Raw genomic sequence first — 144,179 nt, forward strand, 5'->3', positions numbered from 1 at the left:
CTCATACATAAGAAACATAAAAAAATGCATAAAACGTGTATAAAGGAAAAACTGACACATGTAATCAAAAGACACATTTACATCAAGGGTTGAATTTTTACCCCTAGCGCGTTGCGGCAGATTCAAAACGTAGAATAACTTGAATTTATACCTTCGAATGAGAACACATTATATTTGACTCCATTTGATTCAGAACTAAATTTACACGGAAACGTAGACCAACTAAAAACATACATAAAATAAGCACAAAAATGTATTATATTGTTCTGACTTGCTTCCAAAAAAAACCTTTACGTCGAAACGTAGAAAACTCGAATTTATACTGACACACAAAAATAATTACGCACGTAAATATAGTTTTTATTGGTATATGAACGAAAGGGGTAAATTTGTAACTTTAGAAACTCGAGTGGGTCAAATTGATATTTTACAAAGTTCTTAAACACATCGACAAATTAGTTAACAAAAAAAGAAATTAGCGAAAGAAAAATTAGATAAATATATATGGATTAGTTTGGGTTAGATAAAAATTGCAATTTTCAAAAGTTAAGGGGGTTGTAAAGTGAAGTAATAGTATAAGGGTTAAAAATGCAGTTTTCAAAAGTTAAGGAGTTATATAGTGTAACACCCCGACCGCGTATAAAACAACACGTGGCGGAATCGTCGAGGAGGCACGTTACAAGTTGCTCAGAACACATGGTACTAAAGTTTCATTATATTGCATTGTTTTACAATACACTGAATATAAGTAATTGTTTTCGATTTAAAGAAGTCTAAGGCCCGAGTTCGTTCCTATGTGTAGCATACTTGAGTAATCATCGCAAGTGTTAACACCTGAAACATATGTGAAAATAAAAGGTCAACAATAAAGTTGGTGAGTGACATAGGTTTTGTTGGCCAAATTAATGACAAAAAGGTTTGGTATTGCAATGCTTTGACAACTACGTGAGTTGTCAAATGAGAAGAGATTTTTGAAGACAATATACGGCAAAAAGTTTAGTATTGCAATACATTATTTTGATAATAAAACTTGTGACAAAAATGTTTTGTAAATGATAATATGATTGATACCAAGTAATTTTTATGTTATTGAAAAGTGTACTTTGTTCATTGTTTCTCTTGTACTTTGTCTCGTTATAACACAGAATCATCAAATGATTTTGGATAACGCTGTGAAGGGTAGTATGATAAGAGCATTTATATATTTGAAGTACCAGCGGCGTATCCACCATGCCTTTATCGTATTACACCTGCCTCGTTATCCTAGAACACTCTAAATTTTATGTTATAACACCACACAACACATAAACACATAGCATAGAATTTGACTAATGACTTGTGGAAGTACTATTAGAAATCTAGAGTTAAGTTCCCGTGAAAATAAAATAAATGTACGAATTGAAAGAAAAGTCAAAAAAGTGGCGGTGTCATTTTGGTAATTATCACCAACTTCAAAATTACTCTAGTAGAGTAATTTTGAGCTTCTGTAGAGTAATTTTGTAAATGTTCAGGTAGAGTAATTTTGGTCGTGTAGGGTAATTATCAAAATTGTAGGGTAATTATCAAAATTACACTAACCCCCCCCCCCAAAAAAAAAAACCTAAAAAAACCTAAACCATTGTAAATGTTCATGTAGAGTAATTTTGGTCGTGTAGGGTAATTATCAAAATTACACTAACCCCCCCACCCCACCCCCCAAAAACCTAAACCACCCCCACCCCCCAAAAACCTAAAAAAAACCTAAACCACCCCCCCCCCCAAAAAAAAAAAAAAAAAAAAAACCTAAACCCCCCCCCCCCCCAACTAAAAGCTAAAAACTAAACCATAAAGCTAAACCCCATAACTAAATGCTAACAAAATTACTCTGCAAGACATTTTCCAAAATTACTCTACAGAAGTCAAAATTACTCTACTAGATTAATTTGATAATTACCCTACATTTCCCAAAATTACTCTACAGATGCTCAAAATTACTCTACAAGACACTTTTTGCTTTTTCCCAGTTATTTTGAAGTTGCTCATAATTACCAAAATGACACCGCCACTTTTTGCTTTTTCCCTCAATGCGTACGTTTCGTACGTTAATATTATTTTTATTTGATCCTTTACCTAGAAATCTAATCGAGGACTTATAATAGTACTTTAAGTATCCTTTAAGGATCTAACTATTTATATAGAAAAGATCCTACAAGGATTTGGCATTTGTGCTTTGTTTCATCAAAACCTAAAATCCTAAAATGATTTGGATAACGCTACGATGAGTAATACAATAAGAGCACTTATAAATAGGAAGTATCAGCCGCGTACCCACCATGCTCTTATCGTATTACACTCGTTTCGTTATCTAAATCACTTACACAACTCTACACTTAATTATACGTTACAAAGTACTCTTAGAAATCCAATCAAGGATTAAGAATGGTACTTTAAGTTTCCTTTAAGAATCTAACTATTAATATAGGAAGATCCTACAAGGATTTGGCAATTTGCTTCTTATTTTATCTCATAAATTAAATACACAAAAAACACTTAGTAAACACATATGCCATACATGTTATTTGAAAAATCGGTTACACATATGAATCACCCCAAAACATTTGAAAATGGAAAAAGTGGGGAACTATGTACTCACAGTTTTGCGTAGATGTCTTGCCTAATCGTGTCTAGCGAAGCTCAAGTGATTCAAGTGTTTCCTAATAATTCGGATAATTATTAGGTTAGTGTTTATTGTGGCTTAAACGGAAGAACGGATAGAAAGAGGTTTATTAACCAAACAAGTGAAGGATCTCATATAATATGGTTCATAATACCTTACATTCTAATTAGAAGGTGTCTAAAGGTGTTTCGACCCATTACGACTTGTTAAAATGGTTTACGCCACTTTAATGGGCCGTACGCGTAACTACGGGTTCGGATGGTCGAATGAGTCTTATGATGAGTCCGATATGTCAAAACATGTTTAATAATGTTGTATGATCAGTTTATAAGTCAAAAACAATGATCATATATGTTTTAAACTATTTTATGCGAAAAGGGTATTTTAGACATTTTAAAAGTATCTAAAGTTGACTCGTCATTTGACTAACCAAACGACATGACCATAAGGTATAGCCTCAGAGTGTTATTCCCTATATTACTATGGTCATATAAATGGGCTTGGTCGGATCTTAAAGTTGACCAAACGGGTAAGATTCGGAAGTCAAAGCAGAAGTCAAACCGCTCGACTTTCGACTAAGGAATAAACGCTAAACTAGAAATGACGAGTTAGACATGTTAGAATATGTCTAATAATGTTATAAAACAGATTTGGTGTCAAAACCTTAGGTTTTAATACCCGAAAACTCTTTCATAGTAAAATGCATTTTTATGCATTTTTTTACTTTTATTTCGTAAAAGTTTGACTCATCATTTCACCTATTATACGTGATGATCAGAGGGTGTAATCGCGAGGGATTAACACCTTCATCATTACGATCACGTAGCAAAGTTCAATTTGAACTTTGACTTGACCAAAAAAGTCATAACCGAAAGTCAAAGCAAAAGTCAATTTGCTTGACTTTTGGCTATTAACTAGCTAAGAAAATTTGAAGGGAAGATTGAACTCAGAAAAGGGAGGCTCCAAATGGCTAGAGCAAGCTCCAAGAGAGATTTAAGAAGTAAAGAGAAATGGTGTGAATGAAAATGAAGAACAAAGTACCTATTTATACTAATCTTGGATTCATGGGAGCTTAATGTCCTAACATGTGTCAAGACCAGGTTAGAAGTGGCAAGGAAGGTGCTAGGTGTCAAAAATTGAGGATAGGTGGCAATGTTTGGTAATCAAGCAAAATTCTAGCATCTGGGCACCCCTTATGGACCATAAGGATCTTACGGTCCGTAAGGCCTTTTGATAAAAAAAAAAGTTTCCATTTTTGGCAGTTTTGGCCCCCGGACTTGTATTTTCACTTGTTTGTCATTTTTTAACCCTTCTAACCTAATATTTAAGCTATATGAAAGATATTTAAGGTATGTGTAACTTATATATTTGTCTCGGAATGTACGTTACGTTAAATTGATTATGTTTAAATATCGGTTAACGAAATATTTTTGAAAGAAATAGAAAAGTTTTTGAAAGCTCGAAATTTTCGCGAGGGTTACATATAGTGGGTGGAAAAAGTAGGGATCATTTTTGTAATGTCATGAAGTATTGAGGGGGTTGTAAAATGTATTAATAGTATAAGGGTTAAAATTGCAATTTTATATAGTTGAAGGGTTGTATGGTGAGGGGAAGAATAAGATACTAAAACTGTAAATTGGTGAAAGTTTTAGGGGCTGCCGGTGGAAAAATCACCGACATTTGCCTTTAATATATAACTAGTAATAAGACATGCGCGCAATGCGGCGCGGATACTTCGCAAATATCAAACAAATTAGTCCAAGCATTATGTAACGTGTTAACCATATGAAAACGCACGTTTTGACGTATCCGATTGAACTCAATGTATCCTATAGTTGCATTGTGATTGGATCAAAACGTAATGTAAGTCGAATTTATATCGTACAATTATAATGTTTTATATGCGACCCGACTAACTCGAATTTATATCGTGAAGCCAAAAACTCTTGAGAGGGTCAAAGTGGCATTTACAAAGTTCATAAAAAGTTAAGTGGTTAAAAATTGCATTTCCTAAACTTAAGGGCTAAGAAAGGGTAAAGATAAAATTTGATAAAGTTTTGGGGTAAGAAGGAAATGATAACAAAGTTGGGGTTGAAAAGGAAACTATGACAAAGTTGGGGTTGAAAAGGAAACTATGACAAAGTTGAGGTGTCAAAAACAAACTATCCATAAAATGGAGTGGTAGCTTAGGGACTAAACTTGTCATTTTATAAAACTTTAAAGGTACCAAAGTCAAAGGGCTAAAATTGTAATATCATAAAGTATGGGGGAGGGGGAGGCAAAGCCGGTGGAGTTTCCACCGATTTTGTCTTTTAAGTTATAGTATAATATAACAATTAAGAAGATTTAAGTACTTTACTCAAAAAGTTATATAGAAATTTGGTTTCCTTTTCTTAATATTTTTAAGCAAATAATAAAACTTACTTTTTATAAATCATTACAACTGTTTACATAAATTACTCAAAAAAGTTATACAAAGTTAATGGCCTAACCCGTAACCCTATCTTGTTAACCAGGTTTTACTAAATGTTTTTGAATTTTGGGAAATTGACCTGTAATAATCACACCTATACCTTATTGGCCGTTAATAACTCCACCTCAGAATATTCCCCCCACTAGTCCCATCTTTCACCTATTTTTCCTACAATGTTCCCCCGTTAAAAAATCTTAACGGAGTTAAGCTTTTTTCCAAATTTGTAACACCCTAGTTACTAAATTACGGTTTTGCATATAAATACCACAATTAGATGTGTAGTTAAGACTACACATACTATAAAAATGCAGGTTTATTAAAACTTTTACAAATCATAAGTTGTTCAACATGATGTAATTGAGTTCGTCGTTCAAAATTTACGACGGGCTATGTGCGGAAGCATGTAACTTTATAGTGTTCGGTTCTTCGATGATGCTTGATCGTCTTCCGGCATCCAAAATGTACCTACATTTCATAAACATGAAATGCTTTAGTCATACAGGGTTTAAAACGTGTCAAAATGAGTCCGGGAAACAATACTAATTAAAATACATTTTTGTACAGGGTCTACCGTAAATTACAGTGGCTACCGTAATTTACGGTAGCCCCTGAATGTTGATTCTTCCCGCCGTAAAGCAGGGGATTCATGGCGTAAAGACTTATAGGCTACCGTAAGTTACGGTAGCTACCGTAACCTACGGTGGCCTCCGCAGGATTTTCCAAGTTTGCCGTTTTCTAAAACGGAAACCTTCATAACTTTTAATCCGCTTGTCCGTTTGACCTACCGTTTCTTCCCACGTGTTTGAAATTTGATTCTCCATCATGTGGAGTTAAAATCCAACATCCGGATTAACAAAATTTAAGACTTTTAAGCCTTCGGCTTATTACCCTTTTACCAAACCTTGACTCGTTCGTGATTTTATCAAACAAACATGTTGTTTGATTCAAAATTCTCATCTTTTCCATGTTAATATCATATTAGATTCAATTCACGGGTTTATATACATTCTTAAACCAGTTTTTACTTAGATGTTTAATTGACCCGTTAAGGGCATTAAAGCACTTTTACGCATAATCCACACTCGTTTATTCCTAGCGTCTTATTTCCACATTATTTATCAAATGATCTTCCATCACAACTATATTTGTGATGGATTTAATGTGGCGATCTATATAATCCGAGTTTTACCCCTCGGATTATCATTTTACGACTAAGACTCATATAGGGTCTTTTGACCAAGGATTTACATCTTTCGCTTTTATACTTGTTCTAAGTATTGACTTGATTATAAAACTCGTTTTCAAGCGACTTCTAAGGGTTGCTTGCTTAATTTCACTTACAAGAGCGTTTTGGTCATTTTAACTCTTCTTTTGCGACGAAGGGCTTGCTTAAGCCATGCACGCCCAAAATCTCATTTTAACCAAATCTTGTTTTCAAAAAACTTTGTCTATAATTTAAATCCTTCGGTTTACCTTTTAAGGTAACCGAATGTCCCTTTTTACTTTGCCTAACTCTCATAGAACTTCACGTTTTAAATGAGTAATTAACCTATCACACATACCTGGCTCGGATCAACATATTGACCCATTTAATGCTTTGCTTAATAAACGCTAACTAATAGCGATGCAAATTTCCATTCGATATATATATATTCCTGTAATCATACACTCGACAAATTCACTAGTCGATATTGTCAAATGGTAATATTTTCACATTTTGACCCGTTTAGTCTAAATGACCTGTTTATCGATTTACTTCTATTTAACCATTATTATGGTTTCTTTCATCTTTGATTATCCTGTTCCGTACGACTACATGACAGAACATCATTTTTTTTAATTGTTTAGTTATCACATTCGTAATTTATATGATAAGAGAATATTCCACAATTTAAGACTAGTGTAAGCTATGCTTACCTCGCATCCAAGCAACGTTTTCTTTTCGTACTTGCTCCGTTTGACCCGCTTCCTCCCAAGCCTCCATCTAGCTTGTCAAGAGTCAAACTTTCATCATAATTCGTAAGACGGTTAGTTTAGTCGTTGTCAATCACGACTATTCCAACTTACGTATTTTCTCTCAAAATTATCATTTGATTTTATTAATGGTCAGTTTGACTTTTTAAAAGTCAAATGCCCATTAGTATATGAATTGCATATTTAAGTTTATCAACTAGTTTTGGTCATTTTCATATGATCCGGTAGGCATTCTTTTAAGCCATCGTTTTTAACTAATCTTTTAACCGGGTTATTACATTTCCAACACCTTATCTTGTTTAAGCGATTATCAAGACTAATTTATTCATTCGTTTTGCAAGAACTAAGGGTTTCTCATATAAGAGTGATACCCGTTTTATCATATCACTAGTGTTCACTATAACATTCCTATTTCATACAAGAATTCATTCATGCATGACTATCAAATTTCACAAGTATCATCAAACATCGAAATTCAACATACCTTGTGATCCCCTAAGCTTGGTGATCACGATTTTATTAAAAGCCCCAATTTCCCGGCTCGATTTCTCTTTGATTCTGGCAATTTTCATGAGTTAGGGTTCTTGGAAGGGAACCCCCCTTTTTGCTCCTGATGTTGATCGACCAAACACACACACAATGTGTGTGTTTTGGTTTTTATTTCATTTAACTCAAAACATTTTCATGTTTGCCTCTTTTTAGTCCCTCAAGTTCCAAAGGTTATAAAATGGTTAACTATTTCAAGTTTCCTTCCTTTCTTTATTGTTTTCAAACAATTAACTAACTAGGTTAATTATTCCTAGTTAACTTAATGGGTTCGGGAAGTCATAACCCGTTATATTTTATGTCCCGTTTAACTCAGGCCTTTTATATACTTTGTTTCCTCAAAGTATTCATCCTTCTTAAAATCTTTTATTCAATTACTTATTTAAATCCTAATATTTACCGGGTTACTTTTACCGCCAACGGTATTTTACCCGCCTTTTAATATTAACGGGGTTTGATTACCAAACCCGTTTTCGGGGTGTTACAAGTCTACCCCCCTTAAAGAGGTTTCGTCCTCGAAACCTTTTCTTACATAATTTATCGAGTTCAATTTATGCATTTGCTCTCGATAATTCATTGAGCATTGCCCATATTTTAACCAATTTAGTATTACCAGAAAAGTGTGGTAATATCTTTTTGGTTATTAATCACCTACGTATCTTATACAACATAATACAACTTGAAATAACGTAATCTTGTTATTTCCACTAGTTTAATTAACTTAGCAATATTTATCGCTCGATTATAATGTGATTGTACTTCACATTACACTTCTTGACCGTAATCACGTCACGTCATGCCAAATTTTATATCAACTTTTTATTTTCGAAAATATCACTTTTCGAATATATCGTCTTGCACCTGTCAGTGTCAAGACTTATATCTTTCATGTTTACTATTTATACGTCTATCAGAATTCATATTTGTAAAAATGTTATTTCTTACCAAAACCGAAGTTTTAGTTTAGCGTCTTCTCTTTATCCTTTGTCAATTATCCATACCGGGATATTGACAGTCCAATATTTATTCTTTTACAGTCTTTATTCTGTGCGAGGATTCTCAACTGATCCTCTCGCTTTGTCTAATTAACTCGTAGGTTTTATCACTTAGACTTATGGGCTATTTTGATTAGATTTTCATCTTTTTAGGGCGAAGTCCTTGTAATTTCTTTCTTTCTAATCATGACCCGTGGGTCGTTTTATCCTCATAGATCTTTCCATTGTTTATAACCCCAAAGGTTAGGTTGATCCCATAGATCATTTCTTACTCATGTCATACTTAAAATACATGTTTGGTGTCAAGGCATTCTGTTGTTTTTTTTTTTTTAAATTATTTATTTTCGCCTTGATATTCTCTTTGACCTTGACCGTAGTCTAAGGCTACATTCGTTTCTTTTCGGACACATTTCCCGTCTTTATGACTTCGCACGTCATTTATACGTCGGTTTATCTTATGCTCACCATTATCCAGTTTACACACATTCGTATTTGATTATGTCCCATTACCGGGCTCATTATTCTTTTGCTTTTAACGCTACTATTATCTCGCTTGTGTTTACTCATGCCGTCCGGCATGATATTATATTCGACCCGTTCAACTTTAAATTAGTTGAACATAATTTATTCACAATTTCTATTTACATTATCTTGTCGTCTTTTAGTTATAACTCAAAACCCGAGTCTTTTAACTTTCCATCCGAGTTCCTGTCTCTCGGTCTACGCATGTGTTTAATTCTTACCCATCAACCGGGTGTTTTACTGAAGTCTTTATTATTGCAACCCTTCCGGTATGCATTAATACTTCAATTCACATTTATATTCCGTCCTTGTCCTTAAGTTTGACGTTTTTACAAAAACGGTCCGTTAAGGTACATATTTGCATTTTCCGGGTTCGAGTGTAAGTACACTCCCTCCCAATACTTGTCTAAATCATTTTACATGTTTGCGTTTTCCGGGTTCGAGTGTAAGTACACTCCCTCCCAATACATGTCTAAATCATTTTACATGTTTGTATTTTCCGGGTTCGAGTGTTAGTACACTCCCTCCCACTACATGTCTAGATCATTTTACATGTTTGCGTTTTTCGGGTTCGAGTGTAAGTACACTCCCTCCCGATGCATATCTTAATCAATTTACATGTTTCTTGGTCCCTTACCCCGGGCTCATTATCCTAATATAATACGCTTCCGTCACTCGGCTGTGCGTTTACATTATTATCAAATATTTTGCTTATCTGATTCATTTTGGTACTTTTTAATTTGTCCCACTCACCCCGTCCTTACTACATCGGGTGTAAGCGTGTCCATCATAAAAAGTTCATGGTATCATGTGTTCACTACCTACTTGGCCAGAGTAGGCGATCAACACATGACATACATGACCCTTTTATAACTTTCACATCACGCCCCATGTAAGTAACACCTCTATTTATTTCTCTTGGAAACAATATCCCGGATAGATTTTCAATCCGGGTTTTTCCAAGTTTTTAATCTACATATGCAACTTTCAATCTCTACGTATTTGTTGCATATTACTATTTGTGCAATTAAATTTAAAATGTACACCTGGTAATGCTTGCCCCGACGGGTGTTCCTTGCCATTAACTTTGTTCGCGGTCGTTACGCGATTTAGTCCTTGGTGAGCATGCTCCTCTTGTCATACTTTAGACCGTTCCTCTGTCATATCTGTAATTTGTTTAACCCTTGTCATCTTTAAATGCAAGTGTCCTTCAATTAAGACATTCACAAAAGTTAGTCATGTCATCTTTACTAAACGCCCGTATCAGAATACAAGGCTTTTCTACTATACGTGCCAACGCGCGTAATTTCGTCAACTATATCTATCATTTAATTGGGGTAACGTGTATTACACGATGACCCTATGTGTTGTTTACAACACTTTAATACGCTAAACAATTAACATACATGCACTTACCGGATTTGCGATCAAGCATCGAACCGAACACCAATCTTTATTAAGAGCATAAGGTTTAAGTCCAAGCATAGTTTTCCCACCATACTTGAATCTCTTAAACCAAGGCTCTGATACCAACTTGTAACACCCTAGTTACTAAATTACGGTTTTGCATAAAAATACCACAATTAGATGTGTAGTTAAGACTACACATACTATAAAAATGCAGGTTTATTAAAACTTTTACAAATCATAAGTTGTTCAACATGATGTAATTGAGTTCGTCGTTCAAAATTTACGACGGGCTATGTGCGGAAGCATGTAACTTTATAGTGTTCGGTTCTTCGATGATGCTTGATCGTCTTCCGGCATCCAAAATGTACCTACATTTCATAAACATGAAATGCTTTAGTCATACGGGGTTTAAAACGTGTCAAAATGAGTCCGGGAAACAATACTAATTAAAATACATTTTTGTACAGGGTCTACCGTAAATTACGGTGGCTACCGTAATTTACGGTAGCCCCTGAATGTTGATTCTTCCCACCGTAAAGCAGGGGATTCATGGTGTAAAGACTTATAGGCTACCGTAAGTTACGGTAGCTACCGTAACCTACGGTGGCCTCCGCAGGATTTTCCAAGTTTGCCGTTTTCTAAAACGGAAACCTTCATAACTTTTAATCCGCTTGTCCGTTTGACCTACCGTTTCTTCCTACGTGTTTGAAATTTGATTCTCCATCATGTGGAGTTAAAATCCAACATCCGAATTAACAAAATTTAAGACTTTTAAGCCTTCGGCTTATTACCCTTTTACCAAACCTTGACCCGTTCGTGATTTTATCAAACAAACATGTTGTTTGATTCAAAATTCTCATCTTTTCCATGTTAATATCATATTAGATTCAATTCACGGGTTTATATACATTCTTAAACCAGTTTTTACTTAGATGTTTAATTGACCCGTTAAGGGCATTAAAGCACTTTTACGCATAATCCACACTCGTTTATTCCTAGCGTCTTATTTCCACATTATTTATCAAATGATCTTCCATCACAACTATATTTGTGATGGATTTAATGTGGCGATCTATATAATCCGAGTTTTACCCCTCGGATTATCATTTTACGACTAAGACTCATATAGGGTCTTTTGACCAAGGATTTACATCTTTCGCTTTTATACTTGTTCTAAGTATTGACTTGATTATAAAACTCGTTTTCAAGCGACTTCTAAGGGTTGCTTGCTTAATTTCACTTACAAGAGCGTTTTGGTCATTTTAACTCTTCTTTTGCGACGAAGGGCTTGCTTAAGCCATGCACGCCCAAAATCTCATTTTTAACCAAATCTTGTTTTCAAAAAACTTTGTCTATAATTTAAATCCTTCGGTTTACCTTTTAAGGTAACCGAATGTCCCTTTTTACTTTGCCTAACTCTCATAGAACTTCACGTTTTAAATGAGTAATTAACCAATCACACATACCTGGCTCGGATCAACATATTGACCCATTTAATGCTTTGCTTAATAAACGCTAACTAATAGCGATGCAAATTTCCATTCGATATATATATATTCCTGTAATCATACACTCGACAAATTCATTAGTCGATATTGTCAAAGGGTAATATTTTCACCTTTTGACCCGTTTAGTCTAAATGACCGGTTTATCGATTTACTTCTATTTAACCATTATTATGGTTTCTTTCATCTTTGATTATCCTGTTCCGTACGACTACATGACAGAACATCATTTTTTTAATTGTTTAGTTATCACATTCGTAATTTATATGATAAGAGAATATTCCACAATTTAAGACTAGTGTAAGCTATGCTTACCTCGCATCCAAGCAACGTTTTCTTTTCGTACTTGCTCCGTTTGACCCGCTTCCTCCCAAGCCTCCATCTAGCTTGTCAAGAGTCAAACTATCATCATAATTCGTAAGACGGTTAGTTTAGTCGTTGTCAATCACGACTATTCCAACTTACGTATTTTCTCTCAAAATTATCATTTGATTTTATTAATGATCAGTTTGACTTTTTAAAAGTCAAATGCCCATTAGTATATGAATTGCATATTTAAGTTTATCAACTAGTTTTGGTCATTTTCATATGATCTGGTAGGCATTCTTTTAAGCCATCGTTTTTAACTAATCTTTTAACCGGGTTATTACATTTCCAACACCTTATCTTGTTTAAGCGATTATCAAGACTAATTTATTCATTCGTTTTGCAAGAACTAAGGGTTTCTCATATACGAGTGATACCCGTTTTATCATATCACTAGTGTTCACTATAACATTCCTATTTCATACAAGAATTCATTCATGCATGACTATCAAATTTCACAAGTATCATCAAACATAGAAATTCAACATACCTTGTGATCCCCTAAGCTTGGTGATCACGATTTTATTAAAAGCCCCAATTTCCCGGCTCGATTTCTCTTTGATTCTGGCAATTTTCATGAGTTAGGGTTCTTGGAAGGGAACCCCCCCTTTTTGCTCCTGATGTTGATCGACCAAACACACACACAATGTGTGTGTTTTGGTTTTTATTTCATTTAACTCAAAACATTTTCATGTTTGCCTCTTTTTAGTCCCTCAAGTTCCAAAGGTTATAAAATGGTTAACTATTTCAAGTTTCCTTCCTTTCTTTATTGTTTTCAAACAATTAACTAACTAGGTTAATTATTCCTAGTTAACTTAATGGGTTCGGGAAGTCATAACCCGTTATATTTTATGTCCCGTTTAACTCAGGCCTTTTATATACTTTGTTTCCTCAAAGTATTCATCCTTGTTAAAATCTTTTATTCATTTATTTATTTAAATCCTAATATTACCGGGTTACTTTTACCGCCAACGGTATTTTACCCGCCTTTTAATATTAACGGGGTTTGATTACCAAACCCGTTTTCGGGGTGTTACAAAATTACAAACAAATTTTTTAGGGCTTTTGATTAGAACGACGATACGAGTCCATTGATGTAAAACTTGCCTCGAAACGATGCTCCAAACGATGAAAACGGCGCTTCAATTCGGGTGTTTAAATTTCCAATTAACCAAAATCAAGTCACTTGTAGCACCATTTCGAAGTAAGTTTTACATCAATGGACTCGTATCATCATTATGATCAAAAACCCTAAAAAATCTGTTTGTAATTTGGAAAAAAGCTTAACTCCGTTAAGTTTTTTTAACGGGGGGCCATTGTAGGAAAAATAGGTGAAAGGTGAGACTTGTGGAGGGAATATTCTGAGGTGTGATTATTAATGCCCAATAAGGTCTATATGGAATTATTACAGGTCAATTCCCATTGAATTTTTTTACCTTTTGAGTCTTAGGGCATGTTTGGGTAAGCTTATTGTAGTTAAAAATGACTTTTGGAAAAGGACTTTTGGGAAAAGAACTTTTTGAAAAGGAGTTTTTAAAAAAAGTGTTTGGATTAGTTTATTGATGTAAAATGACTAAAATGGGCATTCTTTTAGATATAAGGGGGTAAAGAAGAGGTATATTGGTAATTTGTAGTTTGAAAAGTTAAAAGCTGGCCAAAAAGTCACAATATTATGACTTCTTGAAACCTCTTTTTTCTTCTTTGCAAAAAGCCATTTGTAAAAGGACTTTTGGATTAACCGAACACAAAAACAACTTATTAGCTTTTTGATAAGTCAATAAGCCAATAAGTTGAAAAGCTTAGCCAAACATTAGACAAATTAATCCACTCATTGTGACACTAGTAACATAGCACAACAATGGCGGTCTTTAGGACGAAGATGGGTATGTTAAAAAGCAAAGCATCATGTCTTGACATTCCAAAAGTGTATTCACAATATCCAGTAAATTGGTCACAGCTTGATAATTTGATAAATTAATTAGTCAGATCATCACTGTTCATTTCGCCTGAATTTGAGTGAATGGTAGACTCGGTCAACTACAACTTCCCCTTTTTTTTTTTTTTTTTTTTTTTAATGACAAAGGTTACATTACTCCTACTTCTAAGCTACACCAATAAATACTAAACTACACCCCCATGCCAGGATTTGAACCCTGGTATTTTCTCCAAGAGGCAAGAGCCTCTACCACCTGGCTATAGCTGGAATGGCAAACTACAACTTCCTGTTTAATTTCCTCTTTAGACCTTTCGGTATGGGGCACGTGAAAGGCCCGTCCCCCTTTTTGGGCTCGTCTAACACCGCCCCCAAAGGGCCCGGCTCGGCTTCTCTGTCGGAATTCAGACGTGCAAGACGGGGCTGAAAAGTTGAATGGGGTGGGCCCCTCTAACGTTAACCTGCAACAATTTAAAAAAAAAAAAAAATTCACCCCACCACTATAAATTCAACCCCTTTTCACCCCACTTTTTTACCAAACTACTCCCGCTTTTCTCCCATTTTTATAAAAAAAAACTTCTCCCAACCTTAATTTAAAACCTTTATAAATACCCACATATCTATCCACTTTTATACCAAAATTCATCCACTTTCTCCAAACAACTCCCACATTTTTTATACAAAATACCCACATAATCTTCTCTAAAAAATACACCATGTCATCTTCTTCTTCACCGGGTTCGACGAACACCATGGAAGCCGTAAATTTTTTTTAAATGTAATTTTAAGTTTTTAGGATTTTTATTTTAAATGTAATTTTAAGTTTTTATATAAATGTAACCTTTTTTTATTTTTATTTACTTTGTTTTAATTAATATGATAAAAAATAAATAATAATAAAAAATGGAGGAGGAGTATCCTCACACCCTTGGATAGTCTCAAGGGGAGGGTCCTTCTTCTTTGCCTACGTGACGCTTATGTGGAGGATAGTCTCCAAAGGACTATCCTCCCCATACCCAATGGTCTTACATCGCTAATAGGTCTATGGAACTTATGTCCGTCTAAAAGAAGAAGGTATATTTCTTATACATCCAATCTCTCAAGTTTTCAATTTGAGTTTGCTTCATTTATATACGAATTGAATTGAATTGATATTTAATTTCAATATACATGTAGATGTGTTGGTCTTAGATTTGTTTTGATTGGAATAACTCTTTTTTTCTTTTATTGTATCATTGTTGCAGGTTTTGTGTCCAACTCATGAAACTACCCCCATTTTCTACTATAATGGCTATGGGAGTGAATTGTAATGTTTACTAGAAAATCGCTTAGGTGTAACGTTAAAAAAACGGGTAACGAAATTGAAAAAACGTCAATTTTTTTTTTAATTTACACTAGTGTCGGAGCGTCATCGGAGCGTCAAAGGGCAACGGGGGTTACCCCTTGTAACACTATAGGTCCGCCCCTGATTTTAGTTGTGCTATTTTTTTTAAATATTTGTTTTTTAGTCTTGCAATTTTTAAATAATATTTATAGTAAAGTATACGAATAGTCCTTGTGGTTAACCAAAATTTTGAATTTAGGACTAAATGCGTTACAAAATGTAAATCACATGGACCATCCGCGTACTTTACTCTAAATTTAGTTTTTTGGTAGTTTATGAATTACTAAAAATATGGTTGAGAGATAAAATGTGAGGATGTTCATGGTTTGTGGTTTAGAAATAGGATGAGAAGAGACGAAAGGTTGATGTGACGTTAATGTGAAAAAGAGAGGCAGAGATAGATGACACCCTTACCCTTAAGGAGACTATCGCATTGATATTTCAACAACAAGCGTGTTTAATTCATCAAAAATTTGATTCCTTTTGGACCATCTCCAACCTTTGCCCCATTTCTCCATATATGGAAGAATTTGAAGTTTGGAGGATACGTTTATGAAGGCACTCGTATTCCCTTTTGGTGGAAATTAACCTTTCATCAAATAATGACAGGGGTGTTCGATTTTGAAAATGATATAGACCGAGTAAAGTACACAGATGTAAATGAAACATCACTAAACGATAAAGGAGCAAAGTATAGGAGGTGTAAATGAAAATCCGCTAATGACATAGTACTAAATGATAACTGAGTAAACTACAAGGGGAGAAAATGAAAATTTATACTAAAAACGAAATAAACTACAAGACAAAATAACAACTATTCATTCATATATTGTAAATTATTATTATTATTATATATAATTGATAATTAATATTTTTTCTTGAGTAAACTGTCAAAAACGGTCATTGAGGTTTGTTCATTTTTGTAACTTTAGTCTAAAATTTAAACCTTTTGAATTTGAGTCCCTGTTGTTTCACTTTTGTTGTCATTTTCATCCAAAATCAAAATCTGATTGGATTTTTCAGTTAATATTCAATTTTTTTTGTCTTTTTTCTCCATTCTAATGAAGGGCAAAATGCTCTTTTAACATTTTGATATAACAAATTAAAAAATCTAACCATTTTGCCCTTTCTTAAAAACGTGAAAAAGACAAAAAAAAGTTGGATGTTAACTCAATAACAAATTAAAAAATCTGACCATTTTGCCCTTTCTTAAAAACGTGAAAAAGACAAAAAAGTTGAATGTTAACTGAAAAATCTGACTAGAATTTAATTTTGGATGGAAATGACAATAAAATTGAAACCACAGAGATCCAGATTCAAAAGGCTTAAGTTTCAGACTAAAATGACAAAAGTGATCAAACCTCAGGGATGATTTTGACAGTTTACTCTTTTTCTTTTACATAAATACATCTAAGTTTGACGATTGACACATAATCATTCGTAAGCAGGAAGTCATGAGAAACGTATGTACGTAATTTTAAATACATTTAATGGTGGTGGAAAAGAGAAAATGAAAAATGAGAGGAGCCTTTTTAAAGTAAATAGGTATAATTCTCTATTGATAATGATAGTGTACATATCTAGCAAATATTAAAGTATTAGGTATAATTCTCTATTGATGATGTATATATCTAACAGCAGAGGCGGACCCATTAGACCCCAATGTTTTAAAAAAAATTAGTAAATTTGATATATTAAATTGTATAAGGACCCATAAAAACAATTAAGTGAACACCATAAAAGAAAAAGAAACCTGGTGTAGTGGTAAATCCCTCTCTTTATCAACAGGCATGGGTTTAATCCTTGTATAGCTTGTTTTTCCTCTTTTTTTTAAATCTAGTTCAAACCTCGCTATGACCCGAACAAGGACCGACCCGAAAATTTTAACAATTTGTTATGAAAATTTTGAACACGGAAAAAAATGGACCCCATTGAAAAAAATCCTGAATCTACCACTGTCTAACAGATATTTAGATTTTTATAGGTAAAAACAATTAAAAAATCATAAATCTACCTTTTAATTTCAGGAAATAATTTTGATTTTTTATATTCAAAATCAAAAGTATTATGGTAGACCAAATTACTTATCCCAATTCTTATCAATTTTTTATTTTAGAGTAAATTGCCATTTTAGTCCCTGAGGTTTGTCTAAATTTGCCATTTTAGTCTAAATAGTTTTTTTTTCGCCTCTGGGTCCCTGACTTTTCCTTTTTGTTGCCATTTTGATCACAGACCCTAACTCCATCCAAAAACCCCATTCTTAACAAGGGGCATTTTGGGGATTTTCATTTTAAATCTTTTCAATTGCCATTTTGATCCGATTCTAAAAAATCAAAAAAATTCAAAAAATTCTAAAAGATCCAAAAAAATCTAAAAATTCTAAAAAATAAAAAAAATCATAAAAATAAAAAAAATGAAAATCAAGTTGGTCTTACATCATGCATTTGTCATAAAATAATAATGAAATGAAATTTGAGGCTTGGAATCAGAATTGAGACCCATTTAGTCAAAACCTATACTGACACAATCAAATTCTGATTCTAGACATTTGGAATCATAATTCCCAAATATACCCTTTACACAATCAATAATATTAACAATACAACATGTATGACCAACTTAAACCGACAATTAAAACCTGGAAACTCCATAAATAACACGATCAAACGAGAACAAAAAAGGGTTTTATTGATTATTACCAGGAGCAAGCTTAAGGAATGAGAGAGGAGGGGACAATCACAGATGCAAGGAGTACAAGAGATCGAAGAAGTGGGTTTCAAATCAAAACCCCTTTTGAGCTTCCAATAAAGAGCTGGCCCAGATACACACAATGCTATTGGCAAAATGACCAGACAACACCTAAAACAAGACCCAGGTCGTCTTGTTATCTTGATTTGTCTATACGATGTCTCTGTGTAGATCTTGATTTGTCACGGACATCAATGAGGATGACGTGGAGGAGGAGCAATCACGAGAATACGACGGGGATGTGGTGATTAGGGTTTTATGATTTTTTAGATTTTTTTTTTATTTTTTAGAATTTATATGATTTTTTGATTTTTTAGATTTTTTTTTGATTTTTTAGAATTTTTATGATTTTTTAGATTTTTTTTATTTTTTTTTATTTTTTAGATTTTTTTTCGATTTTTTAGAATTTTTTTGATTTTTTAGAATTAGATCAAAATGGCAATTGAAAAGATTTAAAATGAAAATCCCCAAAATACCCCTGGTTAAAAATGAGGTTTTTGGATGGAGTTAGGGTCTGTGATCAAAATGACAACAAAAGGGAAAAGTCAGGGACCCAGAGACGAAAAAAAAAAAAACTATTTGAACTAAAATGATAAATTTGGACAAACCTCAGGGAATAAAATGACAATTTAATCTTTATTTTATGAAAAAACTTGACCATAAGCTGCCCCTAAAATCTCGCGAGAAAATGCCAAATTCCGTCGTCACATCACATCCCATTATGTGAAGAGATAACACGCAGAGGGTGTGCGTATATATACACTCATTGTGTCTGTTAACAATACGTGTCAACACCATTTTAACATGCACACCTGTACAGTAGAGTAACAACGAAGAAACCAGACTGAACCGCCATTGGTATATCAACACATTCATCTTCACCTCATACGTCACTCACGCCTATTATTCGCTCATAAGGTTCAATCTTCTCTCTCTATTTTCTGATTTTGTTGAATTCATACTGTTATACACTCATGTTTCTGTAATTAAGCATAACTTTGAGTTCATATCTTCATACGGATCGATGAAATTGTTTTAATCTGTGTTCGTTTTGCATCATTTGACTTTTGAATCGTTCGTTGAAGTTATAGTGTTGATATATAGCGTGAATAATGATCGATCGCTAGGTTTGAAAGTACATGTACAGTAGCAATCTGTTAAAACCTCGAGTGTTATGAAGTTGTTGTAGTCGATAGATCACACGAAATGTGATTTGTTGCGTCTCGGTTGTTAGTCTCTGTTAAGTGTTGATAAGAAATTGTTTATGAAACTAGGTTGAGAGCTTTTGTTTTTGAATTTTGCTTCTGTAATTAAGCATAAGTTTGAGTTTATACGGATGAATTTGTTGTAATCTGTGTTTGTTCTGCATCATTTTGGCTTTTTTATTTTTCGTTGAGGTTATGGTGTTCATATATATATATATATCGATATATCGTGAATAATGATCCATCCGTTCCAGAGTACATAGCAATTTGCTTACAATTCAAATGTTATGAAGTTCTTGTAGTTAACAGATCATATGAATTGCGATTTTCCGCTTCTCAGTTGTTAATTTTTATGTAGTATGGATAAGAAGTATTGAATTTTGCTTCTATCATGTTGTGTGGAATCAAGCTAAAAATATTTTTGATTTTTTTTTTTCGGAATGAAGGGATAACATCTGTTAGAAATTAAGCTTTCTGTCTTATTTAGAAAGCAAAATCTCTGAATTTTGACACATTAAAAGGTAGATCAGTGACTAGACTTTGAGTGGACAATAATAGTGCAGCCATAGCCGAAATAAATAATTTATATCGTCATGTTGTTGTCTGATCTGATCTGCTTTCATTTTGGTGATCTATGTTCGTTTAAGTTTTAACCTAATTTTGATGCATTTGGCATTGTGGCTTGCACAAATCGGTCAAAATTCATTTGTTAACATGTTATGTCAACCATAGTTATTAGTAGCGAATAACGGACGACAACGACAAGCTACATATACGCTACGTAGCGATAGCGATGAAATAGCGGGACTATTTTATGTTCAGCGGCACACTAGGAGAAAATTTTAGAAATATTTTATATCTGTATTATATCCAAAATAAGTTGTTTTATACGCTATTTTATATGTATGCTTTCAAAAAAAAAAAAAAAAACTAAAATCCTGCTATTTTATACCTATAAAATCCCGCTATTAATATTAAAGCAGAAGAAGAAAAAAACCTAAAATCCCGCTATTTGCCCGCTATGGAGGCGCCAAAATCAGATAGCGACACATGAGTGCTACGCTATTCGCTTTATAGCGCTCACTATGAGCGCTATTAATAACTATGATGTCACCTAATTGGAAGGTTTCGGTTTACTAATAGGGATAGGGACTTGAGGTGAGTCTATACTCAGTTATGAAGTTTGGAAAGGAGTTTAAGCAGCAGAAGGTGCCAGAATGGACCGACGCCTACGTGGACTACAACGGGCTCAAACGAATATTACACAAAGTTCGACAATTCAGACAACGCCAAAGACCTCCAACACCAATGAGAATTTCCCAGCAGTTATCATTATACAAACCCTTTAGTGGTCTAGATGTAAAATCTAGCCCTGAAGAGACTAAAAACGATGTTGAGGACCAAGTAATAGCCGTTGAAACTGTACAAAATGGCGATTCTAGAGAAGTATACAACACCAACTTTTTGCCATCAACTAATGAAGGAGAAGAGAGCGAGGTAACGTTTTTCGAGAAGCTTGATGAGGAGCTTAACAAGGTTAATACCTTTTATAGGGACAAGGTGGAAGAAGTAATCGAGGAAGCAGCTTCGTTGAATAAGCAAATGAATGCTTTAATCGCATTGCGGATCAAAGTCAAACAACCGGATATCAAAAAATGCCATATTCTGAGAAAGGTCTCGACGGATAGTAGTTCCACCGAATCCTCAAAATCTGATTCTCCTAATAGAGAAGATACATTAGGTATGCGCCATATGAAACATTTTGAAGTCGAAAAAGAAAAATCGTAAAAGTACTGATCATTAACTTGAGTTCTGTATTGCAGAGAGCAGACATGTGGGTTCGAAAATTGATGTCGAGGGGATCGATGATGCCTATAGAAACGGAGTGAATCCTGATAATAATGAATCGGATCCTTTGGATGTACTTGACCGTGTGAGGATTAATAATACTCTTGAAAGCCCAATGTCAACCATCAGAAGTGTTCTTAACGATTCAAAAGACAAGGATTTGAGATTTAAGAAAGAGGAGCTAAAAGAAGCAGAAGGACAGCTGAAGGTCGCTTTTGTTGAATTCTACCGCAAACTTCATCTTTTGAAGCATTACAGGTGGTTAATCGATAATTTAAACTACATGTGTGTACAACTGTACATACATATAGATGTTGGATACTTGGAAGACATCTGTAACATGACAATCTTTTTCTTTTTGTTCATGAATGTAACAGTTACGTAAATCTCCTTGCATTTTCGAAGATATTGAAAAAATATGAAAAGGTCAGCAAGCTATTAAAATACTCGAAACCTATTATAATTATGAATGCATAGAACTTGTTATATGTTTTAAACTTTTGTTCTGTATGTGCAGATTGCATTAAGACGGGCAGCGAGGTCGTATATGAAAACTGTGGATGATTCTTACATTGGTAGCTCCGATGAGGTTTGCGAAAAATTTAATTGTTTTCTTTATATGCTGGTATAGAAAACGTATGGGACACATTCGTTTAATTAGTTGTTCTTGTAAGGTAATGTGTGATATGCTTACGTTTTAGGTCACGCTTCTCCTCGATCGAGTGGAGAGTACTTTCAGCAAATACTTTGCAAACTCTAACCGTAGAGAAGGTATGAAAGTTTTGAGGCCAAAACGGAAGAGAGAAAAACACAGGGTAACATTCTTTTCAGGTACATAAGCAAGCATCCACTATCACACAACGTTACCCAATTCAACTTCAATATATTATGATATCATTGTCTGCAATTAACAACATATATGTATAATGTTATTTTGTTCCACTTTTTCAGGATTCTTTTCTGGTTGCTCAATAGCACTGCTGATTGCTATCATATTACTTATACAAGCAAGGAAAGTAACTACTAGAAAGGAGCATTCCATGTATATAGACAATGTTTTCCCTCTTTACAGGTGATGTATTATTTAAAAGAAATAGAAATGATTCCCCTGGCCCGCTTATGTTTTATTGAACTCTTGATTAACAATTTATAATGTGCAGTTTGTATGCGTATATAATCCTACATATGCTTATGTATGCTGCAAATATATACTTCTGGAAGCACTGTAGAATCAATTACTCCTTCATATTTGGTTTTAATCAAGGAACTGAATTAAGCTACCAGGATGTATTCCTCTTTAGCACGGGTCTTGCAGTTCTGACACTTGGCACCTTTCTGGTGCACGTACACATGAAAGTGGATTCCGTTAATGCTGTGTATTCCAAATATACAGAGTTAGTTCCATTGGGATTACTCATTGTAAGATACGAAACCGTTTCTCTAATTCTCTAGCCTTTGCTTGCTTGCACGCATACCAATTCTCTAATTTTTTTAATTTCTTCATGCAGGTTTTCGTTGCCATCTTTTTATGTCCGTTCAATATCTTGTACAAATCCAGCCGTTTATTTCTTATGCGAAGTCTGTTTCATTGTATTTGTGCTCCTCTCTACAAGGTATTCATTTTCTATATATATAAACTATAGTAATAAATATGTTTATCCACATTTCTTTTTTTTTATCAGGTTCAATTTGCTGATTTTTTCTTGGCGGATCAGTTGACTAGTCAGGTTCAAGCGATGCGGTGTTTAGAGTTTTACATTTGCTACTATGGGATGAGATGGTATACGAAGGAAGAGAAGTGTCATCATTTGGATCTCTACAATTTCTTCTATATTATTATGGCGGTTATACCATATTGGATTCGGTTTCTTCAGGTCCCTTCATGCTCCTTTCTCATTGCTTAATGTTATACATCTCTTGGTTTAATATCGGTATACTAAGCAATTAAACAATAAACTATTATAGCAATAGTAATAGTAATAATATGACATTAGGGACATAAATGTTTGTAGGGTAGTAGTTTTTGTTAGAGAAATCACAAAAATACATTTTCTTGGGTATGTTATTGCCATGTCAAAACCTGATCACTAACATGACCATGAGATATGTGAGACAGTGAGAGCATTAACGATAGGAAGTTTTTTTTCTAGTTTTTAGACTCCAAAAGCGCCACAGCATCAGGTTTTACTATTGTGGAGTTCATTTTTTGCACTCGTTTTTGGGTTGTAGTTCTTGGCTAAAAAGAAGAAAAAACGGATTGGAGTGGGGGCCACTCTACTATTTAATAATATATATATATATATATATATATATAGAGAGAGAGAGAGAGAGAGAGAGAGAGAGATAAATGAGTGGTTAAAAAATAAAAAGATGGTGATGATGTGTCAATGTTTTTTGTTGTTTTTAGGTTTTCTTATTGGGTGTGTTTTGGGTATTTTTGAAGCAGAGCGTTTTTCTGATGCGTCAACTGACTTAGCACGTTTTTTAACGTTTTTAGATCTTATTGTGGATGATCTGACTAAGAGTCGCGTATTAGACTTCTTCCTAAAAGTATTGACTAACGTGATGCACGTATAGATTTGCATAGGTATTGTAATTCCTGTATAGAATGAAAATATTTAAGGTTTAGGGGAGTAAAAGTTGATACGCGAATCTATTTTAGGAGAGTAAAAGTAGATACGCAACCAAAGATTCGCGTATCTTAAAGCCATTACCACCAAGTTTCCCTTTTGTATACCATATTGTCGCAAAAGGAAAAAAAAGGGTTAAGAGGTATGATACTCTGTACTTGTAGTGTGTTCGGCGACTGTTTGAGGAAAAAGACTGGGTCCACTTGGTCAACGGATCAAGATACTTCTTGACAATTGTAGCAGTAGTAGTTAGAACTGTGTTTGAACTGAAGATGAAGAAAAGCTGGAAGGTTTTGGCCCTAGTGAGTTCAGTTGCTGCAATTCTGTTCAACACATATTGGGATATCGCTATAGATTGGGGACTTTTACAAAGAAAATCGAACAACATGTTCCTTCGGAACAAGCTTGCAGTATCGCACAAATATGTGTACTTTGTAGTCATGGTACAAAGACACAACTCTTGATCTTATCATCCACCTATTGTTGTTGTATTTTTATATTGAGTTAACCGCCATTTACTTCCCTATGGTTTTGTCCACTTATGTCATTTCAGGCCAAATTTCAAAACAGTACCATTTTCTTCCCTATCATTCTCGAAACGTGTCATTTCAGTCCAAAAAACTAACCATATTACAGTGGCGAAGCTTGAAAATTTCCACCTGGGGGTCGGAAGTCACCAAACCTAAAAATTCTATATAAGTAAATTTTTTTTTATATAAAACCGGGGGGTCGAAAACGTATACACCTAAAAAATTCTACACGAAACGTACATACATAACACTACTGAGCGAATAGTCCCCCCCCCCCCGGCCCCCCGCAGCCCCTTGAAAACTACGCCCCTGCATAGTTAAGAACTTGGTTTGCTCAAGGGTAAAATTATCATTTTACGTAGATTTTTTTTATTTTTCATTTTTTAAACTTCCTTTTATTATTAAAACACATACACACTATGTAAAAGAAGTTTAAAAAATGAAGAATAAAAAAATCTATTAAAATGACCATTTTACCCCTGAGCTAACTGAGTTTTTTAACTAGGGTTAGTTTTCTTGGACTGAAATGGCACATTTCGAGAATGTCATGGAGGAAAATGGTAAATTTTGAAACTTGGCCTGAAATGGCATAAGTGGACAAACCACAAGGACGTAACTAACAGTCAACTCTTTTACATCCCTTTTAATATGTATCTGCTTGTATATATATTGTTTTGCAGGTACTGGATATTGTACTAAGACTTGCTTGGCTACAATTGGTGGTGAAATTTAACATACGCGCTCTGAAAGGAACTGTGATATCAGCCTTATTTTCCTCCCTTGAAATATTCCGGCGTGGTGTATGGATGTTTTTTAGGTATACACTTTCCTTTAAAATGATAAGTTAGTTAGTTAGTTAGTTAACGGTTTTATGAGGTTACTGTATGTGTGCGTGCAGGTTGGAGAATGAGCATTTGAACAACGTCGGGAAATATAGAGCATTTAAAAGCGTCCCGCTTCCCTTCAGTTACTATGAAGAGGACGAAAACGAAAAGAAGGATGAATGAAATATTTTTGCATTTTTCAGTACGGTGATAATTGCCCCATATTGATACTCACAAGCATAAGGTACAGATCTTGGTTGAGAATTTTAAATTTTGTAGGGTTCTCGTAAAAAATGCATGATGCCAAGATGAGTTTTTGTATATTTTTTAAAAATTTGTAAGGAACATATTAATCTTTAATAATCATGAATTTTGGTGGCTAATTTTGCCATTAAAGCTGCCTGTTTATTTGAAAAACGTAACTTGCTACATCAGTTTAATGAATTATTATTATTATTTTATTATTAAATTAATAAGTGAGTTGATCGAATTTGAAACATAAAATAATGATTTCGAGGTAAGAACACCAATGAATCTGAGAAGAAACTCAAAATCAATACTACACATTACCAATCATCTCATATACAATTTATACAAATGAGTTCTTACACCTACAACCCCCACATTATGCTATTTTTATAATTGACCCCCCTCGACTATTTAATTCCTAACAATCCGAGACTTCTCCTACCATTGCTTAACGGTTTCTAACAGACAAACAAAAAAGAAGCATGAACCACCGGTACTAACTACTAACATATCATAAGTTTCTTTAACTTTCCTGCTGATCACCACTACTTACTTTATCGTCAGTACTTATTCTGCTGACCATACAAGTTTTTAGGGATGAGCGTGGTCGTGGTAGTGAAAACACCATTTTCGGTACCGAAAATCGTCAAAACTAGGTACAATCCGGTACCAAATACTCATTCCTACAAGTTTCTATTGAACCACTTTAGACTACACGGTGTGGAGGGGCTTGAAAGAAGGGCGTGGAGCAACACGTGTCAACCATGTTAGCATGGTGGCGTGGAGAAAAAAGCATGGAGTGAGAAAGTGGCGTGGAAGAATATAAAAAAATTAAAAAAATAAACATCAACCAATCAAAACAAACCTAAACTACACCCACCAATCATTAGTCTTCACCTCACCACACATTTGCCCCCACGCCGGTGGATATCCTCAAGCCCCAAGCACAACGCCGTTCACACCGCGGGGCACGGGGTGATTTTGTGGGTGTGGACTGACAACAACACCGTGTTTCCACGCCCACACCGTATGGTCTTACTAGCCAATAGACCATTGTTATTGATCATTGATTACCATCAACACCATTCCTAAACTTTACCCGTTAACTTTATGTTTAACTTTAGCACTATTTTCAACTTATACATTGAAGATTCCTAAGTCTCTTTTCTTTTGACAACCAGTCAAATGATTTCTCATTACCTTACCTTAACCAATCTTATATATTCTCTCTTTTTTCCTACAAACTTTATATAACTTGTATTTTCCGTTTTTACACTATATACAAAAGGCAACTTTATGAGTTTTGTCAGCTGCGTGGCAGCTTGCCACTGGCAGTTATTGTTAAATTGTTAATATCTTATTTGGAGTGTTTTGTTCTTTTGAAAAAAAATATTTGATGGTTAGGGGTTGTTTGTGGTGTCTTTGGCTTTGTCCGTCTTCTCGTGTCGGGTTCGTGAGTTGAATGGTTCAGTCCACACACGGCACGGTGTATTTATTTGTGTAAAACCCCTAAAATGCACACACTTTAACATCATGTAGCCCGAACATGGTTCGTTCAACCCAGTGATATAAACCTATCAAACGGTTGACGTGTAGTAATTGTTGGAAATCTTTCGAATAAGTAAACGAAATTCTGCAGATGGCCTAAACGATAATGTTCATAGAATGAATTGATAAATTACAGATTTGGTGATACAGATGTATATATACGTACATACATAGGGTTTTATAATTGTTTTATAATTGCTCGGATGGTCCCTGTGGTTTCACGTTTTTTCACGTTTAGTCCCTACATTTTGAAAATAGCATGTATGCTCCCTATGGTTTGTCATTTTGTTACTCGGATAGTCCCCCAACATTTACTCTGGGGACTATCCGAGTAACAAAATGACAAACCATAGGGAGCATACCTGCTATTTTCAAACTAACTGACATCTACTCAGGGACTATCCGAGTAACAAAATGACAAACCATAGGGAGCATACCTGCTATTTTCAAAAGGTGGGGACTAAACGTGAAAAAAGTTGAAACCACAGGGACCATCCGAGCAATTAACTCTAATAAAAAATAATAATAACTATATCTAGCTTATCTATTTTGTATACATATAATGCTGAACATATATGTATTCTTGTACGTCTAACACCCTCCCGTAAGCTAGATTACTTCAGGTGACATGCGAAGAAGCTCCTTAAGTCTAATGAAGTCTTTTGGTTGTAATGCTTTCGTCATAATATCAGCTATCTGATCCTTCGTTGCACAAAAAATGACGTTTAGTTCTCCTTTCTTGACTAGATCTCTGATAAAGTGATACTTAACTCTTATATGTTTGCTCTTTCCATGATAAACCGGATCCCTTGCTAAACATATTGTAGATTTATTATCACAGTATAAAGGAATTGAGGAAACGTTATTTTCTTGCAGATCATCTAAAATTCCCTTGATCCATAAAGCCTGACAGCCAGCTAATGATAAGGCCATGTATTCTGCCTCTGTTGATGATAAAGCCACTACCTTTTGTTTCTTTGACTGCCATGAGATGGGACCTGAACCTAAATGAAATATATATCCGGATGTGCTCTTGCTATCATCCATATCTCCCGCATAGTCACTATCACTAAAACCTACAAGAACTTTCTTTCCTCCTTTGGAGTATGTAATTCCTTGATTTTGAGTTCCTTTGATATATCTAAGTATTCGTTTAGCTGCTTCCCAGTGATTCTTCCTCGGGTTTTCCATAAATCTGCTAATTTTGCTGACCGCAAACATGATGTCCGGTCTTGTGTTGGTAAGATACATCAGACTTCCTACTAGGCTTCGATACACACCTTCGTCTACAAACTCTTCTGGGTCATCCTTTGATAATTTCAACCCATACTCCATAGGTGTAGATACCGTATTGCATTGTGTCATTTTATATTTATCTAATAAGTTTTTCATATACTTCCTTTGGGACAGTATGATATTTCCGTCTTCATAAAGTACTTCCATGCCCAAGAAGTAATGTAACCTTCCCATATCAGTCATTTCAAACTCCTTATTCATTGACTCTTTGAATCTCGTAATTAAGTGCATGGAATTACTTGCAATAATTAAATCGTCGACATATAAGCATATCACTAACTTCCCTTTGTTAGTGTCTTTTATATATAAAGTATGCTCATATGCACTTTTCTTAAAATTATGTTGTAAGAAGTATGAGTCTATACGACTGTACCATGCTCTTGGTGCTTGTTTTAAACCATAGAGAGCTCGCTGAAGATGACATACCTTTTGTTATTCTCCTTGTTTAATGTAACCTTGAGGTTGTTCTATGTAGACTTGTTCATTCAGTTTTCCATTTAGGAAAGCTGTCTTAACATCCATTTGATGAAGATACCAACCATAATGAGCAGCTAGAGCTAGCACTATTCGAACTGTTTCGAATCTTATTACGGGTGCAAACACCTCCTGATAATCTATTCCATATTTCTGCCTGTATCCTTTTACTACTAGTCTAGCTTTGTATTTGTCTACATTTCCCTTTTCATCATATTTAGTTTTATAAATCCACTTTACTCCTATTGGCTTCTGATGTTTTGGTGGATCTACTAGTACCCAAGTGTGATTTTTATTAATGGAGTCCATTTCCCTGTCCATTGCTGCTATCCATTTTGCATCTTTACTTGCTTCTTCATAACTTGTCGGATCTGTACTTGCATAGAGAACAAAATTCACCACTTGATTTTGGTTGTACTTCTGTAATACCTCTGCATTCGTTAGTTTTCTTGTATTGCGATATACATTCCTAATGCTTTTGGTTTTAATGACTTCGTTTTCTGAATCTGTAGATGAAGTGTCACCACTGTTTTGTTGATCTTGATCAGCACTTTGTTGTTGTGCTTCATACGTCCCCGAGTCACTGCAAACTTGTTGATCATTATTGGGAGTTTCTTGATTTGGTTCTTCGTTTACGTTATCTGTTGTGTGGTTATCAATTTCCTGTTCTTGGTTATTCTCTTCATCATGTTGAATTTGTATCTCCTCTCCATCAGTAATGATAAGCGGTGCATTTGAACCTTCACCTTCGAAAACCCATCTCTTATTTTCATCAAAGATCACATCACGACTAATGATGATCTTGTTAGTTTGGGGGTTATATAGCTTATAACCCTTGCTAGCTTCACTATATCCAACAAATATAGTTTTTATTGTTTTGTTGGATAACTTGTCCCTGTGTTGTTTGGGTACAAGAGCATAAGCTAGGCAACCAAATACTCTCAAATGTTCTACATTTGGTTTCTGTCCATTCCAGGCTTCGAAAGGAGTGATGTTCGGTCTGGTCTTCGTAATTGTTCGATTTAAGATGTAAGTAGTGCATGCTACCGCTTCTGCCCAGTAACAGTTAGGTAATTGCTTAATGTTCATCATGCTTCTACTTAGTTCCATTAAAGTCCTATTCTTCCGTTCAGCTACTCCATTTTGTTGAGGAGTATAGCTGTTAGTAAGCTGATGTCGAATCCCATTAAGTCTCAGATATTCCTGAAATGATTTGCTACAATATTCTCCTCCGCGATCCGTCCTTAAGGTTTTGATTACATGATTTGACTGCTTCTCATTCAAAACTCTAAAATTCTTGAAGTGATATAGTGCCTCGGATTTAAATTTGAGAAAATACATCCATGTTTTTCTAGTGTAATCATCGATAAATGTGATGAAATATCTACATCCACCGATGGATTCTGTTCTCATTGGACCACATATGTCGGAATGAACTAATTGTAATGGTTCAGTAGCTTGCCAGACCATTTTTTGTGAAATGGTTTCCTGGCATGTTTTCCAGATATGCAACCTTCGCATATACTGTCATCCTTCTTTATCTTTGGTAGTCCAAGTACTAAATCCTTGTTTTTCATGTCAATCAAAGTATCCATGTTCACATGCCCATAGCGTCTGTGCCATAGACGTGAGGAATCACAGGTAGTCATATTCATGGCATATGTCAGATCGCTTTCAGGATGTAATGGGAACATCTTATTGTTGGTCATCTTAACAATACCAAGAAATTCATCATTTGAATCTTTGATAACGCATCTATCTCCCTTAAACGCAACTTCATATCCTTTCCCTATGAGTTGCCCTACGCTTAACAGGTTATGTTTCAACCCCTTTACATAAAATACATCTGGTATCTTCCTTTCTCTTCCTCTAATCGTAATAGAGATATTTCCCTGCCTAATACTTCCAACCATTTATCATCTCCTGTTCTCACCTCCTTTTTTAAAGATTCATCGAGGTGAGAGAAGAGTTCTCGGTTACCACTCATGTGGTTACTGCAGCCACTGTCAAGATACCAACAGTCACTTTTGACTGTCTCCTCCATGTTAAAAATCATGAACATAGTGTCATCTTGTTCATCGACATCATCTTCTGTATGAATTAATGCATTATCCGCTCTTTCGCGTTCATCTTTTTGTTGGCAAAACTTGGCCGTATGTCCAAGTTTATGACAATTGAAGCATCTTATTGAATTCATATTGAAATTCTTGCCCTTATATTTGTTTCGTCCCCTTCCTGTGGAATCGTTCTTAAATGATTGTCTAGATCTATCTTGGCTTACATTCGTTACTTGAAACGCATGTTCAACGGGATTATCTTCGTATCTTTTCAATCTTAATTCATGTGATTGAAGTATCCCCATTAGTTCTTCGGTGGATACTTCTGCGAGATTTTTTGTTTCTTTGATGGTTATAACAACCGATTCATAATTCCTAGTCAAACTACGTAAGATTTTTTCTACAACCCTCTGTTCATCTAATTTTTCTTCATTCATCCGCAATTGGTTTACTAAATGGATCGTTCTGTTGAAGTATTCCTCAACAGATTCTCCATCTTTCATGTTTAACGAATCAAATTCACATCGGAGGGATTGAAGTCTTACAGTTTTTTCGCGTGTTTCTCCCCTGTATGATTTATGAAGAATAATCCATGCTTCTTTCGCCGAACTTGCCTGTGAAATCCTTTCAAATACTGTGTCGATTACTGATTGAAATATGATATGCAGGGCCCGTTTGTCCTTTTTAATTGACTCCCGGTATGCAGCGGATCTTTCTTCCGACGGATTCGGTCCCAGTTCTTGATACCCTTCATCGACAACCGTCCACAATTCCTGTGATTCAAGCAATACTTTCATTTGAATGTGCCAATGATAATAATTATGTCCATTCAGTTTGGGAATTTGTGTTTGTATTCCTTGCGTTTGATTCATGATCTTGAATTCGACGATGAATTAAAACAGATAACGTGAATAGATTTCTTGGATCGAATGTTGTGGCTCTGATACCACTTTGTTGGAAATCTTTCGAATAAGTAAACGAAATTCTGCAGATGGCCTAAACGATAATGTTCATAGAATGAATTGATAAATTACAGATTTGGTGATACAGATGTATATATACGTACATACATAGGGTTTTATAATTGTTTTGTAACCGCCCTATGTTATAAATAATAAAAAATAATAATAACTGTATCTAGCTTATCTATTTTGTATACATATAATGCTGAACATATATGTATTCTTGTACGTCTAACAGTAATCATGTCGTAAACATGTTAACTGGGATAGTGGGTTTTAAAAACGGGTTAAGGTTAAACATGAGAGAAATGGGTTAGTTGGTCAACGTGTTTCATGAAACACGTTAAACACGTCAACCTGAACACTACATGTTTATTAAACTAGGTAGACGTGTCAACCAATAACCCGATTAGTGTCATGATTGTGTAAAAAGTTGCCATCCCTAGTCCATCTCATGGGGTCGGGTCGAATCTTTTTCAACAACAAGACTGAATATATGTCTCGTCTATCAAGTTTAAGCTTTGAGAAGTTCAAGATTTCAACAAGTTGAACATGAGGGTGTTTGGTATGCACAATATTGTTTTCAAAATGGTTACACACATAAAGAATGACTACCATTATAAATCCTGAAAAGATGCATACACACAAAGGATGAAAAAGAAATGCCTTTTGACTCCGGTTTACTAGCTTATTTACAAGAATCTAACATCTCCAATTTCTCCATCAATAATCCATGATCCCCTAATATACACATTCTAATACCCCCCCCCCCCCCCCCCCAACCCCCCCAACCTGAAAGTTTGATAAATGGAGGTCGGGCTACTTGTTTTCATTGTAATTTTACCACTTCTATCAACCATTGCCATATCGATCCGATTTAACGTTGAATCAGGTTTCACCAAATGCATAACCGACGACATTAGAATCAAATCTTTGACAGTTGGTGAGTACTCCGTAGTTAATCCGAATGAAGGACAACCTTTGCCTGGACATCATAGAATCTATGTTGGGGTAAACTTCTCTAAGACCCTGAATTGATGTCTGCTATAGTTGATTCCATATCGAACATGCACTAATATATGGTTTAGTTATGTTCATCGTCATCGAGTTACTTTAGTCTAGTCAACAACCAAGTTTAAGGTACTATAATATTTTTTGTTTGCAAATGAATATAGGTTTTCTCTGAAAATGAAAAACGGTTTCATGACGCAAGAGATGTGGAGTCTGGACAATTCGGGTTTGTAGTGACGGAGGATGGGAAACATCTTGCTTGTTTTGCCACCATCAACCACGAGCCACCGGTTAACACCAGTGTAGATTTCACTTGGAGGTCTGGTGTGGCTGCTGAAGCTTGGACCAAGGTCGTCAAGAAAGGTTCTGTTGATGTAAGTATCCATCGAACCCGCAGAAAAAAAAACACAAAACTTTTAATAATTTCTTTTCTTGTAATACAAGAAACTGGAGCGGGTGTTCGCATTCTTGCATAGCTTTGAATCCAATGAACGGTGTTATTGTTTTACAGGCTATGGAATTAGAGTTGAAGAAAATGGAAGACACAATTAAGTGGATTCATGAGGAGATGTTATATCTTCGAGAAAGGTTTGTCAATAAAAACGAAAATGAAAACATACCGATGAGACAAAGGGGAAAACTGAGGGGTTGAGTTACGGGTCAAAATATGTCTATTTTTTTATGGGTTGAGACGGGTCGGGTTGATTCATTATATGCCGGGTTGGCACACTTTTTTTGTTATAATAATACTTTATTGTGACGTGTGCTCGTAAAAGTTGTGCAACCCTAACACGGCACATTTAACCAATTTATCAAAACAAGTCTTAACTTGTGACTAAGTTGTAAATGTGTTTAATGTTTTCGAAGGTTGATAAATGGGCTTAACATGTCATAAACGACTTGACATGATGACATGTTTATCGGCAAGGATTTACGGTCGACCCATTTAATTAAACATGTTAAAAGGTCATAGAACACCCGTATGAATATAAGTACCTATGGAATTGGTAAACATACAACACAATTCTCGCCTCTAGACAAATGTTGATCTTTAAGTGAAAATGATGAGGCAAAATGTTGCAGGGAACAACAGACGCTAAAGCAAAACATGAAAACAAACTCCATAATGGGATGGTCGAGTTTGGTTTCGCTGTTTATTTGTTTGTCGGTGGCGGGCTTGCAATTATGGCACTTGAAGTCGTTTTTTGAGAAGAAGAAGATTATTTGATTTAGCAAAACATCTATTTGTATTGTTTCACGTTTTAAACTTGAGCAATAGTTATGTTCAAACCCGACAAGGCACTTATTTTCTGCATCTGTGTACTACATATCAATATGCCAAAATAGACTGGATTTTAATCTTCGCGAAATTCTTTACCATAGATTATCACGAAAAAGCCCGAATCTTTTTTGTAATGCATGCAGCCTATTCCACATGCATCATGAAGAATAATCAAGCATAGTTTTCTAGAAAATAAAGTCGGAATATATAATTTACAACAAAATATTGTCATTAAAGTGAAGTGAAAAATCGCTTAAGTTGCTCGCGAAAAGAAAAGACAAAACAGAAATTATGAAACGATGAATATACTCACAACATGGTACCTCGTAAAGAGCGGAAGGTTTAAGAATTTGGAAACCGGAGAATCATGTTTGTTCTTGATCATATTCAAGACGTAAAAATGTTCCAATGGTGATCTGTTCCCATTTTTTCCTTTATTTTTTCAAGCCTCTTTAAAATCTCCAAGAATGAAGGTCTCTTGTTCATATCTGCATCCCAGCAATGCTCAGTCAACCTGTAACATAACATCCGATATTACCACAACGATATGCTAAAAATAAGGTTAATTGCATATAATGCAATTCATGAAACCGAAATGAGGTGTAAGTAAATAAATGTACTCTCTCAGCTCAGGAGTGTAATATTTTGATTTAAAAATAGGCCGGAGCCCTTCAGCTGCACACTTTGCTGCTTCATAAGGTTCATAATTTGATAGTGGCGGGTCTCCTTCAAGCATCTGTAACAAAATAAACAAATGGTTTAAAATTTAATTTGCTTTTACCATAACCCATATTGTAACATAAATTAGTTTACCTGGTACAATATCATTGCAAAAGAGTACACATCGACTTTCTTATCGTATTTCCGGTGCTTGAAGACTTCGGGAGCCATATAACGATCTTTGGTTGTATGTCATGAAAAAATGAAAAAGAAAAAATTAGAAGGGTATGATGTGGCTAGTTTCACAAACTATATAAGTTTTTTAGGTTATAGGCATACAGCTCCCGGTTTCGCCGGTCATTTTGTAGACATCGTGAGAATTCTGAACCCTGATTAGTTTGCTTAGTCCAAAGTCACCGACTTTAAGATGGTCAGCATTGGAGTTGACTAAAAGAACATTCCTGAAGATATATAAATTACATATATTTAAAAATATGCATGGAATGGAAGAGACAAAACGTTAGTGTTCTAGATGTGGAAAATTTGCGAACCTTGGCTTTAAGTCTCTATGAATTATGACATTTGGCTCAGTATGCATATATGCCATGCCTCTGAAGAACATAAAACATAATGAAACTCAATACGCTCAAATATATATTTCTAAACCAATATCGAAAAATAAAGAGTAAAATGCCATTTTCGTCCCTCAGGTTTGGCCAGTTTTGCGACTTTCGTCCAAAGGTTTGTTTTTTCGCATTTGGATCCAAAAGGTTTGAAATCTGCCATTTTCATCCGGCTCGTTAACTCCGTCCATCTTTCTCCGTTAAGTCAGGAGTATTTCCCTCTTTTTAGCTAACTTAAAGGCAATTTGGTCTTTTTCACTTTATGTAAAAAGACCGAATACCCCAGAAAAAAGACCGAACTGCCATTTTAGTAACAAAAAAGACGGAAATACCCCTGACTTAATGGAGAAAATTTGGAGTTAACGAGCCGGATGATAATGGCAAGATTTCAAACCTTTTGGATCCAGATGCAAAAAAACAAACCTTTGGATGAAAGTTGCAAAACTGGTCAAACCTCAGGGACGAAAATGGCAATTTACTCAAAAATAAATGACAAGACAATAAAGACATATTACCTGGCAATGTCTAAAGCAAAGTTTATAGCTGTTGTTGGATTAAGAGCACCCTTCTCCTTTAGGCACTGATGAAGATCACCCTGCACCCGAAGATTATTTGTAACGAAATTTAAGACTAAAACTTTCTTTTATTATGTTGATTAAATGTTGTGCGGTTTAAAAATTACCCCTCGTAAAAACTCGGTAATCAGCATTAACGGTTTCTTTTCGGTAACGGCTCCAAGAAATTGGACTATATTAGGGTGGCGAAGCTTGACCAGCAAATTCACCTCGTGCCTAAAGTCCTGACTGATGACGCAAATTCACCAAATCCAAATTTAATAACATAATATATGAGCTTATGACTTGTAATTAAACTAGGTAATAAAACATTACTCACATCACGAATCTGTCATCTGAGAGACTTGGAAGGATACGTTTCACAGCTACAGGTGTTCCCCGCCAAGATGCTCTTATAATCTCACCAAAGGACCCCTAAAAGGAGTTATTATGTTTAATTATCCTTAAAATGAACCCTTGAACATGTATGTGGACATTTATACTACTATGAACAACTAGCTGACCTAATACCACAGGATATGCAGTTAATATCGCCGATATATCGGTTATCGGTCCCCTGGTGAGATATCAGTCAGAATATTGTACCGATATTATCGGCGATGTTGACCAATATTCGACTAATTTTCCCGATATCAGTACCTTTCTTCAGTTCTTCTTAGTTCTACCATTCGTCTTTCTTCTTATTGTTGCTATTAGTGTTTTAAGTCTTATTTGTTAATTGTTTTGCTACAATTGGTAGTGTTTTGCAAGTTGCAAAAGGTTAATTTGTTAATGGTCGGAGAGTCTACTGAATTGGTAATGTTGAATTGCTATATATATAAATTCAGCATCATCATCATACTCAGTAAATCTCACCAATAGCAAAGCTAAGGTAGGGTCTGAGGAGGGTAAGATGTAGACAGCCTTACCTCTACCCCGTAGGAATAGAGAGGCTGCTTCCAGTGAGACCCCCGGCTCCATAGTAGTTCTGCATCAAGCCTTGGACATAAGGCACATAACACTCAACAATCGGGACAAAGGCCGATTAATGCATGTACCTTTTCGTCTTTCGGTTATCAACGTCACCACATGATGCATGATTAAGTTATTAACCGTCCGCCGCTTTTAATGTTATTTTTCACGAAATTAGTAAAATAATAAATTAGTGCAATTTCACTTTTGCCCCCTGAGAGCCCACACAAATACACGTTATATGTGCACGCCGCAAGCGGGGCGTTATAATATATATTCAGCATGATATTAAAATTACCGATATCCCACTGCGATTACCGATATCTCAAACACCACAGGGAACCCTTGTTAAACCTAGTAGAGATATCTTATTCATAAAACAAAAGGATCACAATTTGTTTCTGATATTTCACAAAGTATTCATCTTCCTTGTTAACCACATATAACAGATGTCTACAAAAATGGGGAGCGTTTTTTGCTAAATATTAGGAAAAATATAGTAATAACTCATGGTGTGAAAGAATGATAACACACAATAGGGACCCTCAATTCTTGCCTACAACTACTCCAAAAACATGTATGTGATGGTAACTAGTGAATAACCACTTACATGTTCTAGAAAAAGTGTAAAACGTATAAATAATATTTAAGCGAAGAAAACCAGACCTTGCCTACAATGTGTGAGTTTGTGAAGTCCAGCTCCACAGGGTCAATTTCCCAGTCACACTTATTTGAAAGAGGAGGTAGCACAGGCTTTGGTTCCGAATGGCTTCCATCCTGGCCCTGCACCAAAGATGTTAAATAATTTAAAGTCAATAAAAGCATATGAGTACAATGTGAGTAAGCATAAGTTGAGAATATTCATATGATTTTAGGAACGATGCTTAAACTCAGGCCTACAGATATGCAACTTTTTCTTCACTCAATTTATGTTTATTGTTACTTATGTTGTAAACTATGCCTTCATGTTTACGTCCCTCACACTGAAAATGCCCCTTAACAACAAAAACAAGAAAAATTGCAGACCAAAAGTAGCATCACATTAGCTTGTAAAAATTGCTGATGAGCAAATGGGTACTTTGGATACAATTTTTTAAAAAAGGTAAATGTTGCATATTTTAGATAACCCAAAATGAAACGTGTTGCATTTCTTGGAATAAAGGGTATAAAGTGTGCATAATGCAACATTCATTGATATCATCTCACCTATCAAACGACTCCAGAAGAAAGTGTTCCATTGACCATGAGACAGGTTAGACCAAACAAAACAAAACAACAACAGTACCCAGCAGCAAGTCCCACAAATAACAAAGCTATTGGTGGGGTCTAGGGAGGGTGGGATGTAGACAAACCTTACCTCCTATGTTTAAAAAAGCGCGCTTAAAGCGAGCTTTAAGCGTGAAGCGCTGGAAACATCGCTTTTTTTGGTCTGAAGCGCTACATTACGTGAAGCGCTGTGAAGCAAGCTTTAAGCTTTAAGCGCGAAGCGATGATGGTTTGAAGCGACGCTTCAGCCCAATTAGGTCACATTTGGGCCATCTTTTAAGCCCAACAGTCTTTAAATAGGGTTAAATGAGGCCTGTTTCTTTACCCTAAGTGTGTTTCGACTTTAATTTATGTTTTAACTATGTTTTTTATGTGTTAAGTGTGTTTTTTAATCATGTTTCTGTGTTTGTTATTGATTAACAAGTAGAATAGGTCATATTGATGTGTACAATATTTTTTTTTATTTTGAGCGCTTCGTATACGTGAAGCTCTCGCTTCGCGCTTGAAGCTTCGCTTAAAGCTTTTGGAACCAAAACGCTTCGGAGCGCTTCGCGCTTTTTTAAACCAAGCTTACCTCTATCCATATGGATAAAGAGGCTGCTTCCAAAAAGACCCCCGGCTTGAAACCAAACATCAAGCAAACAATGCAAACTACAGATATAGCAATAGAAATCCACCAATCACAGAATAAGTGGTAACCGACTAACATAGTAGAATAGACACAACTATAGCCCCTAAAGCAATATATACACACACACACACACACAAGATGATAAACACATGTAAGGTCCACCCGAACAGTAGAAAATATTAACCCCTAACCCAAAAATCTCAGACACCTCATTACTCTCTCCTAAAAATCTTTAACCGTAATCCTACGTCTCCACGAACTCCTATCCTGGACCATGTCCTCAGAAAGGTGCAACTCTAGCAAATCTTGCCTAATCCGCTCCTCCCAAGTCAGTTTGGGCCTTCCTCTACTCCTCCTACCCTCCACACAAAGGGTGTCTACTACTCTAACTGTTGCCGTCAATGGCCTCCTCTTCACGTGCCCAAACCATCTCAATCTCCCCTCCTTAATCTTACTCGATATACTAGCCACCCCTAGCCTTTCCCTAAAAACCTCATTTCTCATACGGTCTAACCTTGTGTGCCCACACATCCGTAACATCCTCATTTCTGCCACCTCCATCTTGCGTGTCTGCGTCTTTTTGATAGCCCAACAATCTGTTCAATATAAGATAGCAGGTCTAACTGCAGCCTTATAAAATTTTCCCTTTAATTTAGTTGGGAACCTCTTGTCACACAATACCCCAGTGGCTGCTCTCCACCTACACCAGCCAGCTTGTATACGATGGGCAACATCACTATCTATCTCCCCATCCTTTTGTACAAACGATCCTAAATATTTAAACTTGGTAACCTGAGGCACCGCTTGACCATCAATGGGTTAGACCAAACAAAAGAAAAGACATAGTTTCATTTCTGCAAACTTTGGGTTGAATTAAAATTTTCAGAAAATTGCACAGAAAAAAATACATCAGCAATTTTTCAATACAATCACTATGATACAGTATGCAAAGCCAAGAACAAATAAACAGAAGAATGCCAAGGAGATAACTGCAAGATCAAGTGTCTTCTTACTGTTTATCTAAAAAAGATTCTGATATAGGCTTCTTGAAACATAATAACTAAAGGATGAATAATTAAGCTAATGTACAGATGTGATGCATAGCATGCTTCAAACAGTCACACCACAACTCAAATCATAAAAAGTGTGTGCGTGTAAACACAAGAAACTGAGTGTTTAACTTACAAAAGACACGCCATCGTACATCTTCAACAACTCGACCATGCTATGTTTTTTCGCTCCTTCCGCATCAGCGAGCGGCTGTCATGAGCAGTAATGCAGTATTAACTTAAGAAAATAACACTAACCTAAGTTCCACATAATTAAAAAAAAAACAGTTGTGAATTCACAAATAAGCTACAAAAATTATACACATCATCAATTTCTAAGATAGGAATTGATAACAAAGAAACGGAAACAATAATTTGGCTAACTCGCAAACTATCATTATCAAAAATAATTAAAAAAAAAAAAAAACTTATCAAAAGCTTGATTAGAATGTCAAATCCTAACACGGTCTATATAGACTAACTTGCTAGTCAATAAATTGTCATATTACAATCATAATGTAATTAGGAAACTAATCTAAGTTTAACCAACATGTCAGCTTAACCTACACCAGAATAGGCTCCAAAAATTTCATCGTGTGAGTTTAATCAGACAACGAGATCTATAATCTATACAAATAAATATCAAAAAAAAAAAATTTAAATAGGGCAAATTAAGCCTAGCATATTGTTTCCACTAATAGCTCACCTACAGAGTATAAATAATCAAGTAACAAAAACAGTAATCACAAATGAAATCAATATGAGCAATTAGGATACCGTATTCTTCCACCGATCCTGAGCGTTGACATCAGCTCCATACTCAATCAAACACTTAGCAACATCGATCCATCCGTGAAGCGAAGCAACGTGAAGCGGAGTTCGATTATCATAATCTCTAGCATGAACGAGAGACTGATCTTCTTCGAGAAGCTTCTTGACAGCAGCAGCATCGTTCTGGTGAGTGTGCCATAGTATCAAGGACGTCCGGCTGACTTTAGCTTTGTCTTTTCGCTTGGCCGGAGCATCTGCAGAGTGGCCGGAGCTTCCTTCACTTGCACTCATTCAATCGGAAAGAATAGTGTTGATTTCGTTCGGGGTTTTGGTCGTCGGGGATGATAAAGTTGTGATATGGAAATATCTATTTGGTTTGGAGGTGTATTTACTTACTTTTCAACCGACACGTTGATTACGTGTTCGATACTTCGATTAAATGCCTGGATGGATGGATGGATGGATGGATAATAATAATAAGGGGTTTTATTTTTGTAATGTAAATTATATTTGTTTTCATGTATAGTTTATGTAATAATTTGAGTTGTTTTGTGTTATTTTATCATTGGTTTTGTATGTGTCATTTTATTATTGGTTTTGTATATTATGGTGTCTTGTGTGCTTTAAAGGGTCCTGAGAGTGAAAACGAGTTGAAACGTTGAAGAAACGAGCACCCGGGAGGAGGTTTGAGCTTAGTGAAGGATTTTCATGTAATGAAAAGGGATATTTAATAAGATGAGAAGATAGAGAATTTAATTACGAACCCGTATGCGGAAACGGTGAAGAAAACAGAGTTGAAACGAAGAAGTTATGGCCGAAACCGTATTCTCGGTTCCGTAATAATTTACTTACTAATAAATCATTATTAGCACAATCCAGGCTTCTAGTCTAGGTAGTCTTTTCCATCATCTGAATTCGTCCTCAGTCTTAGTTTGTGTCTCCGTCCGCTTTAGTTAATTTAGTTAATTTTAGTAAATTGCATTAGGTTATTAGAAACCCCCCCCCCCTAAACATAAAAACAGTTAGAGTTGAGTCAGTCTTAGATAAGTTAATTGAGTCTAGTTAACGTAATCAGAGTCTCGTGTGTTCGATACTCGGACTTACTTAGCCTATATTGCATTGACTGGTACACTTACCGGTTGTGTGGTCTAGGTTTTATAGAGTATTAGTTTATGAATTTAAAACTTAGAGTGTCTAGTTTATAAATAAAATTAGTCAGTTTAATTAGACCACTTTTAACACATCATCGTCAATACAAAACCATTTAAACTATGAAATTGTTTGATTGTATATAAACTCGATAGAACTTTTGGTACATTAGTTTAATGATCTATTTCATTATAAGGCGCTTTCCAATATTTAATTTCTTTTTATTAAAGGTCGTTCCTAAAATGATTATCGTTACATGATTCAAGTGAAAAAGATGGATGTATGTATTAGGACATATGTTTTAATAATTATGAATCATACATCCTAAGGTGTTGTCTGAATTAGTTATCCTTATCAGATAGTGCAGTGACTCAGAGGATCAAGATCCTTATTATTACTTGTGATTTCTAATAGTTGTTCTCAATGTTTACTAATATTCATGTGCATGTTATTAACGAAGTGGACTCAGTCTCAGCTGGAATCTCGGGAATAATTCGTTCAAGATGCTGCACGTGCTATTTCCACAAACAGTCATGGGGGCTTGGACGTGGTCTTCCAAGATTTTCGGACTTAGTTGTTAGGCTTATTCAAAATGGGTTGATCTAGGTTACACAATTACACACACTCTCACATACACTACGAACCAGAACTCTCACAACACTCATAGCTTTCAGTTGTAAAACACTTGATTAATATCCGAAATTATAATCTCTTTTCAATTGTGCAATATAGTTGATAGTGATAGTTTTCACTATCCGAGGTTTTTATGTCGGCGATCTACTAGTGATCAAGGGCTTTTCCTCGTACAAATCTCTGTGTTTGATTACCTTATTCGTTTAATACTTATTTTATCATTGTTCATCACTTAAGCACTCTACCTCACTTTACATATTTGGTTACATTATACTTGATCAGATTTTTGACCAAAACAATATGGATTCCATGTGAATAAGTTCTCGACAGAGTCCTAGTGGGGATAGCTTGGTGGTACAATGATGTGTTCCCTAGCCAAGTGGTTGTGGGTTCAAATCCTGTAAAGGGTAGGGCACGTGTGATTTTAGTCGTTCAAAGAAAAGGTTGTCGACAGAGATCGCTTTTGTCGAGTATCGAGGGAGAACTCGTGGCCTTTTAAGTTTTGAAACTTTTGAGAGATGAAATTACTTATAGAAATCCCTTGTTTCCATTTAAATGTTGGTATAGCAACATTCCAACTATACAGAAATGTTGAAATGGAGCACGTCATCTAACTTTAGTTAGATGGCTTGTAGGTTGAGTACAAGAATCATAAAAAATGGAGAGAGAAAACATGATTAAAAAAAAAGTAAAATGCTTCTCTTCTTATTTATGCTTTATACTTTTTTACTACTTTCATGTATTTTTCTTCTTCAATTCACACAATCACACAATATCCAAATAATATCTTCACTTATTAAACATCATATAAACAAAAACAAAAACCCATGAAAATAAAGTATCAAATAAGAGACACAACATATACATATACATGTATATAGGACTGTCCTACAACAAATGAAAACTAATAATAACCGATGCACAAACTCACAACTCGAATAGAGAAGACGACTACATCACAAACCCGAGCTAATGAATAAGGGGCGTGATGCACATATGAGCTATCAAGAAATATGTTAAAAATTAATGTATGATGAAATGCTAGGTTATAAAGGAAGCATTATAAACTTATACTACATAAGCACACTATATATAAGCCAGATAATTGAACTGCCCAAAACTATCAATCAAAAATACTTCTTTAATCTTCCGTTCGGGTCACCATAAACTTAACTTCAAGGCATGTAGTTTAATGATACTAGTAATCGCAAGTTTACAAAAATATGGGATATCCCACTGTCTTGCGCCCCCACTGACCGATCCCACAACCATCATAGAGGATGTAATTTGTAAACTGCAGCACCGATTGTCCTGATAAGTGATAATACCTTATAAGAAAAGTTTTGCCCTTGGGTGTGGATATTAGAAAAATGACTCAAATGCCCGTGTGAAAAGTTATCCTCAGGGAGTCGGGGATTAATAAAATATAGACTACACATTAACAAAACTCTAGAGCCATAAACTTGTACATACATAGGCACATTGGATAAGGCCGATAACCGGGCTGATCAAAATTTTATCAAGATCAAGCCTATCTTTTCACTCTCATTAGGGTCAAAGTAAACAACAACTTCATAAAAATATGACCAAACCATACATATAACCAAAAAGTTGCATATCGTACTTAAACTCTAAGCTCTAGGTTGTCATTATCGAATTGATACCACATAAGACCATAAAGGATAGGTATACCTTGACTCCTTGAGCCAGATACCATTTGGTAGATCCACAAAAGTCAAACTCAAATTGGTCAACAATTATAAAACTGAAAGAAAAGGTCTTTAGTGGCATAATCTAATGTAACAATGGAATCAATGACAAGAGTTGACTAGGCAATTTGTCGAACACCTGGCATTCGTATCCTAAAGATTACTTCAAACGCACAAATGTAGAGAAACTTGTCATGTTCATGTAACAAAGAACGAACAACATCAAGTCGTTGTAGTATAGTGGTAAGTATTCCCGCCTGTCACGCGGGTGACCCGGGTTCGATCCTCGGCAACGGCGATTTTCTTTTTTTCTTTTGCTGGGATTTGAGTTGTTCTGGGCCTTGATTTGCTGCGTTTATATTTAAGTCCTTCTTTTGGGCCTTAATTTGCTGCTATTATATTTAAGTCCTTTGGGCCTTAACTTGCTCCTTTATATTTGAGTCCAGTTCGTAACTTCGTTTACATTGTGAACTACAAATGGTTTTACTCACATGCATCTTTTTTTTTTTTTTTTTTTTTTTAGTAAAATGCTAAAATGGTCCATAAGTTTAAGTTACTTTTGTCATTTCAGTCCAAAAAATAAACCTTTTATATCTGGGGTCCTTGAGGTTTCATTTTTGTTGCCATTTTCATCTAAATGACAAACTGTGTTAGAATTACTCGTTACCCAATCCTTTTTTTTCGTATTTTAGTAAATTTAAATGAAGGGTAATGGACATTTTAAATGTGATTTTGTTTTAATTAAAAAACCAAAAAATATAGATGCCCCCTTCATAACCTGAGAAACCCTAATTCCATATTTCTTCAACTTCAACCTTTATCTGCCTGCGCTACCACATCACCACCATTGAACCACCCATACCATTTGAATCTCAGAGTAATGTTTGTGTCGATAAGGAAATCTTGCTGTATAAAATGGGTAAATGTCGAAAAAGATTGAAATTTTGTATCTAACTGGAATGATGAATGTTCGGGTTTTTAATTAAAATAAAATCATACTTAAAATTCCATTTTGCCCTTCATTTAATGTTGCTAAAAGACAACTGAGATTGGTTAACATAAAATTCTAACTCGGTTTGTCATTTGGATAGAAATGACAACAAAAATGAAACTTCATGAACTCAGATATAAAAAAATTTATTTTTGGATTGAAGTAAGAAAAATGATCTAAATTCAGAGACTAGTTTGGCATTTTACTCTTTTTTTTATGTCTAGAGAAAAGGTTTGTCATTCTCCAATCCTTTGTGACCTTAGTGCTACTAACTTCTAGTTTTGTGTTTGTTTTTATGATGCTTAGGTTAACTAGTTATGGTTCCCTTTATTGTCATATGTCACCTTAACGTCACATCACTATCTCTTCCATCCCACCCATAGCATAAGTCCCCCACGTGCGAGGTAAATGGAAATGAAAAGAAGGCGGCTCTCGAGAAGGGTAAGGGGTGCGGTGTTCTCAAGTGGCCCTTCCTTGAGCCCCTTTCCTGACTCCACAACAACCAACCTAGAGGTGTACAAAAAAACTGGTTTTAGAACTGAAACCGTAAAAAAAAACTGAAACCGGTTTTTTTAACCGGTTTTTTTATAACCGGTTTTTTTATAACCGTTTTTTTAACCGCCGGTTTTTATACCGGTTACTATTCTTGACTTCACAAACCGGTTATTAAAAAACCGCTTAAAACCGGTAAAAAATCGTTTTTTTTTTGGGAAAAACCGGTTAAAAACCGGTCCCAACCGGTTATACCGGTTATTGTTTTGGGCCTCAAAAACGGTTAGTAACCGGAACCGGTTATAAAAAAAAACGGAACCGGTTTTTATTTTGGGTGAAAAAACCGAAACCGGTTTTTATTTTGGGTGAAAAAACCGAAACCGGTTAATAACTGAAACCAATTTTTGAAAAAAACCGATTTGTACACCTCTAAACCAACCGTGTTACTAATAGAAACTTTCTAAACTAGGATGTATTTGCTTGATAATCCCAAGGGTCTGAAAGTAAAACACTCTCTTTTCACCATCCAACCATGACGTGTCATCCATCTTGCCACGTGGATACACACAGACAACCCTCACCATATCACCACCATACCGAAATATCAAACATCACGCGGTTCTAAACAAAATCCACTAAAGTGACTGACTAAAACAAGAAACTCTTCTTTACACCCTACCACCACCGTATCACCGTCGTCCCACCACCATGCCACCACCACACACCCTCACCCTCTTCGGCACCCTCACCGAAGCCAAACGCATCTTCAGCGCCCACTCCCGCCACTTCCTCGCCTTATCCGTCCTCTTCCTCCTCCCTCTCTCTTTCTCTCTCATCATTTTCCCCACTCTCCAACTCTCTCTCACTCAATCCTACGTCGTTTCTACTCAATTCCTCACACTCCACCCTACACACCCACACCTCCCCCAACACTTCACTCTCCCCCTCATCTACACACTCTTCATCTACACCTTCTTCCTCTGTGCCACAGCCACAATCACCTACAGCACCTTCCACGGCTTCTACGGTAGACCCGTCAAGTTCTTTCCCGCCATTAAATCGTTAATCTCCTCCTTTTTCCCACTCGTATGCACCACTTTTGCAGCTACACTTGTTCTGTTTACAATCTCACTAACTTTGTTCTTGTTGTTTATGGTGATTGTTATTGTAGGTGAAAACCTAGGGTTTGTAATTGTAATTGATTACAATTCGTATTACTTTATGGTGTTGTGTACTTTAATTGGTGTAGTGTTGTGTTTGTTAATGATGTGTTTGTTAGTGAACTGGTCGCTGGCTTGTGTGGTGGTTGTGACGGAGTCAAAATGGGGGTTTCAGCCGCTATGGCGGAGCGCGTATTTGGTTAAGGGAATGCGGTCGGTTTCGGCGTCGTTGATGGTGCTGTTTGGGGTTTTGGTTGGGTTTTGGGTGTGGATGAACGCGAGTGATGTGTTGTGGTTTGATGCTGTGGATGGATGGAGGAGCTGGCCTTTTGTTTTGCAGTTGGTTGTCGGTACGAGTGTCTTGACTTTGTTTTTGCTTCATAATGTGTCGGCGAATACCGTGTTGTATATGTACTGTAAGGCTTTACATGGTGAACTGGCGATTGAGATTGCCGAGGAGTTTGCTCGCGAGTATGTTAGTTTGCCGTTTGATGATGAGAAGGTGCCTCATGTTGTTACAGTTTTTCCAGGTGAATGATTAAGGTTTGTTTAGTACCCGAATTACTGTCTACCGTGTTTAATGATGTCGAGAATAACGGTTCTGTTTGTACTTTTGAGTTTTAGATATGAAGTATGAACATACAAGTTTCGAATTACAAGTTACAACTGTGTGTTTAGGGATGATGTAAATAATGTTAAATACTGCAGATTACTAGTTCATTACACGTTACAATCATTTTGACCAAAACATATGTTAAAGAATCTGAATTATCCTTTAAACAAGTCAATTTTCAAATTCAAATCTTGAGGATGAAGATGGCATTTTCAGTCTAGCTATCCTGTCATCTTGATCAACATCAAAGAGGCGTGCGCTCGTGTTTCCAGATCTTTGCGCCGGTCGTGATGGGACACGGTCACTGTCTTCCCCACCAGATGCATCGTATCCGTCACTCACGGATCTATTAAAGGATACGATCCCCTGCTTCTCTGGTCTACCAGAGACGGGAATGTCTCTATGCATCCCGGTCCGGCCTGCTCCCGAAGAAACCGTACATGGTTGAATGTTAGGCGAGTCTAAGCTACTACTATCTGGTGACGAACCGATGGCTCTGAACACACCATGAGCTTCATGTTGCAGAGGCACCAAACTCGACAAAATCTCATCAGTCAATCTATCGCTCCCGATGTTGCTAGAATTTTTGCTCTCTGTTATACGGAGCTGTTGCTTGTTTCCTAGCCTCGAAGAGGACATGTGGCGGTCACTTCGTCCGAAGCTTCTATCCCTTTCGAGCCTGTTTGAACCTATTTGTCCAACTTCTTTTCTTGACACGGGTTGCAGGATCTTAGACTTCTTTCGGGCCTCTGCTGCGGCTCTTGAGACGTCTTCTGCGTTTAAACGGGCCAAGGTCCATGGGCTTATCTTCACAGCTGCAGGGTTCTTTTTCTTGATGGGGTCATCAAGTGTCTTTTTCCCTAGTGAGCTAACTGAGCTGGTCTCAGGTGGGACCACATCATACTGTAAACAAAATACATACATAATTAACACACAGAACTTGATACAGTGAAAAGGGAAGTTTATGCTTTGACCCTTATTGATAATGACCTGATCTTCAACGAACAGCCGTGGAGGAGTACACCAAGCTCCTTGACGGAATGTATTGAAAGAACTGACACTGCTGAAACCCGTGAGCGAGCTAGCTGGCGACATTTGAGGACTTTGTGGGCCCCCAAATCCTTGTTGCTCCTGCTCCCTTAATGCTATGATATAATCATATGTGCTAATTCCCTGTTACCATAAATGTTGCACAAAACAAGATATAAGCTTGACGCTCAAATGGTTCCAACAGTAGTGTGTCATTTCGACCCATTTGCTTATAAATGGGTTGATTTGGGTTGTGTTTTATCATGAATCTCCAAAACAGGTCAAATAACAGAACGGAAAAGGGAACAAGTCAAATAGCGCTCAATGTTACTTTTTAAAGCATACAGATTTGTAATAATGTTGTTTTTGTTATAACCGAACCTGTTTCCACCTGAACCCGTTTCGGCCAGCCTATCTTGACACGTGTAATAGAAAGAAACAAGATCACATAAAAGGTATATATTAATTAAGATCACCTTCTTTATGAGAAGAACGTGAAAGAAGAAGAGCTGGACAAGCGGTAGCGTTGCAATCATCGCCAAAATCGTGCATACTGCCTGTCAGATTTTGACTAGTCTTAGTCAAAGGTTATCAATTTTGAATTCAAAAAGAGTTGCGTCGAACGTTAAATTCAAATCAGATGCTAACCACAACTGCAACATAAGGAGCTAATGTGAAACTGCTTCCTAACTTTGAAGCTACTTCAGATTCGTATCTCTTGTGGTCGATGGCGCAACTTATCAATACAACAATCCCGGTTGACCATTGTAGTATAAGCTTCATTTCTCAAAGTCAAACATCAGAAAACCTGTGTTAGATGTTGAAATTTTAACTAAATGTCAATACAGCAATATATCTTACAGGTTGGACCATACCAGGAGAAGAGCAGAGACCATAAGTGTGAAGAACTTTTTATAGTTTTTCTTCCCAACACAGTTATTGAGCCACTACAAGAAAGTTAAGACGTTAGGTTTTTAATTAGTCAACGCTCAACAAGAAGTCAAATAAGTATTCACATTATTTCAACGATATACCCTGCAATGATGATCAAATCGATCGACACATTTGTCACATACTCTGCAGTGCTTGCTGTACTTGAAAACCTACAAGAAAGCCAAACCTTTATAATGTTCAATTGTTATGATTTATTTTCTGACTTTGACTTTACAGGTCAAAGTTTTGACCTCTGAATATCAAAATAGGACTAGCCTGCTTGTAACATCAAGCATTATATAACAAATTTATTTGTACTAATTCAATTAATTTCAAATTTCCAAGACATCACATCAACTTTGAAGTAAGAAAACGATAGTTTGCCCTCAAAAGTCAAACGCACCTCAACCTCGCACAAACTGCAGTAAAACATGCCATCTTCACTTGTTTGGTGTTGAGAAGACTCCTCTTCTGAGCTCAAGCAATGGCACGTGAGAGGACGAGGAATCAGACACAAAACAGCCATTAAACAAGACGGTGATGGCGTGGCTTTTACGGTTTTAGATCTCTCATCATTCGCGTCTTTAGTTAGCGATTCTTCACCATGGTTTGACCCTTCTTTTCTAGCATTTGTTTGGCTGTTAGGGGTTTTACAATACTTTCTGGACTTGAAAACCCCTGCATCTGCTGGATCAGCACCAGCACACCAAATATACAAGCCGAATGCAGATGTAATCTGGTAAGAAGATAAACAAGTGACTCGAGTTTTATAAAAGTAACATGAAACATGAAATTATATAAACAATTGGGATAAAGGAGAGCTTACTAGAGGAGTGTAGACACCCATAACAATATACTCATACATCTTTTTCTTCCCCACAAAAGGTGCAAAGAACACATAGAAAGCAAACCCCAATGCCAGAAACACTGAAACAGCCACTACCTGCACAAATTGGTGTGAAGAAACACCCAAAAAAGTGAAAATTATAAATATCCTAAAAGAAATAGTTGTGGAATCAAACACCCAGAAGCTAAAACCCTTAAAATCAACTGTTCTAAATTCAAAAATATTACAAAAAAAAAAAAAAAAAAAAAACCCTTTGAAGATTCAACAATGACATGGATAATAGTTGGAACTTGTTGCCAAGATCAGATACACAGAAGTAAAATTCCCAAAATACCCAAAAGAATTCAACAAGGGCATAGGTTAAAGACAAACATTATTGGCACCTAGAAGTTAAACTTCAAGAAAACCCTAAAATTCAGCAATGACACAAACACACACCTGAAGAGGATGATAGGGAAGCTGCCAGCCATGTTTCCTCATCTTTGTAACACAGAAACTCTTGATAAAGTGTTTGAAAAACTGACTATAAACTTCCCCTCATTAAATTACACAAAATATAGTTTATGAACCTCATGAACCCAAAAAGGTAAAAAAAAAAAGTAAGAAATCTTAAAAATGTTAAGATGAGGATATTCTTGAAAAGATGAAGATTTTGCCACAAATCTTTGTCTGGTTTACTCAAATGTAGCAAGAGAATCTGCTGGGTTTTTGTTGAATCTTGGGGAAGTGGAGAGTGATTCAGGGGATTAAATTAACTTGTTCAAGTTATTTTGGTTAGATTATTTATTATATTATTAAATGGTGTAGGTTTACTTTTTATCATTTATTTTTAATTTACCTTGTTTCTGTTTAACTTTTTGCTGGAAGGTCATGATACCCTTTTTTAATGGGCTAATCATGTGAAGCACAGGTCACTGCCATATGCAGTTGTTCGTCTCTGCTCTGCTATACTTTTAGTTTTTCTTCTATCTTCCAAAACACAATGATTTTAATACAAACGTAACTTTTCTATTACTAAATTATACTAGTTTTATTATGACAACTAGTTTAACTGTTTGTACTTCATATAAACATATGCTATTAGTTACTAAGACGATTACTTTCACTGGTTGTAGTCTTGTTCATGACAAAATATCATATGCTCAAGCCAGGGGTTACGACAGTGAGGCTTCGGGTGGGTTTCCTCTGGAATTGGTGACGGGCTAGGTCACCAGCGTTGTCTGCGATCGCAAGTGTGGGTAACCTTTGCCAAACCCGGGTGATCGGGCTTCTTGGATCCATAATAAAAAACAAATGACAATCCGTTTTTGTTCATTTGATATACCTATGCTTATGATACAAGATATGTTAGTAATGTAAGGATGTGTTCATTTGGCGTTAAAATAGTTACAACGGGCTAAACGGGTGTCATCTACATCACAATCAAGCTAAATCATAATTGTGATGTTGTTTGTTAGTTGTTACGATCGTTAGTGAACTCGCGTCTTAACTAAACAACACATAAAGGTCACATGTAGTTTCACTCTATAATCATATGTTAAGTAATGCAATATAATCATATCTATAAGCACACTTATGTTGAGACTAGATTATTACCCATTGTTAACACATGGTTTAATGTTATTTTAATAGAAGTATATGGTATGTATATAATATTATTTATTTAGAAAACAATAATTTGTGATTTTTGGCTTGTTCTTGTCAGAATATATTGGGGTTGATTAATAATTACATAGTATATTGTAATTATCAATTTGGTAAAGTCTATATAACATTCCAACAAAGTACAGTGTGTCTTTTTATATTCAGTTTTTTGGGCTCATGTCACTTGAATTGAGGTGTTTTTTTGGGTTCTAGCATTTTGGATCTTGTGTTATACCTTTTTTAAAACTTTTTTTTTGTTCGGTTTTCAAAGCTGAAGAAACAGTGATCTAATTAAGGTATTAATTAGGTGGGTTTATGTTCCTTTCATAGAGGTTAATCTTCTTTTAGGTATTTGAGCTCCGACTGGTTACTCAACCTGCAAAACAGAACACCGTTACTCGTTAAGAGGGGAATGTGGGGGTTTCCCTCTTAACCGGGCTCCGGCGTGAGAATAAGCGATTGCTTTGAGAGTAATTAAGTAGTAAAGAGTGAGAGCCAAGAGAATAGAATGAATAACCTGAGGGATGAAGTTCTCTATTTATAGCCAGAGTGGTGTAAGAGGTTGTGGGCTGATGGGCCTTGGGCCAGAAACGGACAACGAATATGCTCTTTGCCTCGCTGGCCTCGACTGCTTAGTGGCTTCTAGATGCTCGTCGGTGCTGGCGCACCTTGATTGGAGCCACGTGTCATTGTTGTCGGCCTTGTTGTCCCTTCTGTCATCAGCAGACAAGTGGAGATCGTGGGACAGTTGTCCCCGTCTCTTGATTGGTGCCACGTAGGCGTCCTTGTGTACTTATCGTCAGAAGATCGTGGCGCACGATTGAACAGAGCCTGCTGGACGTTCATTGGCTCTTTTTCCTGCCACTCGTACCCTGTGTACCTCTGTAGGTAACAGCGCGTCTTCTTATGGAGATGATTTTGCTTGGTGGCGACTAACCCGCGCGGGGCTAGTGTGTTCACTTATACCATTGTTTTCATGCTAAGTGTTGCTATCTGACTTCATTATGTGCTCTTCCTCGCGCGGGGCTAAGTCATAATGTGACGTAAGCTGCGCGAGGCTGTTATTATCAAGTTGTTATGCTAAGGAGTATGGTCTCACGTGCAACCTGTTATGAGGTTTGCGCGACTTTTTGGGACCATACCCCTTCAAGTCCCCCCAGTCCAGTGCTGCACCATGCGCAACGCAAGTGGTTGGAGCTCTGGACTTGATAAAAATAAGAGAAGGGGAAGTTGTCCTTTTAGTCTTGACTTGTAAGGCGCATGTAGGAAACTGTGGTTTTCGATGCGCAGGTACTAGGCAGTTGTCGAGTGATATCTTGTTTGTCCTTTTAATCGCGCGAGGTGTTAGTAGTTTACGTATATCTGGCGCGATTCTTGTGACTTCTGCATGAAGTTACTTGCACGGTTTATGGCGGGAAACTTCGAAATTTGAACCTCTGACAGGTTGGTGAGATAAGTCGCTGAGAGCGACGCTTGAGTTGACCCCTGGCACGGATGTCATCATGCCGCCTGCGGCGGTTGCACTTCATGTCAGGAGAGTGGATGCCACGCGCGCGTGGTAACCGTCGTCCCTGCTTTTCCGCTTGACGTGGCAACCTCTCGTTGGTTGCCCCTGCGGCGAGTGCGGCACGGTTACCCATCGCATTAAATGCGATGGGTATATATATCCGAAGAGAAAGGTGAGAGATTCACTTTCTCTTCGTTTCTTCTCCCTTTTTCTCTTTGAGTCTTCATATTGTTCTTCATCTTCTTCAAACTTTCTTCAAATCTTCAAACTTTCTTCAAATCTTCAAACTTTCTTCAAGTTTTTTCCAGCTTTTTCTTGAAATATGAGTGAAGAACATCAAGAAGCTCCTGTTAGTGAGGAGGGGCCAGTCCCAGTCCTGAGATGGGACTTAGGTTTATTCGAACAGATCGTTCGAAGTTTTAGGTTTCCACCGGAGTGGGATGCCCGGTACCCTGCTCAGGGTCAGACCGCGGCTGATGCCCCACCCGGTTACATTACTTTGTTCGAAGACTTCTTCCTTCAAGGAAACTTCCGGCTGCCGGCGACTAACTTCTTTGGTAGCATATTGTCCTACTACAAGTTTCATATTTCGCAGTTAAGCCCACCTGGGATGGTGAGGGTGAGGCACTTTGAGTTCTTGTGTCAATCTCACGGCATTGAGCCGACGGTGAATAAGTTTCGTGTCTTCTATCAACTGCAAAGAACAATGGGGTTCTTTTCTTTTGCTAGCCGTGGTACGGCTAAGAAGATTTTGTTGAATCCTCCCAAGAGTTTCCACGACTGGAAACCCAAGTTCTTCTTCATCCGGGAGGAAGTCTTGCCAATAGCTATGCCGTTTAGGGAATGGACCGAGGTTATACCAAAGGAGGACCTTCCTATACCGAAGTCTGCTCAGTGGTATCAGCAGCTTACCGCAACCCCTAACCGGGTATTTGGGGAGAATGTTCTGGTTGCTGCCAAGATGAGTGACCAGTGGTCACCTAGTAGCAGGGAACTCCCGGTCTTGAAGATCGGGGATCAAGGTTAGATACTTTCCCCCTTTTTGTTTTGTTTCCGAGTACATTCACTTAACTGGTTTCTTATACTTTGTTTTTGTTGTGTAGAGACGCAACTCTATCAGGCTGCCTTCCCAGCCTTTGGTGGCTCCATGGGCGTTCGCCCTCTGCGCGATGATGAGGAAGGCTGGTATGACCAGATAAAGGGGAACTTCATGTTTCCTCCTGCTGACGCCTTCGCCTCGCCGCCGGATGCAACTGAAGGTGCGCAATATCCTAAACCTCGTCCATTGCGCTCTGTGACTTCTGCTGGGAAAGAGACTTTCTATCTTTCCAGCGAGGAGTCAGTAGGGTCTTCGAATGGCGAGTTAAGTTCGTTGCCTAAAATCTTTGCAGGTGTGTTGCGCGATCTGGGGGTTGACCCAGAGGAGAAGAAGAAGAAACCTTCGAAGAAGAAAAAGAAGGCGGATGTTGAAGTGACCAGCAAGGGTCCTGGCGCCAGTCGCGCAACTACTGCTGCTGTCAAAGGTACGCTTCGCCTCCGGCAACGTGACTTAGACGATTACGTGATAATCAGTGACTCTTATGAAGGTTTATCATATGCAGCTATGGGAAAGACTGGCGCTGGTGGGTCAAAGGGCTCTGGGAGCGCGGGTTCTCGTAACCCGGATGCTGATGCAACTCCATCTCAACCTGAGGATGAAGAAGAAGAGGAAGAAGAGACTGCCCCGTTGATTGGAAGAAAGAGGGGTAGAAGCGAGGCGACAACTGGTATGGCCTCTGCGCCTGTTTCAGTTGTTATTCCCGTTGTTGGGAAGAAGAGCAAGTTGCGCTCGTTATACCAGTTTTCTCCTGGTATGCTCTTATCTCCCTTCTTTATAATTTAACCTCTTTTTGCTCAAGTGCGTTTGCTTTATTCTTGTAGAGATCAAGAAGAAGACCCCTGAAAAGGGGGTTAAGTTTGTTGAACCCAGCACGAAAAGACCTAAGGTTGCCACTGAACCTTCCGATTCTGCTGCGCTTGATGCTGCGAAAACTGCTGAAGCGCAGCGAAAGGCAGAAGAGGATCGGAGGAAAGAAGAGAGTAGGATTGCAGCGCAGAAGAAGGCTGAAGAGCGAAAGCGCAAAGAAGAGGAAGAGAAAAAGAGGAAGGAGGAGGAGGAGAGAAAGCTGGAGGCGGAGAGGAAGAGGAAAGCGGAAGAGGAGAGAAAGCTGAGGGAGGAGGCGGATAGGCAGAGGAAGGCGGAAGAGGCGAGGAAAGAAAGAGCTGCCGATCAGTCTTCTGTTCAAGGGCAGTCTGGTGTCCCAAAACCTCCCCCTGCTGCGCCGATTGTTACCTCTAAGGGGTTAGGGCGCTATGTGTCTAGTGGTGCAAGCTCTGGAGGAGCTGGGGGCTATAACCCCAATGTGATAGGTGCGAAGGATACCGTCGGGGACATATATTATAAAACTTATACTGAAGAGGAACGTGGTGATGCTCCTCATCAAGCCCCTTGGAGCTTAAGGCAGAAGGATACGTTTGTTGAATTTGGTCCTTCTCGCGATTGGTACTTGAACCAATTCACTCCTGGCGAAGTTAACCGTCAAAAGGCGAAGCCGCATGAAATGTTGTATCGCACTTACATTCTTGCCGAGGCCAACGCTCGATCTGCTAACCATCAGATAGTTCGTGAATGGCGAACAATGGTCAGAGAGCGCGCCGACTGGGAGGCTTACCGAGAACGTGTGCTAAAACGTGTTGGTGAATTTGAGAAGGCTAAGGCCACATTTGATGAGGAGAAAGCCAAGTTTGAGGCTGATAGGAAAGCTGAAGAGTGGGGTCGCGAGGGCCTGCAAAAGAAACTTCATAATGTGGAAGAGCAACTGGCCAAGGAGAAGGCCGAGTTCAAGCGTATATGCGCTCAAGACAACGAGCGTACTTATGCTCTACGCCAGAAGATCGTTGGTCTTGAGGCTACAGTTGCGGACTTGACCTCAAAGGTGGAGGAAGCGCAGGGTGAAAAAACTGCCAAGCAGCAGATGGAGGTTAGTTCTACTGATTCCCGCTCTTCTTTTTTGTTTACGAGGTTTCTCTAAGTCAATTCTCAAGGTGTTTGTCAATTTTTAGGTTGAGCTGACTGAAGCCAAGGTGCAATTGTCTAACAAGGACAAGGATCTCCATGCCAAGGACGTTGAGATAGCGGAACTCAAGCGTCGCTTGAATGAGCAAATCGACAGATGCGAGTCTTTGGAGATTGACCTTGAGGCTGAGAAGGTCAAGGCCACCGATGCTGAGGAGGCGCGTGCTGTCAGCACTGCGGCGCTCAACGTGGCTCAGACAAATTATTCTGAGGCCCAAGGCATTGTGGACACGCTTGTTTCTGAAGCAGAATGGATGCGCACTCGGGGAATAGTGCTGGTAAGTCCCTTTTGCCTTACCTTTTTCTTTAACATGTTGAAGAGTCTATTCTTAATGCTCCTCTTTTGATGAAGGTTGCCAACTCCATCCTGAACGCCGGCGAGCTAGATCGCGCTGTTGCTGCTCTTACGGATGCGGCGCGTGCGGTTGGTCATCGAGGAGGTTACCTGGAGTGTGCTGATCACGTTGAGCGAATGCTGGGACAAGAATTCGATACAAGTCATTGCTCAGTGACGGAACAAGCTGATGCTGCGCTGGCCGGTGCTGAGAACTCATATGACAACCTCTCCTTGCCCATCATGGACTTGGTTGTTAGTGCCTTAAAAAAGGATGATTGGTGTCAGCGCCTCAAGGCGATCCTTGATCCACCGATTACTGTTGAATCATCTGATGAGGAAGCAGCTGGTGATGATGGCGGAGGTGATGACGATGGCGACGATGGTGAAGGGAACGAAGATGATGATGGTGAGAAGAAAGAAGACAAATAGAGTAGGTTGTTAGTTTGTTGATAGGCGTTTGTGCCTTTGTTTCTGACTTGATTGTAAGTGATGCGCTTTTGCGCAGTTTTAATGACAATGAAATGCCTTCGTTTTTTCTGTTGCAATTATTGCATTGCTGTAAAAACTTAGGTTAAATTAGCTCGAATAAATGGAAGCGTTATCTAAGTATAAGGTGGCCACCCGGTCTCGCGCTTTGTTTGCGGAGGACCTTGGAGGTGGTTTTGAACCATCTCAAAATGCTGGAGTGTTTTCGCGCTAATCAGAAGTTTAACATGCATTTGTAACGAAAAAACAATGTTATGGAACATGTCGTATGTTTTCATTCAAATCAGAAGTTGGCTCTTAGGCCTTCATACATATTTGCCAATGGCTCGTAGCCGGCGTGGCGAAATTGAAAAATGGCGCGAGGCCGAAAAGGTTACATATAGCATTTGCGCAATTGTTGCGCATTCCAAGTTCTTGGTAAGATGTGGCCATCTAAGGTGCGCAATTTGTAGGCCCCTTTGCCTAGGACCTCATGAATCAGATATGGGCCTTCCCATTTAGGTGCCAATTTCCCTGGGCGTTCCGCATTTGACGCTTCGTTGTCGCGAAAGACGTACTCCCCTGGATTGAAGGTACAAATGCGAACCCTTGTGTTGTAGTACCTTTCCAGCTGGGTTTTGTATTTGGCCTCTCTGATTCTTGCGATTTCGCGCCGTTCTTCTAACAAGTCTAAGTCTAGACGCCTTTCTGCTTCATTGTCAACCGTGTTGACCGTGGTCATTCGCGGCGAGGGCAAGCCAATCTCTGCCGGGATTACCGCCTCTGAGCCATAGACTAGGCTGAAAGGGGTCTCGCCGGTACTTGTCTTTGGCATGGTCCGATGAGCCCATAAAATGCTTGGGAGCTCATCGACCCATCCGCGCCGCCTTGTTCCTAATCTGGCCTTTATCCCTTCGACGATGCATTTGTTCACACTTTCCACTTGTCCGTTGCCTTGTGGGTGCGCAACGGAGGTGAAAGTGTGTTCAATGTTCATCTCCTTCATCCAGTTCTTAAGATCGTCTGACGCGAAGTTGGTGCCGTTGTCTGTCACGATCTTGAGCGGGAGGCCGAATCTGCATATGATGTGCTCCCATATGAACTTGCGCACAATCATGGCTGTGGTGGATGCAAGGGCTTTGGCTTCTACCCACTTCGTGAAGTAGTCGACAGCTACTATGATGAACTTTACGGCGCCGGGGGCATCCGGGAAGGGTCCTACCATGTCAATTCCCCATTGCTGAAAGGGCCATGCGGTGGACACGGGGATAAGATCATTTTTAGGCCGCAACGTTTTTGGAGCGTGCCTCTGGCAAGAGTCACACTTGCGGATCTCCTTCATTGCGTCAACATGCATACCCGGCCAGTAGTAACCGGCGCTCATGATCTTCGCGACGACCATCCTTGGTCCGGAGTGGATGCCGCAAATCCCTTCGTGGATTTCCCTTATCAAATAATTCGCGTCCTGGGGGTCCACACAGCGCAGTAGTGGTCCCAAGAAGGATTTTCGGTACAAGATACCGTTGTTCATTTCGTACTGTAGGGCTTTGTTTTGGATCTTTCTTGCTTCCGCTTTGTTCTCAGGAAGCACCCCCTCTCGCAAGTATTGGATGATAGGGGTCATCCATGATGTCTGCCCTGTTTCGATTACGTTAACTTGGCGCAGTAAAACCGATGGGTTCTTGAGTACCTCTATCCTTACATCCTTGGCTAGATGTTGAAAGGAGGTCGAGGCGAGCTTGCTCAGGGCATCTGCGGGCTTGTTTTCTGAGCGATTGATATGTATGACTTCGTGGGTTTTGAATTGTTGGAGCAATTCTTTCGCTTGTTCCAGATATAAAGCCATGACTTCACCCTTCGCGTCGTATATGCCATTTACTTGACTGGCTATCAGGAGTGAATCCACATGTGCGCGCAAGTTTTTTGCTCCCATCTTGATGGCGAGGCGTAAGCCTGCCAGAAAAGCCTCATACTCAGCTTCATTGTTGGTGTTTTTGAAGTCGAGCTTAATGGCGTAAGTAAACTCGTGCTTTTCTGGGCTCACTAGACGTAAACCTGCTCCCGCGCCATCTTCATTTGATGCCCCGTCAGTGTAAAGCATCCAGATCTCCTCTGTTGTGTTTTCCTTGGGAGTCTCTATCATCTCGCACTCCTTGATTTTATCGGCCGGCACTTCTGTGATGAAGTCGGCGAGGACCTGCCCCTTAATGGCTGGGCGCGGCCTATACAAGATGTTATGGCCGCCCAGTTCAATGGCCCATTTTGCCAATCTGCCTGATGTCTCAGGCTTCTGAAGTATAGTGCCAATGTGGAAATTGGTAAGCACAGTTATCACATGGCCTGTGAAGTATCGGCGCAATCTTCGGGAGGCGTGTAGTAGCGCAAGAACCAGCTTTTCCATTGTGGAATATCTTGTTTCTGGGTCTGTGAGTATCCTGCTGACGTAATAGATCGGGGTTTGCACGCCGTTCCTGTCTACCAACAATACTGACCCTACTGCCTTATCCGAGGAGGACAAGTACAGCACAAGGGGCTCTTTTTCAAACGGTGCCGTCAGCGTAGGGAGTTCGATCAGACACGCTTTCATTTGTTGAAAAGCTGTTTCGGCTTCCGGGGTCCATTTGAACTCTTGCTTCTTCACACAATTGCGCAACGTGCTAATGAAGGGATACGACTTTGCGGCGTGATTGGAAAGAAATCGATTTAGCGCGGCCAGCCGGCCGGCTAGTCGTTGCATTTCCTTGATGTTTCTTGGCGAGGGCATTCGTTCTATAGCTTGTACCTTCTCTGGGTTCACCTTGAAACCGCCGTTTGTGACAATGAAGCCCAGAAACTTTCCTTCTTCCATGCCAAAGGAACACTTGGCTGGATTTAGTTTCATATTTACGCTGCGCAATGAGTTGAACGTTTTTTCGATGTCTTTTAACATTTGGTCCTCTTCGGGACTTTTCACCACTAGATCATCGATGTAAACCTCAATGTGCTTTCCGATGTCACCTGCGAAGGTTTTGTCCATCAAGCGTTGATAGGTCGCGCCTGCATTCTTTAAACCAAAAGGCATTTTGGTGTAGCAGAATATTCCAAGATCAGTCCTGAAGGCTGTCTTGTCTTCATCTTCTAGCTTCATCTGCACTTGATGGTATCCTTTATAGCAATCCAGAAAGCACTTCCATCGGTATGGCGCGAGGGAATCGATTTTTTTATCGATCTCAGGCAAGGAATAGCAATCCTTTGGGCACGCCTTGTTGAGATCAGTGTAATCTACGCACATGCGCCATCCGCCATTTGATTTCTCGACCATCACAGGGTTCGCCACCCAACTCTGATATCTTACTTCCCGCAAGATCCCGGCTTTAAGCAGCTCGCATACTTGCTCGTTCATTGCCTTTGTCTTGTCTGCCCCTAGGCTGCGCCTTCTTTGGACCTTTGGCTCGACAGATGGGTAAGTGTTTAAGCAATGCTCGGTGATGTTGCGCGGGACACCGGTCATGTCTGCCGGCGTCCAGGCAAATATATCCATGTTGCGGAACAGCAGTTGCTTCAAATGTTTTCTGATGTCTGACGAAATGGCGTGGCCAATTGTCACTGTCTGCTCAGGGTACTTGCGGTTTAAGACCCATTTTTCTGGCTCGGTCGTAGAGACCTTCGCCGCTTTTGTCGGGCGCATCTCTTCAGTTGACATCACTTCTTTCTTGGCGTATATGATTGCGACGCCTGTCTTGGTAGGAAACCCTATGGCAGAATGAGGTGTTGAAGTCACCATGTTTAGTTCGCCTTGTGTTTCCCTTCCAAGAAGCACATCATGCCTTGATTTCACTGGCATTACCATAAAGTTCACATTTGTTGTTCTTGAGTGTTTCCCGTCAGAGAGCGTGACAGGGAAACTGATTTGCCCGAGAGGGAAGACCATTTCATTGCAAAAGCCGGACAAAGGATAATCGACTGGCTCGAGTCTCGCTTTGTCTTCTTCATCGAGTTGGTTGAAACATTGTTCGTAGATGATGTCGGCTGTGCTTCCTGGGTCGATGAAGATGTATTCAGTTTCATAGTGACCAATTATGCCAGTAATGACGACGGGTCGTGTAGCGCGAGGACCGCCGCGCACTACTGGGAATATGACTTGCTGTTCTTGCCAAGAAGGCTCGTAGGGCCGTTTGCCTTTTTCTCTCGCGGTGTATCTTGGTCCGTTGACCATGTGAGTCTCTAGCCGTCTCACCTTTTTGTGGCTGCCTTCATCATGACGCTGGAGTTGACGGGTGTCCTTGCGCACATTCTTCACTAAATGGCTTAGCTTGCCGCTTTTGAGCGCTCTTTCGATTTCCTGGCGCAAACTGTAGCAGTCATCGGTCAAATGCCCCGAATCTTTGTGAAAATCACAGTATAAGTTAGGGTCTTGGCCTTTCTTGTTTGTCATCGGCCTTGGCGCCTTGAAATCGACATTCTCCGTCATCAACACCTCTTTTGGAGTTTTTGTGAGCGGAGTCCAGTGTTTGTCGCGGTTGTCGTCTCTGACTGCTTTCTTGTAACCGATTCGGTCAATCGTATCTCGCGCATCTTCTCTGTAACGTGGCCTGTCATCGCGGCCTCTGGGTCTCTCAGACTTCCAGTCATGACTCTTGTACTTGTTGCGCTTGTTGTTGTTGTTGTCGCGCGGCCTCTCGTTTGCTCTTGAAAATCGATCTTCGGAGTAATAACCCTTTCCACCAGCAAGGGACTCCTCGGTTTGTGCGACGATCTTTGCTGCTTCCATCAGTTTATCCCACTCTTTTGGCATCCCATCTTTGCCTGTGATGGTTCTAATGAGGCTATCACAGCGTATAGCCTTCTTGAAGTGGCAGCGCATGAGTTGCTCACTGACGCCGCCAATCTCTAAACATTCTTTGTTGAAACGCGTGATGAAGTCCTCAAGACCTTCACCATCCCTTCGCCATATATCTTCTACTTCCGCCGTATCACGCTGATAGCGACGTTGTTGGCTAAAATAGCTTAAGAATTGTGTCTTGAAGTCTGTCCATGACTTAATTTTTCCGGGCGGAAGGCTGTCAAACCAGGCGCGAGCCGCTCCGGTCAGCGTTTGAATGAACAGGTGGCACCACATGGGCATGTTCCAACCTCCCATGCAGCCCACACTCGTGAATGTTCTGACGTGGTCGTCTGGGTCAGTCAACCCATTGAATTTCCCAACGGTTGGGGGTAGCTTCTCTCGTGAGAGTGGTGCGAGTGCGATTTTCGGGATAAACTTGGAGTGTTCCGCAGCTTCCGCTGGCCTGTAAGCCAGGCGGAAATCTCTTTCAGCTTCTTCTGTATAGCCAATATGTTGTCTTGGCTTATAGTACTCGTGGTTTTTTGGTAAACGATTGAAGACTGACGACTCTTCATCACCTTCCCATGTAGGATCGTATGGGTCGGTTTCTTCCCATTCATTGTTCATGTTGCGCGGCGTGAGCCGGCTGTGAACAGGGCCTCGTTGAAGGTTCGACGGATATTCATAGTGACTATCCGTTTCCCCTCTTGTATCGCGCGTGTCTTGTACGCTTACACGTCTTGTAGGGGGAGGCCTGTTGGTTCTGCCTTGAAGATTGGCTGGTGGTGGCATTTGGCGCACCCCCTGACTAGGAGGAGTGACCAAGGACGGTTCTGCCGTCAACACTGCTTGCTGCGCGATGAGCGATTGGTATGCTGCATTGATAGTGGCGATGTTCTTGGCATACCACGAGGCTGGGGTTTCGCCCTCTGGTAAGCCAAGTAATGCAGATACATTTTGAGGTGGCACCGGGTTGGACGGTCCTTCGCCGTTGTTACCTGGGGTAGCCATTTGTGTGATACGGGTAACGCTCCCGCGCTGACCCCCTGTGTTGGTGATCTCAACTTCACCTATCTCTTCGATTTGGGCTTGGAGGTTTTGGACTCCTTCACCCAAGGCCGTGTTGGAGTTGGCTCCGAAGCCGAACTCTGGAAAGATTCCTTGACCAGTCATAGTCGAAGGATGAAAAGATGTCAAAGGCTCAAATAAAGAAGATGAGGGTGGTTATAGAAAAAAAAATCGGTGGGCGCCAATGAAGAAACAGTGATCTAATTAAGGTATTAATTAGGTGGGTTTATGTTCCTTTCATAGAGGTTAATCTTCTTTTAGGTATTTGAGCTCCGACTGGTTACTCAACCTGCAAAACAGAACACCGTTACTCGTTAAGAGGGGAATGTGGGGGTTTCCCTCTTAACCGGGCTCCGGCGTGAGAATAAGCGATTGCTTTGAGAGTAATTAAGTAGTAAAGAGTGAGAGCCAAGAGAATAGAATGAATAACCTGAGGGATGAAGTTCTCTATTTATAGCCAGAGTGGTGTAAGAGGTTGTGGGCTGATGGGCCTTGGGCCAGAAACGGACAACGAATATGCTCTTTGCCTCGCTGGCCTCGACTGCTTAGTGGCTTCTAGATGCTCGTCGGTGCTGGCGCACCTTGATTGGAGCCACGTGTCATTGTTGTCGGCCTTGTTGTCCCTTCTGTCATCAGCAGACAAGTGGAGATCGTGGGACAGTTGTCCCCGTCTCTTGATTGGTGCCACGTAGGCGTCCTTGTGTACTTATCGTCAGAAGATCGTGGCGCACGATTGAACAGAGCCTGCTGGACGTTCATTGGCTCTTTTTCCTGCCACTCGTACCCTGTGTACCTCTGTAGGTAACAGCGCGTCTTCTTATGGAGATGATTTTGCTTGGTGGCGACTAACCCGCGCGGGGCTAGTGTGTTCACTTATACCATTGTTTTCATGCTAAGTGTTGCTATCTGACTTCATTATGTGCTCTTCCTCGCGCGGGGCTAAGTCATAATGTGACGTAAGCTGCGCGAGGCTGTTATTATCAAGTTGTTATGCTAAGGAGTATGGTCTCACGTGCAACCTGTTATGAGGTTTGCGCGACTTTTTGGGACCATACCCCTTCAAAAGCATTCGACATATGGTTTGAAAAAAGGTTCGTTCATGTGTTGCAGTTAGATTATATTTATATCCATACTATAACATCCATAGATAGTATTAGTAAATTCTTCTTTTTTTTAATCATACTCGAGATTTAATATTCTACTTAGATTTCATATTGTAAATCAGTAAACCTAATAAAATCACACCAAACATCAATAGACTTAAAAAAAATGTGTACTTTATATTCTTGTAGCCAGTTCAATCAAGATGTCAGTAAAAAATCGATAAACCATAAACATTCGTAAAAAGATGAACGAGTGCAAGGGATCTTTTTTTTTGAACGACCAGTAAATGCATTCATTTCACCAAACACAACGCCAACAAACTGTTAGCAGCATACACAACGATACAATCAACAGAACTACATTACATCGACCCTACACACGAATACAATGTAACTCAAAGTCTCGCCATTGATCCCACGTTAGTTCATTCGCCTTTGCCCGACCCCAGAACGAAAAACAGCTATGAAGTTTTACCTCTTCTAGTAGCCTTGCAAGATTTATTTCATGTGTTTGCTAGGGCATGCCAAAACACTAAGGGGAAGAACGTTTGTCCCTCGAAATATCTCTCAGCATGACTATCAATCACATGCTCTTAATGAAGTATCCACATATAAAAGCTTAACCATAATTATAACCATAAACGATGGTTGGTTGACCATCAGTTTTGGGCATGTTTCGGTTAGTTGTCCAACGTATTTTTCTTTTTTTGCTTTGTTCCAACTGAAAACGGTTCGGTTATGGTGTTCCAAGCTTGGTTATGGACATTTGCAGCATGAATTCAAATGTTCGAAACTGAAAATGGATATATAAAAGTTAGAACTAGAGGTTCGTCTGGTTCGAAGCTAAAAATGGAGGTATAAAAGGAAAATAAACACAAACTAGGAGTTGGGGGCCCTGAATTTCGGGTTTGCTTTAGGCCACCAAAATGATTAAGCCGGCCCTGAACAAAGATACAATTGTAACCATAATCAAATGGCCGGTTAATCATATTTAATTAAATAACCGATTATTTAAGTTGATGATGGGTAGTTTTAAATCTTTTATCTGGTTAACGGTTTGGTTTCAATTATAGTTCCATTTTTGCTCATCCCTACTATACATCTTCTAGAAATACTCCCACGTATGGTTACATCATTAAAGGAAATATTATAAACTTGTTTACAAGTTTGGTATAAACGAATAGTTTGTTTTTATCATTATTTTGATTTATTTTATAAAAAAAAACACATTTTACATATTTCCAAGAAAATAGGAAATCAGATAAAATAAAAAAAATAAACCATATTAGTTTTTGTTATTTACCTTTTTCCCGCGTGTATTGTATTATACTTGACCTCAACTTTACATCCTAGAAGCTAAGTGTCCTTTTTTCTCTCTCACAATTTTATGAATATTAAATATTTTAAAAAACTTGGCCTTCAATTGACTAAACAAAGTTTTACTGTCCACGCATTGCGTGGGGATTAAATCAATACTGCGATGGGAAAACGTCATGATTTTATATGGAATATATAAAAAAAATATCAACAAGTACAGAACCAAAAAAAAAAAAAAATAGCAAAGATTTTAAATGGTATATATAAACTACCCAATGTACATTCAACCCCGAGTTACATGTTTAAGAAGTTTACAAAGTGGAATTTATACCAAGCTATACAATCAAGAGATCTAACTTTGCCCTATTCTTGATCCATGTAAATGAATTGAGCTTTTTATAATACAACACGTTATCTACTGTCAACTGATGAATATTTTTCGTTGACAATTTGTCATTGTAGAAACCAAAATCAAATGTAATTTGCTCCTAAGAACAAGAAATCGATCTTTTGGTGTGGGTTGTGATAATGGTATAATAAACGAATTTTTATAATGTCCGATTGAAATGTCATTTTCGTCCCTGAGGTATGACTAGTTTTGTGACTTTCGTCCAAAGGTTTGTTTTTCTGCATTTGCATCCAAAAAGTTTGAAATCTTGTCATTTTCATCCGGCTCATTAACTCCATCTATTTTTCTCCGTTAAGTCATAGGTAGTCACGTCTTTTTGTTAACTTAAAGAGCAATTCGGTCTTTTTAGGTGTATTTCGTCTTTTTACATAAGGTGAAAAAGAATGAATTGCCTTTTAAGTTACCAAAAAGACGAAAATACCTCTTATTTAACGGAGAAAAATGGATGGAGTTAACGAGCCGGATGAAAATGGCAAGATTTCAAACATTTTGGATCTAGATGCAGAAAAACAAACATTTGGACGAAAGTCACAAAACTTGCTAAACCTCAAGGACAAAAATCAGTGGTGGAGCTAGCAAAAAAATTCAGAGGTATCCAAATTTTTTTTGGATTAGAGGTATCCTTTGTATAAAAAGATAAAAATTTTACAGTACGTAGACGTAGTTAAATGGTACCTTTACACTACAAAGACGGAGTTAAGGGGTAGCCCGAGCTACCCCTCCTTACACATTGCCTCCGCCATGAAGAAAATGACATTTTACTCGTCTTTATATTTTTATGGAATTATGATTTAAGGGTCTGTTTGGTATGGGGTAATGGAATGGACGAAGAAATGAAATTGACGAGGTAATAGAATGGACGAGCGAATGCAATGGATCATTACCATTGCATGTCTTGTTTGGTTACCATGTGTGAATAGAATGAATTATTATTGTGTATTGTTCGGTAGGCAAGAAAATCGGAGTAATAAAATCAACGGTGAGTGGTGGTGGTGGTGGTGGTCGGTGGTAGTGATTGTGGGTGGTTATAGGTGACGGTGGGGGGTGTCAGCGGCGACGATGGGTGGTGGTGGTGGGGCGAGTGGCGGTGCGGCGGCGACGATGAGTGGAGGTGGTGGCAAGGTGGTCGTGGTGGAGGGTGGCAGCAAAGGTGGCGGTTGGTGGCGGCGGCGGCGGTTGGTGGTGGTGGTGGCGGCGTCGACGATGGTGGTGGCGGTTGGTCGCAGCTGTGGGTGATAACGGTGGCGAGTGGGTGGCGGCGGCGGTGGTGGCTGTCGGGGTGAGGTGGTTGCGGGTGGCGGCGATCGTGTCGGTGGTGGGTTGTGGCGAAGGTGGTGGGTTGTGGTGTTGTTGATGAATGGTGCAAGGGGGGATGGAATGGAAAAAAACATAGGGGGTGGAAGGAATGATTTTGAGGGAATGGAATGCATTTTGGAATGAGTGATTCCATTCCATTGACCAACCAAACACCCTTTTCTTCATTCCCTCGTAATCATCCATTCTATTTCATCTCTCATTCCTACGTACCAAACACTAGCTAAGTTTCACTTCTAAGTCTTTATATTTGTATGGAATTTCGATTTAAGTTTCACTTCTAACCAATCAAATTTATCTTTTTGATAAAATGTTTTCTGACTCCGATGCATAAATGCATTGCGTTATCAACCGAGCCTTACATTTTCTTTTTTGGATCTTTATCAGATAACAAAATAAATTTGAAGTATCAAAATTTCTGAGATAAGAGTGGAAAGCAAACAATAACCAGTCTCATAGATATTTTATAAATTTAGAGTAAATTATCAAAATCGTCGTTAGGATTAGATATATTTGTGTGTTTGAGGATTGGATATATTTGTCTATTTCTTCCAAAACGATTTTTGTGCATTGATGTCCTTCTGCTTTATTTTTATTTTTTTGTCATTTTCATCTTTGAGATTAATAATTTATTGCAACTTTTGCCCCTCGAAAAATGGCCCTCGGGAATGAAAGTGACAAGATTTAAAATTTTTTGGGTGAAAATAGCACATCAGGAACGAAAGTCGCAAAAGCGTCCATACCCCAGAGACGAAAATGACATTTTACTGTAAGTTAAAAGTAAATGATCAATATCTAAGTAAACAATAAAACATTTATTAGTATTAAGTTGTAACCTTATATCGGACCTTTAGAAACCTTTTTTCTGGCCAAAAACGTTTTTCCGACGACCGGGGACTAACGGCGCTAGCGTTCTGTCAGTCAGGGTCCATCGGAGGCTAATATGTTAATAGTACTTGGGACTGTGAGTGGATATTTTTGAAGTTGTGATTGTTGGCGGCCAACGGAGAATAGTTTGGATTATTAAAATCCAATATTTTTAAAATATTTTCAAACTATATGAGAAACCTATGTTACACGAGTTTAAATATTAAATAGTTACTAATGACGATTTAGAAAATGTAAAAAATATTTTGCTGATAAGATATCATTGAAATTCCATATAAGTAAGTGCATCTAATCTAATACTAATAAAAAGGTTTATTAGGCTAAAGGGTATAGGGCTCATGGTTGGGACATGATTCGTCACGTAAGAAAATGAATGGAATGCTATACCATCCCTTTACTAATCCACCATGGTTTGCATGGATTAAAGCATGACAACCATGGTCCTCATTTCCATTTTTCAAGTAATCATTTCTTTTTTCTTTAGACAAAGATAAATTAAAATAAATAAGGGGATAGTGGTTTGGGTCATGACCACACCCTTAGGTAGAGGTGTACAAAAAAAAACTGGTTTTAGAACCGAAACCGGAAAAAAACCGAAACTGGTTTTTTTTAACCGGTTTTTTTATAACCGGTTTTTTTTAACCGCCGGTTTTGATACCAGTTACTATTCTTGACTTAAAAAACCGGTTATTAACCGAACCAGTTATTAAAAAACCGGTTAAACCCGGTAAAAAACCGGTTTTTTTGGGAAAACCGGTTAAAAACCGGTCCCAACCGGTTATACCGGTTATTGTTTTGGACCTCAAAAACCGGTTAGTAACCGGAACCGGTTATAAAAAAACCGGTTTTTATTTTGGGTGAAAAAAACCGGTTTTTTTTTAACCGGTTTTTTAATAACCGATTAACCGATTTGTACACCTCTACCCTTAGGGTAGTGGTTTTGGATTGTAGATTGTGGATTAGAGGTGGGTGACATAGCACTGGCGTGGAGGGTCATGGTGGTCATGAGGGTCATGACCACACCATATAGCCTTAATGTCAGATGACATTCTCATACTAATAAAAGAATCTACTTAATGTCACATGACATTCTCTCGTTCAATTCACTATTATTATTAATTAATTAATTAATACAAAACAATGAAAAATTTCTTAACAACTTAATACTAATAAATGTTTTATTGTTTACTTAGATATTGATCATTTACTTTTAACTTACAGTAAACAAACTGCCAAATAGTCCCTGAGGTTTGGTCACTTTTGTCACTTTAGTCCAAATTTTAAAACTTTTGAATCTGGGTCCCTATGGTTTCAATTTTGTTGCCATTATCATCCAAAATCAAAATCTGTTCAGACTTTTCAGTTAACATCCAGTTTTTTTGGTTTTTTTTCCTCCCTTTTAATGAAGGGTAAAATAATCTTTAACGTTTTATTATAACAAATTGAAAAAAAACTGACCATTTTGCCATTCATTAAAAGATAGGAAAAAGACAAAAAAAACTGGATGCTAACTAAAAAATCTGATCATATTTTGCTTTAGATGAAAATGACAACAAAATTAAAACCACAGGGTCCCAGATTCAAAAAGTTTGAGTTTTAGACTGAGGTGACAAAAGTGACCAAACCTCAGGGACCTATTTGGCAGTTTACTCTTTAACTTATCTAAAATATATAATTAGTTATTAGTAACAGTTCTACTTGTAATAAATAAATAATGTCATTGTGACAACACATTTTTATTCTTTAAAATGATTTTTTTACTACATGTTTAAAAAATCTATTAAATAAATTATTATTTTATATTATAATAATAAAAATGGTAAAAAATAGGTTAATCCGATACTTGAAAACCGGTTTACTTCCATGCTTTGAAAACACTTTTAATGTTATTAGACCAGTGTACTACACGGGTTTAAGGGTATAACATCTTCATAATAATTTTAATGCAAGTCTACTCACCAGGTATCCTAAATGGAGTTATATTTTTAGGCTTGCCAAACCATTGATTATTACCAAAGATCAGTGTTCCAGTGACGTTATCAAGAAATATTGATCGAAAGAATGGTTTATGTAATGGAGCTTGACTACAGGTCCTATCACTGGGTGATCAGGTTATCGAGACACTTATATTACACAGAAGTAATACTGGCACTCGAACGTTTATCCATAGATTTCTTTTAATACCGCTAAATAGATGGATTCTGTTTAAATTGAAAAGAAGAAAATTTCCTCTCATCCTATGTTTAGCCATGACGATAAATAAAAGTATAGGACAATTTCTATATAAAGTTGCTTTGTTTCTAAAAGAATTGGTTTATTATATAATGAGAGCACATGGCATACAAATTCTTATTTATTATATAATAATTTTATTTCATTTAGATATTCTGGATACTCTTTAAATTAGCACAAGAAAAAGAATAGTAATCAAAATATTAATATATACACACTTTTTTTTTGAACGGTAAATTCTTTACTCCTGTTATGTGTGTGACGTGAACCCATACTTTCCATTTCTAGGATGTTTAAAGGTTTTTCCTTTGCCAATAGATCACCACCCCATTGGTTAATATATATAGACTTAATCTTGTATAATTTAGTGTATAAAATTTGTATACATTGTTTTAAGAGTCAGAAGGACAAGTGTTAAATTTTAAAAGGAAAGAAGCCTTTTAACTTTAGTGCCGTTGGTTTGTTATTGGGAATGGCATATATGCTTGTGAATTTTTATTCCAATAAATATGATCTCTTAATGTATACAATTTCACAAGAAAAAACTATAGTAATAATAAAAACATTTATGTAATTAACTATAGATATAATTTCTGATGGTTACATAATCTCATATATGAGAAATGTAAAATCTTGAATAATTTCATGTTTCTTATTGTTCATTTATATTTCCCTAAATTCTTATATAAGTTCAAAAACTAAATAGATTGTTCGGATTATGTTGTATGGAATAGGTGTTGCCCCTGAAAGTGAACATTTTCGAAGTGGGCTGAAATGGATCAACCACCTACATTCATTAAAAGGAAGACAATAGCCAACTCTACCATGTACGCCTTATGTGGTTTATTGACCATCTTATGACGACATGCGTCGTCGCTAGTGTTATATATGACAACATATTAGTAGCTTGTGCAAGTTGCCTCCCATTCATGCATTCTCAACAAGGTTATTTTGCAACTTTTGTATTACAAACTTGTTCCATAATGCTACACGTGACATATTAATCACCGCTGGTTCCAACCACACATACATACATACATACATACAAGAATCCATTGATCCAAAGGTAAATATCCAAACCCAAACTGCTATTACTAAAAGGGACCCATTTATAGGTAAAGCTAAATAATTTCAAGAACAGAGTTACTTTGGACCAATGTCCTTAAGAGCACAGATCTGCTCTTCTCCCATGGCAGACATCACTGTCACAACAAGGTCTTTTCCCTCACTAAAACCATCCTTTATCTGCACATACATTTTCAGCAACTCAAGTCAACAACATTCTTCCAACATTTGACTCATGAGAGTTTTTCGAAAAATGTTTCACAATCAACAAAATGAAGGGCCTTCTGGACCAAAAGCCAATTGCTTTATGCAAACGATAATCAAAGGCTCCTCCTATTCCAACACCCCTAAAATCTTATTTTCACACCCCTACATCTATACGACCCGTCCGTATAGAGTTATACTGGTCGTAGAGGAGAATGTTGCACAAAAAACGTTACAGAATGTTTTTTTGTCTCCATGTATACGAGTCGTATAACATTATACGACCCAAACCTCATATAATGTCATACGACCTATATAATGTTATATGACCTAATATTTTCTCCATCTATACGAGTTGTATAACATTATACGAGCCATATAGCAATATCGACCCAATATTTGTCATGTAAGGTTATTCTATACGGGCCGTATAGTGTTATATGACCCGTATAGAGGGTGTGAAAATAAGATTTTGGGTTGTGGCTGTATTAACACCCTAATCAAATAGAAATAATGAGAACCTGCGTGAGCAGAGCGTCATCAGTTGGGAGCCTGAGGTCATCCTTAGTGCCACCACTCTCAGTCAGCAGACTCACCTATAAAAGTCAACATTAATATTTGAAATCTTACATTATGAACAAAAGAATGAAGAAATGAAAAAAGAAGCATACAAATCCATCCTCTGATATATCAATAAGCTGGTAGTCGGTACGATTCACATGAGGAACCTGCAATCCAATGAAGATTATCTTAGATGAAGAATTTTAAAGCAAATGTATTGCAAACGGAGAAGAATCACATAACACACAACCATCTTTGCTGCAAAAAGACCACCTTTTCGCAATGCAAAGAGAAAACACACACACACACACATACAAAGTAACTGCTAGGATGCATTATAAACATACATCACAATTGTGGGAGGACGGAACAATATCTTCAAGCTTCTTTCCATTGAAAATATCAATTCCAACAAAGTGGCATTTAGCATGACCGTGCTTTCCAGTCTTGGATGTTGAAACTTCTACAACCTGTACCAAAATAAATGCTTATGAAAGTCGACGAATAAAAATGAAAGCTTTCCATTCCCCAAGAGTTGAAATTTGTAGTAAATGAATAAACTTTGAAGTGGAATTTAACATATTGGAAGTTAATCCTAATTAGTTCGAATGTGAAAGAATCAAGAAAGTTAAAGGGGCCAAACCAAAAGAAAGTTGAAAGATAAGTTTAGTTTATTTTGGTATGTTTATTAGTATGTAAGAACATTATGGTTTATTTTGTTTCCTGATTTTAGTATAAATAGTTAGATTGCAACAGGACTTTGTGTGAAAATTAATTCAATAAAGCAGAAAGATTCATGATCTTGACTTGACCACAAAATCCGATTGTTCGAGTGTCGGTTTTGGGGCCTGATTTCCAGCATAACAATCATGGAAGAAAACATCACTCATCATAAAAGTAAGATCAATGAACACTGAAGCAGAAAATTGAAAACAGCAGGAACCTTTTATTGGGTCAAAAGTAAACTAGTACCAAAACAATCAATACCAAAAATCATGGGCAATCATACCCATAAAAAACAAGCTTATGAACAATTTGGCCCAAGAATCCACTTATATTAACATCTCAAACCTGATTTTAATATCATAACTAAGTCAAACAACACAAGGGTTTTGCTCATAATATAAAAAAACAATAAAGATCCAAGATTTTATTACAAAGAGTAAAAACAAAAAAGATATATGAGTAAAGTACCTTGCAAGCACGATTCTTGATGACAATATAACCATTCTTACGAATGGTACCAGCTTGTTGAGGGTAAGTTTTGGATGCACCTGCATCTGCTTTTGACTCAAACTGATGCTCTTCATCCGACATGTTTGAGTTTCTTCAAAGCTTCTAGAGAGAAATGTGACAAAAAGGTAAGTAGCAAGTTAGGGTTTTTTTCAGGAAGAAGAGCCGTGCAAAACATGTTGAAGAAGTCGTGTCATTCTTGATTTAATCCTAGCCGTTGGATTAGATTTTGCAGTTTTGATATCTACTGTAGATCCCTGTAATATCACATTAGTTACTTAAAGACCCTGTCTTTATGACTCTTTACAACTTTAACCCCTGTTACTATGAACTTGGACAAAGTTACAAACTACAAAGAATTAAAAGTTAAAACATAAATCCAATTCAAAGTGGAACAAGTTTAACAATTTAATACAAACTAAACTGGTTAACAAATTATTCAGTTGGAACATAGAAATCAAACTTGACATCTACAGAGCCAGAAACGGCACCATTGTCTTTATATTCAACATCTACAATCGTTGCTTCATCTTCCTCTTGGTATTCGGCGCGTACGCGCCGCACTGGCACGGTGACGGAATACACGGTTCCAAGAGCAGGGTCTGTAGAGACGCTGAGCTGGACTTTATCTTGAGGTTCAATGACCACGAAATCTGAAAGCGCGTTAACAACATTGCTGACTATCTTTTGTTTTGCGTCATCACTGACTGCACATCGGTCGGAAAAGAGGATCATTTTTAGCCGCTGTTTTGCTATGTTGGCGTTTGAGTTTTGGATTGTTGATGGTGATGGGAACAGTATCTTCCAAGCGAGGGTTACGCGTTTGAGGAAGCTCATGTTTATGGCGTTGAATAGGAAGCTATTATCGTCGTTGTCAATGGTGGTATGAAGCATTTCGAAATCCTTGATGTCAAGTGGTTTATTAGAGTGGCAGCGTGTTGTTAGCCCGCGGGTTAATGATTCTCGTCTCACAAAATTAGTAAAATTGACCTGCAGTTAAAAGGGATACCGTCATGCAGTTAGAAGGAATACAAGGTAATTATTATAAAAATGCAACTTCCAAAGTGTAAGAGAATAGACATTGATAAATATCATGAGCTCTAAACGTAAGTAGTGTTCATATACCCGCAAAATCCAGATTTTGACTGATGGCCTTTATCAACAAGTTTATGACTCAGACCTAATTCGTAACATCCGGCCTCCTTTACCACCAATATTATATGTTTTGCCCAAAAGACCTTACAAGTTTGTTTTTGGTTGCCCCAGTGGAAATTTCCCAGGAGTTCACTTATTCCCACCTGAACATGCTTAACTGTGGAGTTCTGACGGGATCCACAGTTAATGCACCCAAAACGTGCCGCTGATACTTAATGTCTGCTATACCCTGCGAGCACGACATCTCTTCTATCTACTTATCTACGGAGTTCTGATGGGATCCATAGTGATATGTTCTTTACTTTGGCTAGGAAGAAGCATGCACGTGTCTCTCTGCATGTTATTTTTCTATATATCAATTCATGTTAGTCTTGGGAGTGGCATATGTCGCCCAGGGTAAGAACTCGGCATGGGGAAGTCACCGCGGAGCTAGCTTGGTCGGGTAGCGGCTCCCGGAGTGAGATCACTCCGGCGGTTGGGAGGACTGTGCACTATCCCCCCCCCCCCTACTCTAGTTATTTTCTAGTTATTTGTCAAGTGCATTTTAGTGGGTCAAAAAATGGGAAAATGGGCAGTTACCATCTCCACATTTCCTCCGTATTTTAGGTTTCTAAGTTAGCGGTAGTTGGTTATTTTATTTTATTTGTTTGTAAGGCTATTTATAGCCGTATGTTCTTTGCTGGAGATTATGAATGAAAATGTTGATTTAGTCTAATTCTCTCTAAATATTGTATCAAGCTTCTCTCTATTTTCTTTGGATCATTAGATAACGATTCGGTTCGTATCACATAGCCAATGCGCCCAAAATGCGCAGGTGATATTTAAGGTCCGGTATACAGTAATTTCTCTTTGGCTTAACGCAACAGAAACACATCATAAAGTATGTCTAACCAACGGATTCTGGATCTATTACCTACCAAAACAAAATGTGCATAACAAGGTTTCAATCTCATAACTATTTCCCAAAATATAAGCTATAAAGTACCAAAGCAGCATCATATAAGCATGGATTCGGATATTGAGCGTTTTATGCAAGCATTAACAAACCTTTCTTTAATTGAAACCGAAAATTAACGAAAGAGGGTGGTTATAAAGATTAGACCTTGAGGGGAGGTGGTGGACTGGTATGGAGGAGAATATTCGGTGAACAACGTAATGCAGCATACGCGCTTAAATCTCCTGTAACCGCCATCCTTAACTCTCCGTTTAAGGGTTTCTTTATCGTCTGCAGGTTGTCGACAACTACTTGCTGAAAGTCTGAAACTTTGGCTAGGCACTGCCCCTGCACTGCAGTGCCTCTTACGACGTCGTATCCGGCGATAATCTTGTTAGTTATTCTATCTTTAGTAGCTCGGTAAAACCTTTTTTACTGAAATAGTCTATATTGAAATTCCTAGTAGCTCGGTAAAACCTTTTTTTTTTACTGAAATAATCTTTATTGAAATTCCTTAAATTAGGTTTTTGAATTTGACTTATAACAAACATACCTAATACCAAATACATGAGTTTGAGTTTAGTTTAATCGGTTAATGTTAGTTTCGTGATGGACCTACTAATATTATTATCTAACATACACGTAAACAACAATGACACAAATCGAAGAGTAACATTTCACATGAATTAACACACCTACATATTCATAAAAATTAAACAGAAATATTGGTAAGCATTTTCTTTAACATCTTAGGTTTTTTTTAATCTGTTAGAGGTTACAATTTCCGACACTACCTGAAACAAGGTCTAAACACGACATAGAAAAAACTAAGTTTTGGGCAGACGAAGATGACCTGTTTAATAAATGGGTTAACTCAAACACGACCCTTTAATAAGTGGATTAATATGTCAAACTTGTTTGAGCCGAGCCGAGCCGAGCTTATTTAAACTTGTTTATGAGCCAACATATCTCCTAAAAATAAGTTTGTTTAGTAAACGAACCTGAGCTTCAAGTTCGTGAGTTTAAACGAATCTATTACTTTTATTTAATATATTAAGGGCATGTTTGGCTAAGCTTTTTGAAACAACTTATTGACTTATTGGCTTTTTGAAAAGTCATAAGCTCCAAAATGATGTTTGGCAATGAGGGTGTATGTGAGGGGAAAAAGCCAATAAGTCAATAAGTCACTCTATACTGACTTTTCTAAAAAATCAATAAGTTGGTTCAAAAAGCTTAGCCAAACATGCAGTAACTAATAGGATAATAAACTAGCCAAATCCGAGCCAAGCTAAAACTTGATAAATTACCAATATGCAGAGCTCAAACTCTCGTATGTTAATAGAGCTCGAGTCTGATCGAGTTTGGCTCGTTTGGCTCGTTTGCACCCTATATGCCTTGTTCCTCAAGTAAGTCAATTTCGGTTCGTTAATCCCAAATCAAACCAATCAAGAATCTTGGCATCTTGTTCCATCGATTAACCATTCATCCATGAACTTTTATCGAGTTCAGTGGCTGTTCTAACGCAACCAAATCCCCACAAAAATGAAGAAATCAATCACCCAAACTCAAAACACTCAATCCCCGTCACCAATCAAACCAAAAAACAATCAAACTCAATCAAATAACCACTACTAATCGGTAGTAGTTCCCGTTAATGGGTAGATTGAGAACCACCCGTTTTCTCACAAGGTTCACAGCCGATTTATTGTTCCCAAAGACCCATAATTTTCAACCTAATTTTGTTATTCATCGTCTCATTAGACCCATAAATCCCAATTTGGTACCTAATTGTTTAATACCCACTATTAGTTTTTATAAATTTAGGGGCTATTCTTCTTTTTCGACTGCTGCAAACCCTATTTTTGATCTCGGTGGTTATGAAGATGAACAGAAATTTGCAGATGAATTGGTTGTGCGAGATGAAGATGATGATGAGTTGGGGAAGATCTCTGTCAAAGCCATCTTTCTCTGTACAAGGTTTTGGTTTTTGAGGGTGTTGATTACCTTGCACATGTTGTGTTTGATGAAATGTCTTGAGTTTGTTATATGTAATATAGGTTTTGTTTGTGTATGGTTTACATGGTTTGTAGTTGAGATAGACAAATAGTTTATGTGGGCAGTGGGAAGATGTTGATCAAGGTAGAATGTAGGAGTATCAAGTATGTATAAGATGGCCCGTCTGAGTATAATTCGGAACGTCGAGTGAGCGCCTTATTGGCTTCGAAATGAACATGATCTTTAGCGGTTTAGAAGATGTGCGTTAGGAGTTAAGACCATTTAAGAAGAGCTAAATATATGTATTATTATTTTTTTTTTTGTAAAATATTATGTATACATGCTTGTGTTCTGCATGATGAAAGTGAATTAGCCATTAGGAAGCTCATTTATATCAATGGCTGTAAACTTCACTTGTTATTTCGTGAACGTGATTTTTCTGGACATTTTAAGTTTTAGTAGGTTGGTGATCAAAGTGTGTTTGGTTTCACATGTTATTATTATGAGATCAAATCCTTGAGTCTCGTATGTTTTGGTTCTTTATGGGTTGGTTTCTCAAATATATGGTTTTGACAGTGTCGATTTGAAGAGCTTGCAAGTAGAGCTTTCAAGCCATGTTGTTCGTCCTACTTCCCGTTCAACCAACCATACTGCCCTCAAGTTTTGTAATTTTAATCCAGATTATATGGTAAGAACAGTTTTAACTACTTTACAGTCTGTCATCCTACTTCCTATATTCGTTTGTGTTTTCATTAAATGTTAATAAAATTTCGGTCACTTTCATATCAATTTTCTGTTTTCCTGTAATACAAAGCTAATTGGTCACGTGTCATTAGGGTCCATTAACATATTCCCTCTATCTCCAAAATACAGTTTCGCACATTGTTTAATGGAAGTTTCTGACTACTAGTTAAAACTATCTAGGAAAGGCAGCCTTTTACCGCCAAACGCATGGCTCTTTGCCTTTAGAACTTATGTTTTGACATATTAAATCAAATGCAATTCCAACTATACTTGTTATACAACCTTTTGCGTCACATTTGTTTTAGAGACATCTGAAATGGAAACATTTTTGCATTTATCTTCAACAAAAAGAGTAACGAATGAGAGTTATTTATTATATTTTATTATTTTTTAACCTTAGGAAGCTGGCGTTGAAGAAAACTCTAGCTCTCATAGTTACGTGGTGGTGTTCCAGTACGGTTCTGCTGTCTTGTTCAACGTTGAGGATCATGAAGTTGAGTCATACCTTTCCATAATTAAAAGACATGCCTCTGGGTCGGTACTAAAAGACTCAGAGAGAAGAAATGATGGTTAGTTAGTTTCTACTTTCTACTTGTCTGTAGGCATGTAAACAAACCAAACGTTCATGAACTGTTCGGGAACTTGTTCGGCGGGAAGTTCGTTTATGCTCATTTATTTATAAAGCGAATGAACATGAACACATTTTTTTTGTTCATTTAATTAAACGAACAAACATGAACGCACGTTTTGTTCGTTCATTTATGTTCGTGAACGTCTGTTTATGTTCATTTATGTTCCTTTATTTACATTTGTTTATGTTTATTTCAATTTAAAAACATAAGTAGTTATATTTATATATAAATATTAAACATAAAAGGAACTTTCTAACTAATTATATAAATATAATTAATCACTCATTTATGGTTTGTTTATGTTCGTTTACGTTTGTGAACTGTTCGTTTAGGTTTTAAACGAACGGACATAAACGAACAGGAACATGCCCATTTTCTTATTAAACGAACATGAACAAGGTCAACTAAAATTGACCCGTTTCAATTCGAACATAAACCTTAGTTGGTCCATTTGAGAATCTCAAATGGACCAAATAAGGTCAACAAAAAATGACCCGTTTCAATTCGTTACCTAACCCATCCATATTGCATTAAAGCATGTGTGCCTGTTTAAACAGATTACGTGATCAAAGAGAAGCCGTTGTTACCTGAGGATATGCAGGGTGGCCCAGATTACATGGTCCTGAAAAACCTTGATATTGACAGTATACGTATAATTAGCAGCGTGCTTGGCCAAAGTATTGCGTTGGATTATTTTGTTTCGCAGGTACTGATTACTTTTTTTAGTTTTTTTATACGAGAAAAAAAGTATAGGGCGTTTTACAAGTCTACATGTTTTCTTTTGCAAAGGTTGATGGAATAGTTAAAGAATTTACAGATATTAATCGTATGATGGAGAAAACCGGCACATTTACTATGGAAAGGAAGAAGCTTTTTCAACTTGTTGGAAAGGCTAATTCAAATTTAGCTGATGTCATTCTTAGAGTAGGACTCTTCGACAGGTAATTGTTTGTATATGTTAATAAATTTTTACAAGCTAAAGAACTAGTTAAAAAGGAAATATTAAATGGACCAAAACTCGGCATAAGTGATTTTTTTTATTACATAAAACCTGAAATAATAATAATTATTATTATCATTATTTTATTTATATTTTTATTATTTTTTAAAGAGTAAAATGCCATTTTCGTCATTGAGGTTTGGCCAGTTTTGTGACTTTCGTCCAAAGGTTTGTTTTTCTGCATCCGGATCCAAGAGGTTTGAAATCTTGCCATTTTCTTCCGGCTCGTTAACTCCATCCATTTTTCTCCGTTAAGTCAGGGGTATATCCGTCTTTTTTGTTAACCTTAAAGGGCAATTCGATCTTTTTTTACTTAATGTAAAAAGAACAAATACCCCTGAAAAAGACTAAATTGCCCTTTAAGTTAACAAAAAAAGGGAAATACCCATAACTTAACTGATAAAAATGAATGGAGTTAAAGAGCCCATGAAAATGGCAAGATTTCAAACCTTTTGGATCCAGATGCGGAAAAACAAACCTTTAGACGAGAGTCGCAAAACTGGTCAAACCTTAGGGACGAAAATGGCGTTTTACTCTTTTTTAAATTATATTGAAAAGAACCGGACAAGAGTTCTCTTGAGCCAACCCGGCCTGTAGAAACAGGCACTATTTTTACAAAAACTCATTACACGCCTCTGATGTAATTAAATAGAGTGATAAACGTGTTATTCTTCATCGTTTAAAACACGGCATGCATATATTTCAGATCAGAGATAGCCTGGAGGGAGGCGAAATATGCTCAAATATACGAGTACCTTCGTGAGGAATATGAAGTCACACAACGATTCGCAAATCTTGATTATAAACTGAAGTTTGTGGAGGTAACTTTTTAAGTTCGCTTCTGGTCCTTCTTAGGCATTTGTGACACCAAAAACACTAATTTAATTGTTCATCTTTTGTTTGTTTTACAGCATAATATTCATTTTTTACAAGAAGCCCTCCAAAACCGAAAGTCTGATCTTTTGGAATGGGTCATCATAGTGTTGCTGAGCATCGAGAACATCATAGGAATTTATGAAATCATACAGGAATCTAGTTTAGTCTTGATATGATGAATATACTGATAAAAGATATATTTATTTTACAGATGGTTTTTGTTTTTCTGGTTAGAACATAGAATTGAGATAGAAAAAAGATTCATTTTAAGACCAAAGAACCTATATATCCTTTGTTCATATTTAATTCAACTTGAATTGAATGTGAAATGATAAAAAATGCCTTAAACTTTTGAAGCATTTAAAAGACATATGATGTGTGAAGCATGTTTTAGGTATATATGTAATTTTGCAAGTATTGAGGGGTCATGTAAGTTGCATGTAAGTAGCCTTTTACGAAGTTTATGAACCAAAAGGTAAAAAAAAAAAAAAAAAAAAAGGCCAAAGGGGCATCCGGACATATAACAAAATATTATATTTCAACATAAATTTAGAGTAAACTTCCGTTTTGCTCCCCGTGGTTTGGTCACTTTAACTGTTTTGCTCCAAACCTTTAAAAATAGCCATTTTACTCCCTGATGTTTTGGTTTTGTTGCCAGTTTGCTCCCTGCGGGGAGCAAAATGGAAAAACAAACAATTGGGATGGAGTTAGAGGCGGGGAGCAAACTGACAAAAAAACCGAAACATCAGGGAGTAAAATGGCTATTTTTAAAGGTTTGGAGCAAAACCGTTAAAGTGACCAAACCACAGGGAGCAAAACGGAAGTTTACTCATAAATTTAAGAAACATGTTAGATTTGTGTTAAAGGGTGATAATTTGTTAAAACAAATGATCAAGAATTCAAGCAAAACAGTACAGGGTAAAGGAAAAAAACCAGGAAGAAAAACACAGAACACAATAAGTTGGTAACATTGTTGCATTCTCACTAACCAGTAACAACATTAGATCATATGCTAAGAGCAATAAAAGTACAAAATATACTAATGCAATTTAACACAAAAGACTCTGTTTTAATGGCACTTTCGACCCGATTAAACCATCCACCATTTTGATTCTCAAAACTCTTCAACTCGAGTTGCATCAAGGGGCGTTTCATAAGCGCATCTAGGCCTTGACTTTTTAACTCCAGCGGTAAACCATACTTTATCTGATCTATATCCTTCAACTGCCACATTTGTGACTTTGACCCATACCAACACCTTTGTTTTCATTCCTTCAATGCTAGTGAGCTTTCCCCTCGTCAAAATGGCTTTGACCCGAGTGGCGTATCTTATGACAGATGAATCTTTGAAGGTCAACTCACAAGAAGAAGGCAAGTACACCACTAGTTTTGCTTTGGTTTCATCAAATTCATAAGATATTATGTTGTTAGGGAAAAGACCCGGCGGTAAGTTGTACTCGCGAAGGAGTTCAGGCAAGGATTTTACCGGTTTTCCTGTGATTATACATAAAAAATCTTGTCAATGATCTTCAATTTTGTATATAAACGAGTCCCATAATTACATTTTAATTTTCGGCAAAACCCAAAAACAAGTTTATTAAAGGGGCTACACGGTAATGGGTCAAAATGTGTTCGAATTGAGAAAAAGGTCATTTTTATTTTTTAGTGCACCCTAGGTCACGTCAAACACTTTTTGTCCTTATGCATTACAACTTTGGCTCAGGATATTGGCACACCCTTGTTAGATCTTTTGACACCCTGACAAGTATACGAGTCGTACAAGTATATACGACTCGCATATCCCCTTTTTACATGAACTATACGACTCGTATAAAAATAAGACGTGCCATATATCCATTGTTTACATGAACTATACAACTCATATATAGAAAAATCACCCAACAAAGTATACGCAACTCGTATACACATATACGAGTCGTATATCGAGTGTCAAAAAAAAAAAAAAAACGTATACAATTGACCATTCCCATTTTAGTTATATCTCGTTTGAAATAAAACACAACCCAAATCGGCCCATTGACAAGCAAAAGGGTCAAAACTGACATTTTTCGCAAGCATGTACCTTTAAGTTTGTTAAAAATCCATTTAGCCTTCTCTTCAACCGTACTTGAGAAAGTCTGTAAAGATGAAGCAACCCACATTCAGTAATATTAATTAATTAAGCATAAAAACTACAGCTTTTGTGCAAACAGAAGCCAGATATATAGGTTGACAGACAGCTGCAAAATGAGTGAGTTATTCAGAATTGATACAGAAAAGTGGGTGAAAGTGAAGATACCGTGAGGTCATCTGAGATGTTGGAGAACTCTTGTTTAGCTTTCTTTGAAATCCAGTAACTTCCTGCTTTCGCCTTTATGCTTCCGACTTTCACAAGTGCTTTCTCCATTTTCACACACTCACTATGTGTGTCGAGAAAATAGGGTTTTTGTGTGTACTGTTTGTGTGTGTTGGTGAGATGAAAAAAGAAGGGGAAAGTGGAGTTTGTTGAGATTTTGAAAATTGGATAAATTAATTGTAAACGGGTAAATTACATTTTTCGTCTTTGTATTGAATTGCGATGGTTGAATTTTAACTTTAATAACTAAAGTCACAATTCTTTATTTATAAAACTCATTACACCCTATGTCCTTTAACCCTAACCCAATTAAATTTTCTAATTAAATCAAGTCACATGATCTCACATGAGGGCAAATTAGTCCTTTCACCTAAAAGGACCCCTACCACCACTACCCACCACTGTCTCTCTCTACCCACAACTACCATTTCTACCAGAACCCACCCTCACCACATCAGAATCTTCGCGTTTATCAGAAGCCATTAACAATTCAATTCAAACCAAAGAAATATAATAAACTGGCTTGTAGCACCAAACATTTTATTTTTTAAACATTCTTCATACAAATTGAGTTAATAATATATTTCATTACTAGATCAATAAACATTCATCTGAAACAAAATCCAAAAGTTGAAGCTTACAATGGGTTGGGAAAATTCGTAATTTAGATGTATAGATTACTAATAAATGGAAATCCCCATTTCTGAGCATACGTCGATGTCTCCGTTTCTACAATTCCTGTTTTAAGCTAGAAGAACCCAATCAAATTAAACCCCATCTTTCAAACTTCTAATGCGAATTTCCGGTCAACACTAACTCGGAACCTGCAACTCTACACAAACAACAAACAAGTCTCCGGTTAAAACTCGATTTCAGATCTGTTTGGGATTAGGGTTCAAATACGGTGAGGTTGAGTTGTGGTGGCGACGGGTAGAGGTGGTAGGTTGCGGGTGTGTTTGTGTGATGGGGGTGGTGGTAGGTTACGGGTGCATATGGTGGCAGGCGGTGATTATGGTGGTGATAGAATGTTCAGAGAGAAAGAAAGAGAGCTGATGGTGAGGAAGAGTGAAAATATGGGAAAGACTGAGGTGTTATATTATTTTATTTTTTAATTTTTTAATTAAAAAGGTGAAAGGACTAATTTGCCCTCATGTGAGATCCATGTGACTTGATTTAACTAGAAAAATTAATTGGGTTCGGGTCAAAGGACATAGGGTGTAATGGATTTTACAAATAAAAGATTGTGACTGTAATTATTAAAGTTAAAGGGTATCCATTGCAATCCAATACAAACATAAAGGACGAAAAATGTAATTTACCCAATTGTAAATTATTGGTTTTATTTGTTTATTAGTTTAACATAATTTGTTCACACCTTTTACTGTTCAACACTTAGGGCATGTTTGGCTAAGCTTTTTGAAACAACTTTTTGACTTATTGGCTTTTTGAAAAGTTATAAGCTCCAAAATGATGTTTGGCAACCAGGTTGTATGTGAGGGGAAAAGTTACTTTTCCAAAAAGTCACTTCATACTAACTTTTCCAAAAAGCCAATAAGTCAATAAGTTGTTTTCAAAAAGCTTAGCTAAACATGCCCTTAATGGTTCAAACTGTTTGTTTCGCGAGCAGATGTCTGAATGGTTCAGACATTTGTGTCTGAATGATTAAGCATTATTATACTTAGTCTAAATGGTTAAGGCCTTTAATCTGAATTGATCAGATACTTGCCTTTGAACGGTTAAACATTATGCTGGCTCTTAATGGTTGAGGAATCTTACTGGTTCATCACTTAATGGTTCAGATCTCTTACTGGTTCAACACTTAACCATTCAGAAATTGCCAAACAGCCCCTAAGCGTATTTGGTTTAAAGGTCATGCACACATGTTTATTTATTGGCTTCAAAATTAAAGTCACACATATATCAAGCTCCTCAGACTCACGCTCGTTATACCACTTACGCCTAAGCCCTTGACTCCCCATTTTGTTGCCCTTGTTTTGGTGTTTGGCGTCGAAAAAACAGTGAGGTGACGAGGGGTATGACTTTGTTATGTATAGTCTAATGTAAGCCAATTTGACTAGGTTTGACATGATTTGACTTGAACTATCAAGCTTTTACAAACGCTTAAGCTGACGTACAATTAACAACTTTATGTATCTATGTCTATACTACCTAGTAAACAAATAAGCTAAGGGGCATGCGACATCTTTCAAGGGCTTAGAAAATTGGTTTTCTCACCTCTATCTCCTAATAAGAAATAAAAAATATATTTAAGATATTTAACATAAATTTAAATTTGAATACTTACTATTTAACTATCAATATTTTGTTATACATTAACCAACTTTTAGTTCTTATTTTTTTGTTTATATATCTATATGTTTAAAATCGCAATTTAAGTTAACTTAACTATGCTAAAAGGATATTTAAAGCGCTAAATACACTATAATTGAATTAATATTGATAAATTATGTAAAAAATGATAATACTCGGTTGAAAAAAATGTTTTAAAATTAACTTAACAGAGTTTATAATTGTCATGTCAACGCTCATTTTTATTAAAGAGATATCTTGACGATTATATGAGTTAATAAATTACATTATATTTTATTCATCCCTTACAATGCACGAGCCTTTTATAGACATATTTTTTTATTAGTAGGTATATAACATTATATTAATTCAACTTGTGTAATACATGATATTCTAACCTTGATGTATAATATTTAACTTTAAGATGTGTGTCCATGACTCCATGTTTACTCCTGAGAACTTGATTTTCATCCAACATCCTATATTTGAGCATATTTGAGCTTTACCAGAGACATTATAACCCCATGGTATTCATATCAAGTTATATTTAAACAATACATGCCAAAAACTAGGTCAAACATCTACAAAATGCAGTACTAGGACGAACACAAAGTAGGCTAAGTTGGGTTCAGCATAGTCTATGCTCAACTAGATTTTGGTGTAGTCCTCAGCGAAAAATAACGACCATTATGTGTAGACCATTTAGAAGGGGTATACCCTACGTTGGTGAGCATAGGATACGCTCCCGCAACTCCAGTCTATCCACTTTTGATGATTTTAAACCATTATTGTCACCTATAACTTATACACTTACAAACTTATTAGTACATCATATTGAAGACACATACATAAGATTTCTCCCACTAATTAAGCAATACTACCGATCCCCTGTAGCAATTTGATTAACAAAACTTAACCCATTTCCAATTTTCAACATAAGCCACTACAACTTATTATATTCAAGTCATGTTTCTATTTTACAAATACACATGCTATTAGAGAGTTTTACCTCCATTCAATTATAACACAATACTGGTTTAGATAACAATGTGCTAATACATAAGTCATTTAGAAAACTTATTGACTACTCATTGATCATGCATCAACGTCTTATTACCACTACAACACAAGGGTTATAAAGGTATTGCGATAATTAGCCCCAAACAAAAGTTGTTTTATTCTATTTAGTAAACAATATCAACCATGTGTATTTTGTTAACTACTTTATCGTTAACAAAAGAGTATAACAACAATGTTACCTTTTTATCAATTTATGTTCTTTGTCCTTTCGTGAATTCATAACATGTGCTTTATCACCTCCTGATGTTTACATATACTGGACACAACGTCATTCTTCATTACTTTTTAGCTTACAACTCTTGGAGACTTATTTCTCGTTGCCAAAACTTGTGAGTACCGTATAATTAGCTATATATTATTAGACAATCTAATGCGTTGCAACATCAAGAATGTGTAATTAGATAAACTTACCTTGGCTCATAGATCTTTAATATCATCTTAAACTTATTGACTTCCAAACTTCAACGTACCTACCTTGTTTGAAAGTCAACATACGCCATTTAGAATAAATAATGTATCCAAACAACCAAAACATTAGTATTCTTTCATAGTATATCTAACATACTTTTTTTCTTAATCCATTAACAACGCTCAACATGAAAATATATCCCTTATTTAACTCATATGACCCAATGGTCTGAATACATACATACCCTTAAACCAAAACATTAACAACGCTCAACATGAAAATATATCCCTTAGGAGTGATTAGTCCCTTAAAACGAACATTTATTGTTTAGTCTAAATGAGTTCAAACATCCATCTTTATTTGGTTTTCATAAAACTCAATATTTCATTGTTGCACTTTATGTGCTACTGTTGTAATCAACTTTGCAACTTGATATAGTTTCTTGTGTTCAAATATGAAATGTAGTATACTCAAATAGATTTCCAATAAAAAATCCCTTTAATTGTATATGTGATTTATTTTATATGATTTTAGAAATCATATAAGTAACAAGATTTAATCTCCAATTAATCATCTTTGTCTCTAAATAAAATTACAACCTCAAAACCTTGTATACACCAATTTTTCTTGTTTATAATTAAAATCAAACATTATAACATGTTATACCTTTTAGTTATGACACTTATAGTATTAAAATCAAACATTATAAACATGTTATACCCTTTAGTTATGACACTTTTAGTTAAATAGATGCCACTAAACACCTGGGGGATTTCGTATTTTTCTATTACATACTTATTAATGATCTATAATGCCCACGATAACCCTTTGATATGAACATAACTAATTCAACATATCATATATCATCAATTAGTAACAGTTTTAACCTATTAATTTCACTTTGGAGTAAAAATACCATAACTCCTAACTCTATTATATGCTCATGAATCAAAATTCAAGAATAGAACTCCTATTACTTGAAAATCTCTTTTAATGGATAATCTCTCATTTATAATCCACAATCACATAAGATTTCAACCTTTCTATATACATCAACACACAAACCACAAACTCTAGGTTATGAATTTCGTACCAACGGTGTTGCTTGACTAGATAATGATTGTATAATCTTTCTTGCAAAGCGTCCAAGAGCATGCAACATGTGGATACCCATAATTCTCCCAAGACTTAATTTTGACTCCCAATTTCTCTTCCACATATGTAAATGAGTTTTTCCAAATTTAACTAGTCAATATTAATCTTGACATATTTCTATTTTGGTCCCCAATCGTTCTAATTTCATGCTTTAGCAACAAGTAGAAACGTATCTGCATAACTAATCTTATTGTAAACTAAGATTCATCTTAAGCCCCCTTTTAAATAAGTATTAACATTATAACACATATTAAGTAACAAGTACTTTAGCATGAGATTCATTAGACTACATTGGTTATTTAATTCAACAATTTAAATTAGCAATTCTAAAAATTGGGATGTTACATACTTTCAATAATATAAGAAAAAACTATCACTAAACAAAATTAATCTAGTAAAAAACAAGTAGTAATTGCAGACTACAAAATCTCCACAAAAATATGACTTTACAAGTTGGTATGTGAAGGGAAAAAACACAAATGGATTTTGTTTATATATTAATAAGATCACTTACGAGGTATGATACACAATATGCAAATACTTTATAATTGGTAAGTGTTAAGCGGTTCTTGGAGTTCCTCCAAACACTTCAGTGGGAAATCTAAACAATGCATCCCAATGAAGTGCTGAAAGGAACTCTGAGAGACACTTGACTTTATTCAATGTGTTTAATGAATAATCATGCCACAATTACAACTATATATAGAAAGATATGTACTAAGGAAAGTATCGGCCCAATAGACATAGGTACATTACAATTTGAACATGGTTGGTATTCTGTCTCCAATAGTTAAATCGTATTTTAAAGTTCATGTAGAAAGGTCAGATAGATTCTAAAAGTAAGAAATCATGGTAAGGACCATATAGACGAGTCTTTCATATTCTCATTTCATCACCCATCCCTTATACATGACTAGGTTCAAGCTATGACTTCATACATATTGTCCTAGGATTCCATATGCACGAGTAGAGATTATAATTTTTATCATAACTTTAAACTCGCTCATGATAATCAATCAATAGTTTACACTTGTTTAGGAATATAATAGCACACATGGACTAGGATATCTTCTTAAATTTGTTTAACTGAAATTGATTGAACTTATATTGTAATATTCATTTGGAGAAAGAAAAAAAATAATTTCGGATGGAAATATATATACAACTAGGTTATAGACCAGTGCACTACACGAGACCGGTACTGGAAAATAATGCAAACAAAAAACATTTATAAAAAAAAATACCTACATATGACATGTAATAATGAATTATGATTATTATTACATTTACATTTTACAAACGTATAAATACAAATACATATTACAATCTCTAAGAACTTCTTTATATACAACATTGGATGTCTTGCCGTCTTTATCAACTATTAACAGTTTGAGGTCATCTCTACTTTTGACTCTGGACAAAGCAACACATAGTTAATCATATGAAAATACCAGTTCTTTTAAAAATAAACCAACTTCAGACAAGGATTGCCCTCGACTTTTATTTATCATCTCCGCGAAGCATACAACAAGAGGAAACTATTTTCTTTGAAGTTTAAATGTAATCTTTTTGTCTGAGGGTATCAAACAAATCCTAGTAATGAAATTTCAAGTACCAATATTACTTTCAGATATTACTTTTGCTCCTATAACACGAGTTCCTATTGAAATGATTTATAATCGAGTTCCATTGCATAAACCATTTTTATCGATATTTCGGCGTAGCATGATTGGAACATCGACTTTTAGTACCAATATGTGATTTGGCAAACCTGAAACTTTAAGTTCTTTTATACCTTCAAGTGAGTATAAACTTTGATTAATGCCATCATGTAGATGTCGTGTCTTACAAATAGTATCAGAACTTAAGTATTCCTTTTCAACTCCTGGAAACTTCGATAGTAATCGATCATTAATTTCTTGTACAACGTCGTTGTCATTGCAAGAATGGCTCTTTCTTGAAAAAAGAAAAGAAATCTTGAAATTTTGATAGCAATCACTCATTAAACCCGTTGAACTCCTAACGTTTTTGGACCTCAATTCATTTGACCGTCCGTTCATTTCCTATTCTGATTATGATTGCTGAATTTGACTTTGATATCATGCAATAGATTTGTGACTATATCATACTCATTATCACATGTTCTGATATATACATTATAGGTATTATTAGTTTCAGTGGCTATTTGCATTAGATTATGTGAGTCATATTTCAGTACTCTGTTACTCTAAGTGCTCGCTTCCCGTGGAGTGTCCCATAGGAATTTTGTTGTGGCATCGACAACATGTGATCCTTCTGTGACAGAGAGATCAGGTCACGACGTCTTTTAAGTAAAGGTATGGTACGTAGCTATTATGAGGCGTATGGATCGATCCTAGCTCAGTTTCAGTTTCAGGAAATGGTTATGGGTAGACCAACTTGCGCCATTTTGTGTGAATGATATACATGATTGGCCCAGGAATGTCATCACGTATTATCGGTCTCAATTATGCTTATGGGTACACCCGTATGATATGGTTTAGTTCAGTTATACGTTACGCTTTGCTTTGTTTTGCTTCTTTTCAATTTACGTTAATTATGAGATATTGTGACATCATTCAGTTGTTTATTATTTGCTATTTGAGCATATTATTTCGTATTGGGCATTGGGCTCATTTCGTAAACCTTTTTGTACACCTTAGGTTCAAAGGATAACTTAGGCGAGATCAAGAGAAAAGACTAAAGCTTTAGGATTAATATGAAGATGCCCATTAACTTTATGTTTTCTGGATAATCTGTATTAGACATTCGGGCTTGTTGTAACTTTTTTTATGTATTTCCAACTTTGGTGTAAGTAATGAAATTTCGTATTTTGTTTCTGAACCACTGTTATAGTGACATGTTAACCCATCCGGGTTGGGTGTTGCAAACCCTATTTGGACCTTTGTTAATACATTTAAAAATATATTTTATGGATCATGATTACACCACTCCACATTGATATGTGCATGACATCTTATCAAAAGTATTGTGTTATAAGGAACAACACTTCTATTATCTATTTTCACACCCGACTTTTCAACAAATGTCTAGGATCTCTTCTTCTATATAAAGGAAAACCACTTGAATCAATAGTGATCAGAAATGTTTTTGGAAAATTCTTTGAACACCTTTTATCAACCATATGCATAGGCAATTGATATTGTAACTACCACAAGAATTAATTGGATCAATATGTTCTACTATAGGAAAGTTGTGATTGGCTTTTGTATATAAGCATATGTGAGCATAAGGTAATCCACGTTTCTGGAAATCCATTGTACAACAACCACAAATAGATTTAAAGAAATAAGTATGATCAATTATTCTATTTAAATTAAATATATCAATAATTAATAAATTAATAAATACAAACTTATTATATGTTGAAAATTTGAACATGTTTTAACATACCTACTTGAACTTTACCAAGTAATGCGTTATTCCGTAATTCACTAGTCTCTCAATTACAACCATGGTGTACGCATCAACCAAGAATTGTTGAAAATGTCACCGTGAATTTAGAATTAATGAGAATACATCCATGCTAACTTGAATTCTATAAGCAAAGAATTCCTTCATTGTACAATTTGGTCATTTGGTTCTTACTATAACCGTTACACCTTGTGAGGTATGTCAATCTTCACCGTAAGGAAACAACAATGAGTACTGAAGATCAATGTCTCCAACAATTAAAGTGGTCACCTCAGAAGCGGTTGGAAAGCTATATGTCCTCCCATCTTGTTGCCTTCTTGCAATGAGATGTAACTTCAAGTCCAGTTGATGATTTTCTTTAAAGCTATCTCTTACTGTCCGATAAGAGTTAACTAGCACATTCTCATAATATAGCATATCCCTTATATATTCTACAATTTTAACATCAAGAACTTAAGAAGTTGATGTATAACCTCATTTGGATTCACTAAATACAATAAGAATATAAAAGTTACTTTGCATGATTGTAATTGTTTAATAAAAGAAAAAATGTGATAAAAAATAGTAATGATAACATGTGAATACATACCCAAAAACAGCTTGTCTATTTATTTAAAACCTCATTCTTAGTATCATGTATGTATATTGAGAGAATTTTGGTTTTAATCCATCTTGAAGTAGAAGACTTCCTATTAATCTTGACATATTTCCATTTTAGTCCCAAACTTTCTAATTTCATGCTTTGGCAACAAGTAGAAAGTTATTTTCATAATGAGTCTTATTGTTAATGAAGATTCATCTTAAGCCCCTTTGAATAAGTATTACCATTGTAACACAAAATAAGTAACGGGTACTTTAGCATGAGATTCATTAAATTACAATGGTTATTTAATTCAACAATTTAGATTATTAAACTTAAAAATTGGAATGTTACATGCTTTCAATAATATAAGACAAAAAACATCATTAAACAAAACTATTATAGTAATAAAAAAACAAGTATACATTGCATACTACAAAATCTCCACCAAAATGGGATTTTACAAGTATATGTGTGTTGGAAAAACACAAATGGATTTTGTTTATATTTTAGTAAGATAACTTACGAGGTATGATAAATTATGTAGAAATACTTCATAGTTTATAGGTGTTAAGCGGCTCTTGGAGTTCCTCCAAACACTTCAGTAGGAAATTTAAAACAATACATCCCAATGAAGTGTTCAGAGGAACTCTGAGGGACACTTGACTTTATTCAACGTGTTTGATGAATAATTACGCCATAGTTACAAGTATATATAGAAAAAAATATTCCAAGGAAGCATTAGTTCAATAGTTATGTACATTGCAAGGTTGAACATGGTTGGCATTCTGTCTACTATAGTTAAATAGTATTTTAAGTTTTATGTAAAAAGTTCAAATAAATTCTAAAAGTAAGAAATCTTGCTGAGGACCATATATATGATTAGTATTTATATTCTCATTTCATCACCCATCCCTTATATATATGACTAGGTTCAAGCTATATGACTTCATACATATTTTCCTAGGATTCCATACGCACGGGTCGAGACGTACAATATTTATCATCACTTTAAACTCGCTCATGATCATCAATGTTTACACTTCTTTAGGAGTATAATAGCACACATGACCAGAATATGAATCTGTTTAACTGAAATAGATTAATATTCCTTTGAAGAAAAAAAAAATTCGAATGGAATAAATATACAATTATATACCGTTTTGATTTCGAATAGAATAAATATACAATTATATACCATTTTTGTAAAAGTTTAGATATGAATCTATGATTAATAGCCTTTTTTTGTTGCACAGACAGGCTTGGGCCCAAAAAAGCCCAAAGCCCAGCTTGGTAAAAACTTGATTCTGTCCGGTCCTATGGGCTACACATATGGACACACTTAGCGATATTAGATCAATTCTTATTATAATTAGTGGACGTCTCTCTGAATTTACACACATACATGTGATTAGTTCCAAGTACAAAAACACAATTTTCATTAGATCTTAATATACTTGAAGTGTTAACACAGTTTGTTATTTCAAAAACCATCTAACAACATTTAGAAACTTTTCAACCACTAGGTATCAACCACCAATTCATTGTTTTGACATATTAAAGTTTTTTTTAGAATGGCAAACTTAATATAAACACACACCCTGTTGGCAAATAACTAATCTTGGGAAACAAACCAAACAATTACATGCAAAGGAGTGGATTTGTTAACCACTTAGTACAAGAAACTTTAACTTTACTACAATTACTTGAACACCACAAATAAGAAATTAAAATAATGGAATCAATAAAAATCTCTTTATTCCGAGTTCTCCAAATAAATCACCATAATGTGAAAAAAATGGCTTCAATAACGATCTTTTTTTTTTGTTTAGAAAAAATAATTGTGCCTAACCAACAAATAAGCTAATGAGGACATTTGGAAACCGAAAGATTTATATCGAGCCAACGACTGATACCATCCCAATTTTAGATGCAACCAAACAATCTCCAAAAAGATGATCGAATCTTCAACTGTAATGTTGCAAAAAGGGCACATAATAGTCTAGATATCATATCATTTCCTACTTAAATTCAATTGAGTAGGAAGACGAAATAAAAGTAATCTTCAAACATGAATATAAACCTTCTTCAAAATAATTTTATATTTCACCTCGTAGCATGTAACTCATCCGAAAGATAAATATGATCAATATACTTTCGAACATTGTTGACCGAAAACTCATATTCCAAATCCAAATCTCACACCCATTTATCCTCCGAATCACCCAAATTAATGTTAGCCAAAGCCCCTTTTAAATGATTGAGTTGACATTTTAATGTTAAATCATTTTCTACGTTAAATGCTTGTATGCACAATATTACTAAGGGTTTTCAATATACTTTCGAACCTAGTTGATCGAAAACTCATCTTCCAAATCCAAATCTCACACTCATTATCCTCTGAATCACCCAAATTACCGTTAGTTAAAACCCCTCTAAATCAAAGTTGGAGAACTCGCTAGTCGCTAGTCGGCCGGTGAGGTGGGGACTAGCGACTACTCGGGATTAATCAGATCGGGTTTTTTATATGTAATTTTCAGTTTTATGTATACATATACGTATTTTTATAGGTAAATATTTTAAGTAGCTAGGTTTTAACTCTTACTCAACTCATTTTTAAGTATACAAGATTAATTGTTGGAATTCACATGGTTTGGTTGAAAACTGGCCGAAATTCAGAGGTTTTGGCTGGAGTATACAGGTTTTTTGCCGGAATATGGCCGAAATCGCCGATTTTTGGTTGGCCGACTAGGCCGACTGGTTCGACTAGGCCCGACTAGCGATTAATGGATTGATTAACGAAAAATTACTGAGTTACTGGCCGACTAGCGATTATTCACCGACTAGTCACGATTTTTACAACACTACTTTAAATCACTGAGTTGACATTTTAATGTTTAATCATTTTCTACATTAAATCCTTGTATGCACCATATTACTAGGGTTTTCATTCAAGAACATTCATTAGTGATGTCATTTATAAATCATAACACACATTAAAACCCCCCCACTTTGCCCATAATTACTATAGGTCAAGGTGACTATTTCTCATGAAAATCCTTGATACGTAACTTCCAATTTGTCATGCCTAAACAAAATCAAACTCTCCAGGCACGTTAAAATCATATATACTATATATAGTTTTAGTAGTTTACCTAAGCTAAGAGATACCATAATTTGATCCGAAATCCAACTTTTACTAGATGGATGATAAAACCCGATTATAAATCAAGAACTAGCTAGAATGTGAAAAATTACTTACCAAATGAGATATTTAATCATCAAATTTATATAAACTATGAATTCTTTAGGCTCCCGAGTCTAGTTGACTTTGGTACATGAAGCTTGGGCTTAAAGTGGTTTAAGCTTGACTTGATTCGAATTTTTAGCTAACCAATTTCGTGTAGTTTAGTAGCAATCCGGCTTGTTTATACTCTAAACGGCTAGAAATACATGGTAGTGGCAGATTAAAAAATAATTTCAGGGGTAACATTAAAAAAAATTATTTACTGTACTTTCATACAATGTAAATGAAACAAAAACAAAATAAAAAACAGGATAATAAACGAAATGAAAATAAATTATACCATACTTTCATACTTTCAAAAGATTTTTTTTGGACCAATATCATGAAGTAACGTAAAAATTGTTTCAAAAGTAACGTAAAAATCGTTTTAGGGGTAATGTAATACATAAAACGTAAAACGAAAAAAATCGGCGTAAAAGTTGAGGTATAACGTACTACAAGCTACGTCTGCCACTAATACATGGACCCATCTATAACTCTACTAAAAAAAAGATTTGCAAACCCAAATTATAAACCCAATGAAATTTTATTCCTATAATATACATATATACTATAGAGTTAGGATTGTGTGAGAAGTAATAAACTGGCTAATTGAGAAATTTGAGAAACATTCTAAACCACACATTTTTTCTATGCAAAAATGCAAAAAAAAAAAAAAAAAAAAAACGCAAAAATATATATTAATTTTTTTTGAAAAAATCAGAGCTTTTTCTATAGAATTTTTTATTTTATTTTTATATACATGTGTATGTTGTCAATCTTTTAACTATACATATGTTTACACTGTAAATCTTTTAACTATACATATGCGTACATTGTCAATCTTTTAACTATATATGTATATACATGTTTAAAATTAAAAAATAAGTTTTGTACATCTTTGATTGAGTTGAATGATTTCGTTTTAGCATTAGGGGTTGGTTTTAGTGTTTAATATTAGTATTTAGGGTTTAGTTTTAGTGTTTGGCATTAGTTTTAGTGTTTAGCATTAATATTTAGGGTTTAGCATTAGGGTTTAGTTTTAGGGTTCAGCATTAGGGATTAGGGTTTAGCATTTAGGTTTTAGCACAGGATTTAACCTTAGAGTTTAGAGATTTTTGGTTATTATTCAATGAGTTGGTCCAATGCAGCTAGAATGAGCTCAATCAACATTCGTTTGACTTGGTTTCCTACACTTCTTATATTATGGATATGTGTATTTTTCATAATATGCACATATGTATAATTCAAAATTCGAAATTGACAATATACATATATGTATATATGAAAAAAAAAAAAACTCTTAAAAATAAGCAATTAGAAGTAAAAAAAGATATGGTCTAGAATGCTTAATAAGTTTCTTAAATAGGGTGTTAATCTCTTAGGATCACTACCGTATACATATAATAATCTTTTTTTCTAACATCTAGAGAATTTTTTTTTTTAAAATGTTACTATTATGATACTAAATCAATGATATTGTTTTACTTTTTGTAACGACAATAATATGCCAAAACAAAACATCGCAGCTTTATTGATAACACGAAAATCGTGTGCTTTTGGTGAGGCAAAAAGTATGAGGATCCAAAGCAGCTACTTTAGCTGATACCATGTGCCTAAAAACTTGTACACTGGAATAGTAAAAAACGAAAGTGGGATTCTTAATTGGAAATCTATACATAGAACCTTTGACTACAATATATATTAGAGAATAAGCACAAATAACAGGTTTGACCCTCAGAGTTTTGGAATCTTTTAAATCATTTCTTGTTAAAAGGAAGTTAATTAACCTAACCATAATTATAAACATGTGAATTTTATGATCATTATGTACACAAGTTGGCGTGTAAAGAATTAATAAGATTACTTTTTCTATATATAATTCGCTTTTTAATAAACTTCAGCTTTTATATTATTTTGAAAAAATACTAATACATATTAAACTTCTTCATACTGAAAATATGAAAAGCAGAACTAATTAAATGTATACTAAATGTATCTTTAACAACCAAATATTTATCACTTGAGTTATTTCATGTTAGAAAAAAACCAAATATTTACTCACCTTATACAAGTGTTATATACGTTATATTGTGACTTCCTTATTTTATTTAAGTTTCCATAAAATTTGTACTTACAATTGAAAAGGTCAAATATGATTAATTTCATGATAACTTTATTTTTTAGGTTTTCTTTTTCGGTTGCTATACCGAGTGAGTGTCGGTGTCAGACCAATATCATAATGAACTGAACTGATATCTACCGAACTTCCGCCGCAACGCACGGGAGAATCCAGTAGTTTAGAATTAAAATATAAAAAAGTATACAACTAATAAAAGTAAACCAAAGATATCCGTATGTAAAACATTTATACAACTCTACATGTAAAGATATATAGATGTGAAGACACATGTATACATGTATCTAGTCGTGAGTTTATATATTTAATTGAGTTGACTTAAAATCCACGATGATAATTGTCTTGTATGAGCAACATCATACACTTTTACCTTTTATGTTTAATCTTAGGATAATCGAACATAAAACATACTAAAAAGATATCATTTATCTTTAAGAAAATCAAGATACTAATCTGGGTGACTTGTATCTTTGTAGCCAAAGTTAGAAATAAGTAATCTTAATAGCCACACTATACACATCCACTTATGTCGTATCCATTTAATGCCCACAATGACAGGAGACCCAGGGAAACCTAGGTTCGATCCTTTAGTTAAACGGGTTTTACTGGTAATTTTACATTCGTGCCTACTGGCGGGTGGGTTACCGGGTTTTCCCCGGAATTGGTGGTAGACGTCTCGGGTTACTCTCGAAGTACTCCGTTTGTCCAGTGGGTGCCCCGAAAGTGCTCGAGATTGATTTGTTGGCCATTAAAAAAAAAGTCATTGGACACGGGATCTCATTGTCCTGTAGTAGTTTTTTACTTGTGTATTACAAGTCTTTGTTAACAATAAAGTGATAGTATTCACACACCCCACCCCACCCCCCCTCTCTCTCTCTCTCTATATATATATATATATATGACATTGATGGGATTTACTGAGTATGATGATGACATTGATTATATATATATATATATATATATATATATATATATATAGGGGGCTGCTAGAATGAAAACCACCCCGAGTTGTAAGAACCGCGAGAACTACACCCCACGGAGCGCCGTTCGCCATGATTTTTTTTACAAGTAGATGTGTGTATTATAAAGACAGCCGTAAAAAATCATGGCGAACGGCGCTCCGTGGGGTGTAGTTTTTTACACCACAAGTTTGGTGTTTTTAATTTTTTTTTTCTTTTTTCTTTTTTTTTCACCAAACTTGTGGTGTAAAAAACTACACCCCACGGAGCGCCGTTCGCCATGATTTTTTACGGCTGTGTTTATAATATACACATCTACTTGTAAAAAAAAATCATGGCGAACGGCGCTCCGTGGGGTGTAGTTCTCGCGGTTCTTACAACTCGAGGTGGTTTTCATTCTAGCGGTTCCATATATATATATATATATAGGGTGGGGTTCCGCTACAAAGTCCATTTTTCCTACAAAGTGTAGGAAGTCTTAAAACACCACAATTTAAGCCATATAACACACTCAAAACCCACAAATAACATAGTAAAGATCACTAAAACACAATATCCAAACCCTAACATTCCTTAAAAACTTCAAACACACCATCGTACAACTATGAATATAAAACACAATATGATAATAAACATAAAACACACTAATATTAGTCATTCGATAATCAAAGCCTTATCATTCAAAACACAACACAAAACCCACAAATATGGTGTTTTAGTAATCTCCACTATGTTATTTGTGGATTTTGAGTGTGTTTTATGGTTGACATTATGATGTTTTATGACTTTGTACACTTTGTAGAAAAATGGAATTTGTAGCCAACTTCCACCCTATATACATACATACATATATATATATATATATATATATATGGGAAGGCTAGACAGAAAACCCTTAAATTTTTAGAAAACTCTGGAAACTTAAATCTCCCCCCATTTTTACCCAACCTCCCGACATTTTTTTTTGAAAAAAATAACACATGTAATATACATGTTTTAAAGTGTTTTGGGCCAAAAAAACAAAAAAGCGCCGAAGGGATGTTTTTAAAAAAAATAAATAAATTTCAGCAGTGTCCGGTTGCCTAACATGTGTTAGGCACAAAAGACAGAAACTTGCTGATTTTTTTTTAAATCATTCCTTCGCCGCTTTTTTGATTTTTTTGGCCCAAAACTCTTAAAAACATGTATATTACATGTGTTATTTTTTTCAAAAAAAAAAAAAATGTCGGTAGGTTGGGTTTTCTAGGGTTTTCTATATATATAGGGTTTTCTATATAGCCCTCCCCTATATATAGTGGAAAGTTCAAATGAGAAGAAACTTTATGTAAGAAGAAAAAAGAAGAAATTTCAACCAATAAAAATGCTTCATTTTACTTCATTTAATATGAGTATTTAATGTTACTATAATGGTAATATGGTAAACCTACAAAGATCATTAATTAGTAGTATTCCTCTTTAATAGCTAACTACATTAAAAATTGTAACTTATCTTCAAAATATATACTTTTTCAAAAAATAAAATAAAATAATTTAGAGTGTAGGATAAATTACAATGTGTAATATGATAAATTACGGGTTGTGTAGGATAAATTTCAACATGTGTAGGGTAAATTTCGAAAGGTGTAGGGTAACTTTTGATGTGTGTAGTCAAAAAAATATTAGTGTGAAGGATGATAGTTTTTATGACTAATTAATTAGTCAAAAATGATAATAAATGAGATAAATGAAAAACTATTTAATGTTTTACAATTATACCCTTTGTTCTTTTTTTTCTCAAATAAATTTTCTTCTCAAATGAACCTTCATATATATATATATATATATATATATATATATATATATATATATATATATATATAGGGGAGGGCTATATAGAAAACCCTTAAGTTTTTAGAAAACTCTGGAAACTCAAATCTCCCCCCATTTTTACCCAACCTCCCGACATTTTTTTTTTGAAAAAAATTACACATGTAATATACATGTTTTAAAGTGTTTTGGTCAAAAAAAAAAAAAAAAAAAAAAAAAAAAAAAAAAAAAAACGCCGAAGGGATGTTTTTAAAAAAAATAAACAAATTTCAGCATGTTTCGGGTGACTAACATGTGTTAGGCACAAAAGGCAGAAACTTGCTGATTTTTTTTTAAAACATTCCTTCGGCGCTTTTTTGGTTTTTTTGGCCCAAAACTCTTAAAAACATGTATATTACATGTGTTATTTAAAAAAAAAATGTCGGAAGGTTGGGTTTTCTAGGATTTTCTCAAAATGGAGGTTTTCCTATCTAGCTTTAGCCTATATATATATATATATATATATATATATATATATATATATATATATATATATATATATATGTATAGGGTAAAGTTCTTGTAATAATCTTAACATACTAAACATATAAATTGAAGGAAAACTCAAAAAGACAAGGTGGCATTTTTGTAATTATCAATAACTATCAAAGTTACTCTACAAATATATCTAAAAAAACCTAACCACTCCCCCCACCCCCAAAGAAAACCTAAACCCCCCACCCCCCAAAAACCTAAAAAAAACCTACCCCCCCCCCCCACCCCCAAAAACCTAAAAAAAACCTAACCCCCCCAAGCTAAAATGCTAAAAACTAAACCCCCCAAAAAACCTAAAAAAATAAAAAAAAAAACACACAAATTATTTTATTTTATTTTTTTAACATTTTTTATTAAAAAATCGCTACTTTTAGTAGCAGCAAAAATTATTATTATTATTATTTTTTTTGCTAACGAAATGTAGCGATTTTTTAATAAAAAATGTTAAAAAAAAATTGTGTTTTTTTAGGTATTTTTGGTTGTAACTTTGATAGTTGGTGGTAATTACAAAAATGTCACCTTGTCTTTTTGGGTTTTCCTTCAATTTGTATGTTTAGTATGTTAAGATTATTTGTATTTGATCTTTTGCCTATATGTATATGTATAGTGAAAAGGGTGTTGAAATAAGATATAAGGTGTGGGAATAAGATGACCCTGTTTTATACAACTTTTCAAGCTAGCTATAGCTCCTGTATATAACAATCTATGAAACAATCAAAAGGCAGAGATGTATCATATTTTTATCAAACATTTGCTATTAAAGGACTTCAATTGAGAAAATCATAAAATTGTATTTTATGGAGTTAATATTAGTAAAACAAACTCATATAAAGAGGTATTGTTTGAAAGGTTGCTTATTGAGGGTGGTGCTTCAGACATGGAAGTCATTGAAATAATATTTTAAGATTTTTCAAATCATGAGATCAAAAGATATTGATAGTTTAATTTTAATGTTTAGATAAACTACTCATATGGTATGGTGTGACAAAATTTTCTTAAATTATAAACTATGATCATGTTAAAATATGAATGATAGATAATTTAATTTCTCATTTATAGTGGATGATACACAATTACTTAGAATATCACATGGTTGTTATGCTTATTTAAAATTAAATTAAAGTCTGATAAATTGTAGTTTAATTACTTAGGTGAGCAATCAATTTGCAAGTAGGTCCATAATAAACATCAATTTAACCAAATCTTAGAGGTTTACACAATTTCCCATGATAGTGACAATATGTGCATCTTGGGGGGCCACTTAATAATTTACTAATTTAATAGTACTATACCACAATTTTTAATTTGCATGAGGTTCTAAATATAGTAGGTGTTTACAATCTTTATGATCATCCGGAATATTGTTACTATTGTTTTTAACGGTAAACGAATAAAAGCCCGGTTATTTCGACCCACGTATTATTTTAGGAGTTATGCTCACGATACTCAAAATTTTCCTTAGAAGCAAACATATGTCCTTTCTTAGTCTTGAGCTTGAAAATTATTAGGCCCTGTTGATGCACCTAAATTGGTGCCAAACATTATTATAGGTGCCAAACATTATTGTTGGGTTTGTCCATATCTAGCATTCTCAAGCTTACATCCGATCTGTAACACACAAAGAGCAAGTTAGAAATAGTGGTTAAGCTTGATCAAAAGTTTCGGAAAGGGGGGGAGGCGGAAAGTCATGGGACCCAATTTATATATTATATAAATATTTAGGCAAAATAATTTGAGGGATCCTTTATAATTTTTAGACGAAAAATCGAAAATTTTATACTTCTAACCGAAATATTGTGTGTGTGGGGGGGGGGGGGGGAGTGCACCCCCGGGTATCAACTAAGCTACGCCCATGGTTAGAAGATGACCCAGAGGTGGAGCTACCGGAACGCCATCTGAAGCTCAAATTCGTAATCTATACGAGATAAGCATGTATGTAATAGATCTTTATAATATACTAGCAGGAACCCGCGCGTTACGGGTGGGGCTGCACAATTTTCAACTGTTGCGTTTGGTTAATCGCCTCGATGGTTTGTTGATAGCAAGTATAACATGATACACTTTCATCGTTTTAAAACAGGCTATGTGTATTTTTGTGATATGGCAAAGTTCGACGGTCACATATAAGAATTAACTGATGTCGCACCTAAGCGTCTCTTCCGATTATTTTGTAATCAGAAGTTAGACAATTGCATAACGCAATTAATCTATGTCGCCATAGAATCTGTTCCGAGCGTTCTGTAATTGGACGTCCGACAGTCACATCGATGTGGCCTAAGCATGTTCTGTAGATGTAAACTTCCAAAGTCCCAAAGTCAGCCCCTATGTGCAGTCAAGGTAACATATTTATCCACTTTCTTGTTTATTTGATGATTTGATGGATGTTTATTTGATTAATACTTTTTTTTTTTTTAATCTCTGTATGCTTTTTATAAATAATAATTTACATCGAGATTGTTGGTAAACGGGCTACAAGCTGCGCCGCTACCCCTTTTTGAATAGCAAAACTAAGCCTTTTAAAAACTACGTCCATAGATCTCGGGGTCATAACATTACTATGCATGACCCTTTGAATTCGACTAAGTAGGTCCACAGCTTCTGGCGCCAGAAAACCAAAAGTATCAAAAGCAAATGGGATAAACACGTGCTGGTTGTCAATGCACGCTTTCTCATGCTTGATCACTTTACCCGAAGCAGCCTTTAAAAAAAATATTTGATTAATACGATCTAATTTTACTTGATAGTCATCTTAACTATTTGTTAGGTAAAAAAATATTTGTATATATGTTTTCATCCCCAAAGAGGGTCATCAAATAAAGTGAAAATATGTTTTGAGTTATGTTTGTATATACGTTTGTGTGAAGTGAAGATAACCCGACAGATTTGAAGATTTGAGTTATGTTTTCATCCCCAAAGAGGGTCATCTCATATTCTTTTTTCTACATATACCTAATGTATTTCATTAAATTTTTGTTATTATTATTATAACTATAATTTTTATTTAATCTAATCTTTATTATAATTTTTATTTAATCTGTACATTTTATTTGATATCTCAATATAACTAATAACTCAAATTCATTGATTTTTTACCTTACTACATTAATTAATAATACAACATATAATTAATAACCTAACTTACACGGTTTTTGACTGATGCGTTTGGTCAATCGTCTCGTTGGTTTGTTGATAGCAAGTATAACATGATACACTTTCATCGTTTTAAAACGGGCTATGTGTATTTTTGTGATATGCAAAGTCCGAGGGTTACGTATAAGAATTGATTGACTCGTACCGTTGTTCTGATCAAAACCTCTAAAACATCAGTTTGAAATTCGGTTAAACAAAAACTTAACGGTTTTAAGGTTTTTTTTTTTTTTTTTTTTTTTTTTTTTTTTTTTAACAGAGCTCCGATGAGATTTTTTTATAGGTGGGACCCCAGTGACGATATTTGAAGGTGTGATTATTATTGGTTGTAACAACCCGACAACAAATTTGGTAATTAAGCCAAATTAACTAGGGATGAGCGGCTAAAACACCACTAGTAGTAAAGATTAGCCCGGTTAGCATTGGGATTTAAATAATTAAATCTAATGCTAACTAAGGTAACTAAATGATTTATAGAAGATAAAGCTTATAATAGTGTTAGGTTATCGAGACTTAAACTAAATCGGGTCGGTAGTACTCGGTAACACCCCAAAGCCCGGTTTTTATTAAGTAGTACATTTCTTGCGTATGGCATGAAATAAAAGTAACTAAGTTATCTAACTTAGTTAGAAGAAGAATTAAATACTAAGAGGTAAAAGGGTTAAGTGACTGGCTAAACCTAAGGGATTGAAATTGAACAAGATGGAAAGTTGTTTAATAAGGAAAAAAAGAACCTCCTGGATGTGTGTATGTAGGTCAAGATATACAAGAAGGCCATGGAGGGATCTTACACAAACTTCAATCCGGAAATTGGATGTTGAAATTGAAGCACAACCCTTGCATGATCAAGGATTTCACATAATGAGTTTTTATGTTAGGTGAGTTTTGATGATATGATGAAATTGATGTTGGAATAGTGTTATAATCGTCGTGTTTGCTAGCATATATGAAGTAATTGAGCAAATTTGAGGATTTGAGTAAAGGTTATACGTGATATGAAGTGGTTTTTTGTCACACCCCAACCGGTGACGGAAACATCGGGGCGCGGCACTGAGCGACACAGATTGTCCAGGAGAAATCCATAACAACTAATTTACCAGATATTTAAATATTATGTCCCATACCATAACATATCAAAGTAAATAATTATTACAGACCCAAATATCTCAAAGACAAATAACATCTTCCGACAACTCAGATTTAAATTGTTTTTGTTTGTTTCTAGACTCCATCCTACTTGATTTCACAAAAGCAGGTAAAGCACAGCATCCTAAGCATTCAAACACCTGTCACATACGTTAAAATAGAGGTCAATACACATAGTGTAAAGGTGAGCATACAAGTTTAATAGTATAATAGAGTTCGAAATCGTTTACGCCTAACCAGCATGTAACATGTACAAAGTGAAGGCAAGTAGGTTATCGACAGAGAAATATGCACATACGTGACTGCGAGTTGTAGAATGCGCAACATATATCCCCACTGGGACATGTGAAGTAAAGCCCTTAACAACCCCTGTCCACGACAGGTGCTGAGTCCAAACTATAGTACTATCGTTGCTAAGGTGTCAGGCAACAATCATTGTGTTAACATAACATACAAGCATTCATCGAATAACACGTAGCATGCAATAACGGTCAGCGTATAAATAGTGTTTGCGTTGTGTGTTCGATATGAATTAAATAGGTAACGTATGTAACACCCAAAAGTGCGTAAAGCAAAAAGGGATCGAGGATACTAACAGATTGTGTTTAAGTAAATAAACACTCTCTTGGATTGAAGGGAGCGCTGTCAGATTAGCCTGAACAGTTAACGTGTAACACCTCGCAAATCATGTCAAATATAATAAAGACACGTGTCATAAATTTTAAACGTGTAATGAATTGATTTCGAGGGACTAAAGTTGACAAACAAAGATAGTATGTATGTGAAAGATCCAAAGTGTCAACATTTGAAAATTTTCCCTTTCAACAACCCCACACGATGCTTATACTCTTAAACGAATACATTGTGAAACGTATGAAGCCGTTTGTGAAAGAAAGTGAAAGTTTACAAGACGCGAGGGTTAAAAGTGTCAACATGTTAAATTACTACCTCTGAGTGACCTTTTAACGAACCTGGAGCTTTGTAACAACTAATTATACTCCCAAGAATAAGTGACGAAAAATTCACGAGGTTTCGATATCGTTTGATATAAATATGTTAACTTTCGTAAATAAAGGGTTAAAAGTGTCAACGAGGCAAAACTAGTGTTTTCGGTTATCGTTTAACGAAACCGGACCTAAGGATGTTTGGTTATATCCTAAAGGTCATCAAAATATAAACTTTATGGGTTAAAAGTGCTTGAAATGGAAGTTGTTACGTTTTAAAAGGTCTAGGGGTCAATTCTGCCAAGTTTGAAACTTGTTTGGCTGGTCACCCTAGTGGTGGCGTCTCGCCACACCTCAACCACACTGCCGTCGCGCGACGCGACGGCCTAAAACTGGCAGAATCCATGCACAGGTGCAGGTTCTGCCATTTCTTCACCATTGCATGCCTTAACTCGATTTCTATGGGCTTTTGCTGGTTTTCAAAACCATTTTGAACACCTGCAATGATCTCTGAAGATCCCTAACACCTGTAATGATCTGGTGATGACCTCTTGCAGTATAAATAGGGGCTTGGGCTGGTTTCTTTCATTGCACAAGTTCAAAATTCTCACACTCTCAATCTCTAAAGCTTTCAAACACCTTCTCTGGAGCATCCTGACTTAGAAGGAAGCTCTCTTAGTGAAAATTTTCGTGCTAAGGACCATTGTAAGTGTTCTTAGCCTCTGTAGTTATGTTTTCATTAGTGTAATGATCGAAAGTCAAAGATATCGTAATTACGCTTTGACTTTTTGATTAATCACTAACGGTCCAGCCATTACTCGAATTGAAAGTGGCTATGTGTTGGTAATTAAGTAGGTGTTAAACCCTTAAAAGGGCACCTTCTAATTATCACGTTATCTCAGTCAATTGTCGGATCAAAGTACTTAACAGAAAAGTCAAACGAGTCAGTTTTTGCAAAATAAATCATAACTGATAATGTAGAAGTTATAAAATACATTTTATCACTTAAACAACTAGGTAAATAATATAAGAACATGTTTAGGCATGTTCAACCCGACAATTCTGAGTATTAGGCTCGGTCGCAACCGAAAGTCGCAAAAGTACACTTTTGCTTTGACTTTCAGTTCTGAACCGAATTAGCTTAGTTTAGTTATGCCTTAGGGTTCCTATGTGACCAAATTATATGTTAGTATAACCCTCTGAGGTTATACTACATGGTCCCTTAGAAATCTAAATCATTTACATGTTTCCGTTAAATGTTTAAAAGTTGACCATTATGCCCTTTTGTTATTAAAATGAGATTTTTAAAAATGTGAGAGGACAAAAATCTTTATATTTATAAGTATGTCCTAAAAATTTGACATCAGTTTCTGGTCTAAAATAAAAGTTATGCAAGATATCGTAAAACAAAAGCTTTTTGTTAATTAAATGGCAATTTCAGCATAAATCATATTTAAACCCAAATTTTAGCACCAAACTTGCTACCCACTGTTATGATATAATATTTAGGGATTTTTTGAAATTTTTGTCAAATTTATACTGACCATAACATAGAGTTCTAGCATAAATTCGGTAAATGACGGTAATGCCCTTTTTGTTAATAAAATGAGTTTAACATATGATTTGCATACGAAACCTTTTCCTACTGATATCATATGTTAAATAAATTATTTTAAGCTTTAGAGACTGATCAAACTTCAGAATTTTATAAACACCTTGAATACCGTCAATTACCGACTTTTACGCTTATTAGGTGTATAGTATGGTTTAAAACCATATCTAACGCCTAAGACTTGTTACCTACTGATTTTAAAAATAAATTTTTTATACATTAACAGTAAATATAAGTGTTTAACTCATATTTCCAAATTTGACCTTAAAAGCATATGTGAAATGACCAAAATGCCCCTACGGTGCATAGTTTGGCCATAAATGATAAACCTCACATATGTATGATATCTTACTGATGTAACTTGATAAAATTAATATTTTTACTGTATAATTTAGACCAGAACCTCAGTTTGCTATTTAACCTCTTTTATAAACTTTAAAATGACCAAAATACCCTTACGGGGCTTAAATTGGTTTTAAATTCGTTTTGGGCATAATGGAAGATATCCTACTGATATCACAACATATTTTAAGCATAATAACTTATGGACTTGTACATGACTCATTCGATTACCCGTTATGCATATTCGTGTTCGGTACGGTTTATGTAACTAGTTTGCATAAATTAGCCGGAACGGGTCAAACCTTATCATTTTTACTTCAAAATCCAGAATGTATTTAGTTTACCCATTTTATACAAGTCTTCATGCTTGTTGGGTCTAAATCACATTCTAATCCGGTCTTCGCTTAATCTTGCGTTTTGAACCGTAAACCTTTCTTAAAAAGAACCGATCTAAGTTCTAACTTAAATAAGACCCGTTAGGAATCTAATAGGTTATTAAAAACCTTCGTTCAAGATTAGGAGCCCAGTAAAAGCTACTTGCACTTGCTGATTAGAAAATACGACTGAGAATAAATTTCATTTAGCTTAGGTAAATACTTTTAACTTATTTTCCCTTATACGGGCTTGGGATACGGTAAATTATTACCGCTTGGTCGGGTATTGAATATTTAATCGATTAGTGGTTAAATCATTGAGATAACCCGTTTTAATCTGTTTTGTTTGATACAAAGCCTTTGGGGGTTAATATGACCGTGTCCTGGATATCCTCGGCTCATTCATTTGAAATGGCCACGGCTTAAGCACGGGGTGTAGGCATACACCTGACAGTTGCGTATGTATAAACGGTATCTCACTCGTGAGGAAACTTCTTGTGGGCCTATACTTGTGGTGTGTCTATTAATCTTGTACCGGCTCTTCTATTCCGGTCCTGAACGTACGACAAACATATACATCTTTATACAAGATTATTTTATATAATTGTCCCAAGTTATAAAAGATTTTATGCCATGTGCATCCAAACCAATTTTATAAATACTTTTCAAAAGAGTTCGTTAATTGTATTTACCAGTGTAAACTGACGTATTTTTCAAAAAGATTAAGTGCAGGTACTACGCGTAATGGGCTGGAAACTCCTGAGTATTAAATAAAGAGTCTTGCAAGCTTTTAATACTTAAAGTCTGTTGAACAAAATTTTTCTTTCTGTTTTAGATCCGCCTATGGATCCACTTACAACCGTTCTGTAATATTTTATTATACCTTCAAATTCGGTTTGTATGATTATTTTAGACTTCCGCTGTGCATTAAACTGTGATTATTTGACTATGATGATATCAACTATGTCACGATACTCCCCACCGGGCCCACCGGTAATACGTGGAAAAATCGGGGTGTGACAGGTTGGTATCAGAGCCAACATTGAGTGAATTAAACACTAGCCTTTTGCGTTTAATCTCAATGACATAGTTGCACATTCCTTGACTTCCGAGTCTAGGCAAATGACTTAGGATTGATCCTAATCTTAAATTGTTTTCCTTTGTTGTTTCCTTTGTTTGTTTTGACAGAATCAAAGATAAAAATGCCGCCAAGAGTTAGAGGCAGAGGTGGAAGAGAGTTGAAAGAAAGTTAGAAAACCATCTTTCAATCCTTTTAACCATGAATATGTGTAGATCTATGCGAAAACATTGTTTAATCATGTGGAAATCTTTCAGATCTAAGTCATTCTTGGTGGAATGATGCCAAATCTTGAAGTTCATAAGAACCCCATGATGACATTATCCTAGAACAGCTCAAATCCATTGATTTCATGGTTAAAAGTTAAGATTCAAAGGTGAAAAAGATGAAGGAGTGCGTGTAGATCATAGAAGTACAAAATTTGAGTTGAAAACTTACAAGAATCGCGAGAAATCTAGAGAAATGAGGGCTTGAGCGCGACTGGTCGAATGAGAGAGCTGTCACATCAAGTGATGTGACAGGAGGGGTATTTATAGGTTGCCAAAAAAGGAAAGGAGGGCAAGGGTCGGATAGGATGCATCCCGATCGGATGACACTCAGATCGGATGGCCATCCGATCGAGTGGCTCCGATGAGTTGTGTTTCGACGTTTCGTTTCGTGTGCTGAGCGTTGCGATGCGTTTAAGCGAGATTCGATGCGATAGATTAATAATAAACACACAAATACTATATCTAACATACAATCATCCTAAGTAAGTTTGCGTTCAGCGTTGCGATTCGATTGCGATAGAGTTGCGATTGCGTTTCGATTAATCACCACAAACATAAACATAAATAAACATGCACAAGTAACACATAAATAGCACACACACGTAAAACAATATTTAGAATCTACCAATCCAGGTGCGAGCGCGATTGCGATGCGATAAGCGATAAAGCAATAAAACCCTGATTAAACATCAATTATTCACAGATACTCCACATAATACAACTAAAGTAAATAAAATAAAAGATTCGATTACAAGTCAAAGAAGTCAAATCAGTAATTAAGCAAGGAGTGACAGACCGCAATTAGCAATCTTTTCTTCCTTTGACTTCAATCTTGACTTTGACTTTGACTTTCGTAACACAGGGTGTTACATTTTAACCAAGTGATAAATACCCCAAATTTCTTGCATGATTGTTTGTTGATACTAGTCTTATGATATGAAATTTAGATGATGGAATGTAGTTGAATAACACGAAGTGTGAATATTAGTGAATACATGGTAATTTGCTAAAATTTAGACATATTGGGTGAGGATTAAAAGTAGTGCCCACCAAGTGTTTGATAAAATGCCTAAGTGAGTTTTATCAAACTTGTTAGCGCATCTATATATGTCAACTGGCAACTTGACTTTTAAGAGTCAAACGGACCTATATTAGAATTGAAAGTTAATTATGGTATAAAAGTTCATAAGGTGTTATGGTCATGATATTGGATGACTAATCTAACCATCTTGTGGATAAGATGTAATGGTTTGACTCTTGACATGCTAAGTGAGAGCTTGGAGAGGAATGGTCAAACAGATCAAGTGCACAAGGAAGCTTGAAGGGACACAAAGTAAGTAAAGCTTACACCTCCTAGAATAGAACCATTACTTGCGCGATGGAAAGTGGTTTGGTTAATAAACAAAGAATTGTATATGTAAGGCTTTATGGTGTAAACCATAACGGGTCAAATGGATAATTTTTTTTTAGAGAATTACATATTGATGATTAAAGAATGATTTATTAAAATAAGGCTTTATGATGTAAATCATAACGGGTCAAACGGGTAAATTTTAGGGAATCACATATTGGTGATTAAAGAATGATTTGTTGAAATAAGGTTTTATGGTGTAAACCATAACGGGTCAAATTGGTGAAATTTAAAGAATCACATTTTAGTGATTAACAATGATTTGTTGAAATAAGGCTTTATGATGTAAACTATAACGGGTTAGATGGGTGAAATTACATATATATACATGCACATACACAAATATAAATTATACATATATACACACACACACCTATATATACACACTTACACATACATATATACTTAAATATAAATAAAATTTATAGTTTTATATGTAGCACTCTATTAGATTTTGGTCCACTATATACAAATTTACAACTATATCTATACGTACTAGCCCAACCACGCAAATAAAAAAATAATATCAAAACTAAAAGTTAAACCCTAAACCAATAAACGACAGTTTGTTCATCGCCACAATGCTTCATGTCGTTACCCTAAGTCGATCGTCCCCTGCTCTCAACGTAATTGTTCGTGTAATATGATCATCGCCTCCTCAGCCACAACATTGCTATTCACAAGATAAATATTATGCCATGAAATGTGCATGTTTTTAAAGACATAAAAACTTGAGACCCAATATTGTCACTATCTCTCAGCAACCCGATTGTCCAAATCGCTCGAAATTCGCTCGACTCTCGCTCGAAATTTTAACTGCTCGAAAAATGCTCGCTTGATTTAAGGCTCGGTTTTAAATGAGCCGCTCCGCTCGGTTCTGTTTGTAAACCAGCCAAGAACGAGCAAGGTCAGCTCGGTTCGGCTAGACTCGTGAACAACCCTATCTGCCTTATTATGAGTGGTTTCAATCTTTTTGTATGTGTGATGAGTTTTAGGTTTGATTTTGAAGGTGGGTGGCTTGTTTTGATGGTAATTGATAGAACAATTTAGAATTGATGGAAATGTCCCTACAGTAGTGTTTGTGGTGGTGTTACAGACTGGTAGTGGACCAGCAGTGGTGTAGAAAGTCGCAAAGTGTTAAGGTTTTAATCAGGAGTGTTCAATGTGTTAGGGTTGCGAGATTATCAAAATTCCATTTGAACTAACGGCATGGGCGGAGCTAAGTAGGATTTTAGGGATATATCACACAATCAACAAGAACAAACACATACACACACTATAAATCACAAGAACAAGAACACAGGATTTATAGTGGTTTGAGCAAGCTTGATCTACGTCCACTCTCCACAACTAGTTCTATCTTTGTATTAGGTACTCAAAAGTTACAGTACATGAATGAGAAGTATTTATAGGGGATACATATTAGGGTTGTTGACTTTAAGCTACAGTAACAAATAAACCTCAACTCTGGACAAAAAACTTCACAACCCATATCAGTTGCCACAACCCAGACGAGTTATTTGGGCATCTGGGTTATCAGTTGTAGCTAAGGCATAACCCAGACGAGTTAACTTGGTCATCTGGGTTATCAGTAGCTTTGATACACTCTAGTCAAATCCTCCACAACCCAACAATCTCCCACTTGGAGGCTTTGACGACTTCAAACTACACTCCATGCAACTTCATATTCATAAGTACCTTTGTAACCTCTTCATCTTTACTAGTTGTGGGTGGCCTTCTCATCAGTTAACCTGAAGGCCAGTTGAAGCTATGCAAAGCTTCAACTTCTCTAAGGTGACAACCTTAGTCAACATTTCAGTTGGATTCTCAGTTCCTTTGATTTTCTTTAACTTCAGAGTGCCATCACTGACTTGATCTCTGATAAAGTGATATCTCAACTGTATATGTTTCGTCTTCGAATGGAAGACAGGGTTCTTTGCAAGGTGTATTGCACTTTGATTGTCACAGAACAGTGCACAATCAACTTGTTCCTTGCCAAGCTCTTTGAGAAAATTCTTCAACCAAATAAGCTCTTTGCTTGCTTCAGCAACTGCCATATACTCCGCTTCTGTGGTTGATAGGGCAACACTTTTCTGAAGTTTGGACATCCAACTTATAGCAGTGCCTCCCACTATGAAGACATACCCTGTGGTGCTTTTGAATGACTCTTTACACCCACCAAGGCCAGCATCCGCGAAACCCTTCAGAATAACATCTTTCCCCTTAAACTGCAATGCCACTTTGGAAGTTCCCTTTAAATATCTTAGCAGCCATTTAACTGCTTCCTAATGTTCTCTTCCCGGATTGGACATAAACCGACTAACAACTCCCACTACATGAGCAATGTCTGGTCTCGTGCATACCATGACGTACATGAGGCTACCAACTGCAGATGCATACGGAACTTTAGCCATTTCTTCTTTGTCTTCATCTGATTTGGGTGACTGAACTTTAGAAAGCTTAAAGTGACTTCCCAAAGGTGTGCTTCTGATCTTGGCATCTTTAAGGCTGAATCTCACTAACACTTTCTCAATGTACTTCTCTTGAGATAGTGTCAAAGAACCATCTTCTTTGTTTCTGAAAATACTCATCCCGAGTATTTGGTTTGCAGCTCCTAAGTCTTTCATCTCAAATTCTTCAGACATTTGTTTCTTCAACTTCTTGATCTTTGACATGTCTGAACCTGCAATTAACATATCATCCACATAGAGTAGTAGAATGATATAAGAACCCTTAAACTTCTTAATGTAACAACAATGGTCATTGTCACATCTCTTGTAACCAACTCTTCCCATGAAGTTATCAAACTTCAAGTACCATTGGCTGGGCGCTTGTTTCAGACCATACAAGCTCTTCTTCAATTTGCACACCAAGTTTTCTTTGCCTTTAACCTGAAAACCTTCTGGTTGTGTCATGTAGATGTCTTCTTCTAGGTCACCATGTAGAAAAGCTGTTTTGACATCTAACTGCTCTAGATGCAAGCCTTCTGCCGCTACAATACTGAAAACAAGTCTGATGGTAGTCATCTTCACCAATGGAGAGAATATTTCATTAAAATCAATTCCCTCTTTCTATTGAAATCCCTTGACTACTAATCTTGCTTTGTATCGTTTGGTACCATCATGTTCATCCTTGACCCTGAAAACCCATTTGTTCTGAAGAGCCTTCTTCCCAGATGGAAGCTTTGTCAAGTGCCAGGTCTTGTTCTTCTCAAGCGACTTCATTTCATCTTTCATTGCAAGCTCCCATTGCAATGAATCTTTCAACCCCATAGCTTCAGAGTAACACTGGGGTTCACCATTTTCTGTCAAAAGTATGTAGTTGACTGATGGTGAGTACCTGTTTGGCGGTCTAGTGGCTCTAGACGACCTTCTTGGTTGAACTTGAGGTGTTTCTGGGGAGTTTGGAGTTGAAGGAGTAGCTTCTTTTCGTCCGAATCATTACTAGAATCATCCCCTAAGCTCCCACTGTCGCTTGACTCATCCCCATTTTCTAGAATGTCGACTGAAGCTTCTTTTCTTGTCTCACCACTTTCGAATTCAACATATTCTTTTTGAACTTCTGGCCCTTTGGTGTTTCTGTCTTTATACAATTCGTTTTCATTGAAGATGACATTTTTGCTTCTGATTACTTTTATGCCTTCATTATCCCAAGGCCTGTAACCCATTTTTTCTGACCCATAACCAATGAGTGCACTTCTTGGACTTTGAGTCTAACTTATCCCTGTCACCATCTTCTAACAAATCGTAAGCACTACAACCAAAGACTCTTAAGTGTTCGAGACTTACCTCCTTTCCTTGCCACATTTCTTCTGGCAAGTTGAAACCCAAGGGAACGGATGGTGAACAGTTGATCAAGTAGGCTGCAGTGTTAACTGCATCTGCCCAGAATGTTTTGGGCATCCCTGCATTCAACCTCATGCTTCTTGCCCTCTCATTCAGTGTTCTGTTCATTCTCTCAGCTACACCATTCTGCTGAGGAGTTCCAGGAACCGTCTTGATCATCTTTATCCCTTTCTTGGCACAGTAGTCAGTGAACTACTTGCTTATGTATTCACCACCATTGTCCGACTTTAAGCACTTTACCTTCAAATTAGTTTCATTTTCAACAGCAGATTTCGATATCTTAAAAGCATCAAATACATTAGATTTATGTTTAAGAAAATAGACCCATACCTTGCGTGTTGAATCATTAATGAAGATAACATAGAATCTCGAGCCCCCAGAGATGAAACTGATGTTGGTCCATATACATCCGAGTGAACAAGCTCCAGCTTCTAAGCTTTCGGTGTCCTCCCCGTCTTCACAAAGTGACTCTCTTTTGTTTACCAAGGACACAAGATTCACAGAATTCAGTTTCCACTTTCTTCAAGTCTGGAAACTTCCCTTTCTGAGCCAACATCTTCAATCCCTTCTCGCTCATGTGTCCGAGTCGACTGTGCCGTAAAGTAGATGGACTCGGACTGGTGGTCATGGCATGAACACCTTCGGCATGAATCTCTGCCATGTATAGAGTGCCTTGCTTATTTCCTTTGGCAATCACCAAGTTGCCTTTGATCACTTTCCATTGTCCACCCCCAGAGTGAACATTAAACCCTTCATCGTCCAATTTACCAACTGAAATCAACTTTCTCCTCAAATTAGGAATAACCCTGACATCTTGCAATGTCCATATAGTTCCCAATGAGGTCTTCAAGTCTACATCTCCAATACCCGTAATATCAAGCATTTGGTCATCGGCTAAACGAACTTTACCAAAGTTACATGTTCGTAGATTCTTGACCATATCTGGGCATGAGATAGCATGGAAAGAAGCACTAGAATCCATAATCCAGGATTCCACTGAATTCTCAACACAACATATGAGAGCATCTCCTGATTCTTCAGAAGATAAACTGTTTACTTCTTTCTTTGCAGCTGGTTTTGTACATTAGCTTCTAAAGTGACCTTTTTCTTTGCAGTTCCAACATTCAATGTCTTTTCTGTTCTTTGACTGCCCCCTTTTTCTGGACTTTGATCTACCTCGATAAGTTCCTCTATCGTTTCTTCTTCCTCTACTTTCTGTGCGCAATAAAGAACTTGAACTGGAAGTTTCATTATTGCTTCTCCGTCTGATATCTTCTTTTATAATCAAGTCACGAATACTCTCAAAAGTGAGTTTGGTAGTGCCGAATGCACTACTAACAGCTGTGACTGTACCTGACCAACTGTCGGGCAAAGATGATAGAAGGAGGAACGCTTGTACTACATCATCAAACTTTATTTCAACCGAGGCTAAACGAGAGATAATCAAGTTGAACTCGTTTATGTGAGAGGTAACTGACATGCCTTCTTTCATCTTGGTGTTAACCAATTGTCGGATGAGGAATACTTTGTTTGAAGCAGATGGTTTTTCATACATGTTGGACAAAGCTTTCAATACACTGTAAGTAGTTGTTTCATTGACAATGTTATACGCAAGACTCTTTGCCAAAGAAAGCCTAACCAGACCCAAAGCTTGTCTATCCAGCAACTTCCATTCTTCATCATACATGTCATCTGGTTGTTGTCCCAACATAGGCAAATGCAAACCCTTTTGATACAACAAATCTTCTATTTGCATTCTCCAAAATCCATAATCACTACCATCAAACTTGTCAATCTTGATTTTACTATCTTCTGCCATTTTTAACAAATAATTATCAACTGCTACAAACTAAACGAGTTCGTACTGCTAAAGGATAATTATACTAGCGGAAGCAACAAACGGAAACACATACTTATCTGTTTCAAGCTTTAAAATGGCGATTGAACAAATAACGATAGGTGATGAGATCCTTGTCAAAGTTGAGGGGTCTTCTTGCAAATAAGGAAAACCTTGATTTCCCTAAAAGAAAGAAAGAAAAAAGAACGTCTGTCTCCGTCTTCTTCCTACGCACAGAACAAAAAAAAACTTCTTTCTCCTTCTGAAATCCAGCGAACCCCAAGCAAAATCGAAACCCTAGACCTTCGATTTTGAAACCCTATATGCGATTTCCAGCAAGGATGGTCTCTAATTTGGAACCCTAGGCAGCGGCGGATATGCTAGCGGCGGGAAGATGAATGGCGGCGGCTACTGGGTTTCCGAACCCTAGTCGCGATTTGCAGGTATCTTCCTCTTCACCTCTTTTGCTACTTGCTTGTGTGAATCAATCGAGAGCCTGAGCTCTGATACCAGTTGTTAGGGATATATCACACAATCAACAAGAACAAGCAAGCAAACACACACACACACACACACACTCTAAATCACAAGAACAAGAGCACAGGATTTATAGTGGTTCGATCAAGCTTGATCTACGTCCACTCTCCACAACTAGTTTGCTCTTTGTATTAGGTGCTCAAAAGTTACAGTACATGAATGAGAAGTATTTATAGGGGATACATATTAGGGTTGTTGACTTTAAGCTACAGTAACAAATAAACCTCAGCTCTGGACAAAAAACTTCACAACCCATATCAGTTGCCACAACCCAGACGAGTTATTTGGGCATCTGGGTTATCAGTTGTAGCTAAGGCATAACCCAGACGAGTTAACTTGGTCATCTGGGTTATCAGTAGCTTTGACACACTCTAGTCAAATCCTCCACAACCCAACATAGGAAGCTCCAGGTTCCCATGAACCCATTGGGTTTCGGTTTTTAAGTAGCACAGCAATACAAAGGATTAAAAGTGAACCCATTAATAAAACTTAAAGTGAACCCATAAACAAAAGTTGACAAAGGTTTTGGTGGTTAGGTAGCACAATTTTAAGCCCAGGTTGCGTGTCCGATCCCCGCTTATGACCAACTTTTCAATTATTTTTAGTATGTATTATTAAAGGAGGGAAGGTCTGGACTAGGGAACAATTATCTAACAAGCAGTGTGGTATGTGGTTTAACTTTCCTCCTAAAAGTCTTGTAACTCGTTGCCTCAGTTTCACTTTTTCCATGCTGCTTCATTTTTTTCCACAATAACTTTTCCAACCACCTGGTTCTTTAAATTATAACACCCATGCTAGTTCTTACTTTTTTCCATAATAATTTTCTATGGTAATAACACCCATGCTAGTTCTTATTTTTTGGGTTATTGGATTTTATCACCCCTAACTATTGGCTATTGTCCGATGCCACCCCGAACTAACACTTTAACGCCCGACACCCCCAACTTAACACTTAGTGTGTTATGGAACCACATTGTTAACTTTACACTAACTTGGTTAGTTTTATTATCCTACGCGTCTATAATTATCCCTTGTGGCACGATGATGTGAAACTGGATCCTTTATACATTTTAACACCTTATAAAAACCCCTAAATCACCCTAAAATAATTCACTAAAGAACTACCCTTGAATCCTATTATCAAAATCAAACAAATTGTGAATCCCTACTGTTTGTGATTTATATGGTGCTACTACTGATGTTAACCTACCGTTTCAAATCTCTGGTTGTGATTTGTTTGATGCTACTACAGATCCGGTAGAAAATCGAATTAGCAGAATCCAAACACCCCTGCAGACAAAATACCTTATTTTTCTGAAATTAACAAAACGGTAAGCAATCTTTTCACCAGTACCTTTAAAATGCACCATGCATTTTGACCCAGTTTTCCCAATAACCTTCCCGACCCACCAGCCATCGTGATCATAGGCGTCAACGACATCCGACAAACGAAAGGCAGCGGTTGTGGCCGGTCTTAGCCTCACCTCCGGGTAGAAACATTAAATGATTCCATCGGAGTGACAAGATTGATGCTCTCTACTATCATGGTTAGAGGCTAGTGCGGCGAACCGAAACCTAGGTGCTAGCAACATCGGCGGCGGCGGTGGTGGCATTCGATCTGTAACAGGAATCGACGTTGTGGGTGTTGTTTTGTGGTGTTTGGGAATTTGCTGATGAACCGTAGAAGATGAAGAACCGATGAAGATGATGATGATTTGATTTTGTATATTGATAAGGGGTTGAAGATGAAGAACCGATGAAGAAGATGCTGATTTGATTTTGTATATTGATAAGGGTTGTTTGATTTGGGGATGATTTATTGCCTTTTGTACATATACATACACATATTGTTATATATAATTGGCCACCTCATCCTGACACCTCATAAAAAACAAGCCACGTCATTAAAAATTGGCCATGTTAGAAAAAAAACTAACCAAGTTAGTGTAAAGTTAACGTGGTGCCATAACACAGAAAAAAACTAACCAAGTTAGTGTAAAGTTAACTGCTGTCCGAACGGACAGCAACCCGAACGGTCGGTCAGCCGAACGGCTTGCACTATGGGTCCCACACTTAACCACTTCATCCAAAGTTTGAGTATTGAACGGACTACTAACCGATCGGACTACCATCCGATCAGATTACTCTTCGGATCATGAGATACTTAGGCTTTAACACTTAAACGATTTTCAACATGTTCAATGCACTAGGAATGCCATCCGATCGAACTGCTGTCCGATCAAGTGACATCCTGCTGAGAACTTGTTCTCGCTGAAGTACCAGCCGAACGGGTTGTCGGCCGATCGAACGACCGTCCGATCGACCGACCTGAAAGGTAAAGATACTTCAATGTTTTCAAATGCTACAACGAAAATTTTAAAAGTCAAGCCATCATACACAAACACATCCTCCTTACAGGAAGAAACAATCCACTCGAACAATCATCTGACCGGACTACCGTCCGACCGGACAACTGTCTGACCGGATTGTCACTGCACGATCGGCTGTCCGATCGGACTGCCATCCGATCGACCAGCTGACCGACCCACCGACACTTGTTTCCGTTTTACGCGTCGCTTATCATTATGCTATCGAACTATTCAGGCTAACCTTACTCTCGAGCGCTCCCTTCAATCCATCCACTGCTGTGAGTATACTCGATCCCTTTTTGCTTTATGCACTTTTGGGTGTTACATACGTTACTTATACAAAATCACAATCGAACACACTACGAAATACTTTAAACGCTAACCGCTATCCCATGTATTACGTGACTTAATGAATGCTTGTTTGTTATGTTTACACATGGAATGCTGTCTACCTGCCTTAACGACGATAGTACTATAGTTTGGACTCAACACCCGTTCACATGGGGGTTGTTAAGGACAATTACTTACATGGATTACAGTGGTGATCATGTATTGCGAACTGCCTTGGGCAGTCAACCCGCAGTCATTGGTATCGATAGGTTCATGTCGATAACTAACATACTTCGTTTTCCTCTGTGTGTTTAGGATGCTTATCTGCTAGGAAAGCGAGGCTAGAATAAGGCTTTAGAGGCCAACAAATAGTTGTCTGTACAAATGTAATCAAGGGTCTCTAGAAGCAGATAAACAATTGGGCTATTTGAAAAATCTGAGTTGTCGGAATAGAACTATTTGCCTAGATTTTGTCTGTAATAATTTGTTTACTGTTTGAGACATGGTATGGGACATGTTACTTTAAATTGAATGGTAATGATAATTGTTATGGAAACTTCTGGACAATCTGTTTCGCTCAGTGCCATGCCCTGATGATTCCGCCATCGGTTGGGGTGTGACAGATTGGTATCAGAGCCATAACTATAGGGAATGAGCCAAGACTCGACCTAGTCTGGGTCGATGTCTTAGAGACCTAGTCTATAGTTAGGAACCAATAGACCGACTCGTGCATGTCTAGTAGGGACTATGTATGAGCTTACTGCTATCTCTCGTTATTTTCGCCTACGCTACACTATCACTACACTCGAATTTTCAATTATGAATAAGCGATTAAGTCGATATTAGGTGTGAAAACAGCAAACTCTCGATTAAATTGCTTGTTTGATCTGTATTTATCTATAAAACGCAAGAATTCGCGTTTAACCAGGAGTGAAATCCATACTTTAGCGCGGATTTTCGTCGCCATTTTATCAAAAACAAGGAAGAAGTTGTTAAGCCAGGGGTGAAACCCTAACCTTGACGACTTGTCCTTGGTTTTACAAATCTCACCAAAGTCTCGACGGACTCCAACGACCTGAACTCACAATATGACTAGAGGGATGTGTGCCGGATGCCCAAGAATCGAGGCAGGGGCCCAATCCTGAAAGCCAAAATATGAATCACAAGTCCTTGAGAATAGTCAAATCGCTTTGGGTAGTCAATGTCTAATAGCCGCAGACAATCTATTTCTCGATTTTTACGTGTTTCGATTCTGAGCCCGCAACTACTGACTCTGATGACTCGTTGATTTTAGGTGGTTATGTGTATTTATCTGTTTATATGTTTAAATTTTGAGACTTATTTGATTTTTGCATTCGCTTCGATCGACACACACGACTCGCATTGCTTATCTATCTCAAAACGCTGACAAATCGCTAAGTCATGGACGACCTCATGCTACACTACCCGCTTACATACTATACTAATCGCTATGCTAAACGCGATCGCTATATTCGAACGCTCGCAAACTTGAATGATAGGTTTCTGTATTCTGACTGCATCTTGTGATTACGTGCTTCTGTGAATCTGTGCCCTACGTGCTTATGTGCTTATGTGCTACTGTGTTTATGTGAATCTGTGATTGTGTGCCTATGTGTTTATGCGATTATACGTGTTACTAAGCTTTGGTAAGTATTAGACGTGTGAGGTGAGATTAGATTAAACTGTGTCTGAGACCTACGACAATGTCTGTTGCAGACAATGTCGTCATCTGGACACCGTCACCCACCACTTTCTCGCCAAGAAAAGAGAGAAAAACGTCTTGCTGCTATCATCGCTAAACAAGTAGCAAAAGCAGTAAGTGATGTCTATGAGAACGTCAGTAAATCGTCTGAGGGGTCGAGAACCGAAGCTCCTAAAGTTGCTACCAAGACTGCTTTCAGCTTCAAGCAGTTCAAGGCTTGTGGTCCGAAGGAATTCACTGGAGAAGATGGCCCAACAGCTATGTTCCAATGGTTCGATTCCATCGAAGTCACTCTCCGCCAGAGCGGATGTCCTGAAAATCTCCGTACCCTAAACGCAACCGGCGTCTTCCAGTCCCGTGCTCTAGACTGGTGGACGGCCGAATGAAACAAACGCGGGAATGATGCAGCTTATGAGCTGACTTGGGAAGAGTTGAAAGCCATCATGATGGACGAATTCTGCCCTCCCCGTGAACGCCAAAAGCTAGAGGACGAGTTCTGGAATATCAAACAAAAGGAAGGTGACAACGCTGTCCTGACTGCTCGCTTTAAGCAGCTCAGCATCATCTGCCCCGATCAAGTCAAGACGTCTGATATGGCAATTAAGAAGTACATTCGAGCTCTACCTGACTGTGTTGCCGATTTTGTGCATGCCACCAAAACAACAACGATTGAAGAAACTTATCTGCTTGCCGCCGAGATCAACGACAAGCGGGTAAAAGCTGGTTTTTGGGATAAGCCCTCAAAGTCTCTGCATCAAGCTACCACCGCACCAACCGCCGACACCACCGCCGCTCAATCGTCCAAGTCCTCACGCTGCAGGAAGAAGAACAACAACAGCAACTCCAACAACAAGAACTGTGCTGTCACTACCACTGCTGCCCCTCTGCAAGCCGTACCGGCTCAGCAGCAGTCCCACCACCGCCCAGCTCCAATCACTCATGCACCGCCTGCAAAGCGTGCATACACAGGCCCCCACCCGGTTTGCCCGACCTACTCATATCATCATCCGGTGGGTCTTTCCTGTCGTTTCTGCACCCACTGCAATATGTATGGTCATTTCACTGCCAACTGCCATTATGGTCCCCGCAACACCGCAGCTCCTGCCACTGCTCATCAAGCTCTGCTCCCAGCCCCGCAAGGCCATCAAGCGGCTCAGGCACCCGCGATCAACGCCCGAGTCTGCTTCGCATGTGGTGATCCTAACCACTTTGCGAATATGTGCCCGAACAAGGTGGTGAAACAAGAGCCCCAGCAGCAGCAGCCTCACCAGCAGCAACAAGCAGCACGTGCCAGAACGTTTAACATCAATGCGCGTCAAGCCCAGGCCGACAACAACGTGGTCAATGGTACGTTCCTTGTGAATGGTATTTATGCATCGTGTTTGTTTGATACTGGAGCTGATAATTGCTTTGTGTCGTTTGAATTCGAGAAGCTTCTTAGTCGTAAGCGCTCTTATCTCCCATCGACATTCGATGTTGAAGTCGCTACTGGAAGAACTGTCGCCGTTAATTCTGTTCTTCGTGATTGTACTCTTGAGCTCAACAATCACATTTTCCCAATCGACCTTATCCCGATGCAACTCGGAAGTTTTGACGTCATAATAGGCATGGACTTTCTTCGCGAAAACCATGCTGAAGTTGTGTGCTTCGACAAGATGATTCGCTTTTCGCTCGCGAATGGTGATTTATTGTGTGTTTATAGCGAAACTGCTTCGAAAGGCCTCAAGCTCATGTCATGTGTCCAAGCTAGCAAGTATCTCCGCAAGGAATACAGAGCTTTCTTGGCTAACATTGTTGTAGTGGAGGAGGAAAAGAAAAGGAAGACTGGAGTAAAAGACGTTCCTGTGGTCTGTGAATTTCCTCAGGTGTTCGCTGATGTTCTTCCTGGACTACCGCCAAGTCGTGATATCCACTTTCGTATCGACCTCATTCCTGGAGCCAACCCTGTTGCCAAAGCCCCTTACTGACTCGCGCCGTCCGAAATGCGTGAACTCTTAAACCAACTCTAGGAATTACTTGAGAAAGGCTTCATTCGCCCGAGCACCCCTCCTTGGGGCGCGCCAGTCCTTTTCGTTAAAAAGAAGGATGGGTCGTTCAGGATGTGCATCGACTATCGGGAATTGAATAAGTTAACCATCATGAACCGTTACCCCTTACCTCGCATTGATGATTTGTTTGATCAGCTACAAGGTGCTACGTGTTTCTCGAAGATCGATCTGCGCTCAGGCTATCACCAGCTACGTATTCAAGAGGACGGCATACCCAAAACCGCTTTTCGCACTCGTTACGATCACTATGAGTTCGTTGTTATGCCTTTTGTTTTAACCAACGCACCCGCGGTTTTCATGGATCTGATGAATCGCGTGTGTAAGCCATTTCTAGACCGTTTCGTCATCGTATTCATCGACGATGTCTTGATCTATTCCAAGTCGAAAGCCGAACACACGCAACATCTACGTTTGGTTCTCGAGCTACTCCAGGGGAATCAACTCTATGCCAAGTTCTTCAAGTATGAATTCTGGCTAGATGAGGTTCAGTTTCTCGGTCACATTGTTAATAGTCAAGGCATTCATGTTGATCCCGCGAAGATTGAAGCAGTTAAGAGTTGGATTACGCCAAAGAACCCGTCTGAAGTCCGTTCTTTTCTCGGACTAGCAGGCTATTATCGACGATTTATCGAAGGATTCTCAAAGATCGCTGTGCCGCTTACTGCTCTTACGCATAAAGACAAGCCTTTTGTTTGGGGAACCGAACAAGAGTCTGCTTTCCAAACACTAAGCACATGCTTTGCAATGCTCCTGTTCTCACATTGCCCGACGGAAACGATGGTTTCATTGTCTACTGTGATGCTTCCAACCTTGGTCTTGGTTGTGTTCTTATGCAACGGGACAAGGTTATAGCTTACGCATCTCGTCAGCTCAATATCCACGAGAAGAACTATACAACCCACGATCTCGAGCTAGGCGCAGTTGTTTTTGCGTTAAAGATTTGGCGACACTACCTATATGGTACCAAGTGTACGATCTTCACCGATCATAGGAGCCTACAACATATCTTTGATCAGAAAGAACTTAATATGCGTCAACGCCGATGGGTAGAACTCCTCAACGATTACAACTGTGAGATTCGTTATCACCCAGGCAAAGCAAATGTCGTTGCTGACGCTCTTAGCAGACGGAGTTATTTGCTCAGCATTCGCAATACCTAAGCCCAACACGATCTCGAAACTCTCATCCGCGAAGCCCATCATGCTTGTTTTAATGAACGCACCTTGAAGAAGGAAATAATCTATCACAATGGAGCTTAGCTAGTAAGTAAATCCAATGGGATTTTCCATTTTCTGGACCGAATTTGGATCCCTAAGCGGACCGAATTGCGAAAGATTTTGATGGACAAAGCCCATAAATCCCGGTGCCGATAAAATGTACCAGGATCTTCGCCACAAGTACTGGTGGCCGGGTATGAAGAGGGATATTGCTCTCTACGTTGGGAAGTGCTTGACATGTGCAAGGGTCAAGGCTGAACATCAAAGGCCCTCTGGGTTACTCGAACAACCACCAATCCCTATGTGGGAGTGGGAGAGTATAGCTATGGACTTCATAACCAAAATTCCGCACACGTCATCAGGTCACGACAGCATTTGGGTTATTGTTGATCGTCTGACCAAATCCGCCCACTTTTTGCCAATACGAGAAGACTACAAGGTGGAACGATTAGCCCGAATCTACACCGATGAGATCATTTGTAATCATAGCACGCCTCGCGACATCATCTCAGACCGTGATGCTCGGTTTACCTCGCGACTGTGGGAAACGTTTCAAGCTGCTCTTAGCACTACTCTTAACCTGAGTACCGCGTTCCATCCTCAACCCGATGGACAGACTGAGAGAACAAACGGTACTCTTGAAGACATGCTCCGTTCGTGTGTTATAGACTTCGGTGGTAATTGGGATAAATACCTGCCATTAGTTGAATTCTCGTATAACAACAGTTATCATACCAGCATCCAAATGGCACCATTCGAGGCTTTATATGGAAGAAGATGTCTATCGCCTATTGTATGGCACGAGATCGGTCACTCGCAATTAACCGGTCCTGAGCTATTACAAGAAACGACTGACAAATTCCTCCAAATTCGAGACAACTTGTTGAAAGCTCTAAGTAGACAGAAAAGTTACGCCGATAGACGACGCAAGCCCCTTGAATTTGACGTTGGCGACTACGTACTCTTAAAGGTATCACCTTGGAAGGGTGTGGTCAGATTCGGCAAGAAAGGGAAACTCGTGCCTCGATACGTTGGACCTTTTAAGATTCTGGAAAGGATCGGAAAAGTGGGATAAGAAATGCTTTGAAGCATCACAGGAAAAAAATGTGACTTTAGTGAGATAAAGCCCGGCTCGACCCAACCCGAAAATTCTAACGTCGAGTTGACCGAAATTCGAGCGTCTATAAAAGTGAACCCAGTTAAAAACAACCCTAGATTCGCCACTGACTGACGCTCATGTAACACCCAGTGTTTCGAAAGTCAAAGTCAAAGTCAAGATTGAAGTCAAAGGAGGAAAAGATTGCTAATTGCAATCTGTCTCTCCTTGCTCAATCCCTGTTTTGACTTCTTTGACTGTAGATAGTCTATTTTATGTTTTTACGTTAGTTGTATTTTGTGGAGTACTTAATTACAATCGCAGTAATCGAATGTTTATCGCTATAAATCGCTTTACGACTGTGAATAATAGGAAGTAACAATGCGATAAAGTTAACTAAACGATAATCGAACTAATCGACATCGCGCTCGCAACTCGAAATACGCATTTGGTGATTGTTATACGTGTGTGTGTGCCTTATGTGTTACTTGTGCATGTTTATTTATGTTATGTATGGTGATCAATCGAAACGCAATCGAACTCAATCGCAATCGAATCATAATCGCTAAACGAATACGAAGCAAGGATGATTATATGTTGATATAGTATGATAATTAGTGGAGAAGAGACAGCGCGCAATATGAGTAGTTGGGATTAAAAGTAATTTTAATAGTAAACTCTATTGCATTCGCATCGCTCGCAATCAAAATCGAAATAGCAAAACTCGTCGCACCGAACACTCAAACCAGGCGACCGATCAATCCGCCAACCAGCCGTCCGACCGGACTGTCGTCCGATCGGATAGGTTGTCCGATCGAGCTGCCTGGCCGATCGGCCAACCCTTTCCTCTTTGGGTAACCCTATAAATACCCCTTGTCACTCTCCAACTTACTACTTTTGGCAAGTGACGTCCGACCAGTTGTAACTTTTGTTAATCGAACCTTCTCCCTTACCATATAAAAAAAAGGGTGAGTCGTAGGACTCGAACCTGCATCTACTCGTTTCAAACAAACATCACAAACCACTCCACCAGTTGTAACTTTTGTTAATCGAACCTTCGCCCTTACCATATATATCCAGTTTTCACGCTGAATTCTGTTTAAACAGAAGATTGGCCGCCAACTGTTAACAGCGTATAACACACGTATTTTCCTTTCCTGTTTAACCGAACTGATTTATCGGGATTGACTGAGCGATGCCGCGTTTCCATTTACTCGATCAATCAAGAAGCGTTGCCAAATTTACGAGACCAAAACGCGATTATAAATAGGACATCATGTATGGTCGGAGAAAGACACCACCCCAAACGCGATTATAAATTGAACTCCGGCGATGGCTAGTGCAAACGAGAGAGAAAGAGAGTGGGTGACAAGAATGGTTTGGGGTGGTGTCTTTCTCCGACCATACATGATGTCCTATTTATAATCGCGTTTCGGTCTCGTAAATTTGGCAACGCTTCTTGATTGATCGAGTAAATGGAAACGCGGCATCGCTCAGTCAATCCCGATAAATCAGTTCGGTTAAACAGGAAAGGAAAATACGTGTGTTATACGCTGTTAACAGTTGGCGGCCAATCTTCTGTTTAAACAGAATTCAGCGTGAAAACTGGATATATATGGTAAGGGAGAAGGTTTGATTAACAAAAGTTACAACTGGTGGAGTGGTTTGTGATGTTTGTTTGAAATGAGTAGAGCAGGTTTGAGTCCTACGACTCACCCCTTTTTTATGAGGTTTTAATAAATTTACAATTAACACCCTTAACTATCTATTAAAGACTTGGTTAACTTAGAAAGGTTAACATGGTTAGTTATATAGCCTTAAACCTCTCTTTGAAAACTTAACAACTTTAACTAGGTTATTATTATTTTTATAAAACAAACAAGAATTTTAGTATGAATTAATTTAATTAATTAAACAAATAAGATAAATAAACAACCATATTGATAATTATTTCGACGGTCAATTAATTCGCGAAAAGATCCGAGTTTCAAGGATTAGGATACGAATTTCATTATTTTATGAGTTTAACGAGTTTCAAGTGTCGATAAAGAATCAAGAATCCTTTGATAATATATCGTTCAAACGTGAATTTGATTATAACTGCACACAAGTCTAACATGAATACATGAACATGATACAATGAGAGTACAAGTGTCTAAAAACGGGAAGTACAGCTTGTCTTGCTAAAATAAGAAATTACGAAAATGCGGAGCGTTACAGTCTCCCCTACTTTAGGAGATTTCGTCCTCGAAATCTAAGAGGAAGGACTGAACGAAGAGCAAAAGTGATAATCGATCGTGAGGAAACAATAACAAAATATAAAGTCAATTGTGATGGACTTGCCATCAAGAATTTTGACATAGGTTCAAAATTAACAAATACAAAGCTTTACGCGAGGACAGAGGTAATAAGGTTGTTAACGAAAAAGCGTACCATCAGTGACTTTATTGTCGTCTTGGGCTTACTGTCGTTCTTGATTCCATAGAGGACATTGTGGGCAAAGGTGCGTAGTATCCCCACACTTAAAACAGGCTCTAACTTTGTTTGCAGGGTTAGTGAGATAATTAGCGGTATCGTGGCCAAATCGATTACATATAGTGCAATGGCGGGAATTTGAGTTGGTAGGGTGATGACGGTTGCAGGTGGTACACTTGGGATGAATTCCAGTGTATGGTTTTCTCGTGTTCTCTGGCGTAACAGGGTTTGGGTTAGCAGCAGGTACAAACGCGTTGCAGCAAGGGTCTTGAAACTTGCGCTTCTTACCCTCGCCACTACTTGATTGTTGGATGATTTGGTTGGCTATTTTAGAGGAGCTGGTAGGGGCTGCAATTTGTTTATCACGAACGCGATTGTTGTTTAGACTAGCTGCGAGGCGATAGACAGCCTCGATATTGTCAAGTTTGGCTGCCTCAATGGTGTCACGCATGCTAGGGGGTAACCCATTGATGTACTTCCTGATCATACGATCAGTAGTCAACACAAGGTGTGCTACTATGAAACTCAACTGTTTAAAATGGGTGGTATAGGCTAGGTTGTCGTCACCGATTTTCTTGAGGGCCCAAAATTCTTCCTCAAGCTTTTGTTGTTCGTGAGGAGGGCAAAATTCCTCCATCATGAGTTGTTTCACTTCCTCCCAAGGCAGTGCATAAGCTACTTCATTTGAGCGAATGTTTCTTTCGTTAGTCCACCATTCCAAGGCCCTAGCATGGAAAACTCCAGTAGCACTACGTGTTTTGAGTTCTTCAGGACACTCGTTGTTGATGAAAGTAACCTCTATACTATCGAACCATTCAAGCATAGCGGTCACCCCATCCTTGCCAGTGAAAGGTTTAGGGTTGCAGGAGGCAAAGTGCTTATAGTTGAAGGTTACAGGCTTGCGTTGGACCACCTTCGAGTCAACAGAGGAGTTGGGAGTGTTTGAAGCTTGAATTTCAGTGACGATCTTGGGGACAACACGAGCAATCTGATTGGCCATAAATGCCATCATCTTCTTTTAGGAGCTGATCTTAGACTTCTTGGATGAGTTGGAAAGTTGACGAGATGACGACATCTAAGGATTTCAAAACGAATAATAGATGAGACTTTGATCATAATGTTTTGCTTAAGGAAAATTGTTTTCATGAATGCATCACATAGCATATGGTTTCACTTAGCATACATAAGGTTCACATAGCATATAAAAGGTCCAACTACTTTCACATAGCATAATCATGAATCTCGCGTAGTGTAACATAGATAATGAAAGCATTGTAAATTTAGTTTTTTTTTTCGCGAGAGAATATTATTATTTGTTTTAGATTGCGAAAATAGTTGTAACGTGTCTCCAAGATTGAAATGAAAGTAACGTTCAAATATAAAACACATTAAAATTGAGATAACATAAAAGATAGTTAACGTAAAAACGTGGATTGTCACGGAACGTAACATAAGACTATTCCAAAGTGAATCGAAGTCCTTTTCGAATTAAGGGAACGTGCTTTGGCCTAATAGACAAATACTCTCATCGAGGAGCGACTAACGGTATTTGTCCTTCCAGATATTACACGTCCTTAATCGATTGGGAAAATCGAAACTTTGGCGAGATTGAAAATCGAAGAGTGGGACTAGTTAACAAGATGCGAGTTTCACCTCTAACTTGATAACATCGTACCCTAATGTGGTTGGTACTTATCAAAAGATAAGGGTCCACTAGAATATGATATGGAAATTTCCTTCAAGATTTGGATATCACTCCTAACTTGAGGGTATATTCCGTGCAAAATACAAAGTATAGCTGAGTGAAAGTCATCACCAAATGTGGGAATCACCCCTATTTTAATTAATCATTTCGATTGTGTTATAAGAGTGTCTTCAAAAGCCTCCAAGTGTGTATTGTGTTAGCCTTAGGAAAGGCATGTATATTAAAAGTCCAAAAGAATAGAAGGAAGCAAAAGAGATAGAAATGAAGTTGTTTTAAGCAACACATAGTGAGAAAGCTCTTAAACTATAGACTAGGCAAGGCATTCCTAATTCCCTATAGTTATGGCTCTGATACCAATCTGTCACACCCCAACCGATGGCGGAAACATCGGGATGAGACGAACAAATCGCTCAAAAGCATCATAACACTATTGTGACAATATAATTTAAATTCAATTTCACAAATGCTAAAATGTCATACATTGTTCAAACATGATCAAAACATAAATCAAATTTCAACCATAGTTTATTTTCTAGGTGAGTTTCTAGTCCACCCTAACTTGATTCTTGAATTCTTCATCTATCAACCTGCAACATGTATTAAAATAACATCAACAAAAATGTTGGCGAGTATACAAGTTTGATACGTAGCATAGTAGAATAAAATGTTTAAATGTGCTCATATCCAACATGAATAAAATGATACAAGTTACTACTTTGCCATTCAATATCGTTCAACATCGTTCAATATCATTCAAATATCATTCAAATATCGTTCAAATATCGTTCAAATATCGTTCAACATCGCAATACCCCAAGACTCAAGGGCATTGAGATTAACACGTTCAACTTGCATAGCATATGAGTTTACAAGCATCAAATTGTTTCATGTTTAAATGTGGATAGATTGTGATAAAAAACACAAGATTCAAATGTTGTGTGTTTTTGTATAGAATACATGTTGTGTCACACCCCAACCGATGGCGGAATCATCGGGGTGCGGCACTGAGCGAAACAGATTGTCCAGAAGTTTCCACAACAACTATTATATAAATTCAGTTTACATGACACGTCCCATACCGTGTCCCAAATAAATAACAAGTTATCATAGAAAGCAACTAGGCAAATAATTCCATTCCGACAACTCAGATTCAATTATTATTACAGACAATTGTTTATTATTTCTAGACTCCCTAGCCTCGATTTCATCACCATGCGCCTAAGCATCCTAGCAACTTAAGCACCTGTCACATACGTTAAAATAAAGTCAATACATAAAATGTAAAGGTGAGCACACAAGTTTAATAATAGCATATAGAGTTCGAATAGTTTACGCATAACCAGGCACGTACACAGAGGAAAATGATGCATGTTAATCATCGACATGGGACCATCGATACCAACGACTGCGGGTTGACCATCCGAGACGGTTCGCAATACATGGTTACCACCATAATCCATGCAAGTAATTGTCCTTAACAACCCCCGTGTGAACGGGTGCTGAGTCCAAACTATAGTACTACGTTGCTAAGGCAGGTAGATAGCACTTCACGTGTAAACATAATAAACAGCATTCATTTAGTCAAGTAGCACATGCAATTTGGTTAGCGTTCAAATAGTTTGTGTTTGTTTGTGATTTGATAGGTAACGTATGTAACACCCAAAAGTGCTAAAAGCAAAAAGGGATCGAGTATACTCATAGTGATTGATTGTGGATTGAAGGGAACGCTGAGAGTAGGATTAGCCTGAATAGTTCGATAGCATAACGATAAGTAACGCGGAAAAGTAAACAAGTGTGGATGGATCGAATGGGCTGGTCGATCGAACGGCAGGTTCGATCGAACGGGCTGTTCGGTCGGCTGGTATGTCCGGTTGAACAGTCCTGTTCGATCGGCTGGGCCATTCGAGTGGATTGTTTCTTCCTCTGGTGTGTTTGTGTTTGAGGATTTGAACTTTTGAAGTTTTCGTTGTAGTATTTGAGAACACTGAAGTGTTCTTACCTTTCAAGTCGGTCGATCGAACGGTTCGTTCGATCGGCTAGCTCACTCGATCGGCTAGGAACTTCAGAGTTAGTCCTAAACTGAATGTCACTCGATCGAACAGTCTGTTCGATCGGCTGGTATTCCCTACTACGAACGAGTTGTGAAAACGATTAAGTGTTGAAGTATAGTATTTCATGATCCGAAGAGTAATGTTCACCAAACGCAGTTCGATCGAACATCTCTTCCTCAATACTATGCTTCATGAAATTTTGAAAGTGTGGGACCATGTGCTAGCCGATCGGCTGGCCCGGTCGATCGGCTGGCATGTCCGATCGGCTGGGCTGTTCGAACAGCCTAGCCGTTCGGCCAGCAAGTCTGACCTGGTCGGCTTTTCGTCTAACACTTGGCTGTTTGATTATTTGTCATTCTTTCAAGGTATCTTGACAACGTGTTAAACTATGATAACCTCCGTTCCTACTTGTTTCTTTGGCTTGGACAGGAATCACCCAAGTTCGGCCGGTGAACGGTTCGAAATGTCGGTTTAGAGTTTAACCCGAAATCGATGAACCTTGTTGATAGAATCCGAATCTTGAACCTTTTAACTGTTTGAATGATTAGTTAGCCGGTTCAAGCTCCGTTTCTATCAGTTTGAAGGCATTGAGTGTAAAAGAGTTGAAAGAAAGTCGGGATTCCTTCTTCCAATCCTTCACAACTTGTGGATGTTTAGATCTTTGATAGATCTTAACTTGTTTATGTGGAAATCGGTTAGATCTAAGCTAATCATAGTTGAATGAGGCCAAAACATGGTGTTTTTCAAGAACACCATGATGACATCACCCAAGAACACTTAGATCTTGGTGATTTCACGGTTAAAATCCAAGTTTTAAAAGATAGAAAGGTGTAGAATCAAGTAATGACCAAAAACGTACAAGAATTAGAGTGAAAACTTACCGGAGTTGAGAGAAATCTGAGAAAAGGTGAAGAAGAAGGCTGGTTCGGTCAGAGCTTTCCAAAAATGGAAAGTGTGACAATGGCAGCCCTATTTATAGGCTCCAAAAGAGGAAAGTGGCAGCCGATCGGCTAGGAGCTCCGATCGAGTGGGCTGCTCGATCGGCTGGCAAGATGCTAGCCGATCGGCTGGCCTGTTCGATCAGGATGCTTCCTGTTCGATCCGCCACACACTTTGAGTATTTTGCGACGATTTTCGACGTTTCGATTTCGATGGACGATGATACGAATACGATAGAGTTCCTAGTCAAATTACTTTTAATCCCAACCACTATATCTAACATACAATCTTCTATAAGTCATGTTTTGATGTCGGTTCGATTGAGTTCGATTACCTTTCGAGTTTCGATTCGATTTTCGATTGATTTGCTTGAATACCACACCAAACATAAAGTAAACATGCACAAGTAACACATAAGGCACACACACACGTATAACAACACCACAATTCGCATAATTCGAATCTCGAGTTTGATGATTGTTAGATCGGTTTGATTACTGATTAGTTAACTTTATCGCATTGTTACTTCCTACTACTCACAGTCGTAGATCGGTTCACTTTAAAACACATTTGATTACTTCGATTCTTGCTGATTACAACACTTACTCCACATAATACAACTAAAACATAAAATCGACTATCTACAGTCAAAGAAAGTCAAAGTTGACTTGGACTTTGACTTTGACATTCGGAAACGCGGGGTGTTACATGTTGCACCCAAAAGTGTTTAAAACGAAAATGGGATCGAGTATACTCACATTGATTGCGTTGCAATTTCTTGTAATAACGCACGAGTAAGATTGCAACAATCCAAGAGAACGAACAAAGCGATTATCCTAAATATGAAGTACCACTATGAGTTTAAATAAATATCCTAATATTTATGATTTACAAATTAGAAATTTAGATATTATAAGTTATTTTATTATTATCTCTTTTAGAGGAATTATAATAAATTTTTAATTATTTATTTTGGTATTAAATTTAATAGTTAAAAAAATAATAATAAATAAATGTAAGTGTTAAAAGGGTCTTAAAAGAAATAATAAAAGAAATTTTAACTTTCAAAACAGAGAAAGAGAATGGTTTATTAATTGAAACAATATAATTTATCCTAAAAAAAATTAAGTATTAAAACATCCAAAACCATTCGGTTAACACTTAGATTCCTTGTTATCAATTTTTATGTTGTAAAATAAAATTAACAATAGTAGTTCATCTTCTTCTTCATTATTTAAAAACAAAACCCAAACATAACCCACTGTGTTACCCAAATCATAATACTTGAAAGAGTTTGGTTTTTAATTCATTTATACAGAAACTGTAAACAACCATATAGTGATAAAATTGGATTATTATTTCATTTATGTAAGAACTGCTCGTCATCTTTTTCAATTTCATAAAAAGAACCATTCGAAAACTGTTATGTATATATATTCTCTTTTTGTTTCAGATTAGCTTGATTGTTATAAAAGCTCATCAAATAATTAAACGAAGGAACAAGATATACCGCACACAGTAGACGGGAACGTGTAATACTTCCCTGTGACTTCAGTTTCCGGCAAGTGTTCTCCGACAACGTACAGTTTAGTCCGGTGAGTTTCCGGTGACTCCAATGATTCAAACTGAGGTTGTGGCGGAAATGAGAAGAACTGTGTCCCGACGTAACTCGATGAACTCCGGCGATGGCTAGTGCAAACGAGAGAGAAGGAGAGTGGGTGACCAGAATGGTTTGGGGTGGTGTCTTTCTCCGACCATACATGATGTCCTATTTATAATCGCGTTACGGTCTCGTAAATTTGGCAACGCTTCTTGATTGATCGAGTAAATGGAAACGCGACATCGCTCGTTCAATCCCGATAAATCAGTTCGGTTAAACAGGAAAGGAAAATACGTGTGTTATACGCTGTTAACAGTTGGCGGCCAATCTTCTGTTTAAACAGAATTCAGCGTGAAAACTGGATATATATGGTAAGGGAGAAGGTCTGATTAACAAAAGTTACAACTGGTGGAGTGGCTTGTGATGTTTGTTTGAAACGAGTAGACGCAGGTTCGAGTCCTACGTCTTACCCATTTTTTTTGAGGTTTTAATAAATTTACAATTAACACCCTTAACTATCTATTAAAGACTTGGTTAACTTAGAAAGGTTAACATGGTTAGTTATATAGCCTTAAACCTCTCTTTGAAAACTTAACAACTTTAACTAGGTTATTATTATTTTTATAAAACAAACAAGACTTTTAGTATGAATTAATTTAATTAATTAAACAAATAAGATAAATAAACAACCATATTGATAATTATTTCGACGGTCATTTAATTCGCGAAAAATATCCGAGTTTCAAGGATTAGGATACGAATTTCATTATTTTATGAGTTTAACGAGTTTCAAGTGTCGATAAAGAATCAAGAATCCTTTGATAATATATCGTTCAAACGTGAATTTGATTATAACTGCACACAAGTCTAACATGAATACATGAACATGATTAAAAATAACTTCGTTTTCGTTATGATCAATAGTCTCGGATTACAAATTGAAACGGAATATGTGACAACTCGAACTCTAGACTTACTCTGTGTAACGTATGTGAACGTGTTATGATTATACGAGCTTTGATTTAAATGAACGTTATGTTATTATGTGCTACGTGTGTTGTGTATATAATGTGTAAGTATGTTAATGAAATCGATCGCACAACACCCACTTGACCGCACAAGGCCTTTTGGGCCACATTACCTACACTCGAACCATTAGGGCGGCCCATGTAGGGGTTCGGCCCACCCACTTTACACGATTAACACATAGGGGTGTTGTAACCATCCCTCACTTTTACCAAAATCACAACACACACAAGAAACCCTAGCCTCTCTCTCTCCCCTCACTCGAACTCGACGGCACAAGACAACCAAGGAGTATTCTTTGTTCGGTTCACCTTCTTGTTATCATTAACCGGTTAGTGTATGTTGTTTGTTTATTATTCGATTGTATGTTGTTTGTTTATTATTCGATTGTATGTGATATGCATTCACATGATGTTTACATGATGATTGTTGATCGATTTAGGCTAGTCAGAATATGTGAATATATCTTATGATCTTAACTCAAAATCGGAAGTATAGATATATAGTAATCGGCTGTGATGTGGTAATGTGTTAAACGGATTCATGTTTATGAAATCGGTATTGTATGTTGATGTTAATCCGTTGTTATGATTCTGTCTTTATTGATGTTCATTGATCGACCCCATGCGTGTTAAAGTCGGATGTGTTTATGTGTTTGGATAAATGTTCTTGATTTTGGATTATTAATGTTCAAACGAATTTGTGGTGAAAAGACCTGTTTGATCGAGACTAGGTTAAACATATGTTGGAAATTTTGTTGATTGATTGAGATAAATTAGTAACTGTTATAAGATTTGTAACTGATTGCTTAATTCATGGAAAGTTGTTAATCAATCACACAAGACCGACCGATCGCACAAGGGAGCCCACCCGTACAAGGTTCCTGGATCGCACAAGGTCCGATTATTTGGGCCTGTTACGCTGTGTTGTGTTGGGCTGGACCGCCCAAGGTTCCACACGTACATACAAGCCAATCGCACAACTGATCTAGTCGCATAAGGCCCCAAACGCACAATACTTTTAATCTTTGCCTGATCGCACAACATCTGTGGATCGCACAAGCTGGTGCGGATCGCACAAGATGTTGGGCCATACACTTATACCGAACTATTGTTGACTGTTGGGCCACAAGGCCCATGTCCCTGATCGCACAATCCAACTGTCGCACAACACGAACTAGATCGCACAAAGCTTTATGTTCATTAACTATTGGGCCGAATGAGTGAATTGGGCTGGATAGTAGGCTAGTCGCACATGTTAAGCTGTTAAATTGTTTGGGCCGTGCAAGCCCAAGGCCAGTCGCACAAACAGATCTGAATCGCACAAGCCGGGTGATGTCTAATTGTTTGGGCCGAACACATTGGGCTTACTTGTTTAAATCGTACAAATTGTATGTATTGCTTAACTATCAAATGTTGCCATGAATTATACGTGACAGTAACGTGTTAACTTATGTGATGCATACGTGTATTATCTTAGTCAAAACCTGACTTGTATGGTAACCCTGTTAGGACGTGGTTGACCATTTACTAGCTTATCTGTACTCTTTGTGTATCTGCCGAGCAAACCAAGGTGAGTTCACACAGCCAAGGCATGGAATTCCCGGGTTGGGAATTGGGTTGGATATGTTGATATTGAAAGAGTTACTCGTACTTACGCATTCACTAGACTATAGACCATCGTCCTCAGGATAGTCAGGACACGTTACGTAAAGCCTACGTAACCCAGTAATTGCCATATGTCTCCCGGGTCGGGAGGACACGTTACGTAAAGCCTACGTAACCCAATACCTTCTACTGTCTTCCGGGTCGGAAGGACACGCTGCGTAAAGCCTACGTAGCCCCCACGCGTACCACTGTCCTCGGGGAAGGGCACGTCACGTAAAGCCTACGTGACCCTGTACGTATTCCTGTTCTCGGTAAAGAAGAACACATGGTTGGAAGTTAGTCTAGTAAGTACCACTAATGAGAAGCCCTCATTAGTAAGGATAAACGTGGGAAGCCCCCACCGGTAATATAAACACAAGGTTTGGGAAGCCCCCACCTTTAGTACACACTAGTATGGGAAGCCCCCACTAGCTAAACTTATGCACTATGTTATGAACTTACTTTCTGTGAACTCGCTCAACTAGTTTGTTGATTATTTGCTGCATGCCTTGCAGGACCTTAGGTATACTTGGAGCTTGCACCAGAGGAGAAGCGGGTCGTTGTGGACAAGAACTCGTGAATGCTTATTAAACACTTTTACATTCACACATTGATACTTATGTTTTGGGTTTTACATTTAATGCTTCCGCTACATATACAACGTTTGGTTTTGAACATCAATTATGTCTATGATTATTATTAAATGCTATGTTTGATATAATTGGTGGCTTGATCCTGGTCAGTCACGCCTCCAAGCGGTGGTACTCCGCGTGTGGGATTTTGGGGGTGTGACAGATTGGTCTCAGAGCCATTGGTTATAGAGAACTTGGTTTTAATATGGGAAAACGTTTTTATTAAAACCAGACTATAACCGGAACAGTACTCTCAACGATCCACAACGACGCTTCGCTCCACGTGCAAGACTCGACATCCTAGGTAATAAGGTTTATGTTTATTGCCTGTTTACTAGAACTGCTTAGAACTTTGCTCGCATTACGCTTAGATACACATGACTTTATTTCATGAGAATACCTACGTGCTTACGCTTTTCTGTCATCGCCCTACTCGCGAACCATCCTCACTTACGCTATTTCTACAATGAAGATCATGTCTGGATGGATTAACATGACACAAGCCCAGCTAGAGGCTCTAGTTCAAGCTCAAGTTGCTGCGGCACTTGCAGTCGCACAAGCAGGAGGTATATCCTGTGGTTATAGCACACACTAGGATCTTTAGATCCTACACTCCTAAACTAGCCCTTGTAATTAAACCTTGCCCTATTCGTACACAATAGGTCAACACGCGCAGCAACCTGTCTGCACTTTCAAGAACTTTATGGACTGTCATCCAAGTACCTTCAGCGGCACGGAGGGAGCGGTTGGACTCCTCCATTGGTTCGAGAGGCTCGAAACTGACTTCAAGGTGCATGATTGCCCTGAGTCACGTAGAGTAAAGTTTGCTACTGGAACACTCGAAGGTGCTGCATTAACCTGGTGGGAAGCACAGGTTCAGATGTTAGGGCTGGCAGCTGCTAATGCCACTCCCTGGAACGAGTTCAAGGACCTAATTAAGGAAGAGTTTTGCAGTCGAGAAGACATCCACAAACTAGAGGTAGAATTCCTCAACCTACAAATGGTGGGGTCTGAAATTGAAGCTTATACGAAGAGATCGAATGAATTAGCCACATTTTGTCCTACTATGGTAGACCCTCCCACCAAACGCATCGAACTGTATCTCAGGGGTCTGGTGCCCGAAATTCAGAGTCATTTGACCGCAGTCAACCTTGGTACTATCCAGCAAGTCACTCGTCTTGCTCATCGTCTCACAGATCAGGCAGTGGATCAGAACAAGCTGCCAAAACGCATCAGTGCTACCACTACTGCTGTCACTGCTTCTGCTACTCCCAGTGACAACAAAAGAAAATGGGATGGGGATTCCAGCAGGGGATCAGCTTCCATTCAGTCTCAAGCACAGCAGCGCAGGACGAATGACTACCAGAATCCGAGTCAGCAATCATCTGGCAGTCAGGAGCAGGGTGGATACCGGGGAGTACACCCACTATGTAACAAGTGTAACAGGCACCACAGTGGACGGTGTCGCAAGGAACGATGTCAGAGATGTCTCAAGATTGGTCATGAAGCTAAGGATTGTCGAAGCTCACGTCCTGTAACTCAAGAACTACAACGACCACCTCAATCCTCACAGGACCAGCAACTGCAACTACCAGCTCCACAGACCACACAGCAGCAGCAGCCACAGCGTGGAAGCGGGGGATGTTTCCAGTGTGGGACCAAAGGTCATTTTAAACGCGATTGCCCTCAATTAAACCAGGACCAGACTCAGAACCACGACCATGGAAATAGGGACGACAACGGGGATAGCGTCAGGGGAAGCAATGGAAACCATGACGCCGGGGCCGCGTGTACATGATTGGTCAGGGTGACGCAATGAACGATATTTGAACTTATAACTTATTTTGGGTTTTCATTATTATGTTTCTGCTACTCAAACAAAGTTTGGTTTGAACATCAATCGTATTGGGTTTTATGAATTATTTTTAACTACTATACTTTATGTTTGATATGATGTATGGTGTGATATTACTGAACGCACCTGCCGTATTTATGGACCTTATGAACAGGGTGTGCAAACCCTATCTTGACAAGTTTGTCATTGTCTTCATCGACGACATCCTAAGCTACTCCAAGAGTCAGGAGGAACACGAGCAGCATCTACGCCTCATTTTAGAACTCCTTCGGAAGGAACAGCTGTACGCCAAGCTTTCTAAATGCGACTTCTGGCTTCGTGAAGTCCACTTCTTAGGCCATGTGGTGAACAGGGATGGGATCCATGTCGATCCATCCAAGGTAGATTCGATCAGAAACTGGCCTGCACCGCGTACGCCAACGGAAATACGCCAATTTTTGGGTTTGGCGGGTTATTACAGACGGTTTATTAAAGACTTTTCGAAGATTGCTCAGCCGCTTACGTTACTGACACAGAAGGGTGTTACCTACCGTTGGGGAGAGCCCCAGAAGACTGCTTTCCAGCACTTAAAGGATAGACTTTGCAGTGCACCTATCCTCTCTTTGCCAGAGGGCACAGATGACTTCGTGGTTTATTATGATGCATCCATTCGGGGACTTGGATGTGTGTTAATGCAGCGCGACAAGGTTATCGCTTATGCCTCTCATCAACTCAAGGTTCACGAACGGAACTACACGACGCACGATTTAGAGCTGGGAGCCGTTGTTTTCGCGCTTAAGATATGGCGACACTACCTGTACGGTACCAGGTGCACGATTTACACCGATCACAGGAGTCTCGAGCATATCCTTAAGCAGAAGGATTTGAACATGCGTCAACGAAGATGGGTTGAACTACTGAACGATTACAAATGCGCCATCAAGTATCATCCAGGCAAAGCCAATGTTGTGGCTGACGCCCTCAGTCGGAAAGACACTTTACCTCGGCGCGTGCGAGTGCTACAGCTTACGATTCAGTCTAGCCTTCCTGCACAGATACGAGATGCTCAGGCAGAAGCATTGAAGCCCGAAAATGTCAAGGCTGAAGCCTTACGCGGCTCACGACAACGATTAGAACAGAAGGCAGACGGCGCCTACTATGTAACGGGGCGTATTTGGGTCCCACTTTATGGCGGTCTACGCGAACTTGTGATGGACGAAGCACACAAGTCTCGCTATTCGGTACATCCAGGGTTGGATAAGATGTACCACGACATCAGCACTACTTATTGGTGGCCTGGCATGAAGGCCCACATTGCTACGTACGTTGGAAGTGCTTGACCTGTGCGAGAGTCAAGGTTGAATATCAGAAACCAGCTGGCCTACTTCAGCAGCCTAAGATACCTCAATGGAAATGGGAAGAAATTTCCATGGATTTCGTTACAGGCTTACCTAGATCCCAGCGGGGGAATGATACCATATGGGTGATCGTGGATCGACTCACCAAGTCTGCACACTTCCTACCTATAAAGGAAACGGACAAGTTCTCCACTCTCGCAGACGTCTATCTTAAAGAAGTTGTTTCGAGGCACGGGGTGCCCATCTCCATCATTTCGGATCGCGATGCACGATTCACGTCAGAGCTATGGCAAGCGATGCATAAATCATTCGGCTCAAGATTAGACATGAGCACAGCGTACCATCCTCTGACGGATGGGCAGTCTGAGCGTACGATCCAAACTCTCGAAGACATGCTTCGGGCATGCGTTATCGATTTCGGCAACGGCTGGGAAAAACATCTCCCTTTGGTGGAGTTCTCTTATAATAATAGTTATCACACCAGCATACAAGCCGCTCCATTCGAGGCATTGTACGGGCGTAAATGCCGGTCACCCCTCTGCTGGGCAGAGGTGGGGGATAGTCAGATCACGGGTCCAGAGATTGTAGTGGACGCCACAGAAAAGATTGCACAGATACGACAACGCATGGCGGCAGCACGCGACCGTCAGAAAACCTACGCGGACAAGCGTAGAAAGTCTTTGGAATTTCAGATCGGGGACCGGGTATTACTGAAAGTCTCACCCTGGAAGGGGTGTGGTACGTTTTGGCAAACGGGGCAAACTGAATCCGCGATACGTCGGACCATTTGAAATCACAGAAAAGATTGGCAAAGTAGCATACAAGCTAAACCTACCAGCTGAACTCGGGGCAGTTCACAATGTCTTTCATGTGTCGAACTTAAAGAAGTGCCTATCAGATGAAAACCTCATCATTCCTTTTAAAGAACTCACTATCGACGAGCGGTTGCAGTTCGTCGAGGAACCAGTTGAAATCACGGACCGGGATGTGAAGGTCCTCAAAAGCAAGAGAATCCCTCTTGTTCGAGTTCGTTGGAACTCCAAACGTGGCCCAGAATACACCTGGGAACGCGAAGACAGGATGACAGAAAAGTACCCCCAATTATTCGCGAACAGTACAACCACTGCTGAGGCTGAAGCTACTACTTCGGAATTTCGGGACGAAATTCCAGATCAACGGGGGGAGGATGTGACACCCTAGGAAAAACCAGTGAACGATCAGTGAACAATACAGTTTACCTAGCTCCCTCAGTGAGTGCATACCAAATTTCGGGACGAAATTTCCAATTAGTTGGGGATAATGTGACAACTCGAACTCTAGACTTACTCTGTGTAACGTATGTGAACGTGTTATGATTATACGAGCTTTGATTTAAATGAACGTTATGTTATTATGTGCTACGTGTGTTGTGTATATAATGTGTAAGTATGTTAATGAAATCGATCGCACAACACCCACTTGACCGCACAAGGCCTTTTGGGCCACATTACCTACACTCGAACCATTAGGGCGGCCCATGTAGGGGTTCGGCCCACCCACTTTACACGATTAACACATAGGGGTGTTGTAACCATCCCTCACTTTTACCAAAATCACAACACACACAAGAAACCCTAGCCTCTCTCTCTCCCCTCACTCGAACTCGACGGCACAAGACAACCAATGAGTATTCTTTGTTCGGTTCACCTTCTTGTTATCATTAACCGGTTAGTGTATGTTGTTTGTTTATTATTCGATTGTATGTTGTTTGTTTATTATTCGATTGTATGTGATATGCATTCACATGATGTTTACATGATGATTGTTGATCGATTTAGGCTAGTCAGAATATGTGAATATATCTTATGATCTTAACTCAAAATCGGAAGTATAGATATATAGTAATCGGCTGTGATGTGGTAATGTGTTAAACGGATTCATGTTTATGAAATCGGTATTGTATGTTGATGTTAATCCGTTGTTATGATTCTGTCTTTATTGATGTTCATTGATCGACCCCATGCGTGTTAAAGTCGGATGTGTTTATGTGTTTGGATAAATGTTCTTGATTTTGGATTATTAATGTTCAAACGAATTTGTGGTGAAAAGACCTGTTTGGTCGAGACTAGGTTAAACATATGTTGGAAATTTTGTTGATTGATTGAGATAAATTAGTAACTGTTATAAGATTTGTAACTGATTGCTTAATTCATGGAAAGTTGTTAATCAATCACACAAGACCGACCGATCGCACAAGGGAGCCCACCCGTACAAGGTTCCTGGATCGCACAAGGTCCGATTATTTGGGCCTGTTACGCTGTGTTGTGTTGGGCTGGACCGCCCAAGGTTCCACACGTACATACAAGCCAATCGCACAACTGATCTAGTCGCATAAGGCCCCAAACGCACAATACTTTTAATCTTTGCCT

At 37.4% G+C, this 144,179-nt stretch overlaps 11 protein-coding genes across 12 annotated transcripts; 5 read left to right on the top strand and 6 right to left on the bottom strand.

The window, feature by feature from the left end:
• Positions 1–19,220: 19,220 nt before the first annotated feature.
• Positions 19,221–25,932, top strand: LOC110922536 (phosphate transporter PHO1 homolog 10). Of its 2 annotated transcripts, none has more exons than XM_022166826.2 (13): positions 19,221–19,430; positions 20,861–21,458; positions 21,541–21,823; positions 21,943–21,991; positions 22,083–22,154; positions 22,267–22,396; positions 22,517–22,637; positions 22,726–22,984; positions 23,074–23,178; positions 23,281–23,439; positions 24,360–24,638; positions 25,406–25,542; positions 25,624–25,932. In XM_022166826.2, exons 2-13 carry the CDS (start codon positions 20,894–20,896, stop codon positions 25,730–25,732), a joined length of 2,268 nt encoding a protein of 755 aa, XP_022022518.1. In that variant the 5' UTR covers positions 19,221–19,430; positions 20,861–20,893; the 3' UTR covers positions 25,733–25,932. The 2 variants fall into 2 exon arrangements, with proteins under 2 accessions (XP_022022518.1, XP_022022517.1); XM_022166825.2 differs by having other exon boundaries at positions 19,223–19,430; positions 23,248–23,439.
• Positions 25,933–30,947: 5,015 nt separating this feature from the next.
• Positions 30,948–31,970, bottom strand: LOC110924002. The gene has a single exon (XM_022168049.1). It carries the CDS (start codon positions 31,968–31,970, stop codon positions 30,948–30,950), a length of 1,023 nt encoding a protein of 340 aa, XP_022023741.1.
• Positions 31,971–32,896: 926 nt separating this feature from the next.
• Positions 32,897–34,510, top strand: LOC110924003 (transmembrane emp24 domain-containing protein p24delta9). Its single transcript, XM_022168050.2, has 4 exons — positions 32,897–33,146; positions 33,311–33,520; positions 33,658–33,734; positions 34,230–34,510. The coding sequence occupies exons 1-4, from the start codon at positions 32,943–32,945 to the stop codon at positions 34,372–34,374; spliced, it is 636 nt and encodes a 211-aa protein (XP_022023742.1). The 5' UTR covers positions 32,897–32,942; the 3' UTR covers positions 34,375–34,510.
• A 79-nt stretch (positions 34,511–34,589) lies between these two features.
• LOC110926349 (integrin-linked protein kinase 1) lies at positions 34,590–41,337 on the bottom strand. The gene is made up of 11 exons (XM_022170099.2): positions 40,961–41,337; positions 40,320–40,394; positions 37,904–38,020; positions 36,606–36,700; positions 36,394–36,514; positions 36,227–36,306; positions 35,640–35,699; positions 35,428–35,549; positions 35,242–35,327; positions 35,049–35,164; positions 34,590–34,942 (listed from the first exon to the last, which is right to left on the bottom strand). Exons 1-11 carry the CDS (start codon positions 41,243–41,245, stop codon positions 34,816–34,818), a joined length of 1,284 nt encoding a protein of 427 aa, XP_022025791.1. The 5' UTR covers positions 41,246–41,337; the 3' UTR covers positions 34,590–34,815.
• Positions 41,338–46,636: 5,299 nt separating this feature from the next.
• On the top strand, positions 46,637–47,626 carry LOC110924004. The gene has a single exon (XM_022168051.1). The coding sequence runs from the start codon at positions 46,637–46,639 to the stop codon at positions 47,624–47,626; it is 990 nt and encodes a 329-aa protein (XP_022023743.1).
• Positions 47,432–51,274, bottom strand: LOC110926242 (probable protein S-acyltransferase 22). Its single transcript, XM_022169998.2, has 9 exons — positions 50,949–51,274; positions 50,490–50,606; positions 50,067–50,399; positions 49,765–49,833; positions 49,606–49,677; positions 49,379–49,507; positions 49,207–49,287; positions 48,692–48,874; positions 47,432–48,604 (listed from the first exon to the last, which is right to left on the bottom strand). The coding sequence occupies exons 1-9, from the start codon at positions 50,988–50,990 to the stop codon at positions 47,873–47,875; spliced, it is 1,758 nt and encodes a 585-aa protein (XP_022025690.1). The 5' UTR covers positions 50,991–51,274; the 3' UTR covers positions 47,432–47,872.
• Positions 51,275–53,402: 2,128 nt separating this feature from the next.
• On the top strand, positions 53,403–57,846 carry LOC110924005. Its single transcript, XM_035986198.1, has 7 exons — positions 53,403–54,683; positions 54,765–54,920; positions 55,053–55,184; positions 55,263–55,511; positions 55,582–56,681; positions 56,764–57,054; positions 57,129–57,846. Exons 1-7 carry the CDS (start codon positions 53,984–53,986, stop codon positions 57,540–57,542), a joined length of 3,042 nt encoding a protein of 1,013 aa, XP_035842091.1. The 5' UTR covers positions 53,403–53,983; the 3' UTR covers positions 57,543–57,846.
• Positions 57,847–71,616: 13,770 nt separating this feature from the next.
• Positions 71,617–73,968, bottom strand: LOC110926196 (eukaryotic translation initiation factor 5A). The gene is made up of 5 exons (XM_022169952.2): positions 73,738–73,968; positions 72,891–73,013; positions 72,654–72,710; positions 72,504–72,578; positions 71,617–71,958 (listed from the first exon to the last, which is right to left on the bottom strand). Exons 1-5 carry the CDS (start codon positions 73,858–73,860, stop codon positions 71,857–71,859), a joined length of 480 nt encoding a protein of 159 aa, XP_022025644.1. The 5' UTR covers positions 73,861–73,968; the 3' UTR covers positions 71,617–71,856.
• Positions 73,969–74,118: 150 nt separating this feature from the next.
• Positions 74,119–76,292, bottom strand: LOC110926197 (cell division topological specificity factor homolog, chloroplastic). Its single transcript, XM_022169953.2, has 2 exons — positions 76,034–76,292; positions 74,119–74,766 (listed from the first exon to the last, which is right to left on the bottom strand). The coding sequence occupies exons 1-2, from the start codon at positions 76,121–76,123 to the stop codon at positions 74,212–74,214; spliced, it is 645 nt and encodes a 214-aa protein (XP_022025645.1). The 5' UTR covers positions 76,124–76,292; the 3' UTR covers positions 74,119–74,211.
• Positions 76,293–77,272: 980 nt separating this feature from the next.
• LOC110921679 lies at positions 77,273–81,460 on the top strand. The gene is made up of 7 exons (XM_022166032.2): positions 77,273–77,842; positions 78,437–78,548; positions 79,005–79,173; positions 79,794–79,942; positions 80,026–80,177; positions 80,943–81,057; positions 81,148–81,460. Exons 1-7 carry the CDS (start codon positions 77,520–77,522, stop codon positions 81,286–81,288), a joined length of 1,161 nt encoding a protein of 386 aa, XP_022021724.1. The 5' UTR covers positions 77,273–77,519; the 3' UTR covers positions 81,289–81,460.
• A 571-nt stretch (positions 81,461–82,031) lies between these two features.
• On the bottom strand, positions 82,032–84,538 carry LOC110922009 (uncharacterized protein At5g01610). The gene is made up of 3 exons (XM_022166339.2): positions 83,412–84,538; positions 83,196–83,250; positions 82,032–82,606 (listed from the first exon to the last, which is right to left on the bottom strand). The coding sequence occupies exons 1-3, from the start codon at positions 83,517–83,519 to the stop codon at positions 82,227–82,229; spliced, it is 543 nt and encodes a 180-aa protein (XP_022022031.1). The 5' UTR covers positions 83,520–84,538; the 3' UTR covers positions 82,032–82,226.
• Between the last annotated feature and the right edge of the window lie 59,641 nt (positions 84,539–144,179).

This window comes from Helianthus annuus, chromosome 17, assembly GCF_002127325.2.
Source record: "Helianthus annuus cultivar XRQ/B chromosome 17, HanXRQr2.0-SUNRISE, whole genome shotgun sequence".
Classification (NCBI taxonomy): domain Eukaryota; kingdom Viridiplantae; phylum Streptophyta; class Magnoliopsida; order Asterales; family Asteraceae; genus Helianthus; species Helianthus annuus.

What these genes read in the sequence shown, in the direction of transcription:
- LOC110922536 (XM_022166825.2), top strand. Translation starts at nt 20,894, where the DNA reads ATGAAGTTTGGAAAGGAGTTTAAGCAGCAGAAGGTGCCAGAATGGACC. An exon ending in TTCCATTGGGATTACTCATT is followed by an intron (nt 22,985 to 23,073) that starts GTAAGATACGAA and finishes TTCTTCATGCAG; the next exon opens with GTTTTCGTTGCCATCTTTTT. An exon ending in ATGTGTACTTTGTAGTCATG is followed by an intron (nt 24,639 to 25,405) that starts GTACAAAGACAC and finishes ATTGTTTTGCAG; the next exon opens with GTACTGGATATTGTACTAAG.
- LOC110924002 (XM_022168049.1), bottom strand. Translation starts at nt 31,970, where the DNA reads ATGAAAGTATTGCTTGAATCACAGGAATTGTGGACGGTTGTCGATGAA.
- LOC110924003 (XM_022168050.2), top strand. Translation starts at nt 32,943, where the DNA reads ATGGAGGTCGGGCTACTTGTTTTCATTGTAATTTTACCACTTCTATCA. An exon ending in ATCATAGAATCTATGTTGGG is followed by an intron (nt 33,147 to 33,310) that starts GTAAACTTCTCT and finishes AAATGAATATAG; the next exon opens with GTTTTCTCTGAAAATGAAAA. An exon ending in TCAAGAAAGGTTCTGTTGAT is followed by an intron (nt 33,521 to 33,657) that starts GTAAGTATCCAT and finishes ATTGTTTTACAG; the next exon opens with GCTATGGAATTAGAGTTGAA.
- LOC110926349 (XM_022170099.2), bottom strand. Translation starts at nt 41,245, where the DNA reads ATGAGTGCAAGTGAAGGAAGCTCCGGCCACTCTGCAGATGCTCCGGCC. An exon ending in AGGATCGGTGGAAGAATACG is followed by an intron (nt 40,395 to 40,960) that starts GTATCCTAATTG and finishes TGCTCATGACAG; the next exon opens with CCGCTCGCTGATGCGGAAGG. An exon ending in CATAGAGACTTAAAGCCAAG is followed by an intron (nt 35,550 to 35,639) that starts GTTCGCAAATTT and finishes ATATATCTTCAG; the next exon opens with GAATGTTCTTTTAGTCAACT.
- LOC110924004 (XM_022168051.1), top strand. Translation starts at nt 46,637, where the DNA reads ATGCCACCACCACACACCCTCACCCTCTTCGGCACCCTCACCGAAGCC.
- LOC110926242 (XM_022169998.2), bottom strand. Translation starts at nt 50,990, where the DNA reads ATGAGGAAACATGGCTGGCAGCTTCCCTATCATCCTCTTCAG. An exon ending in TTCCCTATCATCCTCTTCAG is followed by an intron (nt 50,607 to 50,948) that starts GTGTGTGTTTGT and finishes CAATTTGTGCAG; the next exon opens with GTAGTGGCTGTTTCAGTGTT. An exon ending in ACGTTCTTCTCATAAAGAAG is followed by an intron (nt 48,875 to 49,206) that starts GTGATCTTAATT and finishes TTATGGTAACAG; the next exon opens with GGAATTAGCACATATGATTA.
- LOC110924005 (XM_035986198.1), top strand. Translation starts at nt 53,984, where the DNA reads ATGAGTGAAGAACATCAAGAAGCTCCTGTTAGTGAGGAGGGGCCAGTC. An exon ending in AACTACTGCTGCTGTCAAAG is followed by an intron (nt 55,185 to 55,262) that starts GTACGCTTCGCC and finishes TATCATATGCAG; the next exon opens with CTATGGGAAAGACTGGCGCT. An exon ending in CTGCCAAGCAGCAGATGGAG is followed by an intron (nt 56,682 to 56,763) that starts GTTAGTTCTACT and finishes GTCAATTTTTAG; the next exon opens with GTTGAGCTGACTGAAGCCAA.
- LOC110926196 (XM_022169952.2), bottom strand. Translation starts at nt 73,860, where the DNA reads ATGTCGGATGAAGAGCATCAGTTTGAGTCAAAAGCAGATGCAGGTGCA. An exon ending in TCAAGAATCGTGCTTGCAAG is followed by an intron (nt 73,014 to 73,737) that starts GTACTTTACTCA and finishes ATTTTGGTACAG; the next exon opens with GTTGTAGAAGTTTCAACATC. An exon ending in CGTCCTCCCACAATTGTGAT is followed by an intron (nt 72,711 to 72,890) that starts GTATGTTTATAA and finishes ATTGGATTGCAG; the next exon opens with GTTCCTCATGTGAATCGTAC.
- LOC110926197 (XM_022169953.2), bottom strand. Translation starts at nt 76,123, where the DNA reads ATGGCGGTTACAGGAGATTTAAGCGCGTATGCTGCATTACGTTGTTCA. An exon ending in GTCCACCACCTCCCCTCAAG is followed by an intron (nt 74,767 to 76,033) that starts GTCTAATCTTTA and finishes TTTTAACTGCAG; the next exon opens with GTCAATTTTACTAATTTTGT.
- LOC110921679 (XM_022166032.2), top strand. Translation starts at nt 77,520, where the DNA reads ATGGGTAGATTGAGAACCACCCGTTTTCTCACAAGGTTCACAGCCGAT. An exon ending in TGGATTATTTTGTTTCGCAG is followed by an intron (nt 79,943 to 80,025) that starts GTACTGATTACT and finishes TCTTTTGCAAAG; the next exon opens with GTTGATGGAATAGTTAAAGA. An exon ending in AGAGTAGGACTCTTCGACAG is followed by an intron (nt 80,178 to 80,942) that starts GTAATTGTTTGT and finishes CATATATTTCAG; the next exon opens with ATCAGAGATAGCCTGGAGGG.
- LOC110922009 (XM_022166339.2), bottom strand. Translation starts at nt 83,519, where the DNA reads ATGGAGAAAGCACTTGTGAAAGTCGGAAGCATAAAGGCGAAAGCAGGA. An exon ending in ACATCTCAGATGACCTCACG is followed by an intron (nt 83,251 to 83,411) that starts GTATCTTCACTT and finishes TCATCTTTACAG; the next exon opens with ACTTTCTCAAGTACGGTTGA. An exon ending in GATTTTTAACAAACTTAAAG is followed by an intron (nt 82,607 to 83,195) that starts GTACATGCTTGC and finishes GTATAATCACAG; the next exon opens with GAAAACCGGTAAAATCCTTG.